The sequence below is a fragment of the Telmatherina bonti genome (assembly GCF_933228915.1).
Source record: "Telmatherina bonti genome assembly, chromosome: 18".
NCBI lineage: Eukaryota > Metazoa > Chordata > Actinopteri > Atheriniformes > Telmatherinidae > Telmatherina > Telmatherina bonti.
In genome coordinates, this window is record NC_136616.1 from 6,822,127 (window position 1) to 6,966,305 (window position 144,179).

General features: G+C 46.0%; 1 protein-coding gene across 8 annotated transcripts; it reads right to left on the bottom strand.

The window, feature by feature from the left end:
• Nucleotides 1–25,019: 25,019 nt before the first annotated feature.
• On the bottom strand, nt 25,020–84,107 carry ehbp1l1a (EH domain binding protein 1-like 1a). 8 transcript variants are annotated; one of them, XM_079257642.1, is made up of 32 exons: nt 83,825–84,107; nt 66,964–67,021; nt 66,713–66,808; nt 65,587–65,640; nt 64,819–64,997; nt 64,521–64,663; nt 64,056–64,100; nt 63,685–63,909; nt 61,178–61,330; nt 57,667–57,774; nt 57,437–57,580; nt 56,081–56,275; nt 55,717–55,776; nt 55,575–55,638; nt 53,829–54,005; nt 44,710–49,859; nt 44,569–44,617; nt 44,185–44,391; nt 43,521–44,054; nt 41,318–43,198; nt 40,988–41,159; nt 38,218–38,384; nt 38,081–38,129; nt 33,705–34,217; nt 33,573–33,609; nt 33,453–33,496; nt 33,252–33,363; nt 33,052–33,151; nt 32,141–32,218; nt 31,022–31,095; nt 28,410–28,524; nt 25,020–25,736 (listed from the first exon to the last, which is right to left on the bottom strand). In XM_079257642.1, exons 1-32 carry the CDS (start codon nt 83,926–83,928, stop codon nt 25,643–25,645), a joined length of 11,181 nt encoding a protein of 3,726 aa, XP_079113768.1. In that variant the 5' UTR covers nt 83,929–84,107; the 3' UTR covers nt 25,020–25,642. The 8 variants fall into 8 exon arrangements, with proteins under 8 accessions (XP_079113768.1, XP_079113767.1, XP_079113766.1 ...); XM_079257641.1 differs by having other exon boundaries at nt 64,056–64,124; XM_079257640.1 differs by lacking the exon at nt 64,056–64,100 and having other exon boundaries at nt 63,685–64,017.
• Nucleotides 84,108–144,179: the final 60,072 nt, after the last annotated feature.

Below are 144,179 nucleotides of genomic sequence, written 5' to 3' on the forward strand. Positions count from 1 at the left end.
CGGAGGGTGTGTTGCAAGGAAGATTTTTCTGCATATTTTTGGCTCTTTCAAGGCTTGTTATGATGAGTCTCCATGGCAACGAAAGACTTGTTTACAATCGGGATCAACTGATTAACCTCTCCCAAATCAGGATTATCAGCGAAACAACACATCAAATCCCGATGGAGTTGAAAAGAAAGAGAAGAGGATGCAGAGCGGGAGTGAGACAGAGGAGAAAGCGATGGAGATTTAAACCATTTCTCCCAACCGTCCCAATGGGTAATGTGAGATCGCTAGCTAACAAAACAGACCAGCTTGAGATGTTAACAAGGTCTCAGAAAGAATACAGAGAGTGCAGTATTATGTGCTTCACCGAGACATGGCTGCATGAACACATCCCTGACTGTAATTTCGACACACTGATACAATTAAATCTACCTTTTCGCCACACTAAACACAGGCCCATATCTACTAAAGGTTTACAAACTGGAAAAAAAAAACAAGTCCAAACTAATTTAGTAACAGCACACTGAAGGTTGCATCTTTCAAAGGCACAAAATGGCACATTTGCACCCAGTCAGTACGTCTGCCACAATGAATATGCAATATGAGGCGTTACATGCTTTTCTGTGTGTTTGGAGGAGAAAATGTAAATACATTAATTTAGCAGCCGCAAAGTGATCTTTTAAACCTGAGATCAACGTTGCTGATCGGAACTGTGTCTATATTTAACATGTTTCAAAAGGATGTGCAAACAGTATGTGTGTGTGTAATTGTGCACGTGGCTCGTTTGCACCTGCTGCCCACAATCACTCTCGGTAATCACCTTCAATCAGTGGTTCAGAAGCACACACAGATTACTACTCACAAATTTTGTTAAAGGTGAAGATCTGGCTGGCTCAAAGATACAGTTCCAGTTTGTTTGATGTTTCTTTGGTCATATAAAATGTAATGAGGTTATTAAATATGTAATGAGGTAAGTAATATGTTATCCTGACATAAGAACTAGGCACTTCCAGGTAGTCATATGCAGCATGTAAAGAACTGCATCCTCAACTCCTAAGTATTCCTGGAAGGCAAACTGGAGAGGGTCGAGATCCTGAGCAACCTGGATTCTTATGCGACAAACAAGGAGCAGCTCAAAGGTCTTCATTATGTGAGATGTCAAAGCTACCAGTCTGTAGTCATTCAGCTCCACTAGTCACCTTTTTTTTTGGGCACCGGTTTGTTTTCCACTGAACCTGGACTTTTTCCATCTTAAGGCTCATACTGAATAGCCTTTGGTGAGGAGCAGCGAGCTGCCCTGCACAGTCTTTCAGGACCATTGGAGATAACTCATCTGGACTTACAGCCTTTCCAGGTCGGAGTTTCCTGAGCTCAACTGCAACCTCTGTAGTTCATACACACAGATGGAGCAGCTCAGCGGGCTCATGAGGAGGATTATCAGCAGAGATAGAAGCAACAGCAGCAGAGGTGGAGACAACAGCCACATATGTGGAAGAAACAGCCATGGAGGTGGAGGAACACATGTAATGGTAATTTAATATGCAATGAGGTAGTGTAATATGAAATGAGGTCATCAATATGTAATGAGGTAATTTATTATGTAAGTAGGTAATATGTTATTAAGATTATTTAATATGTAATGAGGACATTTAATGATTACAACAACAAGAAGAAAGAAGTTTTACTGTCTTTTGCACTACATGACAACACCTTTGTCCACCTGGACCCACTAGAGTCTAAAGAACACATCCATGATGCCCCCTACAATTTAACTTCCTACTTGTGTTTCTCCCACTCTCAGATTAAAGTCATTTTATAGAAAAGTGTCTGCAAAGTATCGTAGAATAGAAAAATGACTGTAGAATGATAAAGTGTAATGACATCTAATATCTATTCCATTTGAAGTTGCTATAGATTTAAATATACAGTTGCATCTCTTTTGATGTGAACATGAAAGTCGGGGAGATTGGAGATACTCCTGCACTGTATAAGTGGGGAGTGTGCAGCGGTGACAGTAAGTTGGTTCGGTAGATTCTGGTCTGTAGCACGAGGAAGATGGAAGAGGGGCTCAATCAGAACCAGTCATGACCACACCCTGGGTCACAAAAGAACCGCAGCAAACTACCTTGATAAAAGTTTTTTTGTCCCGTCCAACATTAAAGTAAAACTATTCTGTGCATTTCAGGCTAATTTCATTTTATTTCTGAGCCCAGAAGAGCTGGGATTGATGGAGTTATTGTCACAAATGGCTTTATTTACTTCAGACCGACCCTCTCCGTAGGCTGTCAGATCAGCCTGCGGGCAAAACGAGTGGATTGAGACTCTTCCGCATTAAGGTTTGGACATGAGCCCGGTCCGAGAAGTTTTCAGAATTATCAAGTCCGAACCTGTACCAGGCCCGAGTTGTTTTCTCTCTCTCTTTAGTGCGCAATTAAACGGCACGGCAACAGTTGACCTGCATAATGTATGAATAAATGAAAACTTATATAGAAACTTAATGTTTAAAAACACTGTTTTTTATTTATTTATTTTTTTATTTTTATTTTACAAGCTACACAAATGCTTTATATGTTAGAACAACAACCCGCTTTATTGGGCAGAATGCAAGGCTCACGCATAATGACTAGAACAGCTGACCTGCAGCGAACATGAACAAATAAGAAATCTTTTCAAACTTAAGCCAAAATATATCAACAAATAAATCTTGCCACTGGATCGACATGTTTCAGGGGTTGATTAAGCAGCGCGCGCAGAACAACAGAACACTTGACTTGCAATTTGCAGTGAAAAAACAGGCCTAAATATTTTTTTCCAAATACAAGCTATAAAAATAAAAATATATATTAGACCCCAACAGCTTGTTTGAATAATGAAGCAACTGTAAACATTGCCATAAAGGGAGCCACTTGAAGTTCTGTCATTTAAACTCCAGGAGAAACTTGTGTGTATTTGGCATCATGTAGAAACAAAAAAGCGTCAACAGTGTCAGGGGCAAGTCCAGTCCTTCTCTCCTCGATGACCCGTCTAGCTGCACTGAAAGCACGTTCGCTGCTGCTGCTGCTGGCCGGGACACATAGCACCAAGCGGGTCAGACGTGTGTCTTCTCATTTTGTCTCCACCAGCTTGGGACATCACGTCCATCGATGTTCATAGTTGGTCTGATGTGGAGGAAGGCCTGGATTTCATCTTGATCTTCCTCGTTCTGTTCTCTCACATTTTGCCACGCATCCTCATACTCTGCTAGTGCTCTCCTCTTTGGTGCGGGTGGCTCGGACTCGGGAGCAGGTGGTGCCACTGCTGCGCTCAACCCGGCAGCGCAAATCATAAATTTGTCAGGCCAGGCAAGAGCAAAACATGAGCGTTCAGTATGTCTAAGGAGATGTTTTCTTGCTGTCGTATGCCAGAACAGCGTTGCAAGTCCTACACTGAACATAACCAGTTGGCTCATCTTGGAGGGTTGTAACAACTTTAAACTTTTTCCAATAACTAGCCTTTCCCTTTGTGTTTTCCACTGTTTTTAGTTCACCATTCTCTGTCTTCTTCCTTATGTTGTCCATGTTTATGGCAGTGGGCCTCGACTTGTGCATTTGTGGTGTGAGAGGGAGTGAGTGGCCAGAGTGCAAGAGCGAGAGAAATGGGCATTGGGCTGCGTTCAAGTGACGCCATTTAAACCACGTAAACATGATTGCTAGACGTTGCTTTAATTGGCAAGTAAAAAATAAAGCCCGACTCCGGCCCGAGCTTGACAGAGTGATATGATAATGAGCCCTAAGCCAGGCCCCCGGGCCCGTCGGGCCTCGGGTTCAAATGCAGGGTTTTAACACAAACAACATCGAGGGGGTGGTGTCATGTGGTGCATGGAAGGCGGGGCTGCTTGGGCTCGCTCCCACCACAGCATGGTCACTGCCCCTCAATTTTAATTCTAAACAACATCCTCTAACCTGTCATGGGTGGGGGAGGGGAGGGGTGTGGGGTCCTCTAATGCTCCCGTTTGTTGGGTGCGGGGCGTGCGGGGGGGATGGTTGCCCCATCGGCCATGGGGCTTGACTGACTGCACTGGCCGAGGCAGCTCGCCCCAGTGGGCACTCATCCTGTTGCATCTGGGGGGGTGGGGGTGGCTCACCTGCTAGATCTGTCACCCAGCGGGCATAGGGAGAATGCACTTAAGGATGTCTGTTTTTTAGCACGGATGGGAGTGAATGTGGGAGTTTGGGATGGAGAGAATGGGAGTGCGAGCGGGGGGAGATGGTGGAGAGGTCTGTGGGTGGAGTGGGTCGGGTTGTGCATGGGGGGAGTGGGGGTATGCATAGATTAAGTGCATGGGTGGGGGGGTGCATTGGGGTTTTGTGGTGGTCTGGGGCTCGCTGCACTGTGGCCTGCTAGGGCTGCTCCTTTGGGGGTGGGGACTGGGGGGTGGCTCAGGGTGGGTATGGTAGGGGTATGCTTGGGGGGAAGTAGGAGATTGGGGGGGTGGCGTGGGCTGAGGGGGTGCCCGCTGGGGGCGCATATCACAAAATAAGCACATAGCGTTATTTTGGGGTTTTCTACTTGCTGAGGAGAATTTGTTATAAATTTTTGAAGCTTTTCTTCCTCATTTTCAATTTTAAAACTCTTAAATTCACTGTTTGTTCCATGTCATGCCATGTGTACCGGAGACGAACTGGTAATGACCCCCCCACATCACATCCAGGAATACGTACATTTTAGAAAAGTGCTTCCATTAAACTCTTGACATATATTTCTATATGTAAACATCTGAAAAACAATCTCATGAGAGCGAAAAAAAACTTTTTAGTGATAATTGAGACTGTTTGAAATGTAGGCATTTCTATTAGAGGTTTTTTTATTGCAATATTCAGTTTTTGCGTAATTCTATGTTTGATGGAAAAGCACCCAATAAGACAAATGAAAGTGAAGAAAAATGAGGAGTAATCCCAGTAGTCTTTCAACATATTGTCCTGGACCTTAAATGTTAAAAATCATGCTAAATTATAACTTCCTTTGTTTTTTATTAAGGTTAGGAAACTGTTTTTTTTTTTTCTTTTAACTCATGTTGAAAAGCATTCAGCTTAAATACTTCTATGAGTTGCTGCTTTACTAAGATGTGATTTGTTGTTTACTACAATCTAAGGAAACCTCACACAACATCAACAAAGATGACAATCCTAATATCATTCCCAAAAATGGATTAGATTTCTGTTTCCTAACAACACTTGGCTGTTCGAGAGGTTCTTTAACACTGCAAGGCCCAAGAATTTCAGGTTTTCCTACAAGTCCCCACCCCCCCTCTACAAGTTTGTGTAGAGGGGGGGGGGGGGGGGGGGGTGTCACTCTCACCTCGTTAACTGTCACTATTGACAGGCAAAAATCCCATAGAACAAGCAGATGCCCAATTGGATTCAGTTTCTCCCCCTAAAAAAGGTCCTTACCGTGCGTTTCTTACTAGGCAAGGCAGAGCATTGCCCATTTTTCCAGAGTCAGTAACTTTGTCAGTAAGACTTTAGTACACAGCACACGATGTGAAAGGACCAACAACTTGGTGGCGAAGTCCACTGCTTTTCAGTCATTTCAGCTGACATAATGCCAAACAGTAGGACCTGAGTAAAGGAATAACATTTATTCTATCTATGATCTATCCATCCGCCCATCTATCTTTCCACCCATCTATCTATCTTTCCATCTATTCAGCCATCCATTCGTTCATCAGTTCAGCGGACGTGTGAATCTGAGAGGCAAGAGGTGGACAGAAAAAAAAAAGACCCCGACACGTTTTATGTTGGTGTCTGAACTTCCCGGTGCTGCAGCGGATCTGATTTTTTCATTGACATCATATTCTGGTGTAGAGACCTGACGTTGCAGACAATGTCGACACATATAATGCAGCTACACTTAATTCAGGATTTACACTACTGCGACTGTTTGGTCCGATAACATGTCACAGAGCTGTGGAGTCCAGACACATGCATGTAACAACTCCATAAAGGTTTTCCATGCTTCTGTCGGTTTTTTTCCCACTTTTTTTTTTTACTAGCAAAGCCGTGCTGCTGGCGCTGCGTGGAGCAGAAACTGCGCTGCGCTTCTAAATAGTTTTAGCCTCCGAAATAGGGCAGCGTATATATTTATACATAGCCTATATAAAAAGCTATTTTTTATTTTCTTTGTACAGATCAAGAACTGTCCGTTATATCAGCTGATATGCTGACGACTCAGCTGTCATGTGAAATCACTTCGATCCCGCAGATCTGGCGAGACAAATGTTTCATTATAAATGTTTCATTCATTATGTTTCAACATAAACATGAGTTTTTTCAGTGCTCAGGTAAAACTCTCAAGACAGAGGCATGAGCTAAAACTTTGCACTGAAGGGGGTGGAACGGTTCCCCATGAAAGCGCTGAATGATAGATGGTGCATTTACATGAAAAAGGGGATTAGTGATTTGCGGGGGGACTGCAGGCTGACAACAATTCTCATATCTCTGGGCCTTTTAGTGGAACTGTGAGTTCTAAACCAGGATGTTTCAGAGCACGCTAGTCAGCACAGAATGTCTGTTGTCATAGTAACACCAATGAGCAGGCACACTCACAGACTGTATATAAAGATGGACGGAGAATCCGTGACGTCACCCGTAGGTTTCTGAAGAGCTGAATTGAAGATCGGCAGGCGGTTCCGACAGTCGCCATCTTGGCACAGTCGTGTCTTGTCTCACCCGGAAAATACAAATATGGGCAAATAGGTGGAGCTGAGAGGGGGACTGGGAGCGTCGTGTGGGGGTGGATAATTGACTTCGAACAAACTCCGAGCTGCCTGAAGCTAAGAGCTAACAGGCGCTATCAGAGGTAAGCAGGCTAAAGCTAAATCACGCTGCTAACTGGTTAAAACCGCGGTTGTTCTACGAGCTTCTGACTTGAAGCGGGAGATCGGGTACCTGTCAATCAAAAGGACACGCCCATAAATATGCCAAATTTCAAGATTTAATTACTTTTAAACAGTGGAGTTAGAAAAAAATTCACTCCCCCCACAGTTGTCATGAAGGTAAATAGACATAGATAATGTGAAGGAAAAATTAGGGATGTTTCTGTGTTTTATTCAGGACTTAAAGCTTGGGGAGCTGGCAAGATTTGATAGCGGAACCCAGTCTAGGCTCCACCACCTGTCTTGTCTCCTCCCCCTCTGGTTCTGCTCCCTGCCTTGTCTCCTCCCTCTCTGGTTCTGCTCCTTGCCTTGTCTCCTCCCCCTCTGGTTCTGCTCCTTGCCTTGTCTCCTCCCCCTCTGGTTCTGCTCCCTGCCTTGTCTCCTCCCCCTCTGGTTCTGCTCCTTGCCTTGTCTCCTCCCCCTCTGGTTCTGCTCCTTGCCTTGGCTCCTCCCCCTCTGGTTCTGCTCCTTGCCTTGGCTCCTCCCCCTCTGGTTCTGCTCCTTGCCTTGGCTCCTCCCCCTCTGGTTCTGCTCCTTGCCTTGGCTCCTCCCCCTCTGGTTCTGCTCCTTGCCTTGGCTCCTCCCCCTCTGGTTCTGCTCCTTGCCTTGTCTCCTCCCCCTCTGGTTCTGCTCCTTGCCTTGGCTCCTCCCCCTCTGGTTCTGCTCCTTGCCTTGGCTCCTCCCGCTCTGGTTTTGCTCCTTGCCTTGGCTCCTCCCCCTCTGGTTCTGCTCCTTGCCTTGGCTCCTCCCCCTCTGGTTCTGCTCCTTGCCTTGGCTCCTCCCCCTCTGGTTCTGCACCTTGCCTTGGCTCCTCCCCCTCTGGTTCTGCTCCTTGCCTTGTCTCCTCCCCCTCTGGTTCTGCTCCTTGCCTTGGCCCCTCCCCCTCTGGTTCTGCTCCTTGCCTTGGCTCCTCCCGCTCTGGTTTTGCTCCTTGCCTTGGCTCCTCCCCCTCTGGTTCTGCTCCTTGCTTTGGCTCCTCCCCCTCTGGTTCTGTTCCTTGCGTGATCCGAGGCTTTTTTTATTCGCAGTTTTTTCCACCAACAATTTTCTCTTTCTCGGCTGTTTAGCAGGAGGAGGCAAATAAACCGAGGCGGGTCGGGAAATCCTTTCTGCATTTTCTCAGCCATGTTTGCCTTCCAAGTTTCTTCTTCACTACTTTGCATTTTCATCCTAACACGCTGTTTATATGCAGGGTGTGGCTATCAGGTATGCACTGCTGGAGGGGGAGGAGGGGAGCCGGGAGAAGAAGCTAAGAAATATAAGAAATGAACAACTCCATTTGGGTCGGAACGTTTGGATTGGTCAGAGTTTTTACAGATTTACAGTAAACTGAGGGGTCTAACTATATTTCTTATTGTTCATGATTACAGAATGTATAGACTACTATCAGGACGAGGAACCACTTCACCCAGAGGAACATGTCTCTCAGCAAGATTACCTACTAAAGGTTTAATGTTACATTTACTTAAAAAATATTGCTATTTTACGACTGTTTATTGACACCACAAAGGAACACACTATTTTGTTGATTTTGTCTGCATTAGTTTCTTCCTGCCTTGTGGTGGAGAGTGAAGCCTGTAAAAGGAACTGTCTTCAGCTACACCCCTCTCCAAACTGAAGTCATGAATTTCACAATGTCATGAACTCCCCCCACCCTGCGAGATGGACTCGTCTGTACACTGGGAGTAAGACCCTCTGAGGGAATTTGCATGTGATCTTCAGGCAAGAGTTATGCTAATGTTTCACTTGTAAAAACCAGTTGCATAATTACATCATGACTGAACCGCTGTCGCCCCCAGTGATCCAGAAATGTAATTACAGTGGTCACCTGGACCATAAATCTGCAGACTCATGAGGAATGTAGATTCAGGTTAAAGTTACCCTTATGTGAAATGTTACCTACTACCTAGTGTCTATGTTTACACAGAACTCCAGGCAGACAAACACAACCCACTTATTTACTTGATTTAAGATCATATCACCGTTGTTGCCAGATACTGCAGGTTTTCCTAATATTGTGCAGTCTGTGCACATTAGGGCCGATCGATTAAGCTTTTCACAGAAGAAATCCCAATTAACAAACAGTGACATTAATCTTCATGTTACTGGTTTCACACCTGCAGCATCTAGTTTTTATTTTTTAACTTCATGGAACCAATAAGCTTTCAAATAAAAAGTTTACTACGGCACTGCTCACCTTTCCAGTGTTAATTTTGACAGGAGATTTTGAATTTAGTTTTTGTCATAGTCTTATGACTAAAATGTTATTTAGTTTTTGTCATAATTAAGTCATCATAATTCCCTTAGTTATAGTCCAGTTTTAGTCGACTAAATATCATAATAATATAGTTGACTAAACTACAGTAGATTGAGTTGACTAAAATGAAAATGTAAAATGATTTTTCAAAACTTCCATGAAGTGCTTGAAGTTTGTCTAAATACTGACTTTCAAATTTGACCATTTAATACAAACACAGATTTTACTTAAGTGATTTTTTTTTATTAACTTTGCCTTTTTCTTTTCTCAAAATAAAATAGGAACATTTGATCTGCTCTCCTTAAAAAAACAGGCATTGTTCATGAAAAAAAACAAACAAACATGGAGACTTTAGGTATTTTTCACATCAATACTGTGAAAGAGACAGAGAACTAGTTTGAATGCAAAAAACAGGTAAAGCACCACATTTTGTTTTCATTTCTGATTATATCATAAACTGAAACTTCTGATAACCTTAAAAAAAAAAAAAGTGCAATACACTGTCATCAGGCCTTCATTCCCTGGACAATTATTCCAACATATTAAACTAGAAATATGTCACTTCTGCCATTTAAAACAAAGTATTTAATCCAAGGTGTATTTATGTATAGCAAAGAAAAAAAATGACTTATTTCCAACAGGTTATTAAAACCAATAACAAATAAAACAGTTTTCAAAAAGTGGTGCAGTCAGTGCAATCCTTTTAACATTTTCACCATTATAACATCATCCATCAATGAATGGACATAAAAAACAGTTATTGGCAAAGAGGACAGCTCTCTAAATGCCCCCAAAACAAAAATAAATCTGTAACTTTAAATCAAAAGCATTTTTACTAAGTACTGCAAATATAAGATTTATTTGATTTGATTCATTTTAAGGAAAGCACTTTGTGCCAAAGTGACCTTTGCTCTGTTGCGTTTCCCTCTTGTGAGGTCTCCTGTTACACTAAACGCCGTCTCTGCAGAGGCTGGAGAAGCTGGCAAAGCCAAGAGGTCGAATGCAGACGGTTTCAGGCTGGGAAGAAGAGAATCACTCTTTTCCAGCCAAAACTGTGTTCCTGTGTCACATGTGACTGGTTGTGAAAGCTCTTCCGTGTATTTTCTGATTTGCTGCCTGACAGTGTTTGTGGAGGTCCTCTGTCGAGGTTTTGTGCAGCATTTTGAGAGAAACCTGAAGATTGGTTTCTTTGATGTGGCTGGTACCACTTCTGGTTCCTTCCTGTTTTCTTCTCCATGATCTTCAGACTCATCCCCATGTTGCAAGTGTGTCTGTGTGGACTGGACCACACACTCCTCTGCCTGTTTGAGCAGTTCCTGAATATTGTAATTAGTCATATTTACAGGGTTTCACACACATTAGGGTTGACAAAGCAGGCAGCTGCTGCAAGTGCTGAGAACCAGTGGGCAAACCGAAGATTTATACTTCCTTTCATTTTCTCTGCAAGAGTAGCAAGATCCCAATAGCTGGTGTTCTCTTCAACGTCAGCGAGGTGGCTGAGCAGGTCAAACAGTGCGGGACAACCAGGGACATGGACAAGGGTTTGGGTATGTTCTGCAAAAGGCAGGAGTAGCTCATGCAAGGACTTCACCTTCTGCCGTTCACTCGGGAGCAAGCTGTCCCAACTCATGTCATTTGCTGTTTGGCAGACTGAGTCTTTTACTTTGAGGAGACGTGTTGTCATGTTAAATGTGCTCGACCATCGGGTGGGGCAGTCATTTAGACCAACGAGGCCACACTCATCCAAGATCCTTTGTGTTGCAACAGAAGACCTCCGAAAGAGTTTCACCACCGACTTGCTTCATCCAGGAGTCTCTTGCCTCCTTCTGCATGAGGTGGACCACAAGCTGTGGGGAGGGCACCACACATGGCATCCGTTCCATGTTGACATTGTGGTACCTTAGTCACAAAAAAGGAAAGAAATTAACAAAAATATTCAAATGGTTTATATTGAACCCTATTATAATATAAATATTATCAGTTCATAGATGGAGATCATAAAGAAATGATAAAGATGCAATTCTAGAAATAACATACAGCTCCAGCTTTAGTCATGCAAAAACAAGTTATCATGTAAAACAAACTTCAAGAAATGGCTCACCGTATTTCATCCGCTTCCAGTTCAGGGTCACTCTCCATCATGGGGTATTCTTCTGAATCCTCGGAGGTGACTTCTTCCCCCTCTGATGGGGTTTGTTTAAACGCTGCCACCATATTACTCCCATTGTCTGTAATCACTGGAATGATCTTCTCATTCGGTACATCCCACTCTTGCATTTATCCACACATGCTTTTATTGACAATGCAGTGTGTGGATGGGCTACTTGTTCCAGAGCCAATAATATGTGCTCAGGTTTATTTTGTTCAAAACAAAAGTAGCATGAACTATTAGCCAGGAAAGAAGCAGTCAATCCCAACAGATACTCTCCAAGCAGCAGCCAATCTTGTCCTGAATTTTTGTTTTTCATCTTCATAGTGTTTGTCTATCAGGTTTCTTATTTTAGTTTTCTTTGGAACAGTCAGCTTTCTATCAACAGCCTCCATCATGAGAATGAAGTCCTCATCTTCAATAGTAGTGACTGGTAGTCCTGTTCACCCTATCCATTTAGCTATTGCTTTCTCAACGTTCACTTGTTCTTTAGAGTCTATAGAAAAACTTTGAAATGCAGCTGAGATATTCTGTTGGGTAGCTGTGGCTTTCTTTGCAGCTGGTGCCCCGCTGTCGTCACATGAAGGTTTCAGTAACTGTTGGAAAAATAGCGAGTATAGAAGTTTTTTAATTTTTTCTTTACAAACTCTAACATTTTAGAATTATTCATGCAATTTTTGATTATTCACATCAACACATCATTTCTGGATGACCGGTCTGCAAATGTCGCTTCAAGTTTGTTGTGTTTTTGCCGGTAATAGTCCCTCCACATGCTTTACATCGCGTCTTGTTTTCGGGTGTATCATACGTGAAGTTTGTCCAAACATCAGCTCTTCTTTTTCTCCTTGAGTGGACGTTGTTTTAAGATCTCATCACGAAACGCAGGTGAACTGTTTATAGCATCTTCCCGGGTAACTGTTTGGTTGCTGCCTCACTATGCCTGAGTTCTGATTGGATGTTTTTTCCATTTCTCCCACCTTTACACACATTAGCCCGTGTTTTGATTGGATGCCATTGTTTTCATGTATTTTTTGTCTAGTTTTTATTCGTTGCCGAAACTGTCAGTATATTTCCTTATAGTTTTCATCGATGAGCACTGGGGTTTATGAAGTTGTTGTTTTGTTTTTGTCTGAAAAAATAAGTCGTTGACGAAGACGAAAATATTTCGTCAATAAAATTAACACTGCACCTTTCTGCTTTTAGGAGCTGAAGAACCAGCAGTGCTGGCCTCCCCGATGCGTCCAGCAGGTCCTTGCAAGTCCAGACAGGATACAGCACAACAAAACAATCCTTCAGCACAACTTTCTCCTGAGAATAAAACCAAGGAGACAGTAAGACACTTCATCTTCTATCCAAACAGCAACACTAAGCACCAACAAGCACAAAGGAAACACCTTTGCATTTAACAAACCTTGCATCTGCTTTGCTGGACCTCCTCTGAAGAGCCACAAGACTTCTCCTGGTCAGGATCAGCAAACATCTGCAGTCACGTGATGAAGAAGAAAAAACAACAAACTCAGTCCTCTTCTTCACACAGATGACATCGCCTTCCAGGCTGGTTCATACAGAGGAAACGTCCTGCTAACAGAACCCAGACCCCACAGAGGAAACGTCCTGCCGACAGAACCCAGACCCCACAGAGGAAACGTCCTGCCAACGGAACCCAGACCCCGCAGAGGAAACGTCCTGCCAACAGAACCCAGACCCCACAGAGGAAACGTCCTGCCAACGGAACCCAGACCCCGCAGAGGAAACGTCCTGCCAACAGAACCCAGACCCCACAGAGGAAACGTCCTGCCAACGGAACCCAGACCCCACAGAGGAAACGTCCTGCCAACGGAACCCAGACCCCACAGAGGAAACGTCCTGCCAACAGAACCCAGACCCCACAGAGGAAACGTCCTGCCAACAGAACCCAGACCCCACAGAGGAAACGTCCTGCCAACGGAACCCAGACCCCACAGAGGAAACGTCCTGCCAACGGAACCCAGACCCCACAGAGGAAACGTCCTGCCAACAGAACCCAGACCCCGCAGAGGAAACGTCCTGCCGACGGAACCCAGACCCCACAGAGGAAACGTCCTGCCAACAGAACCCAGACCCCACAGAGGAAACGTCCTGCCAACGGAACCCAGACCCCACAGAGGAAACGTCCTGCCAACGGAACCCAGACCCCGCAGAGGAAACGTCCTGCCAACGGAACCCAGACCCCACAGAGGAAACGTCCTGCCAACGGAACCCAGACCACACAGAGGAAACGTCCTGCCAACGGAACCCAGACCCCACAGAGGAAACGTCCTGCCAACGGAACCCAGACCCCGCAGAGGAAACGTCCTGCCAACGGAACCCAGACCCCGCAGAGGAAACGTCCTGCCAACAGAACCCAGACCCCGCAGAGGAAACGTCCTGCCAACAGAACCCAGACCCCGCAGAGGAAACGTCCTGCCGACAGAACCCAGACCCCACAGAGGAAACGTCCTGCCAACGGAACCCAGACCCCGCCGAGGAAACGTCCTGCCGACGGAACCCAGACCCCGCAGAGGAAACGTCCTGCCGACGGAACCCAGACCCCGCAGAGGAAACGTCCTGCCGACAGAACCCAGACCCCGCAGAGGAAACGTCCTGCCGACAGAACCCAGACCCCGCAGAGGAAACGTCCTGCCAACAGAACCCAGACCCCACAGAGGAAACGTCCTGCCGACAGAACCCAGACCCCACAGAGGAAACGTCCTGCCAACAGAACCCAGACCCCACAGAGGAAACGTCCTGCCAACGGAACCCAGACCCCACAGAGGAAACGTCCTGCCAACAGAACCCAGACCCCGCAGAGGAAACGTCCTGCCAACAGAACCCAGACCCCGCAGAGGAAACGTCCTGCCGACAGAACCCAGACCCCACAGAGGAAACGTCCTGCCAACAGAACCCAGACCCCACAGAGGAAACGTCCTGCCAACGGAACCCAGACCCCACAGAGGAAACGTCCTGCCAACAGAACCCAGACCCCACAGAGGAAACGTCCTGCCAACGGAACCCAGACCCCACAGAGGAAACGTCCTGCCAACAGAACCCAGACCCCACAGAGGAAACGTCCTGCCAACAGAACCCAGACCCCGCAGAGGAAACGTCCTGCCAACGGAACCCAGACCCCACAGAGGAAACGTCCTGCCAACAGAACCCAGACCCCACAGAGGAAACGTCCTGCCAACAGAACCCAGACCCCGCAGAGGAAACGTCCTGCCAACGGAACCCAGACCCCACAGAGGAAACGTCCTGCCGACAGAACCCAGACCCCACAGAGGAAACGTCCTGCCAACAGAACCCAGACCCCGCAGAGGAAACGTCCTGCCAACAGAACCCAGACCCCGCAGAGGAAACGTCCTGCCGACAGAACCCAGACCCCACAGAGGAAACGTCCTGCCGACAGAACCCAGACCCCACAGAGGAAACGTCCTGCCGACAGAACCCAGACCCCGCAGAGGAAACGTCCTGCCAACGGAACCCAGACCCCACAGAGGAAACGTCCTGCCAACAGAACCCAGACCCCACAGAGGAAACGTCCTGCCGACAGAACCCAGACCCCACAGAGGAAACGTCCTGCCGACAGAACCCAGACCCCACAGAGGAAACGTCCTGCCGACAGAACCCAGACCCCACAGAGGAAACGTCCTGCCGACAGAACCCAGACCCCACAGAGGAAACGTCCTGCCGACAGAACCCAGACCCCACAGAGGAAACGTCCTGCCGACAGAACCCAGACCCCACAGAGGAAACGTCCTGCCGACAGAACCCAGACCCCACAGAGGAAACGTCCTGCCAACAGAACCCAGACCCCACAGAGGAAACGTCCTGCCGACAGAACCCAGACCCCACAGAGGAAACGTCCTGCCAACAGAACCCAGACCCCGCAGAGGAAACGTCCTGCCAACGGAACCCAGACCCCGCAGAGGAAACGTCCTGCCAACAGAACCCAGACCCCGCAGAGGAAACGTCCTGCCAACGGAACCCAGACCCCGCAGAGGAAACGTCCTGCCAACAGAACCCAGACCCCGCAGAGGAAACGTCCTGCCGACAGAACCCAGACCCCGCAGAGGAAACGTCCTGCCGACAGAACCCAGACCCCACAGAGGAAACGTCCTGCCGACAGAACCCAGACCCCACAGAGGAAACGTCCTGCCAACAGAACCCAGACCCCACAGAGGAAACGTCCTGCCGACAGAACCCAGACCCCACAGAGGAAACGTCCTGCCGACAGAACCCAGACCCCACAGAGGAAACGTCCTGCCGACAGAACCCAGACCCCACAGAGGAAACGTCCTGCCGACAGAACCCAGACCCCACAGAGGAAACGTCCTGCCGACAGAACCCAGACCCCACAGAGGAAACGTCCTGCCGACAGAACCCAGACCCCGCAGAGGAAACGTCCTGCCAACAGAACCCAGACCCCACAGAGGAAACGTCCTGCCAACGGAACCCAGACCCCGCAGAGGAAACGTCCTGCCAACAGAACCCAGACCCCACAGAGGAAACGTCCTGCCAACGGAACCCAGACCCCGCAGAGGAAACGTCCTGCCAACAGAACCCAGACCCCGCAGAGGAAACGTCCTGCCAACAGAACCCAGACCCCACAGAGGAAACGTCCTGCCAACAGAACCCAGACCCCGCAGAGGAAACGTCCTGCCGACAGAACCCAGACCCCACAGAGGAAACGTCCTGCCAACAGAACCCAGACCCCGCAGAGGAAACGTCCTGCCCACAGAACCCAGACCCCGCAGAGGAAACGTCCTGCCAACAGAACCCAGACCCCGCAGAGGAAACGTCCTGCCAACAGAACCCAGACCCCGCAGAGGAAACGTCCTGCCAACAGAACCCAGACCCCGCAGAGGAAACGTCCTGCCAACGGAACCCAGACCCCGCAGAGGAAACGTCCTGCCAACGGAACCCAGACCCCGCAGAGGAAACGTCCTGCCAACGGAACCCAGACCCCGCAGAGGAAACGTCCTGCCAACGGAACCCAGACCCCGCAGAGGAAACGTCCTGCCAACGGAACCCAGACCCCGCAGAGGAAACGTCCTGCCAACGGAACCCAGACCCCGCAGAGGAAACGTCCTGCCAACGGAACCCAGACCCCGCAGAGGAAACGTCCTGCCAACGGAACCCAGACCCCACAGAGGAAACGTCCTGCCGACCGAACCCAGACCCCACAGAGGAAACGTCCTGCCGACAGAACCCAGACCCCACAGAGGAAACGTCCTGCCGACAGAACCCAGACCCCGCAGAGGAAACGTCCTGCCAACGGAACCCAGACCCCGCAGAGGAAACGTCCTGCCAACAGAACCCAGACCCCGCAGAGGAAACGTTCTGCCGACAGAACCCAGACCCCACAGAGGAAACGTTCTGCCGACAGAACCCAGACCCCGCAGAGGAAACGTCCTGCCGACAGAACCCAGACCCCACAGAGGAAACGTCCTGCCAACGGAACCCAGACCCCGCAGAGGAAACGTCCTGCCAACGGAACCCAGACCCCGCAGAGGAAACGTCCTGCCAACGGAACCCAGACCCCGCAGAGGAAACGTCCTGCCAACGGAACCCAGACCCCGCAGAGGAAACGTCCTGCCAACGGAACCCAGACCCCGCAGAGGAAACGTCCTGCCGACAGAACCCAGACCCCACAGAGGAAACGTTCTGCCGACAGAACCCAGACCCCGCAGAGGAAACGTCCTGCCGACAGAACCCAGACCCCGCAGAGGAAACGTCCTGCCGACGGAACCCAGACCCCGCAGAGGAAACGTCCTGCCAACAGAACCCAGACCCCGCAGAGGAAACGTCCTGCCAACGGAACCCAGACCCCGCAGAGGAAACGTCCTGCCGACAGAACCCAGACCCCGCAGAGGAAACGTCCTGCCAACAGAACCCAGACCCCGCAGAGGAAACGTCCTGCCGACAGAACCCAGACCCCGCAGAGGAAACGTCCTGCCAACAGAACCCAGACCCCACAGAGGAAACGTCCTGCCAACAGAACCCAGACCCCGCAGAGGAAACGTCCTGCCGACAGAACCCAGACCCCACAGAGGAAACGTCCTGCCGACAGAACCCAGACCCCACAGAGGAAACGTCCTGCCAACGGAACCCAGACCCCGCAGAGGAAACGTCCTGCCAACAGAACCCAGACCCCACAGAGGAAACGTCCTGCCAACGGAACCCAGACCCCACAGAGGAAACGTCCTGCCAACGGAACCCAGACCCCACAGAGGAAACGTCCTGCCAACGGAACCCAGACCCCACAGAGGAAACGTCCTGCCAACAGAACCCAGACCCCGCAGAGGAAACGTCCTGCCGACAGAACCCAGACCCCACAGAGGAAACGTCCTGCCAACAGAACCCAGACCCCGCAGAGGAAACGTCCTGCCAACAGAACCCAGACCCCACAGAGGAAACGTCCTGCCAACGGAACCCAGACCCCACAGAGGAAACGTCCTGCCGACAGAACCCAGACCCCGCAGAGGAAACGTCCTGCCGACAGAACCCAGACCCCGCAGAGGAAACGTCCTGCCAACAGAACCCAGACCCCACAGAGGAAACGTCCTGCCGACAGAACCCAGACCCCGCAGAGGAAACGTCCTGCCGACAGAACCCAGACCCCGCAGAGGAAACGTCCTGCCAACGGAACCCAGACCCCACAGAGGAAACGTCCTGCCGACAGAACCCAGACCCCGCAGAGGAAACGTCCTGCCAACAGAACCCAGACCCCGCAGAGGAAACGTCCTGCCAACGGAACCCAGACCCCGCAGAGGAAACGTCCTGCCAACAGAACCCAGACCCCGCAGAGGAAACGTCCTGCCAACGGAACCCAGACCCCGCAGAGGAAACGTCCTGCCAACAGAACCCAGACCCCGCAGAGGAAACGTCCTGCCAACAGAACCCAGACCCCACAGAGGAAACGTCCTGCCAACAGAACCCAGACCCCACAGAGGAAACGTCCTGCCAACAGAACCCAGACCCCGCAGAGGAAACGTCCTGCCAACGGAACCCAGACCCCACAGAGGAAACGTCCTGCCAACGGAACCCAGACCCCACAGAGGAAACGTCCTGCCAACAGAACCCAGACCCCACAGAGGAAACGTCCTGCCAACAGAACCCAGACCCCACAGAGGAAACGTCCTGCCGACAGAACCCAGACCCCACAGAGGAAACGTCCTGCCGACAGAACCCAGACCCCGCAGAGGAAACGTCCTGCCGACAGAACCCAGACCCCGCAGAGGAAACGTCCTGCCGACAGAACCCAGACCCCGCAGAGGAAACGTCCTGCCGACAGAACCCAGACCCCGCAGAGGAAACGTCCTGCCAACAGAACCCAGACCCCGCAGAGGAAACGTCCTGCCGACAGAACCCAGACCCCGCAGAGGAAACGTCCTGCCGACAGAACCCAGACCCCACAGAGGAAACGTCCTGCCGACAGAACCCAGACCCCGCAGAGGAAACGTCCTGCCAACAGAACCCAGACCCCGCAGAGGAAACGTCCTGTCAACGGAACCCAGACCCCACAGAGGAAACGTCCTGCCAACAGAACCCAGACCCCGCAGAGGAAACGTCCTGCCAACAGAACCCAGACCCCACAGAGGAAACGTCCTGCCAACAGAACCCAGACCCCGCAGAGGAAACATCCTGCCGACAGAACCCAGACCCCACAGAGGAAACGTCCTGCCAACGGAACCCAGACCCCGCAGAGGAAACGTCCTGCCAACGGAACCCAGACCCCGCAGAGGAAACGTCCTGCCAACAGAACCCAGACCCCGCAGAGGAAACGTCCTGCCAACAGAACCCAGACCCCGCAGAGGAAACGTCCTGCCAACAGAACCCAGACCCCGCAGAGGAAACGTCCTGCCGACAGAACCCAGACCCCGCAGAGGAAACGTCCTGCCAACAGAACCCAGACCCCACAGAGGAAACGTCCTGCCAACAGAACCCAGACCCCGCAGAGGAAACGTCCTGCCAACGGAACCCAGACCCCACAGAGGAAACGTCCTGCCAACAGAACCCAGACCCCGCAGAGGAAACGTCCTGCCGACGGAACCCAGACCCCGCAGAGGAAACGTCCTGCCGACGGAACCCAGACCCCGCAGAGGAAACGTCCTGCCAACAGAACCCAGACCCCGCAGAGGAAACGTCCTGCCAACAGAACCCAGACCCCGCAGAGGAAACGTCCTGCCAACAGAACCCAGACCCCGCAGAGGAAACGTCCTGCCGACAGAACCCAGACCCCACAGAGGAAACGTCCTGCCAACGGAACCCAGACCCCACAGAGGAAACGTCCTGCCAACAGAACCCAGACCCCGCAGAGGAAACGTCCTGCCAACGGAACCCAGACCCCACAGAGGAAACGTCCTGCCGACAGAACCCAGACCCCGCAGAGGAAACGTCCTGCCAACGGAACCCAGACCCCGCAGAGGAAACGTCCTGCCGACAGAACCCAGACCCCGCAGAGGAAACGTCCTGCCGACAGAACCCAGACCCCGCAGAGGAAACGTCCTGCCGACAGAACCCAGACCCCGCAGAGGAAACGTCCTGCCAACGGAACCCAGACCCCGCAGAGGAAACGTCCTGCCAACAGAACCCAGACCCCGCAGAGGAAACGTCCTGCCAACGGAACCCAGACCCCGCAGAGGAAACGTCCTGCCGACAGAACCCAGACCCCGCAGAGGAAACGTCCTGCCAACGGAACCCAGACCCCACAGAGGAAACGTCCTGCCGACAGAACCCAGACCCCGCAGAGGAAACGTCCTGCCGACAGAACCCAGACCCCACAGAGGAAACGTCCTGCCGACAGAACCCAGACCCCGCAGAGGAAACGTCCTGCCAACGGAACCCAGACCCCGCAGAGGAAACGTCCTGCCAACAGAACCCAGACCCCGCAGAGGAAACGTCCTGCCAACAGAACCCAGACCCCGCAGAGGAAACGTCCTGCCAACGGAACCCAGACCCCACAGAGGAAACGTCCTGCCAACGGAACCCAGACCCCACAGAGGAAACGTCCTGCCGACAGAACCCAGACCCCGCAGAGGAAACGTCCTGCCAACAGAACCCAGACCCCGCAGAGGAAACGTCCTGCCGACAGAACCCAGACCCCGCAGAGGAAACGTCCTGCCAACAGAACCCAGACCCCGCAGAGGAAACGTCCTGCCAACAGAACCCAGACCCCGCAGAGGAAACGTCCTGCCAACGGAACCCAGACCCCGCAGAGGAAACGTCCTGCCAACGGAACCCAGATCCCGCAGAGGAAACGTCCTGCCGACAGAACCCAGACCCCGCAGAGGAAACGTCCTGCCAACAGAACCCAGACCCCACAGAGGAAACGTCCTGCCGACAGAACCCAGACCCCGCAGAGGAAACGTCCTGCCGACAGAACCCAGACCCCGCAGAGGAAACGTCCTGCCGACAGAACCCAGACCCCGCAGAGGAAACGTCCTGCCAACAGAACCCAGACCCCGCAGAGGAAACGTCCTGCCGACAGAACCCAGACCCCGCAGAGGAAACGTCCTGCCAACAGAACCCAGACCCCGCAGAGGAAACGTCCTGCCAACGGAACCCAGACCCCGCAGAGGAAACGTCCTGCCGACAGAACCCAGACCCCGCAGAGGAAACGTCCTGCCAACAGAACCCAGACCCCGCAGAGGAAACGTCCTGCCGACAGAACCCAGACCCCACAGAGGAAACGTCCTGCCAACGGAACCCAGACCCCGCAGAGGAAACGTCCTGCCAACAGAACCCAGACCCCGCAGAGGAAACGTCCTGCCGACGGAACCCAGACCCCGCAGAGGAAACGTCCTGCCAACAGAACCCAGACCCCGCAGAGGAAACGTCCTGCCAACAGAACCCAGACCCCACAGAGGAAACGTCCTGCCAACGGAACCCAGACCCCACAGAGGAAACGTCCTGCCAACGGAACCCAGACCCCACAGAGGAAACGTCCTGCCGACAGAACCCAGACCCCGCAGAGGAAACGTCCTGCCAACAGAACCCAGACCCCGCAGAGGAAACGTCCTGCCGACAGAACCCAGACCCCGCAGAGGAAACGTCCTGCCGACAGAACCCAGACCCCACAGAGGAAACGTCCTGCCAACGGAACCCAGACCCCGCAGAGGAAACGTCCTGCCGACAGAACCCAGACCCCACAGAGGAAACGTCCTGCCAACAGAACCCAGACCCCGCAGAGGAAACGTCCTGCCGACGGAACCCAGACCCCACAGAGGAAACGTCCTGCCAACGGAACCCAGACCCCGCAGAGGAAACGTCCTGCCGACAGAACCCAGACCCCGCAGAGGAAACGTCCTGCCGACAGAACCCAGACCCCGCAGAGGAAACGTCCTGCCAACAGAACCCAGACCCCGCAGAGGAAACGTCCTGCCAACAGAACCCAGACCCCGCAGAGGAAACGTCCTGCCAACAGAACCCAGACCCCGCAGAGGAAACGTCCTGCCAACGGAACCCAGACCCCACAGAGGAAACGTCCTGCCGACAGAACCCAGACCCCACAGAGGAAACGTCCTGCCAACAGAACCCAGACCCCGCAGAGGAAACGTCCTGCCAACAGAACCCAGACCCCGCAGAGGAAACGTCCTGCCAACAGAACCCAGACCCCGCAGAGGAAACGTCCTGCCAACAGAACCCAGACCCCGCAGAGGAAACGTCCTGCCAACAGAACCCAGACCCCGCAGAGGAAACGTCCTGCCAACGGAACCCAGACCCCACAGAGGAAACGTCCTGCCAACAGAACCCAGACCCCACAGAGGAAACGTCCTGCCGACAGAACCCAGACCCCACAGAGGAAACGTCCTGCCAACGGAACCCAGACCCCGCAGAGGAAACGTCCTGCCAACGGAACCCAGACCCCGCAGAGGAAACGTCCTGCCAACGGAACCCAGACCCCGCAGAGGAAACGTCCTGCCAACAGAACCCAGACCCCGCAGAGGAAACGTCCTGCCAACGGAACCCAGACCCCGCAGAGGAAACGTCCTGCCAACGGAACCCAGACCCCGCAGAGGAAACGTCCTGCCAACGGAACCCAGACCCCGCAGAGGAAACGTCCTGCCAACGGAACCCAGACCCCGCAGAGGAAACGTCCTGCCAACAGAACCCAGACCCCGCAGAGGAAACGTCCTGCCAACAGAACCCAGACCCCGCAGAGGAAACGTCCTGCCAACAGAACCCAGACCCCGCAGAGGAAACGTCCTGCCAACAGAACCCAGACCCCGCAGAGGAAACGTCCTGCCGACAGAACCCAGACCCCGCAGAGGAAACGTCCTGCCAACGGAACCCAGACCCCGCAGAGGAAACGTCCTGCCGACAGAACCCAGACCCCGCAGAGGAAACGTCCTGCCGACAGAACCCAGACCCCACAGAGGAAACGTCCTGCCAACAGAACCCAGACCCCACAGAGGAAACGTCCTGCCGACAGAACCCAGACCCCACAGAGGAAACGTCCTGCCAACAGAACCCAGACCCCGCAGAGGAAACGTCCTGCCAACGGAACCCAGACCCCGCAGAGGAAACGTCCTGCCAACGGAACCCAGACCCCACAGAGGAAACGTCCTGCCAACAGAACCCAGACCCCGCAGAGGAAACGTCCTGCCAACGGAACCCAGACCCCGCAGAGGAAACGTCCTGCCAACAGAACCCAGACCCCGCAGAGGAAACGTCCTGCCGACAGAACCCAGACCCCACAGAGGAAACGTCCTGCCAACAGAACCCAGACCCCACAGAGGAAACGTCCTGCCGACAGAACCCAGACCCCGCAGAGGAAACGTCCTGCCAACAGAACCCAGACCCCACAGAGGAAACGTCCTGCCGACAGAACCCAGACCCCACAGAGGAAACGTCCTGCCAACAGAACCCAGACCCCGCAGAGGAAACACGTATTTTACAGCTTCTTCCCGGAACAACAGCGCAGGAAAAAGCGCAGTTTTTTGCGCCACACCGAGACAAACTGAATCTGCAGCTTTTTATCTTGTAAAAACTTCCAACACAAACTTTCTTTCTTGTCTTTATATGAGGAGAAAGGAGGCGTGGAGACCGGTTCGTGTCCTGAAAGTCCTCTACCGACCTGTGGACCTGCGGAACCAGGGGAAGGTTCTGCTGAGTCCCGGTTCTGATCCATGGTTCTGGTCCTGGTCGTGGAAATCTTTCAGCTCTGCTCAGTCTGCAGCAGACAATGGATGCAGGGTGGAAGATGTATAAATGCTGCGTTCAGGACAGGTGGGAGAAAAACACAGAAACTTCCGTCGCTTCACTGCTGGACAGTTAGATCGTCTTCTTACTTCAGAAAGGAGAGGAATGAATAAAAGAAAAGACACTTCATGGTTTGTTTTATCTGAGTAGGAAATTTAATCAGCGACTTTGTGTCTCTATGTGTGTTTCATGTGGGAAGTTTGGAATTTCCTGGTGCTCCGTGAATGCAGCAATATTAACAGCTCATATCCTGTTTTTTTTTAGTTTGTTTCCCAGAGGATGGAGCTTCTGTTGTTAGAAAATGTACATATTTTCATTGTTCATGACTTTATCTTTTCTTTTACTACATGTTAACTTTTAAGATTACTTTCAGAAAGATGATTCTTTCTGGGGAAGCAGGAAGCCTCAGAATGAGCTTGGCTCATTCAGACACAACATCAAGTGTGTTTTACTCATGTCTCACTTCTGGAAGTCTGTTAAAGCTTATGTAAATAGATGTTTATTTGTTTTAAAAGCTGCAGGAGTGAAGGAAGTTAATTCTGCCTTTTAACTGTAAAATGTGTGATGAACTCCTGATATGCATCGTGTTATTATCTGTCAAATAAAAAGCCTGAGCAGAGGAAGAGCAAGTGAAGACGATAGTCTCTGTGCGAGCTCTGAGACTGTTCTCTTTTCCTTTGTTACACTGAGTTCTGAATCTGTGTCTCTCTTTATTTTATTTGTCACAGAGGTTTTAAACCTGACACGATGAAATGAAATAAAAATTACTTCATTAATCCCCAAAGGGAAATTCAGTATTGCACTATATAATAATAATAATAACTAGAGGAGGTCTTGTTCCGGAGGCTGATGGCTGCTGGCAGGAATGATCTTCTGTATCTTTCAGTCTTACATCGCACCTGAAGAAGCCTCTCACTGAACACACTTTGTTGTTTCATCACTGTGTTGTGGAGAGGGTGTGAAGAATCCTCCATCATCTTCATCAGCTTGTGCAGCATTCTTCTTTGGACAATCAGCTCCAGCGGCTCCAGAGTTACTCCAAGCACAGAAGCAGCTTTCTTGATCAGTTTGTAAAACCTTTTAAAGCTCATATGTTTGCAGAAAACATAAATTACCACTGAAAAATAAAACTTGGACTTAAATAGAAAAACATTACGAATTATGAATATTGAATTATGAATGGTAGCCGCTAAGCTTTATGAACCAAGCATGCATGTTGGCACCTGTGGCAATGTAAAATATTAAGTCCACTGAGTAGAACACAGAGTGCTGCTGCAGAAAACATGCTGAAATGTGATTTAACATGCAGACATATAAGTTTATAAAGTGGTTTAAAGTCTTCTTTTAATCATGAATGACAAGAAGATGACTCTAATCTGAGTCATCAAACAGCAGAAGGAGAAACCTGAGTGGCCGTGTTCAACTTTCTTCTTCTGGGGATCTAAAGAGAAGCTTAAATCAGTCCCTTGTAAAAGGATGACAGCACTCATCAAGGCATTCAGATAGTTTATATTTCCAAGCTCACCACACAAATTAAATATTAAAGCCACAAAATAAAAACTTTCCAACAGCAAATCAGAAAACTGTAACAAATCTAAAAAAAACGGAGCTCCGAGTGGCAACAACCTGCAACAGACTTCAACATGCGTAAGATCTCCCAGACGGCGAAGAAACTGCCGGTTCATCATGGAACTTTACTAACAGAAACGTTCAGATCTCTGTTTCTACCCGAAGCAGCTATGTCTGGCAGGTTACACTTCACTTCTTCAGGAATCTACGTTCAATATGTAAAATCCATAAAACTGACAAACATTTGCATAGTTGCATTCTGCTCTTCTGTCTCAGCTCTCTGTTGGAACAAACCTTCAGCTAAACCTCACAAAGTCTAAAATGCTCTAAAGTTGAGATGATCGTGGAATAAAACACACTGCAGCAGGTATTTCTGAACAGACGTCTGCCGTTTGGCATGTCGATGCCGTCGTACAGCTGATATGAAGCCAAACCCAACGCCTGGTGGAAGGTAGAGGAGGACTGGGTTCCACTGAGGGCTTTTCTCTTGTCTTGACCGCCTTTCTTTCCAAGAGATGCTTCAGGGTTCGATGGCGAAGGTTGGAGGTCACTGCATGATGCATTTCTCCTTCTGCTGTTTGGTAAACTTCCTCCTCCGCTGCTCCAGGCCGCGCTTCAGGCGCTCATCCTCCTCCAGCGCTCTGAGAATCAGGACAGAGAAGACTCGTGACTCCTAAACCACATCCACATCCACAGAATGTCTCCCAGTAAGACCAGTAGAAACTCCTCCATCATTCATCTCCAGTAAACTGGACCACTGGAATGGTCCTTTAACAGGACTTCCCAGTAAACCAGTAAACTGGACCACCGGAATGGTCCTTTAACAGGACTTCCCAGTAAACCAGTAAACTGGACCACCGGAAAGGTCCTTTAACAGGACTTCCCAGTAAACCAGTAAACTGGACCACCGGAAAGGTCCTTTAACAGGACTTCCCAGTAAACCAGTAAACTGGACCACCGGAAAGGTCCTTTAACAGGACTTCCCAGTAAACCAGTAAACTGGACCACCGGAATGGTCCTTTAACAGGACTTCCCAGTAAACCAGTAAACTGGACCACCGGAATGGTCCTTTAACAGGACTTCCCAGTAAACCAGTAAACTGGACCACCGGAATGGTCCTTTAACAGGACTTCCCAGTAAACCAGTAAACTGGACCACCGGAATGGTCCTTTAACAGGACTTCCCAGTAAACCAGTAAACTGGACCACCGGAAAGGTCCTTTAACAGGACTTCCCAGTAAACCAGTAAACTGGACCACCGGAAAGGTCCTTTAACAGGACTTCCCAGTAAACCAGTAAACTGGACCACCGGAATGGTCCTTTAACAGGACTTCCCAGTAAACCAGTAAACTGGACCACCGGAATGGTCCTTTAACAGGACTTCCCAGTAAACCAGTAAACTGGACCACCGGAATGGTCCTTTAACAGGACTTCCCAGTAAACCAGTAAACTGGACCACCGGAATGGTCCTTTAACTGGACTTCCCAGTAAACCAGTAAACTGGACCACCGGAATGGTCCTTTAACAGGACTTCCCAGTAAACCAGTAAACTGGACACCGGAATGGTCCTTTAACAGGACTTCCCAGTAAACCAGTAAACTGGACCACCGGAATGGTCCTTTAACAGGACTTCCCAGTAAACCAGTAAACTGGACCACCGGAAAGGTCCTTTAACAGGACTTCCCAGTAAACCAGTAAACTGGACCACCGGAAAGGTCCTTTAACAGGACTTCCCAGTAAACCAGTAAACTGGACCACCGGAATGGTCCTTTAACAGGACTTCCCAGTAAACCAGTAAACTGGACCACCGGAATGGTCCTTTAACAGGACTTCCCAGTAAACCAGTAAACTGGACCACCGGAATGGTCCTTTAACAGGACTTCCCAGTAAACCAGTAAACTGGACCACCGGAATGGTCCTTTAACAGGACTTCCCAGTAAACCAGTAAACTGGACCACCGGAAAGGTCCTTTAACAGGACTTCCCAGTAAACCAGTAAACTGGACCACCGGAATGGTCCTTTAACAGGACTTCCCAGTAAACCAGTAAACTGGACCACCGGAATGGTCCTTTAACAGGACTTCCCAGTAAACCAGTAAACTGGACCACCGGAAAGGTCCTTTAACAGGACTTCCCAGTAAACCAGTAAACTGGACCACCGGAATGGTCCTTTAACAGGACTTCCCAGTAAACCAGTAAACTGGACCACCGGAAAGGTCCTTTAACAGGACTTCCCAGTAAACCAGTAAACTGGACCACCGGAAAGGTCCTTTAACAGGACTTCCCAGTAAACCAGTAAACTGGACCACCGGAATGGTCCTTTAACAGGACTTCCCAGTAAACCAGTAAACTGGACCACCGGAATGGTCCTTTAACAGGACTTCCCAGTAAACCAGTAAACTGGACCACCGGAATGGTCCTTTAACAGGACTTCCCAGTAAACCAGTAAACTGGACCACCGGAATGGTCCTTTAACAGGACTTCCCAGTAAACCAGTAAACTGGACCACCGGAAAGGTCCTTTAACAGGACTTCCCAGTAAACCAGTAAACTGGACCACCGGAATGGTCCTTTAACAGGACTTCCCAGTAAACCAGTAAACTGGACCACCGGAATGGTCCTTTAACAGGACTTCCCAGTAAACCAGTAAACTGGACCACCAGAATGGTCCTTTAACAGGACTTCCCAGTAAACCAGTAAACTGGACCACCGGAATGGTCCTTTAACAGGACTTCCCAGTAAACCAGTAAACTGGACCACCGGAAAGGTCAACAGGAGCATTAAACATCTGAGCTCATCCAGATGCTGCTGGAGCCGTGACAGGAAGCAGAGAATCCACCTTTAATGATATCTGAATGTTTCTGAGTACGAGGGGACAAAACGCCGTTTGGAGTGACGGTGGGGTCGTCCCAACCCGTCCAGAGAGAAGACCGTCCCACTGATGGGAGGAAAACAACCTCTCTGAGTTAACGCTGGTGTTGCTGCTGAAGCGAAGAGCGTTGGGGTGGGAAAGTATGACAGAGTCACTCCCTCCAAACAAAATGTCGTGGAGCCTGTAAAGCGGGACATGAAAGCAGAAATCCATCCAATGTCCACGTCCTTCCATCCACCTGCAGCTGGAACACTTGTTCAGTAACTGGGTTAAATGGTTTATTTGAAGTTTCCAGTTGTGTACAACTGGTTGGACTTGCAGCATCACAAAGCAACTAAACTCTTCAAATTAATACTGAAAGGAAAACAAACAGTTTTAAAACTTTGTTCCTGCCTCTGTGTACCAACAGGAGGTATGGCGCTCGGTCACAGGGGTGGAAACTTACCCTCTCTCCTTGGCGTCTATGTCGTGGAGCAGCTCGTCCCTCTGGTTGACCAGACACACCAACTCCTGCAGCAGCAGCTGCTCCCGCTGTTTGTGGACCTGAGTCTTCTGCCACTCTGCAGCACAAAGAAACGGCAAGAAACGATGGAACAGATGAAGCCGAGGCAACGACTCCACCATGGAGGATGACAGAAGTCCACCGGTGCTAATGAGGCTGTTTTAAAATGACTTCAGCTTTGCCAGATGCAAGCAGTTACATATCGGAACCATTAGGTCGACTTTTAAGAGGCTTCTGCACAGAGTTCACGGAAACATGTCAGAGTAAAGGCCAGTTTCTGTTCGATGCAGAAGACGGATCTGCCGGCGGACGGACAGTTTCCGCCTCCTGCATCAGGTACGCGTGTAATTTGGTCTGTTTTCAAGCAGCTTAGCTTTCTTGATGCAGAAGGTGGAGCGATACCACGGGAAACCACAGGGGGCGGTGTTGACATGACACACAACCGACAACTGACTGCAAAAGACAGAGAAAGGAACAAACCAGAAACCACCAAATAAAAAGTGCCAGAAGAAGAGACAGAATTGGTTTTTATTCTTCTTCTGGTGTTTCTGGATGGTTTTAAACAACTTTAATTACGCTACTAACCGGTGTCAGAACACGAAGTGAACTCAGTCGGTGGATGAACCGACTTAACAACGGCAACCTAAGACATGGCAACGTAAGGCATGGCAACGTAAGGCATGGCAACGTAAGACATGGCAACCTAAGACATGGCAACGTAAGGCATGGCAACGTAAGGCATGGCAACGTAAGGCATGGCAACATAAGACATGGCAACGTAAGACATGGCAACCTAAGACATGGCAACGTAAGGCATGGCAACGTAAGGCATGGCAACGTAAGACATGGCAACCTAAGACATGGCAACGTAAGGCATGGCAACGTAAGGCATGGCAACGTAAGACATGGCAACCTAAGACATGGCAACGTAAGGCATGGCAACGTAAGGCATGGCAACCTAAGACCTGGCAACGTAAGGCATGGCCACCTAAGACATGGCAACGTAAGGCATGGCAACATAAGACATGGCAACATAAGACATGGCAACGTAAGGCATGGCAACATAAGACATGGCAACGTAAGGCATGGCAACGTAAGGCATGGCAACGTAAGACATGGCAACTTAAGGCATGGCAACGTAAGGCATGGCAACGTAAGACATGGCAACGTAAGACATGGCAACGTAAGACATGGCAACGTAAGGCATGGCAACGTAAGGCATGGCAACGTAAGGCATGGCAACGTAAGGCATGGCAACATAAGACATGGCAATATAAGACATGGCAACGTAAGACATGGCAACGTAAGGCATGGCAACGTAAGACATGGCAATATAAGACATGGCAACGTAAGACATGGCAACGTAAGACATGGCAACCTAAGACATGGCAACCTAAGACATGGCAATGTAAGACATGGCAACGTAAGGCATGGCAACCTAAAACATGGCAACGTAAGACATGGCAACGTAAGGCATGGCAACCTAAGACATGGCAACGTAAGGCATGGCAATGTAAGACATGGCAACGTAAGGCATGGCAACATCAGACATGGCAACGTAAGGCATGGCAACGTAAGACATGGCAACCTAAGACATGGCAATGTAAGGCATGGCAACGTAAGACATGGCAACGTAAGACATGGCAACGTAAGGCATGGCAACGTAAGGCATGGCAACGTAAGGCATGGCAACGTAAGGCATGGCAACCTAAGACATGGCAACGTAAGGCATGGCAACGTAAGGCATGGCAACGTAAGACATGGCAACGTAAGACATGGCAACGTAAGGCATGGCAACGTAAGGCATGGCAACGTAAGGCATGGCAACGTAAGACATGGCAACCTAAGACATGGCAACGTAAGGCATGGCAACGTAAGGCATGGCAACGTAAGGCATGGCAACGTAAGGCATGGCAACGTAAGACATGGCAACGTAAGGCATGGCAACGTAAGACATGGCAACGTAAGGCATGGCAACGTAAGGCATGGCAACGTAAGACATGGCAACGTAAGACATGGCAACGTAAGGCATGAAAACATCATTCATTACATTTTTCACAAAACTAAAGCGATATTTGCAAGTTTTGACAAACAACAACACAGTTTGTGGGTTCTCGTAAAATCTCCTCTGACGGACAAGATTGTACGAGAATTGCAGTTTATAAATGTAGAGACGAAGCATTATTTTGGAATTTCCTACTAGCGGCGGAGAATTTGCACAGCTTACCAAACTTTCTCCTTATTTTCTTTACTAAAACTGAAATTTGCTGTTCTACACCGCACCATCTTTACCGGAAATGAACTGGTCCCCATGTCACGTCTGAGACATGTAAATGTCCATTACACTTTTGAAATATAGTTCTATATCAAAACGTCTGAAAAACCACTTCATGCGATATATGAAACTCTTTTTGAAATGCAGGTGTCTCCAGTAGAGCTGTTTTTTTGGCATAATTTAGGTGTTGAACGGAAAGGCAGCTTCAGACTGTGGACGGTGGACATGTTCAGACATGGACGGTCTCTGTCCACCGTTCATTTCAGACAGAGACGTTTACCTTCTATTGCCATCATGTCTCTCAGCTCTTTGTTCAACAGCTCAAATCTTCTCTCCAAGTCTTGTTCTTCCAGCCTGTTGATAAGGAAAGACGTATGACATGATGGGCTTAAAAACATTCACATCCAACTCTGGGGGATGCATGATTTGCCAAATACAAACAGAAAAATCTAACGTTCGTGCAGAACATCTTCACAAGGACCAATGTAAACTGATGTTTCAGACTTTTTAAAGCTAAGTGCTGCAGCAAGGCTCAGGTCTTGCATGGCCAAAGCAAGTTGGGAGGTATGTAACTATTTAGACAAAACATCGGCTATGAGTTTATGCAGTAACAGAGTCAAACATGTGAGACACACAGATGTACGTCAAATACAGCATGAACGTATCCTGTAGAGGTGAATGTAACCATACAGAACCAAACATCTGGGATTAGGGAGTCGTAAATATCATCTGCGATACAAATGTTGTTTAGTTTCATGTTCTTTTTCTGAATCTCAGTCTTTTATTTTGCCCAACGTTTACAGCCTGCAAGTTCCCAAGTTTTTAAGGAGTTGGGATTCCTGCTTGTGGAATCTGACAGGAACAACAGATCTGACGTCACCAGGGGTTTTTCCACCATGTTGGGGGAGCGTCTCTAGTTTCTACCAACACGTTCCGGTTTCTCTTATAAACTTTGTTCCAAACAGGCTGAAGAGAAAGGTCCTCATCAGGACGAGCTGAGAGGACAGGCGAGCCGTCGTTACGATGCAGAAACATTAATCCCAAGCTGCTGAACAACGTTTCCCCGTTTCAGCCTCCGACGTCGGGCTTTCCCAGGTGTTTGGTGGAAGCTCCCACACCTGGATTTCTAAACTACAGAAATGTTCAGCAGTTCCTGATGGATGGAGGACAAACTGCACCATCACACTCATCATTTAATCTTTATTCTGGAGACATTTGGATTCAGAAATCCCATGAACCAGTAAAGGCTTCTGGATGAGTGTGGAACAACAGCGGGACTCATGCCAGATGGAAAACAACAAACATCACAGTCTGGTGGAAGTCTGACTACATCAACCTCTGCGTAGCTGAGAGGAGGCTGCCGCGCTTCTCACACAACAAGCCGCGGGTGGCCACTGACCTGAAGGCCCTGCTAAACGAGAAGAAGAGGGTCTTCAGGTCAGGGGACAAAGAAGCGCCAAAGAGGCTCCAGTAAGACCTGAGGAGAGAGACAAGAAGGGGAAAGGACGGCTACAGGAGGAAGCTGAAGAACATTTCAGGGGAGCAAAACCAGGAGGTCTGAAGAGGCCTGAATACCAAATCCAGCCATGGGAGTGGAACTCCCCCCCCTCTGCTCGCTTTCCCCACCTCCATTCCCTTCCCCACTCCACACCTTCCACTCACCAACCACCTCATGGAGCATCTTTCAGACCTCCAGCCCGCCAGACCCCAAGGCTCAGCTGAAAGGGTTAAAGTGAAGACAGGTACGCAGTCATCTCTGGTCCTGAAGGTCTAATATCATGTAGCATTCCATGTTTCCCTGCTGCAACACACCTGATAAGTTCTCAACAAGCCTGATGTTCAGGAACTAATCTGAGTCAGATGTTTCACCAGGACAGTGCAGGACCGTGGACCTTAAGGACCGGAGCTGGGGATCTGATGGTCTGAGCTCCAGACCACGTTGGGACTCAGCTCAGATTTTGTTTTCAACTAGAAACTCCAACTGCAGAAGGTTCCCAAATACTGGAAAACCTCCGGTGGGGTCCCAGTTCGAGACGGGCCTCTAACCCTAACCCTGCCTACGACGACGTCCTCTAGCTTTATTTATTAAATAAAACCATGTTGTCTCTCTACTGCACCGCCATCATTCAGACTGACCGGAAGGAAAGCTCCGCCTCTCTTTTCCGCCGCGTTGCCGCTCGCTCCAGACAAGCAGCAGACGCTGCAGGAGCGTTTTGGGCGTCGGACACCAAAGTGGCAGTTTAGCGACCAGCGTTCAGCGTTTGGTCTGAACACACCGTTAGGATGATCTACTTTAACTTCTGGTCTTACAGGAGCTGCAGATGGTCCTGCCTCCGGATTAAAGCGTTCTTCTTGTTGACGAGTGTAAACCACTCCTGAATCAGCCTCTCCTCCTCCACCTTGTCACTGCCTGCAGGAAAAATAAAAATGATTTGCATTTATTGTGATAATAATTTATTCCCCCCAGTTTGACTTGTTTCAGCCACGAGGAGCTCCATGAGGCACTCCACCTGTTTCCATCAACTGTCTGAGTTTCCTCTCCACCACACCGGCCCGATTATCAACGTGTTTTTGTTCTGCTTCCAGGGCTCCCATCTGATTCATCACATATTGGTTTGGGTCCTATTGAGGGTGAAACCAGCGAGGAAAGGATAAAAGGTATATCAGTAACAGTTATGTCAGCCCGTATCTACAGGTGGCTCCTTACTGACCTGGCCTTCGGCTCGCTCCTCTTCGACTACAAACTCCGTTCCCTCTGCAATGCAAATTCAACAATTTAACAACCAAATTACCGTAAAATGAAGGATGACTGCAAAGAAAGAGCGTCTAACCAGTGTCTGACTTCCTCCGGTCTTGCCCTGAAACCGCCTACAGAGAAAAACATTCTTCATGTAATCCAGATCAAAGAGGAGAAAGTAGAGCCGAGAAACGAGAAGACTAGAGGAAGGTAGAGGACGACGTACCGCCGAGATGTCTCCTTCTTCTATCGACCCACTTCTACGCTGTGACCTGCGCTTCTTGACCAGATCTGCATCTCTGACATGAGAAAAGCCCGACTTGGACAGGAAATGAGTCCTTGGCGGTGCCACTGGAGTCCCACCTGCACCGCCTGCCACAGCAGCTTGCAGCCGCTTGCTTCTGGGAGGTGGGACCACGTCCTTACTGCTGTTGCTTTCATTCTCTGCTGTTACGCTGGTGATGATGTCCAGACTGACACCTTCCTCCTGTAGCCTCTGGGTGCAGTAGCGAACAGTCGCCTCGGGGTCGTCTGGGACCTCCTTGGCCGCCGACACTGCATAGTTGGACTCATTGCTGTCCTTGTCTATGTGGAGAACACTGAGCTCCTGGCCTGTGACATGGGTGCGGATCTGGTTGAGGTAGGTCATGATGATGAGGCGGTCAGGCACTGCAAGCATGACCATGTCTGAAGGCTCCATCAGTCGGGTGATACCGAGCTCGGCAAACCCGTCAAAGGCCTGAAGAAAGAACATAAACAGGTTGGTTAGAACTGCAACTAACCAATCAATAGTTATGCAATGATCAGGGGTTAAAATGGGTTGGAGCTGTCTGGAAGTCCGCATGTTTGGGCTGTTTGTCTACAACCAGCCTGAGTCGGACACGACTTCCTGAACCTGACAGCAGAGTCTCCCGGATCAGTTGAGTCCAGTTCACTTCAGCTCATCTAAAGTCCAATTAATTCCAATTCATTGTTGCCACATTCAGTTCCAGTTTTATTCATACTCACACACAGAAAATACAACCCCTGATGAGTACAGGAGTACCCATCTGAACATCCAATTAAATCAGATCCAGATTAAATATGATCCACGTCAGTCGTAGGGACCAATTTATCCTTCACATTCCCTTTTAACAGGAAGGAGAACCGCAATCAGAACCAGAACAAGCCGCAATCAGAACCAGAACAAGCCGCAATCAGAACCAGAACAAGCCGCAATCAGAACCAGAACACACCGCAATCAGAACCAGAACAAACTGCAATCAGAACCAGAACAAGCCGCAATCAGAACCAGAACAAGCCGCAATCAGAACCAGAACAAACTGCAATCACAACCAGAACAAGCCGCAATCAGAACCAGAACAAGCCGCAATCAGAACCAGAACAAACCGCAATCAGAACCAGAACAAACCGCAATCAGAACCAGAACAAGCCGCAATCACAACCAGAACAAACTGCAATCACAACCAGAACAAACTGCAATCACAACCAGAACAAGCCGCAATCAGAACCAGAACAAGCCGCAATCACAACCAGAACAAACTGCAATCACAACCAGAACAAGCCGCAATCAGAACCAGAACAAGCCGCAATCAGAACCAGAACAAGCCGCAATCAGAACCAGAACAAGCCGCAATCACAACCAGAACAAGCCGCAATCACAACCAGAACAAGCCGCAATCACAACCAGAACAAGCCGCAATCACAACCAGAACAAACTACAATCAGAACCAGAACAAACTACAATCAGAACCAGAACAAACCGCAATCAGAACCAGAACAAACCGCAATCAGAACCAGAACAAACTGCAATCAGAACCAGAACAAACCGCAATCAGAACCAGAACAAGCCGCAATCAGAACCAGAACAAACCGCAATCAGAACCAGAACAAACCGCAATCAGAACCAGAACAAACTGCAATCAGAACCAGAACAAACTACAATCAGAACCAGAACAAGCCGCAATCAGAACCAGAACAAACTACAATCAGAACCAGAACAAACTGCAATCAGAACCAGAACAAACTACAATCAGAACCAGAACAAGCCGCAATCAGAACCAGAACAAACTGCAATCAGAACCAGAACAAACTACAATCAGAACCAGAACAAACTGCAATCAGAACCAGAACAAACTACAATCAGAACCAGAACAAACTGCAATCAGAACCAGAACAAACTGCAATCAGAACCAGAACAAGCCGCAATCAGAACCAGAACAAACTACAATCAGAACCAGAACAAACTGCAATCAGAACCAGAACAAGCCGCAATCAGAACCAGAACAAACTGCAATCAGAACCAGAACAAACTACAATCAGAACCAGAACAAGCCGCAATCAGAACCAGAACAAACTACAATCAGAACCAGAACAAACTGCAATCAGAACCAGAACAAACTACAATCAGAACCAGAACAAGCCGCAATCAGAACCAGAACAAACTACAATCAGAACCAGAACAAACTGCAATCAGAACCAGAACAAACTGCAATCAGAACCAGAACAAACTGCAATCAGAACCAGAACAAACTACAATCAGAACCAGAACAAGCCGCAATCAGAACCAGAACAAACTACAATCAGAACCAGAACAAACTGCAATCAGAACCAGAACAAGCCGCAATCAGAACCAGAACAAACTGCAATCAGAACCAGAACAAACTGCAATCAGAACCAGAACAAGCCGCAATCAGAACCAGAACAAGCCGCAATCACAACCAGAACAAACCGCAATCAGAACCAGAACAAACCGCAATCAGAACCAGAACAAGCCGCAATCAGAACCAGAACAAACTGCAATCAGAACCAGAACAAACTACAATCAGAACCAGAACAAACTACAATCAGAACCAGAACAAGCCGCAATCAGAACCAGAACAAACTACAATCAGAACCAGAACAAACTACAATCAGAACCAGAACAAACTACAATCAGAACCAGAACAAACTGCAATCAGAACCAGAACAAGCCGCAATCAGAACCAGAACAAACTGCAATCAGAACCAGAACAAGCCGCAATCAGAACCAGAACAAACTACAATCAGAACCAGAACAAACTACAATCAGAACCAGAACAAGCCGCAATCAGAACCAGAACAAACTACAATCAGAACCAGAACAAACTGCAATCAGAACCAGAACAAACTACAATCAGAACCAGAACAAACTGCAATCAGAACCAGAACAAACTGCAATCAGAACCAGAACAAGCCGCAATCAGAACCAGAACAAACTACAATCAGAACCAGAACAAACTGCAATCAGAACCAGAACAAGCCGCAATCAGAACCAGAACAAACTGCAATCAGAACCAGAACAAACTACAATCAGAACCAGAACAAGCCGCAATCAGAACCAGAACAAACTACAATCAGAACCAGAACAAACTGCAATCAGAACCAGAACAAGCCGCAATCAGAACCAGAACAAACTACAATCAGAACCAGAACAAACTACAATCAGAACCAGAACAAACTGCAATCAGAACCAGAACAAACTACAATCAGAACCAGAACAAACTGCAATCAGAACCAGAACAAACTGCAATCAGAACCAGAACAAACTACAATCAGAACCAGAACAAGCCGCAATCAGAACCAGAACAAACTACAATCAGAACCAGAACAAACTGCAATCAGAACCAGAACAAGCCGCAATCAGAACCAGAACAAACTGCAATCAGAACCAGAACAAACTGCAATCAGAACCAGAACAAGCCGCAATCAGAACCAGAACAAGCCGCAATCACAACCAGAACAAGCCGCAATCAGAACCAGAACAAGCCGCAATCAGAACCAGAACAAGCCGCAATCAGAACCAGAACAAACTGCAATCAGAACCAGAACAAACTACAATCAGAACCAGAACAAGCCGCAATCAGAACCAGAACAAACTACAATCAGAACCAGAACAAACTACAATCAGAACCAGAACAAACTGCAATCAGAACCAGAACAAACTACAATGAGAACCAGAACAAACTACAATCAGAACCAGAACAAGCCGCAATCACAACCAGAACAAGCCGCAATCACAACCAGAACAAGCCGCAATCAGAACCAGAACAAGCCGCAATCACAACCAGAACAAGCCGCAATCACAACCAGAACAAGCCGCAATCAGAACCAGAACAAGCCGCAACAAACTTGATCTTTGGCTGCTCCTGATTGGACGCTACCGTTAGTTTAAGCCGTCTGATTGGTGGAAAGTCTGACAGGAAGTGTCGTCATCAGGGTTTTACTCCATGAAGCTACCAGGCATGTCTGGTAGCTGATGTGAGCTAACGTAGCATTACAGCCCATAAAGTAGCCTGCAGTCCCTCACTGGAACCAGTCTTCATTTTATTTCATTAAGCTTCTTTATGTTTGGGTCAATTTCACATAATGCATGTTTCAGAAATACGTTTCCAGGGCAACAAGTTGTAATGAGTCAAACATAAAGAAGAAAACGAAGTCTTACGTCAGACGTACGGCGAAGCTATTTGTGTCTTTAGCATTTTGGTTTCTACTGACGGGACCACATAAAGATATAATAATGAAATAAACCCAATTTAACCCCTGATCGTCTTTATAAATATATAAAACCAAATTGATAAAAACCATCTTGTTATTGCGCTGGATGTCATATGGGTCCAGGAGTTCATAATTTCTAGAAGAAAAGAACGAAAAAGAAAGAAATGAAGAGCGATGAAGAGCAGATTCTGTAAAACTCGCACTGTTTGTCGGCTGCAGCTTACATTTTGTCGGGATGGAAGTGATGTAAGATGGCGCAGAACGCCAACCCGTTCCTCCAGGACGTGCTGAAGTTGGTGATCTTCACTCCTTTGTGACCCTGTGTGACCTCCTGACACCACTCCAGAAGAGACTGGCAGGATGTGACCAAGCTGGGACTGGCCGAGACGCTCTGGAACACAGGATTTATATTTAGGTGTTATTATATATTATGTATATTATATAGGTGCTATTAGCTGAAAACCAGGAAGAGGTGAGACGTATCGGTGAGAATTTCTGAGGAGAGAGATGGGAAGGTGGATCCCGGTCCACAGCTCTGTAACCGTAGCGAATGTACTGCTGGGGGTGCGAACGCCCTCTACTGGTCCACTGGGGACGTTTCTGATATCAGCCAAGCTTGCTGTAATAAAAGGTAACAGACGGTCCTCCATCACCCTGCGATGGGATGGACACCTGTCCAGGTGTCTCTCACCTGCTATTTACTGGGACAGACTCCAACCTGGGACAGGTGGTGGAGTAAATGGCCTGATGGATGTTCACGCTCGTTATTCTGCATAGAAATATTTATCCAAATATTAAACAGGTGTTTCATTTTACTGAACAACAAAGATGTTTTATGGGTCTTATTCTAATAAATAGTAAAATAAATAGATGACTTTTTAAAGCCCAATATAAATTCATAAAGCAGGTTAGAGAGAAAAATCTGATGAGATCATAGAGGTGGGACTGAGCTGAAGGAAGAGATCCCTGACATGACTCTGGTATCAGTCCAGATCGCTCCAGTCTTCACTCAGACCAACAGAGTGGATCGTAGACCTCCAGTCCCCAGATCTTTACTCAGATCTGCTGAATGTTGATTTTAGTTTATAAAGAACTGAAAGGTTTCGGGGCCAAAAGTCCATTCAGGATCTTCTGGTTCATTATGATCCAACCAGATCCACCATGTCATCAGGGCCAAATCCACTTCCTGAAACCTGCAGGTCTGCTGAAGTTCTGCTGCTTTAAATCCACGTTAAACTTTAATCAGAACCGTTTAATCTGTCAGATGGTCGTATTCCACTTTTATATTACATACTTTTGATGCTTTCTAAACACTGCTGCAATGTTTCACGTGAAACACTTTAAACTGTGAGGATGACGATGATGATGATGATGATATTTATTTAGCCCTTTTTAAAAACCCTCAGATGACTGAAGTTCTTCACAAAAAGTAAAACATCAGTAAAGCGAAGCATCAACCCTTTGATGCATCGTGTCCACTGCAGCGGACGCCGACTTAAAGTCTGTTTTCTGGTACATTCAGAAGTGAGGATGGTATTTTTGCAAATTTGCCACTTCAGTGGACATGAGGAGAGTCACCCAACACACTGACACTCACAGAAGAATAAACTAATATAAAATGAAATAAAATAGTAGAAAAACACGCAATCCTCCGCCAAGAGCCCCAGTTCTAAAAAATCCCTGGATCCAAACGGTGATCCGGATCACCTCCAAAATCAGTTCTTCTTTTTCACATTTCCAACAATTTCATGAAAATCCCTCCATAACTTTTTGAGTTACCTTGAACACAAACAGTAATCACCAACTTCACCTCAGTGATAAACGGGACATGAAATTATCGTATAGATAAAATAAATAAACTAAATAAAAAGTCAAATAACATTAAAGACAAAGTGTTTCTGTACGTGTCTGTAGAAGTAAAATATTAAATGTGAAAGAAAATGTGGCTTTGTGTTTTAATAGTTAATGCATCAGTAGATTACAGGACGTGTTGTACAAATAAACCTGCCTGGCCTTGTTCAACGTGTTACAAAGCATCCAAACAACCAAACTAATCTCACACCCCGCAGCGTTTACCAGGACCTTACCCAGGGAGGTATTACCTTTAAAGTTTATAAAGTTAAAATGTCAGTGATGTCGATTAAACCACTAAAAACTTTTTACAGTTACAATGGTACTGAAATAAAAATGTGGAGAACTTGTTTCTTCACCTCTATAAACTGAATTAACACACCGGATCATAACACACAACGCTAAAATCAGAATTATATTTTTTTATTTATGACAATCAAACCAGCTAAAATATGAAATTCCAGCTTTAAAGACCTGAAACAAGAACAGAAACTTCCTGAACAGACAAAAACTGCAACCTTTTCCTATCGTTCAGCTAGCAATAAATCTAATCAAGCATTAATGCACCATCGTCCACCACGCTTCTGTTCAGAGCTACCTTTTCACATTGTGTTTCACACCAGCGAGACCTTAGACCAGGGATCCTCAGTCCTGGTCCTCGAGGACCGGTGTACTGCAGGTTTTCCAGGTTTCCCTTCTGGAACACACCTGACTCAGACTCAGACAAACTCTGCACAGGTCTGCTGAATACACATTGATTTGAATCAGGTGAATAAAGTGTGTTCAGTGAGAGGCTTCTTCAGGTCTGATGTAAGACTAGAAGCTACAGAAGATCATTCCTGCCAGCAGCCGTCAGCCTCTGGAACAAGACCTCCTCTAGTTAATTATCTACTATGATACTGAATTTCCCTTTGGGGATCAATAAAGTGTTTTTCTTTTTCATTTGCAGTGGAGACACTTGGAAAGCCTGCAGGACAGCGGTCCTCGAGTATCCCTGTCTTGGGCCTTATTTGCCGCATGTCTGGATGAAGCCACGAAGAACCACAGAATACTTTATGAAATGAATCAACGGTTCGGAGGTCATGGAGCGTAAAGCTGAAAGGCCTGAAAAGGCTGACAGGTTGCCGACACATGTTCACTCACATCCTGAGAGGCAGCCCCATCTGCAGGTCTTTTCTGCGGTGTTGCCGGTTCGTTGGTTTGGTGGACTTCACCTGGTTGTGACTTGGCGGCGCTTAACGACGAACCGCTCAAGCGCTTCTTCCCACGAGGAACTGCTACAGGCTGATGCGAGGATTCTCCTGCCTTCGACTGCCTACAAAACACACAAACAACAAGGAAGCTCTTAAGATCCTTTCCAGACACTCAGAAAGCTCAGCCAACAAAAGGAAAAAGCAAAGACAAGCTAACCAGTTAAATGTTTGCAGAAGGTTAACAGAGATATCTCAGTTTGGACACACTGACTAATCTTACCTCCAATTCTCAGAACAATCAGCAGCCTTATCAACGGACACAAAGCCAAAGTCGAGCTCTTCATCTCCTACTTTCGTCCTTGTGTTTGTGCCCGTTAGCTTACTGTTTTTATGCTCAACGTGGAGCCAGTCATCCTGAGAAGATCCAGCTGTAACAGTGAACCTTTCCACGGCTGCTTTCTCTGAGTCAACTGCGTCATCGGTGAAGGTCCAGCCTTCCACGACTTCATCGGAAGCCCATTGAGGATCTTTTACAGATGGCGACTCAACGCATGCTTCTTGCATCACTGCTTTCATTTCACTTTCCAACGCTAACAACTCATCATCTTCACGTTGGTGCGTAACACCTTCTTCAGCGGTCACACTTGAATCCAAGAATGTGGCATGCTCCTTTGCCTCCCTGTACGCGCCAGCTGTATCATCTGCGTTTCTCCGAGACGATTCCTCCTCTTTGGGATACAAACTGTCTGCAGGTGGCGCTCTGTCTACACAAGACGTTTTCAGATGCTTTTTGGCCCGAGGTAATGGGACGGGAAAGGTTGGCTTTTTACAGTGAGTGGTGTCAGCTATGACGTCAGACTGGCAGGAAAGTGGCGATCCAGGAACCGCAGAATCGTGCAAAGATTTCTTTACTCTTTCTCTTGGTACAGGCAAGACTGATGGTCTCTTTCTCTTCACTGAGTTATCTCCATACGCTGCAAAAACACTTGTGTCAGGGGTAAATGTACCTCTCCCCTCTTCAGTCGATGCAGGAGATCCATCCGTCTGAGGAAGGGCTTCACTTTTCTCCACTTCTAATGGAAGAATGGATGAGAAGCCACCCTTGCCTGGTGTTTGAGGTTCTTCACCACAGGAAACCTGAGATGGTCTCTCTGAAGATGGAAGGCGTTTCCTCACACGAGGCCTTGGAACAGGATTAGAGCTTTGTTTTACTGTCTCTGTATCTCCTGTCTTCAGTGCAGCCCCAGTTTTCTGCGGTTTAACGCGAGGCACAACAGGTTTGCTACCCACTACCGCTGGCTGCTTTGTTTCTTCCATATCACCAGTTGTAAAGGTCTCTAACAGGACCGTTTTTCCCCTGTTCACTCTCCTAGCTTTTCTTTCTGGTGGTGGGAGACAAATTCTCTTGATAATGGTATCTTCAACATGCAACACATCTGGCTCTGCCTTTGTTTCTAAGGCTGAAATTGTGGAAGAAGAGGCCTGGATACATGTTGTGATGTCTTCCTTGGGACATGCAAGGGAAGAAGAGGTTTGGTGTGAGTCTTTTGAGTCGGTACAGTCTTCCTGTGTCTGTACAGACGGACTCTTAGCCAACTCCAGTACGTCACATTGTGGTTTGATTGTCAGATCTTTCTCTGTGGAAGGAACTGTTTCAGAGCCTCTTTGACCTGGTTCATCAATGTCCAGCAAAGTTCCAAGAGCAGCTGAGATGTCAGAGCTTCTTTCAAAAGGTTTGGGACTTTCAAAGTCAGTTTGTAAAGCAGAATCAATTTGGGCTTTCAAAAGTTGATGGATATCTGTCAACAGAACAGGTTTTTCTGCAGTGACACATGGCGGCGGGTTATAAGGGGGCCTTTCATGTGACAAAGGTGCAGTGTTGGATATTTGCACTGATTCAGGATCCATGTTGTGTTTTTGGTCATCTGAGAAGGCTCTTACTTGATTGCTAACTCTGTCTTTGTCATAATAAAGTGTATTCTTAATCATCTTACTAGTAGTACTAGCAGTGAAACTAGGACTACTGCTTTGATCATGTGGGAATTTGTCCAGTGATGTATCCAACACTTCTGTTCTATATTTACTGGCATCCGTAAGTGATTGGTTCGATGCAGGCTGACGGGAAGTAGCAGACATTTCTTCTGAGCTTCTTTGTTCGAGGCTTCAGGAAAAGAGAGGACAAACTTCAGAATTGGCTGTCGTATCAGTTTTGTATCATGCATCCTGTCTTCAGTTAACATTCTGACCAAAATGAAACATAAAATGTCAAAGTTTGGTCAACATGAAGCACAAATTACCACTTTAAAAAAATGGTTTACATGCACATTAAGACAAAAGGAGAGTTCACTTTATTTCAGCGTTGGTCATTAAAATTTCCTGAGCACTACATACTAACAAACTGCAGAAGAAAGAGGATATCACCAAAAAAAGCCAAAGATGTAGAATGCACACCATGCCACCAGACATGGTCTAGCAGAACTCACCCTGAATCCAGCTGGGAGGAAGACAACACCTTTCTAATGCCATCGCCTTGTACCTCAGCTTGGTGTCTTGATATCAACCTTTCTGTGTTCAGAGATTTCTGAGCATACTCTTGCTCTGTGGGCAATCTCTCATTTCTAAGCTCTTGACCAAGAGAGGACTTTTGCCCCTTCATTTTTTCACTGCCTTTTGACATTAGGCTTGTATTGGCTTCTGACAGAAGCTGCCTGTTCTCCACGCTAGAACAAACTAATAACCTGCCATCGCTGTCAGTAGATGGCAGTGCAAACGCTGATTGATCGTTCACCAAGTCCCACATGTAGGGCTCGATGCTGGCTGGATATTCAATGTCATGTTTGGTTTGAATGTCCTCAGACCTGCTTTCCATCTTCTGCATAGGAACAGTCGTGTCGGTAAAGCGTAGCGAAAAGTCATCTGAAAGGGTCATTGTCCCATCTTTTCCATCCACAGAAGTGTGATACTCTTCAGCTAAAGCAGAGTTAGAAGGCCCCAGAATGGACGCTACTGTTTCATAACTGTGGGAAATGGATGGAGACCGAGACGTGAACAAGTAGGTAACCACAGGCAGTCGATATCAAAGTAAATAAACGCTACAATCTCTGTCACTCCATGGTGCATGCCCTTTCAAACTGATCTCACACTCACCCTTTGTGGAAAACACCAACAATAGCCTTTACTAATCCAGAGGTTTCTTTTTCCTTTGCTGACAAAGCATCTTGACTTTCCATTTCTCTTACTGCTCCCTCTGTCTCCAACACCTCCCAGCCAAAGGCGCCAGCTGTCTCCGCTGTGTCCAGCGATTTCTTCAATGTCCCGGCTTTCTCTGCTACTATCTTCTCTATCTGTGATTTGCTGAGGACCAAATATGAAGGTTTTTGAGCTCATATGACATTTAAAACTTTTGTGGAATGTCACTTACATGCTGAACCATGCACTGTAAAGGTTGCATTCATTGACCATTAAAATCTTTGTTAGGCAAGCACCAAACTTATTTCACAGCAAAATAAACACACAGGGATTTCCGCTTACCCGTTATCTAGACACACATCAATACTTTGCTTTGCAGCACCTTTGTCTTCTGTCATAAAAGCAAACATACAGACAAACTAAGTTAAACAAAGAGCTGTGTGATCGTAGCATGTCTTAATCATAACATTGTAAATGTCTCACCATGTGCATTTTTAGTGTGGGGGCTGCAAACAGATGACTGTACATGGAAATGTTGTAATTTGAACTTTTCAGTAGAGGAAAGCTCTGGAATAAGCTTGGTTTTCTCTTCAATTGAGTTCATGGGCTTAACACTGGGAAAACCTGGAATTTGACTAAGACGCGGACATGATGGAGACATTGCAACCATCTTCTTAATTTCCTTTGGATTGTCGTGTTTTACTGGAACATTTGCAAGGACCCTTTCATTCAGCTGCTTTTCAAACAGGACTGTGTTGTGTATTTGATCTTTTGTAGGTTTAAATTCAGAGCAAAGAGTTGTGGTTGATGGAAAACCAGGGATAAACGAAACATGTGGAATAGATGTGTATAAATTGACCATGTCTAGTGATCTGGTCCTTTCAGGCGCAGAAGGAAAGCCATAAATTCCACTTTCTTTTGGACAGGATGTCACTAGTTTCAGCATGTTTTTCCTGTCATATTGCTGTAGTTGCTTCTGTCCAGTAAGTGTCATGGCCAGTTTTTGCCTCTCCCAAGGCTTCATTATGATGGTTTTTGTTTCTCGTTTCCTTTCTGTGGGTGGACTTTGAGTCAAAGATGCAAATCCTTGGATACACGAGACACGAGAGCAGGAAGGTGCAAAACGGATCATACTGGGTTCCATCTTGGATGTAGGTAGAGGAACGCATGTGTCTAAATTGCCCATGTCCACTGCTCTGGTCCTTTGTGGTATGGAGGGAAAACCATATATTCTGGTCTCCTCTGGACAGGACGTTGCTAACTTTAGCATGTTGTTCCTGTCATACTGCCGTAGCAGCTCCTGTCCAGTAATCGTCAAGGCCAGTTTTTGCTTCTCATGATGTTCTATTAAAAGGTTTTTTGCTTCACTTCCCCATTCTGTGTGTGGGTTGCTGTTCAATGATGCAAACCCTCTGATACTTGAGGCATAGGAGCAGGAAGGTACACAACTGATCATATTGGGTTCCACCTTGGATGTAGGTAGAGGAGCATATTTGTCTAAACTGCCCATGTCCACTGCTCTGGTTCCTTTTGGCACAGAGGGAAAACCATATATTCTGCTGTATTTTGGACAGGGCGTTGCTAACTTTAGCATGTTGTTCCTGTCATACTGGTGTAGTTGCTTCTGTCCAGTAAGTGTCATGGACAGTTTTTGCTTCTCTTGAGGCTTAATAAGAACAGGTTTTGTTTCATTTCCCCATTCTGTGCGTGGGTCCCTGTTTAAGGATGCAAAGCCTCTGATACTTGAGGCATATGGGCAGGAAGGTGCAAAACGGATCATACTGGGTTCCATCTTGGATGTAGGTAGAGGAACGCATGTGTCTAAATTGCCCATGTCCACTGCTCTGGTCTTTCGTAGTGCGGAGGGAAAACCATATATTCTGGTCTCCTCTGGACAGGACGTTGCTAACTTTAGCATGTTGTTCCTGTCATACTGCCGTAGCAGCTCCTTTCCAGTAATCGTCAAGGCCAGTTTTTGCTTCTCATGATGTTCTATTAAAAGGTTTTTTGCTTCACTTCCCCATTCTGTGTGTGGGTTGCTGTTCAATGATGCAAACCCTCTGATACTTGAGGCATAGGAGCAGGAAGGTACACAACTGATCATATTGGGTTCCACCTTGGATGTAGGTAGAGGAGCATATTTGTCTAAACTGCCCATGTCCACTGCTCTGGTTCCTTTTGGCACAGAAGGAAAACCATATATTCTGCTGTATTTTGGACAGGACGTTGCTAACTTTAGCATGTTGTTCCTGTCATACTGGTGTAGTTGCTTCTGTCCAGTAAGTGTCATGGCCAGTTTTTGCTTCTCCTGAGGCTTAATAAGAACAGTTTTTGTTTCACTTCCCCATTCTGCAGGAGGGTCACTGTTTAAAGATGCAAATCCTCTGATACTTGAGGCATATGGGCAGCAAGGTACAAAATTGATCATACTGGGTTCCAACACAGTGATGAGTTTAAGAACAGGTTTGTCTGAATTGAAAGTGTCTGATGATCTTTGTGGCGCAGAAGGAAAACCATATATTTTGGTCTCTTTTGGACATGATGTTGCTAACTTTAGCATCTTTTTCCTGTTGCAGCGACATATTTGCTCCTGTCCAGTAAGTGTCATGGCCAGTTCTTGCCTCACCCGAGGCACCTTCACAATCAACTTGGTTTCACTTTGCCATTCTGTGGGTGGGATTTTAGCCAAGGATGCAAATCCTTGAATACACGAGACACGAGAGCAAGAAGGTACAGATCTGATCATACTGGGTTCCATCTTGGATGTAGGTAGAGGAGCATATTTGTCTAAACTGCCCATGTCCACTGCTCTGGTCCTTTGTGGTGCAGAGGGAAAACCATATATTCTGCTGTACTTTGGACAGGACGTTGCTAACTTTAGCATGTTTTTCCTGTCATACTGGAGTAGTTGCTTCTGTCCAGTAAGTGTCATGGACAGTTTTTGCTTCTCCTGAGGCTTAATAAGAACAGTTTTTGTTTCACTTCCCCATTCTATGTGTGGGTCGCTGTTTAAGGATGCAAAGCCTCTGATACTTGAGGCATATGGGCAGGAAGGTACGAGTCTGATCATACTGGGTTCCATCATAGAGATGAGTTCAAGAACAGGTGTGTCTGAATTTGATGTTTCTGTTGATGTGTTTGGTGCAGAAGGAAAACCATATATTCTGCTGTCTTTTGGACAGGATGTTGATAACTTCAGCATGTTTTTCCTGCCATATTGCTGTAGTTGCTTCTGTCCAGTAAGTGCTGTGAATAGCTTTTGCCTCTCCCAACGCTTCATCAGAACAGTTTTTGTATCTCTTTGCCATTCTGTAGGTGGGATTTTAGCCAAGGATGCAAATCCTTGGATACACGAGACACGAGAGCAGGAAGGTACGAGTCTGATCATATTGGGTTCCATCTTGGATGTGGGAAGAGGGACATATGTGTCTAAATTGCCCAAGTCCGCTGCTCTGGTCCTCTGTGGTTTGGAGGGAAAACCGTATATTCTGCTCTCTTTTGGACAGGACGTTGCTAACTTCAGCATTTTTTTCCTATTGCAGCGATGTAGCTGCTCCTGTCCAGTAATAGTTATGGCCAGTTTTTTCTTCTCCTGTGGCTTCATGACAACAGTTTTCATGTCACTTTCCCATTCTGTGGGTGGGTTGCTATTCAAGGATGCAAAGCCTCTGATACTTGAGGCATATGAGCAGGAAGGTACAAAACTAATCATGCTGGGTTCCACCTTGGATGTGGTTAGAGATACATATGAGTCTAAACTAACCGTGTTCAGCGATCCCGCTCTATCTGGTGCAGAAGGAAAACCATGTATTCTGGTCTGTTTTGGACAGGATGTCACTAACTTAATATTCCTGTTGTTTCTGTAACATTTCTGATCTGCTTCGCTTTGTGTTAAGTCAATACTAAACTGAATCTTTTGTGGTGTGTGTATCAATAAATCCAGATCAGTAATCCATCTGTCTTCCTTTTGGACTTCAACAGATGAAAATCCTGGAATAGTAGAAACTAAGGGGCACATTGAAAGGAGGCTGGCTGTGTTCGACTCGGAATATTCTACTTTGGGACATTGACTGGATGGCAAACCAGAAGTTCTTGATGCTTTGGGACAGGATGGTAGAAGGGAGACGGTGTCTTTCATTGGTATTTTATCTGTCTCACAGGAGTCAGTCAGTAGCACATGCTTTTCGGTCATTATTGGCTCAAATAGTGGCTCGATGGTTATTGGCCATGCTTTTGTGATCTGCAGTGATGGAAATGCTGGGAACTTTGAGAGTTTTGAACATGAGCTTGAAAGACTTGCCACGTCAATGTTATTCACTTCAGGCTTTTGTACAGATGGAAAGCCAGATATGAGTGACTCTCTTGGGGAACTTTGTGTGAGTGAGATACTTTCTTTCAAGTCTTTATTTACTTTACTCTCTAGCAGTAACACAGACTCACTTTCTATCATTTTCTCCCATAATGGCTGATCAACACTTTCGCAGTCAGCTTTCTGTACTGATGGGAAACCAGTTGTTCTAGAAACAGCTGGGCAAGATGGAAGGAGATTGACCATGTCAGACTCATTACACATTTCCTTAGGTTCAAAAGCAGATCCGTGATGTGCAATAGCAAGATGTGGAATTGTGGAAATGTCTGCTTTACAAGAACCATTCTCCTGTTTTGGTGACATTGTCAAGGTATCAAGTTCAGTTTCATTCTTTTCCAAAAGTAGTTCCTGTTGGGAAATCCATGGTCTGTTATCATTTGTGGATTCTGAAATGGGCGTCTTGGTTGCATTTAGGCAACATGGATAAGGATTCTGCACACTTAATCCACAGAAAACTAAACTGTGTTGCTGCACAGAGGGAAACCCTGGATTTCTGGCCTCCCTTGGACAAGATGGTGCCAGTAAAACCATTCTGTTTTTGTGTTTTGCTTTTTTCTTTGATGCCTGTTGGGTTGGTATTTCCTTCCTTGCTTTCGACTGTTGATTCCAGATTATTGTCCTGTCTGGTGGCCAGGATTGTTTATTTACAGGCAGTCTGGAGGGCATTCCTGCAATGTTTGTCATGCCAGAACAGGTTTCCAAGAATGACAACTGTCTGTAGTCAGATGCAGGCTTCACATAATGTGACACACACTGTGGCCTTGGGCAGAATGAGTTTTTATCCTCCACTTCATCTACATGCCCTTCACGCTCAGCAGTTACAGTTTCCTGAACCTGTGATTGCTTTTCCAAGGAACGCTCACTATTCAAAAGGGATCCAATTGTTTGTTTAACCTCAAACGTGCAACGGACAGTTTGGCTAACAGGCAACAAGTCAATCATCCCAGCTTCTGTCTTCACTATCTCATCATCAGAGCTTGATATAGAATCACTAAAGGCTGTTATTGAATGGTTCTCCTTGCTTGCTGCTCTTTGGGTTTCCTCTGTAGCACTCCTCTGCAGATCCTCCCAGAGGACCACCCTGTTTGGAGGACATTTGTCTGTAGTCAGACTTTTCTCCTGCCAATGTTCAGCCGTCTTTGTTTGGTACTTTGGTAACTCCTGCTCAGCAGTATTGCTTTGGGTTTGAGATGCCATGTTTGACATGTCTGCTGCATCAGTAACAATGTTGAGCGGCGGCTGTCTTAAATCCATGTTTGCATGTCTGGAGAGAAGGTAAATACAGAATCACAGTCAAGACCTGTCATAATACCAGTTTACACAGGACGATGTCTCAAGAAAATGTAAATTAGAGTTCAGCTTCCATCATTTCACATCATGATGCAACATTCCTACGACTTTTCACACAGTGCTTGAAAACGTATTCACACCATTTCTCCTTTAAGTTAACTGCATGTCATTGCAGTTCTGCAAACGTTAAATCATATGAGATTCCTAATCAGATTTAAGTCTGAGGAATTGTTTTATAAGAGATATTAGTCCTATGATGGCCACGTTTGCATGATGTTTTTTCATTTGGAATTAAAGTATTCTCCATGTTTACCTGGAAACAGTAATTCCAATTTGAAGTTTACATGGGAAACATGTTGAATCGGTTTTATTCAGTTATTATCTGGGGGTTGGAAATGGTTCTGATTGGACAGGGGCAGACGTGACATATTCACATCTACTGGAAGAGAACAAATTCCAACTAATGCGTCTTTTCTTTTCAGTTGCAATGTGGAAGAACACATGATAAGAAGTATTTTAGCTTTTAATTTGATTGCTGTTTTGAAGCAGCAGATGGACACTTGCACAGCCCTTTACTTTCATCAGCTGAGGAGGAGAAGGGAGGTAAAGTACCGGAGAAGAGACCGGAATATGAACATTAGGGTGACATGAATTGGGAACGAGCATGCGCAGAATGACAGGAATTAGCAGAATAAAATTTACATGATGGAGAAATCATTCAACTCGGATTTAAAATGTAGCATTTTGGATTAACTTTAATTCTGAATGGTAGTTTTTATTGAGAGTTACATATTTGCATGATTATATCTAATCTTTTCAAAGACAGTTTAATTTTTATTCTGGATTAAAACACTCATGTAAATGTGGCCGATGGCCACAATGTCCTGGACATAACATGCGCAACTGTAAGTACTTGCAAATGTATGTTCAAATCTACACAAACACACACAAACACACACACACACACACACACACACACACACACACACACACACACACACACACACACACACACACACACACACACACACACACACACACACACACACAGCATGTAAATGAATAGAAATGCACACATTGTAAATGAACTTATCAGAATGATTGATGCAGATTTATAACTTCAGGTTTGCAGATCTTTCCTCCGACATGGATCAGATTCTGTCTGGTTTTCTGCTCTCCACCAACCCATTACTGAAAGGTACGTTTAGGTGTCGGGCTTTCATTTGTTCTGTTTAGGTTTTTTTCCTCAGTGACAGGAGAGACTTTGTGGCTGGAGTAGAACACAAAAGCACATTGAGCCTGAATCAGAACACAAAGACCCATGTTTGCTTTTATGGTCTAAAAATGTCAACAAGACAAAGGCAATTGTGACCTCTAAATGGAAATACAGGAGTTAAATAAACTATCTGGGTGGTGGGCTTTATGTTCTGCTGTGAGTTTCAGGGTAAACAGTCAATGTGTGCATTTGTAAAGGTATTTCTAAAGTTATTTTACATGTGTTCAAACCAGCTGGGATTAATGTGTGTATTGCAGCATTTATTCACATTGTTGTGACACAATGCAGCCATTCTTTCTGCATATGAGGCTAAACAACTGAACATTTGTGATGGTGTCATGTGCAGTTGTGGAGTATAATCACCTAGAGAAGTCAGTAAAGACCAGACCTGGTTGAACCATGTGGTTTGGGCTGAAAAATGTCCAGAAAGGTTCCTGGCATTTAATGAAGCTGCTTCACCAGAACAAGGGTTAGTTGTGAGATTGGTTGCATTGACACTGTCACACAGTGTGTTATTATGGGATGCAGGAGAGGCAGCATGACTTCAGTGTTTTTGCACACAGTCCACAGTGTTGGATTTGCTCCAGTCAACAATCACATTAACCTCCTGCGCGTGCAGACTGGGACCAGAAAAACTGGAGCTCAACTCAACTGTGCACACAAGTTTCAAAGACAAATGACAGCATCAGATGCAAATTTCAGTTTTTTAATCTAATTTGACTTTACTAATTTGAAGGTTGTTTATTTTATAGATTGTCGTGCAACAAACAATGAAATCCACAAGGTGGCTGAATACGTTTTCAAGGTTCTCTGTGTACAGAAAGGTGGAGTTTAGTATAAGCTGCTGTTCTTTTTAGGGCTCATTGATGCTCCCTTTACTTATGCAGATGGATTCATGGATTCCATGTTAAAGATCACAATGCTCACACTTCCATCTGTCCTTTACATTGTCCTAACTGTTAGAGATTATGTCCACTAGAGGGCAGTGCAGAGTTTGGAGTTCAGAGTGACAATGGAGGAGATCATGATGAGCTTCATTCTCAGAAAGAGGCATAAATAGAAGATGCCATAGATGGAGACGGTCTTCACAGCCATTCAGATGGAGCTTCTCCTGCTTCTCTTCCTCTTCTTCTCTGTTCCTTTCACTGTTAACATGACAGCAATGCTGCTCTACACTGATGTCATCCTTTAGCTAAACATCTGCCAGAGCGGCCAGAAGCAGTGAAACTGAACATAAAGGACAGGAAACTCTGTCCATATGCGTATTTAATATCATGCATAAATAAGCCTTTTGGTCCCGTGTATGAATATTCAACAAACGTTATTCACTCACAACCTACTCCACTCGGTATCACAACACCAGTTATCAAACATAACTTCTGCTCTTGTAGCTGCAGATGAGAAACTGTGTCTCATGGCAAGAAAGTTCCTGCTTCAAAATGTGGGTGGGAACTGTGTGATGCTTTTTCTATTTCTCCCTATGCTCACACAGTCCATCCATCTATCCATCTATCTATCTATCAACCCATCCATCCATCTATCCATCTATCTATCTATCAACCCATCCATCCATCCATCTTCATGCCGCTTATCCGGGGTCGGGTCGCTGGGGCAGCAGCCTAAGCAGGGAAGCCCAGACTTCCCTCTCCCCAGACACATTTGCCAACTCTGTCGGGGGGGATCCCGAGGTGTTCCCAGGCCAGCCAAGAGATATAATCCCTCCAGCGTGTCCTGGGTCTTCCCCGGGGTCTCCTCCCAGAGGGACGTGCCTGGAACACCTCACCAGGGAGGTCCAGGAGGCATCCTGACCAGATGCCCGAGCCACCTCAACTGGTTCCTCTCGATGCGAAGGAGCAGCGGCTCTACTCTGAGCCCCTCCCGGATGACCGAGCTCCTCACCCTATCTCTAAGGGAGAGCCCGGCCACCCTGCGGAGGAAACCCATTTCAGCCGCCTGTATACGAGATCTCCTTCTTTCGGTCACGACCCACAGCTCATGACCATAGGTGAGGGTAGGAATGTAGATCGACTGGTAAATCGAGAGCTTCGCCTTCTGGCTCAGCTCCTTCTTCACCACGACAGACCGGCGCAGAGTCCGCATTACTGCAGACGCCGCACCGATCCGTCTGTCGATCTCACGCTCCACCTTTTGCTTAAGAAGCCTTCAGTGGATGTCATCCACTCCCCGGGGCTTTGCCACCGAGGAACTTTTTAACCACCTCAGTGACTTCAGTCTTTAAGATAGGAGGACCCTCCCCTGAGTCCCCACAAAGTGCCAGGTTGGACCGTTCCTCTCAGGCAGTAGCGGCTCCAACCATCATGATCCAGACAATAAGGTAGAGACAGTCCATGGGTGTTGTAGTGACCATGACTGTAAAGGTAATATTTACAGGTGGCTTCCATAGACTGATGGAAAAATCAATAACAAGGATTTTTTAAACAACTCTTCTTGAAACCGTTTAGTCTCTTTTTCAGACTTGTGAGCCCAGTTTCATGCATACCTGATGAATATTAGATATCTCTTTTATTGATTAGTCTTTGGTTGTTTACTGGATACTTAAACTGCTCTGACACACCGAGCCAAAAAAATCAGCCTGTCTCCAGAGAATCCCTTCAAACCATGCGACACACGGCACTTCGTCTGGATATCATCCATGCTCAGACTTACCCACTTTCCCAGGATCTAGGACAAGCTTGAGCCCCAGCTTCATGATGTTTGGACAAGACATGAGCTGACTCAAGAGTAAAAATCTTATTTGACTCTGAGGACCAGAGCCCATGTCCGTCCTCACTGACTTCAGCCACCTCTGGTTCTCTAACATCTTCCTTTTCAGGATCCCTCTGACTAAAACATAATTGATAAGAGACAGGTGGAAAAATGTTTAAATCTGTGAACTGCAGACTAGCAAGCAACAAGCAGAAAAAGAGCTGCTTTTTTCTGACATGCTTCAGTCAGAAAGATGGAGGAACATCATCGATCAATGTTTTAACAAGTCTGGCAGACGCTGAAATTTCAATGAGTTTAAACATTTGGGTTTACCGTCAATCATTCACAGATTAAACACACCATGACTGTAGCCCCTCCCCCTATGTGTAACCCCGCCCCCTGCCATGGCCACGCCCCTACAGTAAATCAGTTACTTTTAAACCCACCTAATTTATCTTGTTATCTCCAGAAAACAAACATCGTTTACTTGAGATACTGAGCAAAATTAACCCGTTTTCATGAGAAAATTGTCTTTATCACAAGATAACAACTGAAACAAAAATAACCGTCGACCATGGCGTCTGTACATTATTAATAAAGTTTAATCAGATTTTAGAGTTTGATGATCATACATGACTGGCGAGCTGTCCAGGGTTTCCCCTGCCTTTCGCCCAAAGACTGCTGGGATAGACTCCAGCTTCACAGCGACCTTTCATTGGACTAAGCTGTTTCAGAAAATAAATGAATGAATGAATAATCATGCATGTTTGATGGGGGACAAGACGGAAGATTGTCCTTCTCTGCTGGGTGTCCTCTGGGACATTTTGTTATAATATCATAAACAATGAAAGAGCAAAGGAACAAAATCACTCCTTTATTTTATAACTTCATAGTAAAGAGAATAAAGTACATCAGCTTTGTGTCTTTGTCACCACCAGTAACCAGCCTTCATAGCAATTATAAACCGTCAACCAATAAGAGTGTGACGGTTCCGTGTTGTCTCGCTGACAGAGACAATCAGTCAAACCTTCATCTAGAAACAAACTAGAAACAGGAGTAAACATCCTGCAGAGCTCCAGCACAGTTTCCAGCTTCAGTTTATCCAGATCAGCAGCGGAAACGTTGCTTCTCTGCTGGAAGCTGCATCGCAGCCCGTCTTTAGAGGAGGAGGAGGAATCTCTGAACCAGCAGGGGATATCTCAGACACCAGCAAGTCTTCCAGAGACTTTAATCATTTCCCATCGTGACGTTTCTATGGTCACCCAGGAAAACCCTTGCATGCTGAACTTTAAACCATTCGGCAGAAACAACGTGGTCCGCACCCGCCGTGGAGCTGTGCACCGATCTCAGACGCTCAGCGGGGATTGGACTGCAAGGTTAGCCATCTGAGGCGTCAACATGAGAGCTTAACAATCCCCAATGAGCGCTGAAAGACACAGCAGCGACGTGGCCTGGATGGTAGAAGTTAGCCAGACACCCATCACCAGACCAGCACCAGCCAGACCATCACACGGGGACCTGCTGCGATCCGGACTGGAAGGACCAACCCAGAAGAACTTTTAATGAAAGCTCTTTAGACTTTATGGTCTCTGTCTCACAGTAATCATGGAACCATAGTGGGAATTTGGAGGTATCGCCAGCAGCAGAGTCAGCGTGTTGGAGGATCAGTTCCTCCATGTTTAAAACACCAGATGTAGTTCTGCTCACCTCCACGTGTTGACCTCCTCTGACGGCTTCATTCTCGGGCTGATCGGAGCTCTGGGCTCAAAAGCTGATGTAGAAATACAGGAGGTCAGGTTTCAGACATCAGCTGTGGGCGTGAATGAGCTGAATACGTGTTGTTGTTTACCTGTAGGGACTGTAGGCTGGCCGTCCTCCTCGTTCAGAGTGCTCAGCTGTCGTTTAAATTCTAGGAGAGAAGAAGGATCGATGAGAAAGTGGCTTTCCTCAGCATGTTTATGATCAGGTGCTACATAGACGTGTGATACGATGGGAAGAACTTTAGTAGTTTCTTTTTGTCTTCTTCCTTACAGTGGTGAATAAAGTAGAAGTAAAAATAAAGTAGAAGTCCTGCCATGTTTTGGATACATTTAGAAACAGGTGTTTTCACCACCAGACTGTCTACCTGCAGTGGAGCTGAGCTGGTTAATGACTGGTTGGAACGAACTTCTACTTTCTACTTCTACTCCTCGCTTCCTTGTTGGTTAGTTTACCTGCTTCCTGCCAACTGGGGCAGCCAGAGGCAGTTTGAGGAGAAAGTGGTGGAGCAGAAGCCCCAGAGAGCAGAGGGGCCGATAACGGAGTGAGAGGACGGGCTGAGGGGGGGGCACAAGGTGTCCGGGAGGAAAGACATCTGGCCTCTCCCTGTTTCTGATACAAACACTGAGCAGCAGGCGGAGAGCATGAAGCTGGCAGAGAGGAAAAACACGGAGCGAAAGAAAAAAGGAGATAAGATAGAAACAGGAAACATTTCCCTGCCTGCAGGCGCGACTACTGGAGACGTTTCAGCATCATGACATGGTGTGAAGAACTGAAGCATCACTCTGAGTGTGGAAGGGCAAACTTCAGCTGGTTCTGTCTAGTTTTCAGTAGAAAGTGCACGTTAAAAACTGGCAAACTAGAAGCAAAGCTTTAAATACCAACATACACCCACCATCCACTCCATCAGCTCCACCTGCTGGAACCTGGTTGGACCCGATTCCCCACCAGAACTGCTTTTTAGATTTAATTTAATTTAGATTTAACAAAGTGAAAACAAGATTTTGCTTCATATTCACACGAAGCATCACACAGTCGATGAGATGATGTGAGCTTTGTGACATGGTGCATCATCCTGCTGGAAGTTTCCATCAGAAGATGCTACACTGTGCTCAGAAAGGGATGGACATGGTCAGCAGCAGGACTCAGGTAGGCTGTGGAGGTTAAACCACGTCATGTTGGTACTCAGGGGACCAGAAGCAGGATGGATCCATGTTGTCATGATGTTTCCAGCAGATTCTGATCCTACCATGTGGATGTGGAGCTGAACTGGAGACTCATCAGACCAGCAACGTTTCTCCATCTTCTATTGTCCAGTTCTGGTGAGTCTGTGTGAATTGTAGCCTCAGTTTCCTGTTCTTACTGACAGGAGGGAACCCGGCGTGGTCTTCTGCTGCTGGAGACCATCTGCTTCCAGGCTGGACGGGTTTTCAAGACTTTTACAAAACAAAGCTGTTTAACGTCGCTGTAGGACCTGTTGACCAGTGTTTACTGGACTTCCTGTTGTCTCTGTCATCTCCAACCAGTCTGTCCATCCTCCTCTGACCTCTGACCTCTGAAATCAACCAGACATTCTGGTCCAGACTCTGGAGATGGTTGTGTGAAAATCCCAGTAAATACTGGTACTTAGACCTGCAACCATTGCTGCCATGTTGCTGCAATGTGATTGGCTGATTAGATATTCATGTAAAGCAGGTGGAACTCATAAAATGGACGATGAGTGCACGTTTTGATTAAACTAAATAACTTCTGGATTGTTCCGGGTGGAAGTGAAGCAGCAGCGAAGTGTGACTGAAGTAGAGCATCGTTACATGTCATCTCTAGTCTCTGCTTTTTCTGCAGGACTGCAGGTTGTCCAGCATCCCTGGCAGAGAGACGGAGAGACTTGGGGGAGAGGGCAGGCTGTGATAGAGGGGTCTGGAACTTAGGGGGTCTCCATTCAGTCTGCCAGGAAGCTGGAAGAAAGAAGCCAGAAAAAAAGTGGGAGAACAGGAAGTCCAGTGTTGGTGAAGCAGGAAGGAGCAGAAAGACGTCCCTTTACCTCTGTCAGGGGCAGATGGGAGACTGCTGGGTGTGGTGAAGGCACAACCCAAGCCCCCAAGAGAGGTGGGCCGAGGTTCTGCCCGTCTTGGAGCGGATCTGAGCAGAGCTGAGGATGAGGAGCAGATGGAGGAGAAGGATAGAAAAGGACAGGCTGAAGCAGAGAAAGATGGCTGGATGGAAAATTCTGCAGGTCTGAGACTTTAACAGCTGCTTCATATCAACAGAATAATCAACAGAAACATGGTGAATATCCAGACTAAAGATGGTCTGAAATGGTCACATGAGCAGAACCAGTCAGGTGGTCCTGATGTGGGGTGGTGTGATCTCTTAAACACCATCCAGCCCCGCCTACTCCAGGAGAACCACCATGGATGGGGATTCTCGCCTGGTGCTCTGAGCCGTGTGTTTGACTCAGGATGGGAAGGTTGGTGTGAAAAAACTGATCTCTGTTGTGTTTCCACACCAACCGTCCCCTTACCTGGTAGTCTGCATAACGATACAGATCAGGTCGAAATCATCGCGGCGTGACGCCTTTCTGGACTTACAACGAAACAACGGGAGAGAGCGGTGGACTTCCAGGAGGATGTTACATCTATCCATCCGTTTATCCATCCATCCGTTCATCCATCCATCCATCCAACCATGCGTCTGTCAGTCCATCCATCCATCCATCCATCCAACCATCCATCCATCCATCTGTCGGTCCATCCATCCATCCATCCATCCGTCTGTCAGTCCATCCATCCATCCATCCCTCCATCCAACCATGCGTCTGTCAGTCCATCCATCCATCCATCCATCTGTTCGTCCATCCATCTATTCATCCATCCATCCATCCAACCATCCATCTGTTGGTCCATCCATCCAACCATGCTCAGTCCATCCATCCATCCCTCCATCCAACCATGCGTCCATCCATCCCTCCATCCAACCATGCGTCCATCCATCCATCCATCCCTCCATCCAACCATGCGTCCATCCATCCATCCATCTGTTCATCCATCCATCTATTCATCCATCCATCCATCCAACCATGTGTCTGTCAGTCCATCCATCCATCCATCCAACCATCCATCCATCCATCTGTTGGTCCATCCATCCATCCATCCAACCATCCATCCGTCCGTCTGTCAGTCCATCCATCCCTCCATCCAACCATGCGTCTGTCAGTCCATCCATCCATCCATCCCTCCATCCAACCATGCGTCTGTCAGTCCATCCATCCATCCATCCAACCATCCATCTGTCCATCCATCCATCCATCCATCCGTCTGTCAGTCCATCCATCCATCCATCCCTCCATCCAACCATGCGTCTGTCAGTCCATCCATCCATCCATCCATCTGTTCGTCCATCCAACCATGCGTCTGTCAGTCCATCCATCCATCCATCCCTCCATCCAACCATGCGTCCATCCAACCATCCATCTGTTCATCCATCCATCTATTCATCCATCCATCCATCCAACCATGTGTCTGTCAGTCCATCCATCCATCCATCCAACCATCCATCCATCCATCTGTTGGTCCATCCATCCATCCATCCAACCATCCATCCATCCGTCTGTCAGTCCATCCATCCATCCATCTGTTCATCCATCCATCCATCCATCCCTCCATCCAACCATGCGTCTGTCAGTCCATCCATCCATCCATCTGTCTGTCAGTCCATCCATCCGTCTGTCAGTCCATCCATCCATCCATCTGTTCATCCATCCATCCATCCCTCCATCCAACCATGCGTCTGTCAGTCCATCCATCCATCTGTTCGTCCATCCATCTATTCATCCATCCAACCATGCGTCTGTCAGTTCATCCATCCATCCATCCAACCATCCATCCATCCGTCTGTCAGTCCATCCATCCATCCATCTGTTCATCCATCCATCCATCCCTCCATCCAACCATGCGTCTGTCAGTCCATCCATCCATCTGTTCGTCCATCCATCTATTCATCCATCCAACCATGCGTCTGTCAGTTCATCCATCCATCCATCCAACCATCCATCCATCCGTCTGTCAGTCCAACCATCCATCCATCTGTTCATCCATCCATCCATCCCTCCATCCAACCATGCGTCTGTCAGTCCATCCATCCATCTGTTCGTCCATCCATCTATTCATCCATCCAACCATGCGTCTGTCAGTTCATCCATCCATCCATCCAACCATCCATCCATCCGTCCATCTGTCAGTCCATCCATCCATCCAAGCATGCGTCTGTCAGTCAGTCCATCCATCCGTTCATCCATCCATCCATCTATCCATCCATCCGTCTGTCAGTCCATCCATCCATCCATCCATCCAACCATGCGTCAGTCAGTCCATCCATCTATTAATCCCTCCATCCAACTATGCGTCTGTCAGTCCATCCATCCATCCATCCATCCATCCATCCATCCATCCGTCTGTCACTCCATTCATCCATCCATCCATCCAAACATGTGTCTGTCAGTCCATCCGTTCATCCATCAATATATTCATCCATCCGTTCATGCATCCAAACATCCGTTTATCCATCCATTCATCCATCCATCTATTCATCAATCCATCCATCCAACTATGTGTCTGTCAGTCCATCCGTTCATCCATCAATATATTCATCCGTCCGTTCATCCAACCATCCGTTTGTCCGTCTGTCTGTCTATCCATCCATCCATCCGTCAGTCCATCCATCCAACCATGCGTCTGTCAGTTCATCCATCCATCCATCCAACCATCCATCCATCCGTCAGTCCATCCATCCATCCATCATCCCTCCATCCAACCATGCGTCTGTCAGTTCATCCATCCATCCATCCAACCATCCATCTATTCATCCATCCATCCTTCAATCCATCTGTCAGTCAGTCCATCCATTCATCCATCCAACCATCCATCCATCCATCCATCCGTTCATCCATCCATCCGTCTGTCAGTCCATTCATCCATCCATCCATCCATCCATCCAACCATGTGTCTGTCAGTCCATCCATCCATCCATCCGTTCATCCATACATATATTCATCCATCTGTTCATGCATCCAACCATCCGTCCATCCATCCATCTATTCAGTCATCCGTTCATCCAACCATCCGTTTGTCCGTCTGTCTGTCCATCCATCCATCTGTTCATCCATCCATCCATCTGTTTGTCCATCTGTCTGTCTGTCCATCCATCCATTCATCCATCCGTCCATCCAACCATCTGTCTGTCCGTCCATCCATCCATCCAACCATGCGTCCGTTCGTCCATCCATCCAACCATCCGTCAGTCCATCCATCCATCCATCCATCCATCCAGCGAGAGGCAGGTACACCTGACCAGGTTGCCAGTCTATCGGAGGTACCAGGTGTGTTGCATCACTGAACACTAAAACCTGCAGGATGGTGCAGCTTCAGGATCAAACCCATTCTCTGAACCATTTCATCTCAGCATATTCTACCAGTTTGAACAGATCACCAGTCCATCCTCCTATTTGTCTGACTGTCTGTGTGTCTGTGATGAGAAACAATCCCAACTGAACCAACCTGTTGGTGAGGACTCAAGGAAAGCAGCAAGATGGGGGGATGGATCAGAGGAAGACGAGAGAGAAGAGGTGGAGCGGGCTTTAATGGGGGTAAGCGTAGAGAAGGGTTCGGCTGGGAAGGACTCGCTGTGGAAGCTATGGGGCCTCCGAGGAGCTGGACATGGCACAAGGTGGGAGAGGAGGAGGAGAGGGAAGGATGAAGAGAAACAATAAGTAGAACAATAAAAACGTGTAAAAACAAATAAATGATGGTTGAGAAGTGAAAGCAAGCAGAGATGAAAGAAGGATGAGGGAAAATGTTCATGTAGGGTTTTTGTTCTCTGATCCAGATCTGGAGATTGATTGAGGTCTGGAGCAACCCTCTGATCCAGGCCTGGAGCTTTAACTGCAGTAAAACTAACTGACCAGAAGCTCATCAGAAGCTCTGATCCAGGCCTGGAGCAACCCTCTGATCCAGGCCTGGAGCAACCCTCTGATCCAGGTCTGGAGCAACCCTCTGATCCAGGCCTGGAGCAACCCTCTGATCCAGGCCTGGAGCAACCCTCTGATCCAGGCCTGGAGCAACCCTCTGATCCAGGTCTGGAGCAACCCTCTGATCCAGGCCTGGAGCAACCCTCTGATCCAGGCCTGGAGCAACCCTCTGATCCAGGCCTGGAGCAACCCTCTGATCCAGGCCTGGAGCAACCCTCTGATCCAGGCCTGGAGCAACCCTCTGATCCAGGTCTGGAGCAACCCTCTGATCCAGGTCTGGAGCAACCCTCTGATCCAGATCTGGAGCTTTAACTGCAGTAAAACTAACTGACCAGAAGCTCATCATGGTGTTGGTGGGTTAACTGGACCTGCAACTTTTCCAGAATTTCCAAAAGATAAACATCACGTCATCAATAACAAGTTATTAATGATATGATTGGAAGATTTTGATGCTTTTATTGTTTAAAATGAAGAATAAGTGTTTTTCTGAGACACCCATGCCTGTCTCCTCGTGGACAAAGAGTTGTATTGACTCAGCGAGACGTTTGGTGACGTCACATCTGATTTCCATCGTGGGAAGGAAAGCTGTGATTATAACAGGAAACTCTGAATGAAGGGAACTTCCTAACAGAGTGGGTTGACTTTTCACAAAGGCTCTGATTGGACAGATCCGCAGTTTTCTGTCAAAACCACATCCTGATGGTGGAACAGGAGAACTGGTCCTGCAGGACCACGCTGGACCACATCCTGATGGTGGAACAGGAGAACTGGTCCTGCAGGACCACGCTGAACCACATCCTGATGGAGGAACAGGAGAACTGGTCCTGCAGGACCACGCTGGACCACATCCTGATGGTGGAACAGGAGAACTGGTCCTGCAGGACCACGCTGAACCACATCCTGATGGTGGAACAGGAGAACTGGTCCTGCAGGACCACGCTGGACCACATCCTGATGGTGGAATAGGAGAACTGGTCCAGCAGGACCACGCTGGACCACATCCTGATGGTGGAACAGGAGAACTGGTCCTGCAGGACCACGCTGGACCACATCCTGATGGTGGAACAGGAGAACCGGTCCAGCAGGACCACGCTGGACCACATCCTGATGGTGGAACAGGAGAACTGGTCCTGCAGGACCACGCTGGACCACATCCTGATGGTGGAACAGGAGAACTGGTCCTGCAGGACCACGCTGAACCACATCCTGATGGTGGAACAGGAGAACTGGTCCTGCAGGACCACGCTGAACCACATCCTGATGGTGGAACAGGAGAACTGGTCCAGCAGGACCACGCTGGACCACATCCTGATGGTGGAACAGGAGAACTGGTCCAGCAGGACCATGCTGGACCACATCCTGATGGTGGAACAGGAGAACCGGTCCAGCAGGACCACGCTGGACCACATCCTGATGGTGGAACAGGAGAACTGGTCCTGCAGGACCACGCTGGACCACATCCTGATGGTGGAACAGGAGAACTGGTCCTGCAGGACCACGCTGAACCACATCCTGATGGTGGAACAGGAGAACTGGTCCTGCAGGACCACGCTGAACCACATCCTGATGGTGGAACAGGAGAACTGGTCTGCTGCAGTCCAGACCTTCCACCAATACAAACATCTGGAGCATCATGGAAGCAGCTGGAATCCTGCATCAGACCAGAACGGTCTGATGCTAACATCTGTCTGGAAACCAGAACGGTTTCCAGACAGATGTTAGCAGAGGATGCTACCGATGCTAAACATGGAGCTACTTCTTACAGACATGTTGCTGCATCAGATTCAGAACCAGCTCATATTCTCCATCAGATGTAAAATGTCCCCATTTTTTCTTCCACGTGGAATAAAATATGACCTGATGAGGTTTGTTTATTTTACAGAACCTTCCAGCATTTTTCAAGCTGACATTTTTCCAGCTGGAAGAAGTGAGACGTGATTGTCCTCCTGTCTTTTTAAACACATAAATATAAAGACCAGAATGTTCTGGTTTGGAGACAAAGAGAGCTCAGAGGAGAGGAGTCTGGTGGTCTGGTACCTGATCCGGCTCTGGGCTGGAAGATTCGGGGAAGTGCAGGAGGACGGGGACATGTAAAGGCTGGAGGGGAGTGTGGATGGTGGGAAGGATGGCTCTGCAGAAAGCTCGGAGCTGGTTGTGTTTGCAGTGGAGATGGTGGAACAGAAGGCTCCGCAGGTTCCGCAGGAGGATGAGGTGTTGCCGAGATGGCCGGGGAAACGCTGCTGGGCCTTTCCCAGTCCATCTCTACGGTTACAGAGCGAACCATGAAAGTTGGAGATGAGAGAGATGTTGGCAGCGATGAGAAGAGGTGGAAGTACGGGAAGATAAAGTGACAGGAGGAGAGCAGATGTTCTGAAACAAACGGAGACCAGCGGAGGACTGAACGTTACCTGAGGAGTCCGCCTCACGTTCAGGCCTCCGAGCCAGATCCTGAACTGTAGCGTTAGAGGAAGCAGAGGCTGTTAGAGGAAGAGGCAGAGCAGCAGACAGAAACAGGAAAAGAAGTGAATTTAAAATAATCCATGAAGAAGAAGCAGAAAGTTGAGGAGGAACGGCTAACAGAGGCTAACGATGAGAGGAGGAACGGCTAACAGAGGCTAACGATGAGAGGAGGAACCGGCAGCTTCTGGTGAAGAAACGCAGAAATATGCACCATTTAGGAAAACTGAAGGGATCAAACTGGGTCTAATGGGAACGTTGTTTTGGTTTGGATGTTTTCCTTCAGAAAAACATTTTCAGAAGCTTCCACGTTGTCTGTTGATAAAACTTTGATTTATCTGCTCGTCTGGTTTCTTTCATCTGTTTGCTCAGATTTCTACAGCAGTGGATTAAACTTCCAGTCTGACCAGTGTTACCAGTAACATGATGATGTCCACTTCCAAAGCTGGTCCTTTGGTCCTCGCCGACTTCCTCATCGCTGTCGTTGAAGTCGTCCAGGTTACCGATGTCGCTCTGCTTCATACTCATCAAACTGGCCAAACTCTGCATGTCTTCATCCCTGAGAGAGAGGAAGCAGAGTCTTCATCACCTCCACGTGCTGCAGGACCGCGGTCATGCCCCGCCACGCCACGCCGCGCTCCGCCACGCCCCGCCACGCCACGCCGCGCTCCGCCACGCCCCGCCATACCGCGCCGCGCTCCGGCTGCTACTCACGTGGCTTTGCCCTCCTTCAGAAAGATGCAGGACAGGTTGAATTTCAGCGTAGCTTCAACCACCTTTACAGACAGAGGCTTCATCTTCAGCGTGATGTCATACTGGGCCGGCGTCGCGCTGGCGTACTTCTTCATGTTCACATCCGCTGATGCCAACACCTTCCTGCGGCCCTTCGTCTCCTGATCCGACCCAAACAGAGACACGACGCCGGTAAATCACCCGCTGTGTTATCAGCACTTCATCAAAAACACCGAGAACTTTACCAAAAGTAAACGTTAGCAAAGGGTGTATAGACGGAAAACTGAAGAAACATCTGCAAAAAAAATTATTAAATAAACACAAAACAAAATTAATCTATAAAAAAAACTGTTAGAAGAATAAATGAAAAATACATGAAAAATACATTTAATTTAATTTAATTTAATTTAAATGAAAACAAACTGGCATGAATCATTATCACATTTTAGGAAGAAAAGAAGAGAATGAAAAAAATCTGAGATTTTCAAACAAATAATAATAAATCTGAAAGTGGATATTAAAGAGTTTACAATTAAATTATTCAAATAAGAGTAAAAATAAGTTTATATAAAGACAAATTCCCCAGTTATTAAATAAAATGATGAACTAAAAGAGATGAGCAGATAAACTGAGTGAGCTTTATATTCTGAACCAACCAGAGGACGTCGACTTTCTGGACTGTCGACTGAAACGTTTCTTCTCAAAGGGACAAAACAGGAAGAAAAGACAACACAAAGACAGAAGACTCACATTTTCAATGACAAATGTCCAGTCCTTGTCTTCAAACTCTTCTGCTGCAGGTTCCTGTCAGAGCAAAAACAAGTTATCTCCATGGCAACCATCCAGTAGCTCCAGTCTTACACTGGTTTGTTGAGACAGAAACTCTGCTGGTGTGTCTCATGTGACCCTGCCTTCGCCTGAACTGGATCACAAAGTTCCTGCTGGTTTCCATGGAGACGAAGGTCCTGCTGGTTTCCATGGAGACGAAGGTCCTGCTGGTTTCCATGGAGACGAAGGTCCTGCTGGTTTCCATGGAGACTAAAGTCCTGCTGGTTTCAATGGAGATGAAGGTCCTGCTGGTTTCCATGGAGACGAAGGTCCTGCTGGTTTCAATGGAGATGAAGGTCCTGCTGGTTTCCATGGAGACGAAGGTCGTGTTGATTTCCATGGAAACAAAGGTCCTGTGGGTTTCCATGGAGATGAAGGTCCTGCTGGTTTCCATGGAAACGAAGGTCCTGCTGGTTTCAATGGAGATGAAGGGGGTTTCACAGTGAAGTATTCTCTCTTCCAATCATAAACTACGTTGGGCTCCATGTCTTCCTGGACCCTCGTGGTGTCTCTGAGGTGGATGGGGGGTCTCTCCCTGGATCCTCCTGACCATTGATGAAGGTGTCCATCATCATCGTCACCGTTAGACCTGGTAACACCTGTATCACACACCTGGAAACGTCCCCAGTTTTACGTCCTACAGCACTCTTCCTCATCAGACATGACTTTCCTCGTTACTGGGTGAACTGGGTGAATGCGGCGGCTGTTCTCTGGTTACTGATTTTCTTCAAGCAGGAGATGAGAAGCTGCAGATCACACGGTGTTCCTGGTGGTTCGGCTTCCGGTGGAGGTCAGGTTGTCCATCCGGCCCGTGTGGTTGTGAAGATGAGGAGGAACAGACCTCCTCCAGAAGGGTTGACTGAACTTCCCGGTGATTTAACTCCTCCTCAAAGCAGACTTTTTCTTGTGAATAACAAATAAATCTCTGATTTGTTCTGCAGATTGAACAGCAGCAGTTCTGCCTTTTTACAGTCAAACATTTTGTTCATGATAAGCAAAGGTTTCGTCATTTCTCTCCTGACCACATCATGCAGACTTTACGTCGTACCTTGAAGAGCGTGACGGTGATGCTCAAACTCTCCGGAAGCTGCCACACCAGCGAGCCTCTGTAGGGGTTCTTTATGCCCGGCTGCCAGCTGTGGAGCTGACAGAAGAGCAGACACAAAGACTCAGGGTCAGCCTGGTGGATCACCTTCCCACGGACAGTGTTTAGTCTCTGCAGAGACCGCGTCACAACATCTGGAATGTTTCCAGTCCTGCTCATGCAGCGTGTTTCCCAGACAGATATCTGTCCGTTACCTTGGTGCTGTGATGTCTGCTCCTTCTGATCCACACCACCCTCAGCTTGTCGGGCTGCCTGCAGAGGACAGAGGACGTTTACAGAGCTGAACATGGACATCGTGATCAACGTTTTCATCACGCAGCTTGAATGGATTTTTCCTGTTTCTAAATCAGCTCAACCGTAAATCCAGAAGCAAAGTCTTCATCATCCAGGTCACAGAAACTGTTCTGCCACCCAGACTTTGTTTCCATCATGTGTTTGTATTCATCAGAACATCTGATTTATCATCATTATTCTGTTTTTATTGACACTGTGTGTACGACACGACGCGCTTCGCATCCAACATGGCCGGTAGAGGAGACCAGGTCCTCCGCTGCCGGTTCAGGATAAACGCTGCAGCAGCTTGGATCACGACACATCTTCCAGGATGGTTTGTAAACATGTGACCATGTCGGAGGGTTCAGGTTGCGTATCGGCGTCTGCAGCCACAGAACACCGAGACCAATCGTCTGCCTGGATGATCCAATCAGGAAGCAGTGAATCTTCTCTTCAGGACGGTTTCCTTCAGTGTGAGTCGGAAGGAAAAGGAGAAACAGAAACAGACATGCTCACTGCGAGGCGAACGACATCCTGCATCCCGTTTCCCAGCGGATCGTTCAGACGGCGGGACACGACAACCTGCAGAGGACACGACGTCTCCGGAACGTCTCTGCTTCTGTCTTCATGTCAAACCGGAGATGTTTCAGCGTAGACGTGATGCAGGACGTTGTTTATGATACACTGGACTGGGCTCGTTCCCACCAGCTCACTTACTCATGTTTAATGATGTAAATACAACGTTCACATTCTTCCATGTTTTATTTCCATACAGCATTAAGCCTTTAAGGCCCTGGTCTGCCGTCAGGTAGAGGTAACGCTGCAGAGACATGAAGTGATGGAAACGAACCTGAGCATCTCTACCAGTTAGTTCTAACCCAAACTGAGGCTTGGTTTTAACACTACTCTGGCAAATTTCACTGTTTTGTGATTATATCTCAAACATTTGTTAAAAAACTTTTATTCTGATCATTTTTGTCCAAAATAAACAGAAAAATACAGAGAAACTATTTTCTTAGTGTGAACTTTAAAGGGTTAAAACTGCTGTGTTTGTTTGTTTGTTGCTGTTTGGGTTGCCAGGTATGTAGACGCAGAACATTTTACCCCCATCAGCATCCAGACACGACGTTTCCATGGAGACGTGATGTTTCCATGCAGCCGTAACGTTTCCATGGTAACGTGACGCTTCCATGGAGACGTGATGCTTTCAGATTATGAGGCTAAAATGATGTAAAATTAATGTATGAACAGATAAAGCAGCATAAAGAACAACCAGAAGTTTGTAGAAATAACACACATAGATCAGCAGCAACCTTTTCTCATCTGCACATCATCCTCTCACGTCTGAAACACACACACACGCGCGCACACACACACACACACACACACACACACAAACACTGTTTCCATGTTTCCACTTTATCCACTTTACAACGTCTCTTCGTGGTGGTAATGGTCTCTTCTCCTGATGAAGATGTGATCAATAATGGTGGATTTACCATCTAGAGTCTCCAAATAAACACTACATCTGGATTGTAGACCTCCTGGAAACGCTGGAAAACCTCCGTAGACCAGCTGGAGGGTCACATGACCAGCTGGAGGGTCACATGACCATTCCAGTTCCACGCTGCTGGTAGTGTAGATGCTGGTGATGATATAAGTGAAGCTCTGGTGGTAAACTGTTATCATTATGCAGATGACACGGCTGTATTTATGTTTCACATCTTATCAGTCTGATTCCAACATTTCTCATGAAGATGCAGGTTTCTGCTTCTAAGCTCAAACAAGCTTACATCATCTTTATCATGAAACACCAAAACAAGACATGACGCCACGTCACAGTCAGTCTGGGTCCGTCGTGTTGGCCTTCAGGAGGAACGTTGGAGATATGAACAGCGATGTAAACACGTCTCTATGTCCTCCTGGAGGAACATCCATCAGCCTCCTTCACATAAACAGCCTCCAGCTGGTCACAGCCCACATTCTCAGTAAGTCTGCAAACTCACGGTGAAACTTCTATCATCGAATGAAATCTGGTTTTAGAAATGTCTTCGGCTACCGTCCCTCCGTCCTCGACTATCAGGACGTCCTGGACATGAATGTGTCAACACAACGCCTCCAGTCCTTGAAGGCTATTTCCGGTCTGAGGTTTGTGGGACACCAAGGCTTTCCCGGTCGGCTTGTTGAGACTCTTTCCTTCAGAGGATTTAAAGCCGTCTTGTCCTCTGTCTCTCTGTGGACAGAGTCTGTGTCCAACAGTCACACCAACGGCTAATCGTTGTCTTTCTGTTTGCACTTTGTCTCAGACACAAACTGAATACATTGTTTATTGTCCTTCTTGTTCAGGTCATCCTTTAACATGAGATCTTGATGTCGCTGGACTTTTAATCTGGTAAAATTTTAAAAGTTTTATGGAATAAAAAATCTGGAAATAAAGTCACATCTTATGGAGGCTGCCATGGATCAAAGAAGGAATCAGCGACCTAATAAAGCTGGAACAACGGTATGCTACCTACGTTTCTGACTTGTTATGATGCCACAGGGACATTTCTGATGTTCCGTCATGCAGACGTCGTCCTGCTGAGAAACCACATTTTACTTCCAGTCCAGAACATTTTAGCTTTACAGCTGCTTTACAAACACTGTGTCACACGCTAGCAACTGGATATCAACCCCCTAAACGGATAGGAGTCGACATCAAACTGACTTTTACTGGCTGTAGAGATCTCAGAGAAGAGGAAGGATGAAGATGATGCTGAATTAGCTGCTGTTAGGGCAGGAAGTCTGACCATATTCAGTGGAACCACTTAAAAATCTCCTTCCAGCCTTTCAAACAGAGGAGAGCAAGAAAAGCATCCCAGAAAAATCCTGCAAAAGGCTGCAGAAGGTTCCAGGTTGGCCAGAAGTGCAACAGCCATGTGGAAAAACGAGTAAAAACGCTAAAAATGAGCATAAAATCTGATTTGAACATGCCACCTGGACCAACGTCATGCTGCAGCATTGCTTTAAAACTCCTCTCAGACCCTGACTGGAGCAGCTCCCTCAGTTTCCTCATGTATTTCCAGCTCATCTTCAGTCTTCCAGATGTTCATCTCGTGTCGTGTCATGAAATGTGCTTCAGGCTGCAGCTGCCAGTCAACCAGGAAAAGTTGTCCCAGTTAACAGAGAGCTCCGGTGATGCAGGAAAAACCCTGCAGAGCTTCTGTAGCCAAAACCTTCCACCATCAGTCTACAGTGACTCTGTATGGAAGGCTGGCTGCTGGTTTTTAGAGACTGAAATCTAGCAAAAATGAGCCGACGATGCTGAAAAACACAGAAACGATGCGGAAAAGCAGCTTGACTGGCAGCATTGTCTGATTTAACGGCTCCTTCTTTGTTTTCTGTCTGCAGGGAAAGCTGTGGCATTCCTGGCCTGTCAGGCTGCAGACCACGTCTCCTTCACCGAAGCCTTTTGCTTTCGTTACGGAGAGATGGAGAGAAAAGAGAAAAGCTTTTTATACGTCCACCCAGCAAACACGCTGCCGTCTGCAACAGAGAAGGTACACGCCACGTCTAAAGTTCTCTCTGTCTGCGTGACATCCGGAGGTGTGGCATCCAGGTGCATAAAGGAAAAGTTCTTGGATCTACCTGCATTTAGAACAGCTGTTTTCACCTACAGGCTCGTCCTGCAGTGGAGCTGAGCGGGTTTTTAGTGACTGCCGGACAGGACTTTCTGGCATCTGGATTATACGCCTCTGGTGGCATCTTCCATCATGTCACATGACCAGACAGGTGGAGGTTTGCATGGCAGTCATTCCATCAAACACCAGGTCTGTATCAACCATCCCCCAGTAGAACGACACCAGGTAGAACGGGGCGTTTCAGCTGACTCAGAGGTCAGAGGTCGGATCTGGAAAAAAACTCATATCTAAGTGAAACATTTTCTTGTTTGCCAAGTCGGAAAAGTCGGAAAACCAATATGGATGCCACCAGGAAAGTCTCTGTTTACACAGAATTATTTTATATTACATTCACTAAAGCTGGAATAGGGCTGCACGGTGGAACAGTGGTTAGCACTGTGGCCTCACAGCAAGAAGGTCGCTGGTTCAATCCTTGGCTGGTTTGGTCAGTGGCCTTTCTGTGTGGAGTTTGCATGTTCTCCCCATGTATGCGTGGGTTCTCTCCGGCTACTCCGGCTTCCTCCAACCAACCAAAGACATGCATGATAGGTTAATTGGTCACTCTAAATTGTCCCTAGAAGTGAGTGTGAGCGTGCGTGGTTGTTCGTCTCTCTGTGTGGCCCTGCGATGGACTGGCGAGCTGTCCAGGGTGTACCCTGCCTGTCGCCCAAAGCCAGCTGGGATAGGCTCCAGCTTCCCCGCAACCCTGATTTGGATTAAGCAGTTCAGAAAATGACTGACTGACTAAAGCTGGAATATATATCTGGTGGCCAAATGAAGAAAATACAATGTTTCATGTAAACGATGACTCATCAAAAACATTTACTTCATATTATGTCTGAAAAGTATTTGTGATTTAGTCAAATTACAAACTTCACAGAGGAAAAATTATTCATGGAAAAAACTGTACACAGCTATAACCTGGAGGAAGACCTGACTTTTACATCTTCTAACTGGAGGAGGATGACTTCTACGTCTTCTAACTGGAGGAAGATGACTTCTACGTCTTCTAACTGGAGGAAGATGACTTCTACGTCTTCTAACTGGAGGAGGATGACTTCTACGTCTTCTAACTGGAGGAAGATGACTTCTACGTCTTCTAACTGGAGGAGGATGACTTCTACGTCTTCTAACTGGAGGAGGATGACTTCTACGTCTTCTAACTGGAGGAGGATGACTTCTACGTCTTCTAACTGGAGGAGGATGACTTCTACATCTTCTAACTGGAGGAAGATGACTTCTACGTCTTCTAACTGGAGGAGGATGACTTCTACGTCTTCTAACTGGAGGAAGATGACTTCTACGTCTTCTAACTGGAGGAAGATGACTTCTACGTCTTCTAACTGGAGGAAGATGACTTCTACGTCTTCTAACTGGAGGAGGATGACTTCTACGTCTTCTAACTGGAGGAGGATGACTTCTACGTCTTCTAACTGGAGGAAGATGACTTCTACGTCTTCTAACTGGAGGAAGATGACTTCTACGTCTTCTAACTGGAGGAGGATGACTTCTACGTCTTCTAACTGGAGCAGGATGACTTCTACGTCTTCTAACTGGAGGAGGATGACTTCTACGTCTTCTAACTGGAGGAAGATGACTTCTACGTCTTCTAACTGGAGGAGGATGACTTCTACGTCTTCTAACTGGAGGAAGATGACTTCTACGTCTTCTAACTGGAGGAGGATGACTTCTACGTCTTCTAACTGGAGGAGGATGACTTCTACGTCTTCTAACTGGAGGAGGATGACTTCTACGTCTTCTAACTGGAGGAGGATGACTTCTACGTCTTCTAACTGGAGGAGGATGACTTCTACGTCTTCTAACTGGAGGAGGATGACTTCTACGTCTTCTAACTGGAGGAGGATGACTTCTACGTCTTCTAACTGGAGGAGGATGACTTCTACGTCTTCTAACTGGAGGAAGATGACTTCTACGTCTTCTAACTGGAGGAAGATGACTTCTACGTCTTCTAACTGGAGGAAGATGACTTCTACGTCTTCTAACTGGAGGAGGATGACTTCTACGTCTTCTAACTGGAGGAAGATGACTTCTACGTCTTCTAACTGGAGGAGGATGACTTCTACGTCTTCTAACTGGAGGAGGATGACTTCTACGTCTTCTAACTGGAGGAGGATGACTTCTACGTCTTCTAACTGGAGGAGGATGACTTCTACGTCTTCTAACTGGAGGAGGATGACTTCTACGTCTTCTAACTGGAGGAGGATGACTTCTACGTCTTCTAACTGGAGGAAGATGACTTCTACGTCTTCTAACTGGAGGAGGATGACTTCTACGTCTTCTAACTGGAGGAGGATGACTTCTACGTCTTCTAACTTGAGGAAGATGACTTCTACGTCTTCTAACTGGAGGAGGATGACTTCTACGTCTTCTAACTGGAGGAGGATGACTTCTACGTCTTCTAACTGGAGGAGGATGACTTCTACGTCTTCTAACTGGAGGAGGATGACTTCTACGTCTTCTAACTGGAGGAAGATGACTTCTACGTCTTCTAACTGGAGGAGGATGACTTCTACGTCTTCTAACTGGAGGAAGATGACTTTTACATCTTCTAACTGGAGGAGGATGACTTCTACGTCTTCTAACTGGAGGAGGATGACTTCTACGTCTTCTAACTGGAGGAAGATGACTTCTACGTCTTCTAACTGGAGGAGGATGACTTCTACGTCTTCTAACTGGAGGAGGATGACTTCTACGTCTTCTAACTGGAGGAAGATGACTTCTACGTCTTCTAACTGGAGGAAGATGACTTCTACGTCTTCTAACTGGAGGAGGATGACTTCTACGTCTTCTAACTGGAGGAAGATGACTTCTACGTCTTCTAACTGGAGGAAGATGACTTCTACGTCTTCTAACTGGAGGAAGATGACTTCTACGTCTTCTAACTGGAGGAAGATGACTTCTACGTCTTCTAACTGGAGGAGGATGATTTCTACGTCTTCTAACTGGAGGAAGTTGACTTCTACGTCTTCTAACTGGAGGAAGATGACTTCTACGTCTTCTAACTGGAGGAAGATGACTTCTACGTCTTCTAACTGGAGGAAGATGACTTCTACGTCTTCTAACTGGAGGAGGATGACTTCTACGTCTTCTAACTGGAGGAGGATGACTTCTACGTCTTCTAACTGGAGGAGGATGACTTCTACGTCTTCTAACTGGAGGAGGATGACTTCTACGTCTTCTAACTGGAGGAAGATGACTTCTACGTCTTCTAACTGGAGGAGGATGACTTCTACGTCTTCTAACTGGAGGAAGATGACTTCTACGTCTTCTAACTGGAGGAAGATGACTTCTACGTCTTCTAACTGGAGGAAGATGACTTCTACGTCTTCTAACTGGAGGAGGATGACTTCTACGTCTTCTAACTGGAGGAGGATGACTTCTACGTCTTCTAACTGGAGGAAGATTACTTCTACGTCTTCTAACTGGAGGAAGATGACTTCTACGTCTTCTAACTGGAGGAAGATGACTTCTACGTCTTCTAACTGGAGGAGGATGACTTCTACGTCTTCTAACTGGAGGAGGATGACTTCTACGTCTTCTAACTGGAGGAGGATGACTTCTACGTCTTCTAACTGGAGGAGGATGACTTCTACGTCTTCTAACTGGAGGAAGTTGACTTCTACGTCTTCTAACTGGAGGAAGATGACTTCTACGTCTTCTAACTGGAGGAGGATGACTTCTACGTCTTCTAACTGGAGGAAGATGACTTCTACATCTTCTAACTGGAGGAAGATGACTTCTACGTCTTCTAACTGGAGGAAGATGACTTCTACGTCTTCTAACTGGTGGAAGATGACTTCTACGTCTTCTAACTGGAGGAGGATGACTTCTACGTCTTCTAACTGGAGGAAGATGACTTCTACATCTTCTAACTGGAGGAAGATGACTTCTACGTCTTCTAACTGGAGGAAGATGACTTCTACATCTTCTAACTGGAGGAGGATGACTTCTACGTCTTCTAACTGGAGGAGGATGACTTCTACGTCTTCTAACTGGAGGAAGATGACTTCTACGTCTTCTAACTGGAGGAGGATGACTTCTACGTCTTCTAACTGGAGGAAGATGACTTCTACGTCTTCTAACTGGAGGAAGATGACTTCTACGTCTTCTAACTGGAGGAAGATGACTTCTACGTCTTCTAACTGGTGGAAGATGACTTCTACGTCTTCTAACTGGAGGAAGATGACTTCTACGTCTTCTAACTGGAGGAGGATGACTTCTACGTCTTCTAACTGGAGGAGGATGACTTCTACGTCTTCTAACTGGAGGAGGATGACTTCTACGTCTTCTAACTGGAGGAGGATGACTTCTACGTCTTCTAACTGGAGGAGGATGACTTCTACGTCTTCTAACTGGAGGAAGATGACTTCTACGTCTTCTAACTGGAGGAGGATGACTTCTACGTCTTCTAACTGGAGGAAGATGACTTCTACGTCTTCTAACTGGAGGAGGATGACTTCTACGTCTTCTAACTGGAGGAAGTTGACTTCTACGTCTTCTAACTGGAGGAAGATGACTTCTACGTCTTCTAACTGGAGGAGGATGACTTCTACGTCTTCTAACTGGAGGAAGATGACTTCTACATCTTCTAACTGGAGGAAGATGACTTCTACGTCTTCTAACTGGAGGAAGATGACTTCTACGTCTTCTAACTGGTGGAAGATGACTTCTACGTCTTCTAACTGGAGGAGGATGACTTCTACGTCTTCTAACTGGAGGAAGATGACTTCTACATCTTCTAACTGGAGGAAGATGACTTCTACGTCTTCTAACTGGAGGAAGATGACTTCTACATCTTCTAACTGGAGGAGGATGACTTCTACGTCTTCTAACTGGAGGAGGATGACTTCTACGTCTTCTAACTGGAGGAAGATGACTTCTACGTCTTCTAACTGGAGGAGGATGACTTCTACGTCTTCTAACTGGAGGAAGATGACTTCTACGTCTTCTAACTGGAGGAGGATGACTTCTACGTCTTCTAACTGGAGGAGGATGACTTCTACGTCTTCTAACTGGAGGAAGAAGACTTCTACATCTTCCAACTGGAGGAGGATGACTTCTACGTCTTCCAACTGGAGGAGGATGACTTCTACGTCTTCCAACTGGAGGAGGATGACTTCTACGTCTTCTAACTGGAGGAGGATGACTTCTACGTCTTCTAACTGGAGGAGGATGACTTCTGCGTCTTCTAACTGGAGGAGGATGACTTCTACGTCTTCTAACTGGAGGAAGAAGACTTCTACATCTTCCAACTGGAGGAGGATGACTTCTACGTCTTCCAACTGGAGGAGGATGACTTCTACGTCTTCCAACTGGAGGAGGATGACTTCTACGTCTTCTAACTGGAGGAGGATGACTTCTACGTCTTCTAACTGGAGGAGGATGACTTCTACGTCTTCTAACTGGAGGAGGATGACTTCTACGTCAGGTTAGGTCAGGTCTACTTCTTCAGGTACCAGTTACAACATCATTTTAATGCACATATTATCACTAGAAATCATGACAGACCACCTTTAGTCAACATGTTTAGAGACGCTTGCGAGGGGATATCTAACCAGAAAGCATGTTTCTAAGACGGAACATAAAATGTCTACGATGTACATTCAGCTCAGATGTGAGACGGTTGGGTTAACATCTGTAAAACCACAGTAACCACTGAAGGGATTTCACCTGGAAGAACACAACGTGTTTCTCACATTAAGGTACTTCATAGTAAAAATGTTCAACATGCTAAATGTTGGAGGAAATGTGGTACCTCTGCTGGCATCTTCATATCTTCTGGGAATGGCCCAAAATCCCCCCCTACTGCACAGATGTGGTCAAGATGTTCAACTGATGGCTGCGACACAACTGGAGAAGAGTTTCTGTGAATTTTACTTTCATGATTTACCAGATAGACTGAAGAAACTGGACCAGTACCAGTACCTTCAAATACTACAGGAAGCCTGTAAGAAGGCCACCACATGGAACGGCTACAAGAAGAACCTCCAACAACGTCACAATGGAAGGAAACAATACGTCATGGAGTGAATAACCTTCTTCCTCACACACTCTTAGAAAAGTGTGAAAACCTTTGGAAGAAACACGTCCACAGCGTAGCAGAGATAAAACGTAGCTGAGACAGATGGAAATCCCAGCGTAGACTGGTCCGGTCCGGCCTAGAATGTGATTTTTCTAGAGACTAATATATAAACAAATTCTACCTGTCTACCAGCAAAACCTGCAAACATCGCAGAATTCAGCCATTTAAACACAGGGACACACAACCAGTTTATGCAGAACGACGTCTTCCGTCCAGATGTGTGATCCATGCCTCGCCCCGTCCAGATGTTTGGAACCATCGTGAGGCTGGACTGTCGCCACATTTTCCTTAAATGTCCCTTCACGCGCTCCGTAGTTTCCAGACCAGTCAGCGAAGCGTCCCGCCGACAGATCAGGCAGCTCCTCCTCTGCATCGCCGTTTCCGGACAACCCGCCTGGTCCGTGGCGGTTCCTGATCTGTCCCGCTTCCCGTCTCCCCGCCCAAGCAGATGGCCGTCCTTCCTGACCCCGACTGGCCGATTGATCCTTCCGGTCCTCAGACGTCCCGACCGGTTTCTGTCCAGCTCAGCTCGGATCGAGTTTCCTTCTCTTCCAGGCGGGAATCTGTGACTGGACGTTTTAAACCTCTGCTGCAGCACTGGTGCACGGTGGCGTAGTGGTCAGCACCGGGGCCACCGGCCAGAAGGCTGCTGGTTAGATCCAGCGGGGGGGGCGCTCACATGCACATTCTCCCCGTATATGTGTGGGTTCTCTCTGGGTTCTCCGGCTTCCTCCCACCGCCTGAAGCTGTTAACTGGTTAGGTTAACTGGTTAGGTTAACTGGTTAGGTGAACTGGTCAGGTTAATTGGTCAGGTTAACTGGTTACCATGAATCGTGAGCGTGAATGGCTGTATGTCTCTGTGTGGTCCTGCGGTGGACTGGTGACCTCCAGGTGCAGCCGACCGTCGACCGGACTGCGGGGAATGACACCAGCGACTCCAATCGGACCAATCGGTAGGATAATTAATCAATGAGTAAAATAAATGAAACTGAATAAATAAATATATAAAATCCAAGATAAAATCTTTTAGAAGATTAAACCAGATGAATAAAAGTTGCAGGACTCTCCAGGAGCCGAATCGGATGCTTCAGTGCAACTTAAAGCCTAAAAACACCTAAAACAGCCTCTTGGTGAGGTTTCTCTGCTGCAGGAAGTCAGAATCAGACAGAAATAAGAGTGGAAACCACATGTGAAGCAGCTGTGACTGGTTTCACCACGTTTCCAGCGTTGCACCATCAGTTCAGACTGTTGTGTAAAACTGGACTCAGACTGGTGCTGCTCTTACGGTAATTCAGACTTTTAGTTGTGAGAAATGTCAGGTAACTTTATCTTTCGGTTGTTTCCATGGAAACCTTGGCTTCAATCTGAGTCTTTCTGAAAGAAACAACAGAAAACGTTCCTTTGAGACGGCGTCTTTACAACCTGCTCCACATTTCCACGTCTCACTTCATAAACTAGCTCTGCGACGCTGGCGTGCGCTCGCTGCAGCCCAGAACGAGCTGCTGGAACACGCTCCAAACCCTGGGAAGGACCTGAAAGCACCAACAAGTCGATGCCCGTCAGAGCGCGTGATAGAGCTGTGACGACGCTACGAGCCACCAAACAAGCCGGGAGCGGAGACGCAGGCGGACCGCAGCGTGCAACATCAAATATTAACCCCGTATAACCCAGCTTCAGGACAGGCAAGGAGCCGTTTCAGATCTGCTGAATCCTGAGACAAATAATCAGTAAAGTGGAGCTAAAGAAGAACCTTGCAGCTCCGCCAGCGTGGAGGAATCCGTTGTTATGGCAACGCAACAGGAACTGATCCGACCAGCCAATCACAGCTGGCGCCTTTAGTTTCACTTTTCTCTACCGGACCCAGAAACGGTAAAACACGCAGAACGAGTCGCAGAACGAGTCGCAGAACGAGTCGCAGGACGACACGCAGAATGACACGCAGAATGACACGCAGAACGAGTCGCAGAACGAGTCGCAGGACGACACGCAGAACAACACGCAGAACGACACGCAGAACGAGTCGCAGAACGAGTCGCAGAACGAGTCGCAGAACGAGTCGCAGGACGACACGCAGAACAACACGCAGAATGACACGCAGAACGACACGCAGAATGACACGCAGAATGACACGCAGAACGAGTCGCAGAACGAGTCGCAGAACGAGTCGCAGGACGACACGCAGAACAACACGCAGAATGACACGCAGAACGACACGCAGAATGACACGCAGAATGACACGCAGAACGAGTCGCAGAACGAGTCGCAGGACGACACGCAGAACACGCAGAATGACACGCAGAACGAGTCGCAGAACGAGTCGCAGGACGACACGCAGAACAACACGCAGAATGACACGCAGAACGAGTCGCAGAACGAGTCGCAGAACGACACGCAGAATGACACGCAGAACGAGTCGCAGAACGAGTCGCAGAACGACACGCAGAACGACACGCAGAATGACACGCAGAACGAGTCGCAGAACGAGTCGCAGAACGACACCCAGAACGACACGCAGAACGACACCCAGAACGACACGCAGAACGACACGCAGAACGAGTCACTGAACGAGTCGCAGAACGAGTCGCAGAACAAGCCGCAGAACGAGTCGCAGAACGACACGCAGAACGACACCCAGAACGACACGCAGAACGAGTCGCAGAACGAGTCGCAGAACAAGCCGCAGAACGAGTCGCAGAACGACACCCAGAACGACACGCAGAACGACACGCAGAACGAGTCGCAGAACGAGTCGCAGAACGACACGCAGAACGAGTCGCAGAACGAGTCGCAGAACGACACCCAGAACGACACGCAGAACGAGTCGCAGAACGAGTCGCAGAACAAGCCGCAGAACGAGTCGCAGAACGAGTCGCAGAACGAGTCGCAGAACGAGCCGCAGAACGAGTCGCAGAACGACACGCAGAACGACACGCAGAACGACACGCGGAACGAGTCGCAGAACGACACGCAGAACGAGTCGCAGAACGACATGCAGAACGAGTCGCAGAACAAGCCGCAGAACGAGTCGCAGAACGACACCCAGAACGACACGCAGAACGAGTCGCAGAACAACACGCAGAACGACACGCAGAACGAGTCGCAGAACAAGCCGCAGAACGAGTCGCAGAACGAGTCGCAGAACGACACGCAGAACGACACGCAAAATGACATGCAGAACGAGTCGCAGAACAACACGCAGAACGACACGCAGAACGACACCCAGAACGACACGCAGAACGAGTCACAGAACGAGCCGCAGAACAAGCCGCAGAACGACACGCAGAACGACATGCAGAACAACACGCAGAACGACACGCAGAACGAGTCGCAGAACAAGCCGCAGAACGAGTCGCAGAACGAGTCGCAGAACGACACCCAGAACGACACGCAAAATGACATGCAGAACGACACCCAGAACGACACGCAGAACGAGTCACAGAACGAGCCGCAGAACAAGCCGCAGAACGACACGCAGAACGAGTCGCAGAACAACACGCAGAACGACACGCAGAACGAGTCGCAGAACAAGCCGCAGAACGAGTCGCAGAACGAGTCGCAGAACGACACCCAGAACGACACGCAAAATGACATGCAGAACGAGTCGCAGAACAACACGCAGAACGACACGCATAACGAGCCGCAGAACGAGTCGCAGAACGACACGCAGAACGACACCCAGAACGACACGCAGAACGAGTCACAGAACGAGCCGGAGAACAAGCCGCAGAACGACACGCAGAACGACATGCAGAACAACACGCAGAACGACACGCAGAACGAGTCGCAGAACAAGCCGCAGAACGAGTCGCAGAACGACACGCAGAACGACACGCAGAACGAGTCACAGAACGAGTCGCAGAACGACACCCAGAACGACACGCAAAATGACATGCAGAACGAGTCGCAGAACAACACGCAGAACGACACGCATAACGAGTCGCAGAACGAGCCGCAGAACGAGTCGCAGAACGACACGCAGAACGACACCCAGAACGACACGCAGAACGACACGCAGAACGACACGCAGAACGAGTCACAGAACGAGTCGCAGAACAAGCCGCAGAACGACACGCAGAACGACACGCAGAACGACACGCAGAACGACACGCAGAACGAGTCGCAGAACGACACCCAGAACGACACGCAAAATGACATGCAGAACGAGTCGCAGAACAACACGCAGAACGACACGCATAACGAGTCGCAGAACGAGCCGCAGAACGAGTCGCAGAACGACACGCAGAACGACACCCAGAACGACACGCAGAACGACACGCAGAACGAGTCACAGAACGAGTCGCAGAACAAGCCGCAGAACGACACGCAGAACGACACGCAGAACGACACGCAGAACGACACGCAGAACGAGTCGCAGAACGACACCCAGAACGACACGCAAAATGACATGCAGAACGAGTCGCAGAACAACACGCAGAACGACACGCATAACGAGTCGCAGAACGAGCCGCAGAACGAGTCGCAGAACGACACGCAGAACGACACCCAGAACGACACGCAGAACGAGTCACAGAACGAGTCGCAGAACAAGCCGCAGAACGACACGCAGAACGACATGCAGAACGACATGCAGAACAACACGCAGAACGACACGCAGAACGAGTCGCAGAACAAGCCGCAGAACGAGTCGCAGAACGACACGCAGAACGAGTCACAGAACGAGTCGCAGAACGACACCCAGAACGACACGCAAAATGACATGCAGAACGAGTCGCAGAACAACACGCAGAACGACACGCATAACGAGTCGCAGAACGAGCCGCAGAACGAGTCGCAGAACGAGTCGCAGAACGACACGCAGAACGACACCCAGAACGACACGCAGAACGACACGCAGAACGACACGCAGAATGACACGCAGAACGAGTCACAGAACGAGTCGCAGAACAAGCCGCAGAACGACACGCAGAACGACACGCAGAACGACACGCAGAACGAGTCGCAGAACAAGCCGCAGAACGAGTCGCAGAATGACACGCAGAACGACACACAGAACGAGTCACAGAACGAGTCGCAGAACAAGCCGCAGAACGACACGCAGAACGAGTCGCAGAACGACACGCAGAACAAGCCGCAGAACGAGTCGCAGAACGACACGCAGAACGAGTCGCAGAACGACACGCAGAACGAGTCGCAGAACTTCTCGCACTGCGACGGTTCACTTTGAACGTGAAGATCATCGTCAGTTTGGCTGCAGAGACAACATGCAGGGAAACCAACTGGTCCAGAAGTCTCCCGGTACACCGAGACAAACTGCTGGCTGAGCTCCGTCTGCCAGGAAGAGAGGAGGCAGAAAAACCTGAAGGATGGTGACCAGACCAGGCCTGACCAGACCAGAGCAGACCAGTCTGGACCGGACCAGGTCAGACAAGACCAGAGTAGACCAGCCCGGACCAGGTCAGACAAGACCAGAGTAGACCAGCCCGGACCAGGTCAGACAAGACCAGAGTAGACCAGCCCGGACCAGGTCAGACCAGACCAGAGTAGACCAGCCCGGACCAGGTCAGACCAGACCAGAGTAGACCAGCCCGGACCAGGTCAGACAAGACCAGAGTAGACCAGCCCGGACCAGGTCAGACCAGACCAGAGTAGACCAGCCCGGACCAGGTCAGACCAGACCAGAGTAGACCAGCCCGGACCAGGTCAGACAAGACCAGAGTAGACCAGCCCGGACCAGGTCAGACAAGACCAGAGTAGACCAGCCCGGACCAGGTCAGACCAGACCAGAGTAGACCAGCCCGGACCAGGTCAGACCAGACCAGAGTAGACCAGCCCGGACCAGGTCAGACAAGACCAGAGTAGACCAGCCCGGACCAGGTCAGACAAGACCAGAGTAGACCAGCCCGGACCAGGTCAGACCAGACCAGAGTAGACCAGCCCGGACCAGGTCAGACCAGACCAGAGTAGACCAGACCAGACCGGATCAAGCCAAATCCCGGGTGTGGCCCCTGGGTGTGGCCCCTGGGTTTGGCCCCCCGGGTGTGGCCCCCAGGCCACATGTTGGTCAGAACATCTGCTCCCATCCAGACCCCGTCTGCCAGGGAAGACGTCTCCATGCCGGACCACGTCCAGCGTTCGTCAGACGTTCGTCAGAAAAGTGGAATCGTTTCCTGTTTCCATCCAACAAACTAAATGTCGGAATTTAACCTGATGAGGAAACTAGTCCAGTCAGACTAAACTAACCTGATTACCATCAGCAACTAGTCCACATGTTTGGTTTAAAAGTCTGAATCAGAGGAAGGTTTCTGCCGATTTAAAGCCTGGAAACACCTGGAAGCTCCACATCCAGCATGTCCTGTTTAGTTTAAACGTCTCATTGATCGGGAGGACATTTGAATTTATTTGTCATCTTGTGAGACCAGAAGTGATGGTTTCATACCGATCTCTGGATCCTGAATCCTGGAACTAAATCATACAGAGGGGGAATCAATATTATCTTCTGTTATGATTAAACCTGTATTTACAGCCTCAGATCAGCTTCATTTCTGATAATGTAACCAGGACCAGGAGGACGCGTGTTCTTATGCTACAGTATGATAAATTAGTCCAGTATGGGATTCATTTGTGATTATTTCAGGCCAGATGTCGAGCTGATGGAGTAAACAGTGAAGTTCAGCTGCTGACAATCTGAAAACAGTTTTATTTCTCCAGGAAGGGATGAAGATGCAACAACCGCTGAGCTGCAGAAACACAAACCAAGGCGGAAGTGATGGGTGTGTTCTGTCAACATGTTGAGGCTTTTCTGGATCAAAACAAAAAGCCCCGAACTTTGCCGAACATTTTCACCTCTTCAGCTGTTTAACACGCCGATTTACCGGCAACCTCCTTTAAACTGGAACCAACTGGGACAAACTCCCAGTTTAACACGATAAACTGCAGTTTTTAGGTGTCAAAGATGAAATGTCACTTTTCCAGATGGAGCTCGGCGGCTCGAGCGATGTCCGCCAGCGACATCACGCGCGCCCTGGACGGGATCAATACGTGTGATAAACTTTACTCACCATTTATTAGAACATTCTACTGTCAGCTCTTGGAAAGTAGCAGCGAACTGGAACTTGGAGGCTCTCTTTCCGACCCGCTGGAACCGCTTCCACACCGAACTCATGGCTCGGTTTGGGTCACGCCTGTCCGGGATCCGGCGGTCCTGCAGCGACCGGTGTCACCACACACACACACACACACACACACACACACACACACACACACACGCCTCAGACCGGGCTCAGCTCGCATCAAGCTCGCGAGGACACCCCGGAAGGCTCGAGGCAGGTCTCCACCAGTAAAACCTGGTAGAACACAGTTAGTTAAGGAGGTGGAGGCAGAGGCGGTCAAGGCTTCTCCAGGACCAGGGGCGGTGCTGACCCCCCCCAAAACCCACCCACACGCAGGGAAAGTAAAAAGACCTCCGAGACACCCAGGAGGCCACACCTGGCTGTTCCCTACCCTTTAACCATGTAATGCCCTGCGCGTCGTGTCGTATACGATGCGGTTTCAGAGACATTTCGCTAAACGTTTTGGTAGAAACTTTACTCAAAGCACATCTAATACATGCGTTCTGCACACAATCTTGACACATAACACAGTAATAAACTGACAAAGAAAATTAAATTACTTCTGTTAATGATATTTTTCATGTTCTTTTGTTAATAAAATCAGATTTTGGATAAAAATATTTCTCTTGGGTTGGCTTTTTCTTGATTTCTTAAAAATCAACCTGTTATTGAACAAAATATTTGTGAAATTCTTTTTATTTTTATATATTTTTTGTATCTTTCCTACTCGTGTGCCGCTACATAAATTTGGTCCGTATCAAAGACGATCTCTGGGCAGAAGCATCACAAAGTCCAGGCGAACACCAGCGTTCGCACTGGGAACCAGAAGAGAGGTTTGAACAGAGCACGTGCAGCGAAAGGAGGAAGCGGTTCATGAAACATTTCAGAAAAGGGAATTAACTTTAAAACGGGTCTTTGTAGTTTTAAGCAGTGAAATATTTTACCCAGTGTGGAAACCAGAGCTCATCTGGTGGCAGTTCGACCTGTTAAAGTTTTAACCTGTAACTACTGACACATAGGAATGAGCTGATCACATCATGCTCACACATGAATGAATGGAAATGGATCAAACTGAGGCAGTGTGCGTATTGCTTTGCATCAAGAGACACGGTGCTATTTCACAGCTGGGTGTGACCAACTCTCAAACGGCTGGATAGTTATCTGTCTAACTCACATTCCCTTCGTCTTGTAGAGACTTGCTGACTACCTCTGGCTTCTCTGCCAACACCTAGTTTATCTATGTAACCAAATGTCCAGATATGCTCGCTGTGTAACGTCTTCCTTAGTTAGATTCTGTCCCACCAACCAGCAGCCTACAGCGCTTTACCAGCATTAGTGTGTAAACCAATATGGAGTCAGATGCAGCGGGCGCTTCAGGAACTCAGACGCTGGATAAAAGATCAGAGTGAGAGTTCATCAGCATCTTTCTCTTTGCAGTTTGGACACATCCTGCATGTTTGCAGGGAGAAGGACCAGAGCTCTGCAACTGCACACACACTTCTTATTGTAACCTGATTGTAAGAATAAGTCTTTAATTTTACATGATCATTCTCCTCATTATTCCTTAATGATGCAGCGTTACTGCTGCCAACTTCTGTCCAAACATGGAGGTGAACTCTGAACCCAACAACCACCTCCTGCTGGATGAAACTACTCAACAACATCGTGAGGGAGCAGAAACGAGCCTTTAGACCCCAAAACAGAAGGATGCCATGTGATGGGCGGCAGACAGGAAGCAAATTACTGCTAAAAAATCCATCATGTTTCACGATTTTCAGACAACACGTGTTTAAAATGACACGTCTAGTTAGCAAATCAAATTTCACCCCGATGGAGTTCAGACTTTCCCCAGTGGGATAAATCCCAGTTTGTCTTCTGACTTTATTTTCACCAAATCCAGCTGTTCCTGCGAGGAGAGACGTCTGCAGGGAGGGATGGACGGACCAGTTGATCAGGATCACAATCAGGACGTCTGTAGATGAGCAGCTCAGATTATTTCATTTAATCAAATAAAAAAACATGGAAATGATGACGTTTTGTTTTCTCATAGAGTTCAGTTAGAGGTGAAACGGGTTTTATTTACAAGTTTGGAGTCTGACTGGAAAAACGAGCCTGAACATTTAGTAAACTGGAGCTCCTGCTGGAGGAAACCAAGCGATGGTCTGACGCTGGGAGGATGGAACGGCACCAGGCAGACCACAGACACCACTGTTAAATCTGCTGCAGATCAGACATGGAAGCAAAGAAAGAGAAAGGACAGCAAATTCTGGAGCTTTGTTAACCTCTAAGCTGATCTGAGCATTAAGCAGCAGCATGAGAAGCCTGTTTGTGACCGGCTGCTCCCAGCTGGAACATCCAGCTCCCAGGTTCACAGGGAAACTTTGGCATGAGAGATTTAAGTGGCTTTTCCAACATAAGGCCTGAATTTCTCTCCTTTACAACAGATGAAGCAGCGTCCTTCAGAGGAGCTTTGTAGATTTGGGACTGAATGAAGAAATAAGCCGACAAGCTGAAGCTTCAGGAAGACCTGAAACGATCTCTCTAAAACACCACGACTGCGTTTAAAACTGAACCTGTTTTCGTTGAGCTTGTGAACAGGAAGCTCAGCGTTTTATTCCCAGCTGTTCGCTGTGACAGATTATAAATAGACTCTGAGCTGAAGTGGAAAAGTCCCTGATGGTCAGCCGAGACTCATGACGGGGATGTTTCTTCACAGCCTCAGAGGTAATTTCTGTTTTGCATTCGGCCCCTGATAACACGTCCTCAAAGCACTGATTACTGTTTGGCTCCACTAAGTATACGTCCTGAAATCTCCTCCATCCTCGCCACCATTATGTCCAACAAGTTGCTTTTAAACAAGGACTAAACATTTTATTATTCACAAATATGTAAACAATAATTGTCAGCGCTCTAACTTGCTGTGTTTTTATCTGAAGACAAAGCAAAAAGCAAGAAAACAGAGACATTTAAAACTAGAAGAGCAGTCTGAGAGCCAAGCTGCTCAGCCGACATTCATCTTATCCGGATACACGTTTAGATTCCCTGGTTATCAGAACGTACCGTTAGAATATGAAAAACAATATTAGAATAGTTAATATTTAATAAAAAGCTGGCAACCTTGTTCCAGTTCTTTGCTTTCATTCTTCTATCAACAGAAAAACAAACATCAGTAGCTTCATGTCAGCAGACTGGAAGTAAAGAGCAGAAACGCCGAGATTCAGCTGTTCTGTCAACAAAAAGCTTTTTTTTTCATCTTGTGAATGAAGGTTTTTAAATAAAATAAAATATAACCAGCGGCTCAGATGCTGCAAAAAGAACAGAGCTACGTTTTCTTAACAGTTGACATTAAACCGGATTCACCGAATCCGAGACGACGGCTGTCTCATGTCAGGGATCTGCCAGCCTTCTTTCATTTACGTAATATAGCCAAAATTAGGGACATTCTGTCTCAGAGTGATGCAGAAAAACTGGTTCATGCTTTTGTTACTTCGAGACTAGATTACTGTAACTCTCTATTACTGGGCTGTCCTAAATATGCCCTGAAAAGCCTTCAGCTGATCCAGAATTCTGCAGCCAGAGTCCTGACCAGAACCAGCAGGAGAGATCATATTTCTCCAGTTTTAGCCTCTCTTCATTGGCTGCCTGTTGAATCTAGAATAGAATTTAAAATCCTTCTCCTTACATATAAAGCCCTCCACAACTAGGCACCACTATATATCAAAGACCTCATAGTTCCTTATATACCAAGCAGAGTACTTCGTTCGCAGACTGCAGGCTTACTTGTGGTTCCTAGAGTCTCAAAGAGCCGAGCAGGAGGCAGAGCCTTTGGTTATCAGGCCCCTCTCTTATGGAATAAGCTCCCAGTTAGTGTTAGGGAAGCAGACACCCTCCCCACCTTTAAGACTAGGCTGAAGACTTATCTTTTTGATAAGTCCTATAACTAGGGATGGTTAGCATCCCTTAGTTATGCTGCTATAGGTTTAGACTGCTGAGGGACATTTCCTGATACACTGAGCTTCTTTATTTTTCTCTTTATCTCTTTCTTTTACCCCCCCATAACAGTGTTGCATCATTAACATGTATGTCTCCTGTCTCAGCAGGTCTCCCTGGCCGGGAGTAGCAGTTCCTGTTGTCTGTTGTCTTTCTGTCCTCTTCCCCCCCACACAGCAGAGGCAGATGGCTGCCTGTCCTGAGCCGGGTTCTGCCGGAGGTTTCCTTCCTGTTAAAAGGGAGTTTTTTTCCTTCCCACTGTTGCCAGTGTGCTTGCTCAGGATGGGAGATTGAGTTGGACTCAACTCAATCTGTTGGTTTCCTTATTTAGGCTGTTATGAATTGGCTTTCATTATATTTTCCCCTCTGTCTGTAAAGCGTCTTGAGATGGCATTGCCGTGATTTGACGCTATATAAATAAAGTTGAATTGAATTGAAATTGAATTGAATTGAAGGGATGGCGAGATGGGAAGGAAGAAGATGGGAAGAGAAATGGACAGATTTAGTTCTGCAGAAAGAAAAAACAACAAATGCAGAAGTTCCAGAAACAGATGGACATGGAAGCAACTCGGTGCATCCGGTCACGTCGACCTGGTGAAGATGACTCGCTGAATGGGGTGTCAGAGACTTCAGCATGGCGACGTTGCTGCTTGCTCCACATTCAGAAGGTGGAAACATGAAATCATGGATCCATCCTGCCTGGATCAAGACCTCCGGCTGGTGTCTGCTCCTCGAGATCTACTTTTTTATTGAATGTATACATACACATGCATGTACACGCACATCTACACACAGATATATAGACCTATACATACATAGAATGTATATTTAGCGATTATGTTCCATAATTAAACAGATGCTGGTCGTAATGTTTGTTTTTAATTCATTAATGCCATTTAGTGTCCATGTATGATTTAGTCAATGATTCCACATTCCTCTGTAAAAGTCTCTTTTTGATTGCATAAGTCTGAGCTTTATGTAAAAATAAAACTATTTCCAGGTGCATGCCTTGTACAATACCGTGTTTATTTATACTGAACATCTACTATGCTGTAAGTTTTAGATGCAACCGTACCAACGCACCAGAATCAAACGGTGGAATTCCCTCTTCTGCGTGTCATTCAGCTCTGCAGAGGTCTGGTAACGATTCAGCTGTGCTGGAGAAGGAATCGGGCAATAATGGGGAATTCTTTCTCGGTCCACTTTCGGCACAAAGCTCAAATCACCTCCAACATGGCAGTGAGTTGACTGTACTCTAACGGCCTCCACAGACTGCATGAAGACAGACCATCAACCCATCAGGACCCGTGGCATAACTGGTATGATAATTAATTCCATATTTGGTGAACTTAACTGAACTTTTCAACTTCAGACATTAAGATCTTTAGATAAAAGAATGTACATCAAACACTTCTTCTGTTTTTTAGTCTATAAACCAGCAGAGCAGTAAACAACCTCAACCAACGTCTCTGGTGAAGGTCTTTCCATGGAGTAACTCAGACGAGAGTAATCAGATCCCTGCAGCATCATGTCCCACATTTCCATCTATGACCTTTGTAAATATAGCTGGGCTTACTTCACCAGCTGTGATCTGTCAGTCAGAGAGCCAGTTGGGGTGGAAGGAGGCAGAGAGATATGGGTCAGAGAGCAGCCATGATGCAGCCATCTGTCATTCAGTCACATGGTGACTTCAAACCTTTTACAAGAGACACATCTTTATCATGTTTGTAAAAACTTTAAAGTTAAAAAATTGTCTAATTTTCTTAACGTTGGATGAGCTGGTGCTGAGTTAGTTACGGCTGATGACAGCATTCACGATGAGTAAAATTAATCATCTAATTTTCTTCTATAAATTTTATTATATATTTTTTTTTCATATAAAAGTCCTAATTTTATATACATTAAATACATTAGGGGTTTAATGATAAGTGTGTAGGTATTCAAATCTTTTGATACAGAATGGAGGTGCACCGAGATCCTACACAGCTTTCTCCATTGCAGACATTATGGCCAGAGGACATTATAGCTAGAGGACATTATAGCTAGAGGACATTATAGCTAGAAGATATTATAGCTAGAAGACATTATAGCTAGAGGACATTATAGCTAAAATACATTATAGCTAGAGGACATTATAGCTAAAATACATTATAGCTAGAGGACATTATAGCTAAAATACATTATAGCTAGAGGACATTGTAGCTAAGATACATTATAGCTAGAGGACATTGTAGCAAGAGGACATTATAGCTAGAGGGCATTATAGCTAGAAGACATTATAGCTAGAGGACATTATAGCTAGAGGGCATTATAGCTAAAAGACATTATAGCTAGAGGACATTATGGCTAGAGGACATTATAACTAGAAGACATTATGACTAGAAGACATTATAGCTAGAGGACATTATAGCTAGAAGACATTATAGCTAGAGGACATTATAGCTAGAGGACATTATAGCTAGAAGACATTATAGCTAGAGGACATTATAGCTAGAGGGCATTATAGCTAAAAGACATTATAGCTAGAGGACATTGTAGCGAGAGGACATTATAGCTAGAGGGCATTATAGCTAGAGGACATTATAGCTAAAATACATTATAGCTAGAGGACATTGTAGCAAGAGGACATTATAGCTAGAGGGTATTATAGCTAGAAGACATTATAGCTAGAGGACATTATAGCTAGAGGGCATTATAGCTAAAAGACATTATAGCTAGAGGACATTATAGCTAGAGGACATTATAGCTAGAAGACATTATGACTAGAAGACATTATAGCTAGAGGACATTATAGCTAGAAGACATTATAGCTAGAGGACATTATAGCTAGAGGACATTATAGCTAGAAGACATTATAGCTAGAGGACATTATAGCTAGAGGGCATTATAGCTAAAAGACATTATAGCTAGAGGACATTATGGCTAGAGGACATTATAGCTAGAGGACATTATGGCTAGAGGACATTATGGCTAGAGGACATTATGGCTAGAGGACATTATAGCTAGAGGACATTATGGCTAGAGGACATTATGGCTAGAGGACATTATAGCTAGAGGACATTATGGCTAGAGGACATTATAGCTAGAAGACATTATGATTAGAGGGCATTATAGCTAGAGGTTATTATGGCTAGAGGACATTATAGCTAGAGGACATTATGGCTAGAGGACATTATAATGAGATGACGTTATGGCTAGATAATGTTATGGCTAGAGGACATATGAGGCTCGAGGATGTTATGTCTGGTGGAAATTATGGCTAGATGACATCGTAGTGGATATTTTGGCTAGAAAACATTATGGCAATTAGAGAATGACAGTAAATTACAGTTAGGATGTGGGTTAAGGTTGACAGTTGAACAAATTACTACAAAAAGCATTAAGCCTTTTTCTTTTTGTTTTACCTCCATCCATTCATTCTCTTAACAGCTAAGTCCAATTCAATGTTTTTCCAAAGTTTGTTCTTTTTTTCTCTTTTGCTGCGGCTGATTGTTGACAACCAGTTTACATGGCCTGGTGCTATAGTTGCAATTTTGCATCTTCGAGGCCAAAAGGGTGTTGATATGTTTGCATAGCTGTCAAGTATCCCGTTTTTTGCTGGGAAACTACTGTATTTTTCCTGTTTCGCGACATTGTCCCATATATTCACTTTCCTGTATTTTTCCTGTATTTCCATGTAAGAAGAAAATAACCGATACCAGGAGAGAAACCCCTTGCCCTTGCGAAAAATAAATATGCAACAATAACCTCCTATCCCACACTGCATGCATCCCCCTCCCCCAATAATCTACACCTCTCCTACTCCCACCACGCCCCTCTCGGTGGTTGCCAGATTTTAAAATCCAGAATTTAAATGATATGTATATTTGTTGGTGTGATATTGTCTAGAAGGTACTGTAAACATTCATTTGAGATTTTGCTCCATATTGATACGAAGCTTTGTACAGTTATTGGACATCACTATGAGAATCTCCCGTTCCACCTCATCATGATGAGAATCTCCCGTTCCACCTCATCACCATGAGAATCTCCCGTTCCTCATCACCATGAGAATCTCCCGTTCCACCTCATCACCATGAGAATCTCCCATTCCACCTCATCACCATGAGAATTTCCCGTTCCACCTCATCACCATGAGAATCTCCCGTTCCACCTCATCATGATGAGAATCTCCCGTTCCACCTCATCATGATGAGAATCGCCTGTTCCACCTCATCATGATGAGAATCTCCCGTTCCACCTCATCACCATGAGAATCTCCCGTTCCACCACATCATGATGAGAATCTCCCGTTCCACCTCATCACCATGAGAATCTCCCATTCCACCTCATCATGATGAGAATCTCCTGTTCCACCTCATCACCATGAGAATCTCCCGTTCCACCTCATCATGATGAGAATCTCCCGTTCCACCTCATCATGATGAGAATCTCCCGTTCCACCTCATCACCATGAGAATCTCCTGTTCCACCTCATCACCATGAAAATCTCCCATTCCACCTCATCACCATGAGAATCTCCCGTTCCACCTCATCATGATGAGAATCTCCCGTTCCACCTCATCATGATGAGAATCTCCCGTTCCACCTCATCACCATGAGAATCTCCTGTTCCACCTCATCACCATGAAAATCTCCCATTCCACCTCATCACCATGAGAATCCCCCGTTCCACCTCATCATGATGAGAATCTCCCGCTCCACCTCATCATAATGAGAATCTCCTGTTCCACCTCATCATGATGAGAATCTCCCGTTCCACCTCATCACCATGAGAATCTCCCGTTCCACCTCATCATGATGAGAACCTCCCGTTCCACCTCATCACCATGAGAATTTCCGGTTCCACCACAACATGATGAGAATCTCCCGTTCCACCTCATCATGATGAGAACCTCCCGTTCCACCTCATCATGATGAGAATCTCCCGTTCCACCTCATCATGATGAGAATCTCCCGTTCCACCTCATCACCATGAGAATCTCCCGTTCCACCACATCATGATGAGAATCTCCTGTTCCACCTCATCATGATGAGAATCTCCCGTTCCACCTCATCACCATGAGAATCTCCCGTTCCACCTCATCTCCAAGAGAATCTCCCGTTCCACCTCATCACCATGAGAATCTCCCGTTCCACTTCATCACCATGAGAATCTCCTGTTCCACCACATCATGATGAGAATTTCCCGTTCCACCTCATCATGATGAGAATCTCCCGTTCCACCTCATCATGATGAGAATCTCCCGTTCCACCTCATCATGATGAGAACCTCCCGTTCCACCTCATCACCATGAGAATCTCCCGTTCCACCTCATCATGATGAGAATCTCCCGTTCCACCTCATCACCATGAGATTCTCCCGTTCCACCTCATGACCATGAGAATCTCCCGTTCCACCTCATCATGATGAGAACCTCCCGTTCCACCTCATCATGATGAGAATCTCCCGTTCCACCTAATCATGATGAGAATCTCCCGTTCCACCTCATCACCATGAGAATCTCCCGTTCCACCACATCATGATGAGAATCTCCTGTTCCACCTCATCATGATGAGAATCTCCCGTTCCACCTCATCACCATGAGAATCTCCCGTTCCACCTCATCTCCAAGAGAATCTCCCGTTCCACCTCATCTCCAAGAGAATCTCCCGTTCCACCTCATCACCATGAGAATCTCCCGTTCCACTTCATCACCATGAGAATCTCCCGTTCCACCTCATCATGATGAGAACCTCCCGTTCCACCTCATCATGATGAGAATCTCCCGTTCCACCTAATCATGATGAGAATCTCCCGTTCCACCTAATCATGATGAGAATCTCCCGTTCCACCTCATCACCATGAGAATCTCCCGTTCCACCACATCATGATGAGAATCTCCTGTTCCACCTCATCATGATGAGAATCTCCCGTTCCACCTCATCACCATGAGAATCTCCCGTTCCACCTCATCTCCAAGAGAATCTCCCGTTCCACCTCATCACCATGAGAATCTCCCGTTCCACTTCATCACCATGAGAATCTCCTGTTCCACCACATCATGATGAGAATTTCCCCTTCCACCTCATCACCATGAGAATCTCCCGTTCCACCTCATCACCATGAGAATCTCCCGTTCCATCTCATCATGATGAGAATCTCCCGTTCCACCTCATCATGATGAGAATCTCCCGTTCCACCTCATCATGATGAGAATCTCCCGTTCCACCTCATCATGATGAGAACCTCCCGTTCCACCTCATCACCATGAGAATCTCCCGTTCCACCTCATCATGATGAGAATCTCCCGTTCCACCTCATCACCATGAGATTCTCCCGTTCCACCTCATCACCATGAGAATCTCCCGTTCCACCTCATCATGATGAGAACCTCCCGTTCCACCTCATCACCATGAGAACCTCCCATTCCACCTCATCACCATGAGAACCTCCCGTTCCACCTCATCTCCATGAGAATCTCCCGTTCCACTTCATCACCATGAGAATCTCCCGTTCCACCACATCATGATGAGAATTTCCCGTTCCACCTCATCACCATGAGAATCTCCCGTTCCACCTCATCACCATGAGAATCTCCCGTTCCACCTCATCACCATGAGAATCTCCCGTTCCACCTCATCACCATGAGAATCTCCCGTTCCACCTCATCACCATGAGAATCTCCATTTTAAACCTCAACATGATGAGAATCTCCCGTTCCACCTCATCATGATGAGAATCTCCCGTTCCACCTCATCATGATGAGAATCCCCCGTTCCACCTCATCACCATGAGAATCTCCCGTTCCACCTCATCATGATGAGAATCTCCCGTTCCACCTCATCACCATGAGAATCTCCCGTTCCACCACATCATGATGAGAATCTCCTGTTCTACCTCATCAAGGACGAGAATCTCCCGTTCCACCTCATCAACATGAGAATCTCCCGTTCCACCTCATCTCCAAGAGAATCTCCCGTTCCACCTCATTACCATGAGAATCTCCCGTTCCACTTCATCACCATGAGAATCTCCTGTTCCACCACATCATGATGAGAATTTCCCCTTCCACCTCATCACCATGAGAATCTCCCGTTCCACCTCATCACCATGAGAATCTCCTGTTCCACCTCATCACCATGAGAATCTCCCGTTCCACCTCATCACCATGAGAATCTCCCGTTACACCTCATCACCATGAGAATCTCCCGTTCCACCTCATCACCATGAGAATCTCCCGTTTAAACCTCAACATGATGAGAATCTCCCGTTCCACCTCATCATGATGAGAATCTCCCGTTCCACCTCATCATAATGAGAATCTCCCGTTCCACCACATCATGATGAGAATCTCCCGTTCCACCTCATCATGATGAGAATCCCCCGTTCCACCTCATCACCATGAGAATCTCCTGTTCCACATCATCACCATGAGAATCTCCCATTCCACCTCATCATGATGAGAATCTCCCGTTCCACCACATCATGATGAGAATCTCCCGTTCCACCTCATCACCATGAGAATCTCCCGTTCCACCTCATCACCATGAGAATCTCCCGTTTAAACCTCAACATGATGAGAATCTCCCGTTCCACCTCATCATGATGAGAATCTCCCGTTCCACCTCATCATAATGAGAATCTCCCGTTCCAACACATCATGATGAGAATCTCCCGTTCCACCTCATCATGATGAGAATCCCCCGTTCCACCTCATCACCATGAGAATCTCCCGTTCCACCTCATCATGATGAGAATCTCCCGTTCCACCTCATCACCATGAGAATCTCCCGTTCCACCACATCATGATGAGAATCTCCTGTTCTACCTAATCAAGGACGAGAATCTCCCGTTCCACCTCATCACCATGAGAATCTCCCGTTCCACTTCATCACCATGAGAATCTCCTGTTCCACCACATCATGATGAGAATTTCCCCTTCCACCTCATCACCATGAGAATCTCCCGTTCCACCTCATCACCATGAAAATCTCCCGTTCCACCTCATCACCATGAGAATCTCCCGTTCCACTTCATCACCATGAGAATCTCATGTTCCACCACATCATGATGAGAATTTCTCCTTCCACCTCATCACCATGAGAATCTCCCGTTCCACCTCATCACCATGAAAATCTCCCGTTCCACCTCATCACCATGAGAATCTCCCGTTCCACCTCATCACCATGAGAATCTCCCGTTCCACCTCATCACCATGAGAATCTCCAGTTCCACCTCATCACCATGAGAATCTCCCGTTCCACCTCATCATGATGAGAATCTCCCGTTCCACCTCATCATGATGAGAATCCCCCGTTCCACCTCATCATGATGAGAATCTCCCGCTCCACCTCATCATAATGAGAATCTCCCGTTCCACCTCATCATGATGAGAATCTCCCGTTCCACCTCATCACCATGAGAATCTCCCGTTCCACCTCATATTGATGAGAATCTCCCGTTCCACCTCATCACCAAGAGAATCTCCGGTTCCACCACATCATGATGAGAATCTCCCGTTCCACCTCATCATGATGAGAATCTCCCGTTCCACCTCATCACCATGAGAATCTCCCATTCCACCTCATCATGATGAGAATCTCCTGTTCCACCTCATCACCATGAGAATCTCCCGTTCCACCTCATCATGATGAGAACCTCCCGTTCCACCTCATCACCATGAGAATCTCCCGTTCCACCTCATCATGATGAGGATCTCCCGCTCGACCTCATCATGATGAGAATCTCCCGTTCCACCTCATCATGATGAAAATCTCCCGCTCCACCTCATCATGATGAGAATCTCCCGTTCCACCTCATCATGATGAGAATCTCCCGTTCCACCTCATCACCATGAGAATCTCCGGTTCCACCACAACATGATGAGAATCTCCCGTTCCACCTCATCATGATGAGAATCTCCCGTTCCACCTCATCATGATGAGAACCTCCCGTTCCACCTCATCATGATGAGAATCTCCCGTTCCACCTCATCATGATGAGAATCTCCCGTTCCACCTCATCACCATGAGAATCTCCCGTTCCACCACATCATGATGAGAATCTCCTGTTCCACCTCATCATGATGAGAATCTCCCGTTCCACCTCATCACCATGAGAATCTCCCGTTCCACCTCATCACCATGAGAATCTCCCGTTCCACCTCATCACCATGAGAATCTCCCGTTCCACCTCATCACCATGAGAATCTCCCGTTCCACCTCATCATGATGAGAATCTCCCGTTCCACCTAATCATGATGAGAACCTCCCGTTCCACCTCATCATCATGAGAATCTCCCGTTCCACCTCATCATGATGAGAATCTCCCGTTCCACCTCATCATGATGAGAACCTCCCGTTCCACTTCATCACCATAAGAATCTCCCGTTCCACCTCATCATGATGAGAATCTTCCGTTCCACCTCATCACCTTGAGATTCTCCCGTTCCACCTCATCACCATGAGAATCTCCCGTTCCACCTCATCATGATGAGAACCTCCCGTTCCACCTCATCACCATGAGAACCTCCCATTCCACCTCATCACCATGAGAATCTCCCGTTCCACCTCATCTCCATGAGAATCTCCCGTTCCACTTCATCACCATGAGAATCTCCCGTTCCACCACATCATGATGAGAATTTCCCGTTCCACCTCATCACCATGAGAATCTCCCGTTCCACCTCATCACCATGAGAATCTCCCGTTCCACCTCATCACCATGAGAATCTCCCGTTCCACCTCATCACCATGAGAATCTCCCGTTTAAACCTCAACATGATGAGAATCTCCCGTTCCACCTCATCATGATGAGAATCTCCCGTTCCACCTCATCATAATGAGAATCTCCCGTTCCACCACATCATGATGAGAATCTCCCGTTCCACCTCATCATGATGAGAATCCCCCGTTCCACCTCATCACCATGAGAATCTCCCGTTCCACCTCATCATGATGAGAATCTCCCGTTCCACCTCATCACCATGAGAATCTCCCGTTCCACCACATCATGATGAGAATTTCCCGTTCCACCTCATCACCATGAGAATCTCCCGTTCCACCACATCATGATGAGAATTTCCCCTTCCACCTCATCACCATGAGAATCTCCCGTTCCACCTCATCATGATGAGAATCTCCTGTTCCACCTCATCACCATGAGAATCTCCCGTTCCACCTCATCACCATGAGAATCTCCCGTTTAAACCTCAACATGATGAGAATCTCCCGTTCCACCTCATCATGATGAGAATCTCCCGTTCCACCACATCATGATGAGAATCTCCCGTTCCACCTCATCACCATGAGAATCTCCCGTTCCACCTCATCACCATGAGAATCTCCCGTTTAAACCTCAACATGATGAGAATCTCCCGTTCCACCTCATCATGATGAGAATCTCCCGTTCCACCTCATCATAATGAGAATCTCCCGTTCCAACACATCATGATGAGAATCTCCCGTTCCACCTCATCATGATGAGAATCCCCCGTTCCACCTCATCACCATGAGAATCTCCCGTTCCACCTCATCATGATGAGAATCCCCCGTTCCACCTCATCACCATGAGAATCTCCCGTTCCACCACATCATGATGAGAATCTCCTGTTCTACCTCATCAAGGATGAGAATCTCCCGTTCCACCTCATCAACATGAGAATCTCCCGTTCCACCTCATCTCCAAGAGAATCTCCCGTTCCACCTCATCACCATGAGAATCTCCCGTTCCATTTCATCACCATGAGAATCTCCTGTTCCACCACATCATGATGAGAATTTCCCCTTCCACCTCATCACCATGAGAATCTCCCGTTCCACCTCATCACCATGAAAATCTCCCGTTCCACCTCATCACCATGAGAATATCCCGTTCCACTTCATCACCATGAGAATCTCCTGTTCCACCACATCATGATGAGAATTTCTCCTTCCACCTCATCACCATGAGAATCTCCCGTTCCACCTCATCACCATTAAAATCTCCCGTTTAAACCTCAACATGATGAGAATCTCCCGTTCCACCTCATCACCATGAGAATCTCCCATTCCACCTCATCATGATGAGAATCTCCCGTTCCACCTCATCACCATGAGAATCTCCGGTTCCACCACATCATGATGAGAATCTCCCGTTCCACCTCATCATGATGAGAATCTCCCGTTCCACCTCATCACCATGAGAATCTCCCATTCCACCTCATCATGATGAGAATCTCCTGTTCCACCTCATCACCATGAGAATCTCCCGTTCCACCTCATCATGAGAACCTCCCGTTCCACCTCATCACCATGAGAATCTCCCGTTCCACCTCATCATGATGAGGATCTCCCGCTCCACCTCATCATGATGAGAATCTCCCGTTCCACCTCATCATGATGAGAATCTCCCGCTCCACCTCATCATGATGAGAATCTCCCGTTCCACCTCATCATGATGAGAATCTCCCGTTCCACCTCATCACCATAAGAATCTCCCGTTCCACCTCATCATGATGAGAATCTCCCGTTCCACCTCATCATGATGAGAATCTCCCGTTCCACCTCATCACCATGAGAATCTCCCGTTCCACCACATCATGATGAGAATCTCCTGTTCCACCTCATCATGATGAGAATCCCCCGTTCCACCTCATCACCATGAGAATCTCCCGTTCCACCTCATCATGATGAGAATCCCCCGTTCCACCTCATCACCATGAGAATCTCCCGTTCCACCACATCATGATGAGAATCTCCTGTTCTACCTCATCAAGGACGAGAATCTCCCGTTCCACCTCATCAACATGAGAATCTCCCGTTCCACCTCATCTCCAAGAGAATCTCCCGTTCCACCTCATCACCATGAGAATCTCCCGTTCCATTTCATCACCATGAGAATCTCCTGTTCCACCACATCATGATGAGAATTTCCCCTTCCACCTCATCACCATGAGAATCTCTCGTTCCACCTCATCACCATGAAAATCTCCCGTTCCACCTCATCACCATGAGAATATCCCGTTCCACTTCATCACCATGAGAATCTCCTGTTCCACCACATCATGATGAGAATTTCTCCTTCCACCTCATCACCATGAGAATCTCCCGTTCCACCTCATCACCATGAAAATCTCCCGTTTAAACCTCAACATGATGAGAATCTCCCGTTCCACCTCATCACCATGAGAATCTCCCGTTCCACCTCATCATGATGAGAATCTCCCGTTCCACCTCATCACCATGAGAATCTCCCATTCCACCTCATCATGATGAGAATCTCCTGTTCCACCTCATCACCATGAGAATCTCCCGTTCCGCCTCATCATGATGAGAACCTCCCGTTCCACCTCATCACCATGAGAATCTCCCGTTCCACCTCATCATGATGAGGATCTCCCGCTCCACCTCATCATGATGAGAATCTCCCGTTCCACCTCATCATGATGAGAATCTCCCGCTCCACCTCATCATGATGAGAATCTCCCGTTCCACCTCATCATGATGAGAATCTCCCGTTCCACCTCATCACCATGAGAATCTCAGGTTCCACCACAACATGATGAGAATCTCCCGTTCCACCTCATCATGATGAGAATCTCCCGTTCCACCTCATCACCATGAGAATCTCCCGTTCCACCTCATCATGATGAGAACCTCCCGTTCCACCTCATCACCATGAGAACCTCCCATTCCACCTCATCACCATGAGAATCTCCCGTTCCACCTCATCTCCATGAGAATCTCCCGTTCCACCTCATCACCATGAGAATCTCCCGTTCCACCACATCATGATGAGAATCTCCCGTTCCACCTCATCATGATGAGAATCTCCCGTTCCACCTCATCATAATGAGAATTTCCCGTTCCACCACATCATGATGAGAATCTCCCGTTCCACCTCATCATGATGAGAATCCCCCGTTCCACCTCATCACCATGAGAATCTCCCGTTCCACCTCATCATGATGAGAATCTCCCGTTCCACCTCATCACCATGAGAATCTCCCGTTCCACCTCATCACCATGAGAATCTCCCGTTCCACCTCATCACCATGAGAATCTCCCGTTCCACCTCATCTCCATGAGAATCTCCCGTTCCACTTCATCACCATGAGAATCTCCCGTTCCACCTCATCATGATGAGAATTTCCCGTTCCACCTCATCACCATGAGAATCTCCCGTTCCACCTCATCACCATGAGAATCTCCCGTTCCACCTCATCACCATGAGAATCTCCCGTTCCACCTCATCACCATGAGAATCTCCCGTTCCACCTCATCACCATGAGAATCTCCCGTTCCACCTCATCACCATGAGAATCTCCCGTTCCACTTCATCACCATGAGAATCTCCCGTTCCACCTCATCACCATGAGAATCTCCCGTTCCACCTCATCACCATGAGAATCTCCCGTTTAAACCTCAACATGATGAGAATCTCCCGTTCCACCTCATCATGATGAGAATCTCCCGTTCCACCTCATCATAATGAGAATCTCCCGTTCCACCACATCATGATGAGAATCTCCCGTTCCACCTCATCATGATGAGAATCCCCCGTTCCACCTCATCACCATGAGAATCTCCCGTTCCACCTCATCATGATGAGAATCTCCCGTTCCACCTCATCACCATGAGAATCTCCCGTTCCACCTCATCACCATGAGAATCTCCCGTTCCACCTCATCACCATGAGAATCTCCCGTTCCACCTCATCACCATGAGAATCTCCCATTCCACCTCATCACCATGAGAATCTCCCGTTCCACCTCATCACCATGAGAATCTCCCGTTTACACCTCAACATGATGAGAATCTCCCGTTCCACCTCATCATGATGAGAATCTCCCGTTCCACCTCATCATAATGAGAATCTCCCGTTCCACCACATCATGATGAGAATCTCCCGTTCCACCTCATCATGATGAGAATCCCCCGTTCCACCTCATCACCATGAGAATCTCCTGTTCCACATCATCACCATGAGAATCTCCCATTCCACCTCATCATGATGAGAATCTCCTGTTCCACCTCATCACCATGATAATCTCCCGTTCCACCTCATCATGATGAGAACCTCCCGTTCCACCTCATCACCATGAGAATCTCCCATTCCACCTCATCATGATGAGAATCTCCTGTTCCACCTCATCACCATGAGAATCTCCCGTTCCACCTCATCATGATGAGAACCTCCCGTTCTACCTCATCACCATGAGATTCTCCCGTTCCACCTCATCACCATGAGAATCTCCCGTTCCACCTCGTCATGATGAGAACCTCCCGTTCCACCTCATCACCATGAGAACCTCCCGTTCCACCTCATCACCATGAGAATCTCCCGTTCCACCTCATCATGATGAGAACCTCCCGTTCCACTTCATCACCATGAGAATCTCCCGTTCCACCACATCATGATGAGAATTTCCCCTTCCACCTCATCACCATGAGAGTCTCCCGTTCCACCTCATCATGATGAGAATCTCCCGTTCCACCTCACCACCATGAGAATCTCCCGTTCCACCTCATCACCATGAGAATCTCCCGTTTAAACCTCAACATGATGAGAATCTCCCGTTCCACCTCATCATGATGAGAATCTCCCGTTCCACCACATCATGATGAGAATTTCCCCTTCCACCTCATCACCATGAGAATCTCCCGTTCCACCTCATCACCATGAGAATCTCCCGTTCCACCTCATCACAATGAGAATCTCCCGTTTAAACCTCAACATGATGAGAATCTCCCGTTCCACCTCATCATGATGAGAATCTCCCGTTTAAACCTCAACATGATGAGAATCTCCAGTTCCACCTCATCATGATGAGAATCTCCCGTTCCACCTCATCACCATGAGAACCTCCCGTTCCACCTCATCACCATGAGAATCTCCCGTTCCACCTCATCACCATGAGAACCTCCCGTTCCACCTCATCACCATGAGAACCTCCCGTTCCACCTCATCACCATGAGAATCTCCCGTTCCACCTCATCACCATGAGAATCTCCCGTTCCACCTCATCACCATGAGAATCTCCCGTTCCACCTCATCACCATGAGAATCTCCCGTTCCACCTCATCACCATGAGAATCTCCCGTTCCACCTCATCACCATGAGAATCTCCGTTCCACCTCATCATGATGAGAATCTCCCGTTCCACCTCATCACCATGAGAATCTCCCGTTCCACCTCATCACCATGAGAATCTCCCGTTCCACCTCATCATGATGAGAATCTCCCGTTCCACCTCATCACCATGAGAATATCCCGTTCCACCACATCCCAAAGCTGCTCTGCTTGATGTAGATCTGGTGACTGTGGAGGCCGTTGGAGGACAGTGAACTCATCGTCATGGTGGAGATGATGTGAGCTTTGTGACATGGTGCATCATCCTGCTGGAAGTTTCCATCAGAAGATGCTAAACTGTGGTTATGAAAGGATGGAAATGGTCAGCAGCAGGACTTAGGTAGGCTGTGGAGGTTAAACCAGGTCATGGTGGGACTAAGGGGACCAAAACTAATCAACCTGGTTCAAGGTTGGATGTGCTGTCTGTTCAGAGATGATATTCTGTATATCTTGGTTGGAACCAGTGCTTATTAGATTTACTGTTGTCTTTCTATCATCAAAAGCAGTCTTCATATTTCCTCTTACATCAATATCTGTATGTTTTCTCTTCTTCAGACCTCTGGAAACCCTGCAGATGGTTGTGTGTGAAAATTCCAGTAAAAACTCAGACCAGCATCCATGCTGTGTTCAAGTCACTTAAATCCCCTTTCTTCCTCTTTCTGATGCTCAGTTTGAGCTTCTTTGCCATGACCACATGCTGCCATGTCATTAGCTGATGAGATATTAGAGTGAATATTTAAAACTGTGGTTTGTGTACGTTTTTGTCAGGTGACTGCTGGGTCCCAGACTGACAAGAAAGCAGAGCTGAATAAGGCAGCTCTGTGGTGTCATGCACACACAATCTGCTGGGAAAGATGAGGAGATAAGACTTTCAATCCTTTCCCATCATTTTAATCATCTCTTTCATTCTAAACATTAATCCTCATGTCTCTCACTCTTCTCATATGTTATTATTGTTTCTGTCCTGATTATTTGAGCTTCGTGTTTCAGAATCAGGTGAACACTTCAGAGTTCTGGTGTTTTGACAGTTTCAGGTCAATCATCAAGCCAAAGATCTGCAGTCTGTTGTGAGAGAAATGATCCAACAACACAGATGAGCTCAATCTGCAGAGCTCAGTCTGTGTGTGTGTGTGGTTAGGGAGGGGAACAAACTGGTAGTACTGGTTTCAGGACTGTTACGCTCAAACTGCCACAATAGGCCTCTGTTGAAGCTGTGGATCTGCAACATTTCAGAGAATCCCGGCTGCAAAAACAGCAGAATGGTTTGGCTGTCAGTCACTCGTGTTTTCCTCCAGTGATCAGGACCAGCACCCCTGCCACCCATCTCCCACCCCCCACCTCTTCCAAGCCCCATTTTGTCCAGTTTATATAGGACAACTTTACTTTGCAAAACACAAATTTTTTGTTTGTTTTTGTTTGCAGGGTCAATACGGAGCAACAAACCTCCAACAACCTAAACAAACAGGAAGATTACAGCGGCTTTACCTGACTTACTGACCGTGGAGAGCCTGGTGGTGGACAAAGGTCATTTTATTGTGAAGGATTTAATTATAGACAGCAAGACTGCCTCTTTTTAACTGAAACCTGGCTTGGAACTGGCACATCAGTAATCATTACCAAGACTTTGCCTTTAACTTTTTATTTTCTGTCAGAGACAGAAGGAAAGGTGGTGGAATGGCTTCAGTTGCTCATGAATCCATCTCAGTAACGACAACATCCTTCAGTAATTGTCCTTTATCTGAGCATCCCAACTTTATTTTCTAGAATAGGACACAGTCACTGCCTCTTTTTTGTCTTTTCTTTTGCAGCATCAGCACGCTGTTGTCATGGCCTCCTAACTTATTCACAGTTCCACATTGCACTAGGTCTGCATGGACAGAAACATTGATCATTCACCTCCAAGTTAGTCACAATTTTGTGCTTACTGACATCAGTCTTGGTGTGAAAAGGCCTTTAGAATCAGTATTTTATCTCAACATATTGTTGATTTTAACATGTCCGAAATGTTATTTTTACACGACGAAACGCTGGAGAATTTGGTCCCAGTTGATTCAAAACTGCTTGATGGAGCTTTCTCTCTCCCAATGAAATCTAATCACCTGCTGTTTAAACCTGTTTCTCACGTCGCTTTTTAAACCTTTTTATGGCTTCTAAAAAAGTGTATTATTAAAGTACTACTTACTATTATTTAGTACTATTAAATATTCTAAAATACGCTCTTCTCCTGTTGACATTACAAAACCATAAAACATAATATTGTCAGTTTTGTCTTGTTTGTTTGTGAACTATGATATATATAATTCTTGGCACAGTCGTCGTTTAGTAAATTACCTTTTCATCTTTCTTAATCCACGAAAATCCATATTGATTTAGTGTCAGTACTTATTTATTAATTGGGGTTTTAGTTTAGTCTAGTCCAGTTGTTGTCTGGTGAAAAATGTGCATTGACAAAAATATTTTAGCCTAGTTTTTCTATATTATATTTACATATGTATTTTAGTTTAGAGGCCCTTACTGAAGAAGAGCATGATTTTAACAATTACAGATGTGTATCCAACCTGCCATTCTTAAGCAAAATTCTAGAAAAACTTGCTTTTATTCTACTGAATAATTTTTGAGATAGCTATAATCTTTTTGAAAAGTTTCAGTCTGGATTTAGGTTGAACCAGAGCACAGGGACAGCCCTTGTAAAGATCTTGAATGACATTAGATGTAACTCAGATTCACAGAAACTAACAGTCTTGGCGCTGCTGGATCTTAGTGCAGTGTCTGACACAGTGGATCACACTATCCTCTAAAAAAGACTTAAACACTTAGTCTCTCTGATGTTGTTCACAAATGGTTCACATCCTACCTCACAGACAGAAAATTCTTGGTAAGTCTGGATACATGTTCCTGAAATTACGTGTGGTGTGAGTCAGGGATCGGTTCTAGGTGTTATTTTTCACGTTAAGATGCTCCGTCTTGGTAGTGTCATTAGGAGACATTGAATAAACCTTCGACTAGTTGGGGTGGAGGGGATAGGAAAGAAAGATCAACAAGACCTGCGAAAAAAGGAGAAATATGTCAGAGATAGCAATACTGTTATATATTTATACATTTATACATGAGAAAAATGTTGCAGGGTACCCTGCTACTTAATGCATCAGGTAACATCCCCATTGCTGAATGAGTAATGGATGGCTAGATTACCCATAACTATAAGAGCAAAGAGCACAACCTGGACAGGTCCCGTACATGGAGACTCTAACGCAGGAGACGATCATATCCTAACTATACGATTCATGAAAGTGGGAGCTTGTTCCAGAAGACAGGAGCCAGAAAGCTACACATACTTACTACCATAGTACTATGTCCCACATATTAAGAATACAAGAAGAATTGTTTTTTATCATCTCCAAATAGATAGCTAGAGTCCGTCCTATTCTTTCTCAGCAACACAGAGATGCTACTGCTTGTGTCACGAGACACATTGACTACTGTGATGCCCTGTTTCCTGGTCTTCCCAAAAAGAATATTTTGGCTCTTAAAATAATGAGTGATTCTGCTGCAAGTGTCCTGATGAAGACCAGGGGGCGGGCCAAATTTACACGTTTTCGGATCATTGCATTGGCTTCCCATGTGTTTCTGCCGTGAGGCTATGTTTCCTGTGTCCGCAGTTTTGAGCGGAATGGAACTGTATTGTTTGAACAATGGAAGCATCAATTGTAGTAGCTCTGACTTGCTATCTTGATTTTTCATTTAATTTAATTTCATTGAACCATAAAAACATCAAATGGAATGGAAAGGTATCGTTTGAACCATGGCAAAATCAAATGAATAGGAACTGTGTCATTTCTTCTTTTTGTAATTAACATTTTTATTAGGAAGAGTGGCATTTCAGATAAAAAAATCCTTCATTTCCATCACAGTCGTTCTCTTCAGTTTTGTATAAAGAAAATAATAATAATGGTAATAATAACACAGTAAAAAAACAAACAAACAAAAAAAAAAAAAACCCAGCAACAATAACAATACCCTTAAAGAACAGGGGGCTGACAGTCATGTTATCATTCACCTGGAAAAGTATTATAAAGGTATACACAAATATATCCATCCACCTAATACAATGCACCATGCATAACATATTCATATGTATATAGGTGTATATAATAAATATATATACATAAAAAATAAAAAAAAATTAAAAGTTGAAGTAACCTGGAGGTATCTAAAGTCCTTCCTGATTGGGGATATAAAATTAATCAATTTATTCCAAATGGAGTAGAACTTATCTAACTGAGTTCTTAACGAGTTAATTTCTCCATTTTAAATATTTCAAATATTATTTCAAACCAATCATTAATTGTGGGTGACGCTGAGTTTAGTCATTTTCTTGTAATTGACTTCTTGCTGGCTGCTAAGAGCAGCCGGGGTAAGACCCATATACAGACTGGTAAAATCACTGGTGATTTGAATTTTAAATACATCCTTCAGAGCATTATGAATACCTGACCAATATTGGTGCAACTTTGGACATTCCCAGAATATATGAAAATGATTTGCCTCCATAGAACCACATTTTCTCCAACATTCAGCATTAGTATTTCTAAATTTGCCCTGGAGAGGGGGTCCGAAAAAAACGTATAATGTTTTTCCAGCAGTATTCTCTCCAGGCCAAAGAGCTAGTAGAAGTCCACTGGAAAATACAGACTTTTTCCCAGTCTTCATCAGTGATAACACTTTCTGCTTCATGCTCCCATTTATGTTTAATGTGAAGAGTGTTATCTTGTCTTGCACTCAGTATCCCATTATACAATTTGGAAATTTCTTTTTTAATCACAGTTGAATGAGCTGATTTCAAAATTAAAAAAAAAAAAAAAATCTGATTCAATAGCTGATAAATCTGAACATTTACAATGTTTGATGAAGTAATCGCGCACTTGGAGGAACCTGAAGAAGTCTGCCCGCTCCAAACCAAACTCAGTTTGCAAGGATTGGAAATCCTGTAATGTTCCCTTATGAGTAAAGGAGCGATATGTCGTCAAACCTTCTTGGGCCCACGTTTGGAATCTTATATCTCTCTTGTTAGGATGGAAATCTGTATCATATGCACACCATCTAAAATATTTTACCGTATCTCCTAGTCCACAGATTTTTATGACCTTGTGCCATATCTTTAGCTGCAATTGCAGCTTGTAAGGGAAACTTGAGGCATATGTTGAGTTCAATTGACTTCCATTTGGCTTGGATGTCTGGATTACACCAGTACAATATCGGAATAATTTGAGAAGCATAATAATAATACTGCAAACAAGGCGGCATTGCACCTCCTTTCTCTTTTTGTAATTGTAGGACTGTAAATCGAATTCTTGTTTTTTTTCCCCCTGCCATATAAAACTGGAAATCCATTTGTCCCATTCCTTAAATTGGCTATCGCTCAGTTCAATAGGTACATTTCTGAACAAATACAGTAGTCTAGGAACTATATTTATTTTCACTGCAATAATTCATGAATTTAAATTTAGAAAAGGGACAAGATTCCATCTATGTAAATCTGATTTGATTGCTAGTGACAATGGATCATAGTTTGCCCATAGCAATGAGGAAATGTCTTTTGTCAGAACTCTACCCAGGTATTTTAAAGAAGTTGCTTCCCAGTCTAGATGATATTTTTCTTTAAGTGCTGTTGAGACATTATAATTCAAGGTCATCACCTGAGTTTTGGATATATTTAGTTTGTACCCAGACAGCCTACTAAATTTAGTCAATAAGGACGTTAACTCCTCAAATGATTCCTCAGGTCCCTCCAAAAAGACAAGAACATCATCCGCAATCATTGAGACTTTTTCCTCCATTCCGGCAACCTTAATTCCCTTCATTTCATTAGTCTGTCTGATCAGTTGGCCAAGGGGCTCAATGTAGAGAGCAAAGAGAAGGGGTGAAATTGGGCATCCCTGTCTTGTTCCACGCTCAAGGAGGAAGGAGTCAGAGACTTCCATTGATTTTTACATAGGCCCTTGTCCTATCATATAGGGATTTTATTATTGATATAAAGTTGTCCTTAAATCCAAATTTTGCCAATACTTTATAGAGGAATAACCTTCTGACTGAGTCGAAGGCTTTCTTGGCATCTAATCCAACTAGTACCGCCTTGATATTTTCCTTCTTTATTTGTTGTATCACGTGCAATGATCGTCTTATGTTAGCCAGAGTCTGTCGTTGTTGGATAAATCCACACTGGTCCAGGTGTATTAATTCTGGGAGGAATTTTTCAAGTATTCGGGCCATAATTCCTGTAAACAGTTTATAGTCTAAGTTTAGAACACTGATGGGACGATAGCTACTACAATTTTGCTTGTCTTTTCCCTCCTTTGGTAAAACAGAAATAACAGTATCTTTCCGGGATGGAGGAATTTCACCATGCTGTATGACTGAGTTAAAGGTCTTTAAAATAATAGGAGACAGTTCTTCTTTAAATGTTTTATACCATTCTGTGGTGTAACCATCTACACCTGGAGATTACCCCATCTTTAACTTGGAAATAGTTAGGTTCAATTCAGTAGTTGTTATTGGTTTATTGGTGGAATTGTTAACGATGGTAAATTTAACATGTTCAGAAATTCCTCCAATTGTGTTTCATTAGGAATTTGAGGTTGGGAGTACAAATCCTTATAAAATATTTCGAAAGCCTCCTGAATCTTTTCAATTTTGTTTACAACCGTCTTGGAAATAGGATGTTTGATATTGTTTATTGTATTTTCCGCTTTCTGTTTGCGTAATTTGTAAGATAATAGTTTAGTCGATTTGCTCCCAATCTCATAGTATTTTTGTTTCAGAAAGACCCATTTCTTTTGCGTTTCCAGTGTATAAATATTGTCAATTTCTCCTTTAATCTTGTTAATTTCCTCTTTCACTTTGGAATCTCTTTTAGGACTGTCTTTTCTTTGCAGCTGTTTCAATTCACTCTGGAGATCGGTCAGTTTTTACTTCTTTTGTTTTTTTAAGTTTAATCTCTTGTCTGTATTAACGCACTTCTCTGATTATCATGTTATTCGACACTTCTTCCTCGTTCACCTTGACTTCTTCATGGTTAGCCGCGGCGGGGTTAGCAGTAGCCGCGGCCATATTAGGATTAGCTTCCTCCTCATGCGGTGAATCGGGAACTTTGGGTGTTGCTGAGCACGTCAGGTTTTTTTTTTTTTTTTCCATTTTGGAGGCATTTTCCCCTATCTTGGAAGTATTGTGATCAAATTTGTCAGATTTCCTTGACTTTAGGGGGCAATTTCCCACTCTTGGTCAGGGGACAAACGCTCTAAGCCGCCATTCCCTGATGACCCGGATGAACCCAGCCGGAACTGTGTCATTTCAACCATGGAAACATCAAACAGAATGGAACTGTGTCATTTGAAACATGAAAACATCAAACAAAATGGAACTGTGTCGTTTGAAGCTTGGCAACATCACAGAATGGAACTGTGTCATTCTAAATATAAACACATCAAACGGAAGGTAACTGTGTCAATTGAACCATGGCAAGATCAAATGGAATAGAACTGTGTCCTTAAAACCATGGCAACATTAAACAGAATGAAACCGATTCGTTAAACATGCAGACATCAAACGGAATAGATTTGTGTCGACTGAACCATGGCATCATTAAACAGAATGGAATTGTGTCATTTGTACCTTGGCAACATCAAACGGAATAGAACTGTGTCCTTTAAACCATGGCAACATCAAATAAAATGGAACTATGTCGTTTGAAAACATAAAAACATCAAACAGACTGGAAATGTGTCGTTTGGACCATAGCAACATTAAACGTAATGTAACTGTGTCGTTTGGACCAAGGCAACATTAAACAGAATGATACTGATTTGTTTTAAACATACAGACATCAAACAGAATTGAACTGTATGGATTGACTCATGGCAAAATTAAACAGAATGAACTGTGTCGGTTGAACCATGAACAAATCAAGCAAAATGGAAGTGTGTTATTTGAACCATGGCAATATCAAATGGAATAGAACTGTGTCCTTCGAACCATGGTTACATTAACCAGAATGAAACTGATTCGTTTTAAACAAGCAGACAACAAACGGAATGGATTTGTGTCGATTGAACCATTGCAACATCACAGAATGGAACTGTGTCATTCTAAATATATAGACATCAAACAGAATGGAACTGTGTCGCTTGAACCTTTGCAAGATCACACAGAATTGAACTGTGTCGTTTGACACATAAAAACATCAAGGAGAATTGAACTGTGTAATTTGAACCATGGCAACATCATACGGAATGGAAATATGTCGATTGAAACATAAAAACATCAAACAGACTGGAACTGTGTTGATTGGAACATGGAAACATAAAACAGAATGGAACTGTGTCGGTTGAACCATGGCAACATCAAAAGGAATGGAACTGTGTTGTTTAAACCATGGCAACATCAAACGGAATGGAAATATGTCAATTAAAACATAAAAACATCAAACAGACTGGAACTGTGTCTATTGGACCATGAAAACATAAAACAGAATGGAACTGTGTAATCTGAACCTTGGCAACATCAAACGGAAAGGAACTGTGTCGTTTGGACCAAGACAACATTAAACAGAATGAAACTGATTCGTTCTAAACATGCAGACATCAAACGTAATGGAATTATGTCATTTGAACCATGGTAATAAAAAAAAAAAGGGCATAGAACTGTGTCCTTTAAACCATAGCAACATTAAACAGAACAGAACTGTGTCATTTAAACCTTGGCAACATCAAATGGAGTGGAACTGTGTCGTTTGGACCGAGGCAACAATAAACAGAATGAAACTGATTCGTTTTAAACATACAGACATCAAACGGAATGGAACAATGTCGTTAGAAACATAAAAACATCAAACAGACTGGAACTGTGTCGTTTGGACCATGGCCACATTTACCGGAATGGAACTGTGTCGTTTGAACCTTGGAAACATGAAACAGAATGGAACTGTGTCGTTTGAACCTTTGCAAGATCACACAGAATTGAACTGTGCCGTTAGACACATAAAAACATCAAACGTAATGGAACTGTGTCATTTGAACCATGGCAATAAAAAAAAAAAAGGGCATAGAACTGTGTCCTTTAAACCATAGCAACATTAAACAGAACAGAACTGTGTCATTTAAACCTTGGCAACATCAAATGGAGTGGAACTGTGTCGTTTGGACCATGGCCACATTTACCGGAATGGAACTGTGTCGTTTGAACCTTGGCAACATCAAATGGAGTGGAACTGTGTCATTTGGACAAAGACAACATTAAAAAGAATGAAACTGATTTGTTTTAAACATGCAGCTATCAAACGGAATGCAATTGTGTCAATTAAACTATGGTAACATTAGACAGAATAGAATTGTGTCATTTGAACCTTGAAAACATCACAGAATGGAACTGTGTCATTTGAAATATAAAGACATCAAACGGAAGGGAAGTATGTCGATTGAACCTTGGCAACATGAAACAGAATGGAACTGTGTCGTTTGAACCTTTGCAAGATCGCACAGAATTGAAGTGTGTTGTTTGACACATTAAAAACATCAAACGGAATGGAACTGTGTCGTTTGGACCATGTCAACATTATACAGAATGAAACTGATTTGTTTTAAACATGCAGATGTAACCCATGTCTCCAAATAATGTGGGAGTCTTTCACTGCTCCCAGCCGCAGTCACATGCCCTGCCACTAGTGGCGCTACTATAAAAGTGGCTGCGGTTTCACTAACATCCGGTCACCATTGCCCTGCTCCACGCCTGGACTTATGTGCTGGATGACTCCGCAAACTCCGCCAGAACTCCCCAAAAACTAAACGAAAGCTTTTCAAACTCAATGGTGAGTTCATGCATCCTGTCTTTAGCTAAATCCTTCTGGCTGATCTTGCCGAAAGTCGTTTAGAAAAGTTAAATTATTGACGGAAGTTACTTCCGGGTTTCCAAAAGTTTTCTGACAGCGATTACACTATTAAACTGTCTAAAACTAATTTGGAAGCCGACTACGAATGATATGTGCCTTTAGTGGGCCTAAACTATCCACCATATTGGTTTGATACCAATATTGTTTTTCGTTGTTTATTTATTTATGCGCTAGCAATGTGCTAAATAAAAGCTAACTGAGCAATAGAAACGAATGGGCCAGTGATAGCCACTGCTGCTAGCCACTGCTACAACTGGTGCTATTAGTGTTTTTCTTTGTTAGTGATTTTTCTTTTGACTGAATGTTGCGCAACTGATTTATTTATATTTGTTGTCATATGTTTATGAACTATTGAGAGCATTTATATTTGATAAAATGATGAATACTGAAAAATGTTACTGGTAACAGATATGATTTATGGATTGATATTTATTGTGATTTTTTTTGTTTGTGACCTTCTTTTAGGTCAGGTTTTTTACACCCCCCAGAATCCTCTTCAAGAGGTGGTGAGCTGGATTAGGTAGGACCTTTCTGTTTTGATGTTTTTCTCCGAACACCGGATATCTTTAGTTTTGACATGAACTTTGGGATTCCTCCAAGGATCGTAACTAAAAGTTGGATTATGCGTTTCCCTCATGGATCGTAATAAAAAGACTGAACGAAACTCCTAAAAAGGAAAAAAATCTTTTTTGGTACAATTGAACCGAACTGGAAAAAAAAAAAGAAACTTGGAAAAAGGTTTATGAAAGTGTTTTTTTGTATCATTGTTTGGTTGTCTTGTTTACAAATATAATTTATTTAATTGTGCTTTATTTAATTTCTTTTCAAATTTAATACAATTATCTTTAACTTTAATTTTCCTGCCTCCTGTTTTTATTCATTCACCACACAAGCTCCCGTAGTGAATCTGGTCTTCTGTTCACCCATTCCATCCATTGCACAACTTAGTCCTAACACTCTTACATTTAATGTGAGCGTTACATTTGCCAGGAGCTTGGATTGTGAATGAATATTGATTTTTGATTTATGTAGTCTGAGTAAAAAATTGTTATTTTTGGTCCAGTGAAATTATGGAGTTATTTGAAAATTCTGGGGTTGATATCACAAAGAGTGTCATTGTTTCTGGTGTAACTAACACTGAAATAGATGGTGAAATTCTAAATATCTTGAAACAATATGGTAAATTTAAAAAAGTATTTATTGATGATGAAAAAAGCCCGATGTACAAAAACCTGATCATTGAGTATCAATGCAGTTCTGCTTTTGCGGAGCTAAAGAAAATACTGCCGTACACGCATATCTCAGAGAATTACCCTGAACTAAAATATTGTGTTACAGTACCTGAAATTGAAAAATCAAAAATTGAAAGCACAGTCCCAGTCATGGTTCCATCAGCTCCTGACTACATGAAAGAACTGAAACGTATAGCAAGACGGAGTGGTCAAAAGTTTGAAACTGTTTTACAAGGTTTGCTTTTTCAAATAAATGAACACTTGGAAACTATGGAAGGGGAGACACCTAGTGGTCAAAATGAACCAGGGGCCACTTCGATGCCCACTGTGAGCTCAGCAGCATCCTCCTTGCCTGGCCAGCAGGAGGGGCTAGCTGGAGCAACAGCTCAACAACAGACACACACTGCATCAGGCAGTTCGCGATCTGACCACCAGGGACCACTGTTTCCATCTCAACGGATCTCTCTCACCCATTCTGAATTAAATCCACCTGAAATTCAAAAGGTTGTTGTGGAACACTTTGTAAGAACAGAAGAACTTACCACACACTCGATACCCGCCTGGAGACTCCGTCCATTCTCTGGAAAAACACCTAAGCCTGAAAAAGAAAGCGACTACGACACATGGAGAGCACACATTGAACTGTTATTGGCAGATGTAAACTTGCCTCCAATTCAGATCACAAGGAAGATACTGGAAAGCTTGTTGTCCCCTGCTGCAGATGTGGTGAAGGGCTTGCCAGTGGACACCTCACCTACAATCTATTTACGAGTGTTGGACTCCGCTTACTCTACCGTACAGGATGGGGAAGAACTATTCACACAGTTTCTCAACACTCTTCAGGATCCTGGCGAAAAACCTTCCAGATACCTTCAACGACTGCTAATGTCATTAAACACTGTTGTACAGAGAAGCGGAGTTGCAGCAGCAGACGTTAACAAGCACTTACTGAGACAGTTCTGCAGAGGGTGCTGGGACAATGGCATAATTATGAAACTTCAACTTGAACAAAAAAGACAGAATCCCCCGTCATTCGCCGAGCTGCTTCTTCTCGTGCGGACAGAGGAAGACCGACAGTTGGCAAAGGAGAGCTTAATGAAAAAGCATATGGGCTCCTCCAAGCAGCAAGCTGTACTCCACTCTCAAACCTGCTCTTCCTGCGGCCACACTGACAGCAACACTTCTTCCATCAATGAACTAAAAGAACAAGTAAAGAAGTTGCAGCAGCAAATGTCGGCACTTCTAGCCAAAACCACAAGCACCCCTGTGAAGACAAACCCCCGCAATAAAACCACCACACCTCAGTCTCAATATGGCAACTCACAGAGCACCAGACCTCGAGCCGGTTTCTGCTTTAAATGTGGAGAGGATGGGCAACCTCCTGCACCCAGCCAGCAAATACAGCACTGGTAAAGCAGAAAAAGACTCTCCTGAAAGAAAGACAAACACAGTGGGATGTGAACAGTAATCATCAGTTAAACTGAATTCAGCCTCTACTGGGGGACAAGCAGAGGCTGCCACAAATCAGTGTCCCAATCGAAAAGATCATAAGCACTTCAACTCACTGCCAAAAGGACTGGTTGGAATAAAATGCACTGCTCAGATAATCATCAATGGAACACCAACCAACTGTTTACTGGACACAGGTTCACAAGTAACCACTATACTGGAGTCATTTTTCAGAGCTTATCTGTCGGATCATGCACTTCACCCTCTGGGTGACATCCTCGAAGTCGAAGGGGCAAACGGGCAAGCCGTACCTTACTTGGGCTATGCCTATCTTGATGTCACCTTTCCACCTGACTTCCTGGGCGTGCCGATAGATGTAGCCACATTGGCTCTGGTAGTGCCAGACCTCAAGATCCACCCGCCATTCATCGTGGTGGGCACAAACACCTTGGATTCTGTGTACGCCCTGTCCAGCGAGCAGAAAGCTGATTTCCATCCTGTTTCCTATGGCTATCGTGCTGTCCACAAAGTACTGGAGCACTGGCGCATAATGAGCAGTGAGGAACACCATGGATTTATCCGACTGAACAGCCTCCCTCCACAACTCATTCCTGCTGGAGAAACCATTCTTTTTGAAGGCATTGCAGTTGCACCTTCGATACAAAGTGAAAAAGCAGTGATCATTGAACATCCTACATCCTTTCACTTACCTGGCGGACTTATGGTGCAGGCTTGTCTCGTCGATTTCACTTGTCAGCATCCAAATCTCCTTCCAGTACCTGTAAAGAATGAATCAGATCATGACCTGTACTTACCTCCTCGAGCTATGTTGGCTGAAATTAGTGCCTTCCAGTCTGTTTCCTGTGCTGCACAGGTTTCTCCAAAATCCATGTCATCTGAATCGTTGTTCAACTACAACTTTGAAAACTCACCCATCACCCCTGAATGGAAAGACAGGATCATTGCAAGGCTAAACAGCATCCCAGAAATCTTTGCAAAGCACGAGTTGGACTTTGGCAGAACAGACAAGGTAAAGCACCAAATTAAGCTCCTGGACCCAACACCGTTCAAACAGAGACCGCGACCTATCCATCCCCAAGACGTGGATGCCGTACGACAACATCTCCAGGAATTGCTTGAGTCCGGCGTGATTCAAGAATCCGAGTCTCCTTTCGCCTCACCTATAGTGGTCGTCAGGAAAAAGAACGGCAGCGTCAGGCTCTGTATTGACTACAGGAAGCTTAATTTACAGACAATCAAAGATGCATATGCTTTACCCAAACTCGAGGACACCTTCACAGCACTCACCGGATCTCAGTGGTTTTCTGTATTGGATTTAAAATCAGGATACTACCAAATCGAAATGGATGAAAAGGACAAAGCGAAAACTGCCTTTGTGTGCCCCCTTGACTTTTGGGAATTTAATCGCCTACCCCAAGGAGTCACCAATGCGCCTTCAACGTTTCAACGCTTGATGGAGAAATGTGTCGGAGAGATGAACCTGAAAGAAGTGCTTGTATTTATAGACGACCTCATTGTCTTCGCACCAACTTTGGAGGAGCATGAGGAAAGATTGATGAGAGTCCTGAATCGTCTAAAAGACTTTGGATTGAAACTCTCGGTGGAGAAATGCACTTTCTTTCAAACCTCCGTACGTTACTTGGGACATGTAGTCTCGAAGAACGGCGTTGAAACAGATCCTGCAAAAATTGAAGCCCTGAGATCCTGGCCTCCCCCCAAGACACTCAAAGAACTCCGATCATTCCTTGGTTTTGCCGGATACTACAGACGATTTGTTAAAGATTACTCAACCATCGTGAAACCTCTCCATGAACTCACCTCCGGATATCCACCATCACAAAAAAGGTTGAAGCCGTTGGTCAAAACCTGAAGCATATCTCAATCCGAAAGAGCCATTTGGTGGTCGCTGGACATCTGCCTGTCAACATGCATTTGAATCAATAAAAGAGAAACTTACCTCAGCTCCAGTCCTTGCCTTTGCCAACCCTCAGAAGCCTTACCTGCTACACACTGATGCCAGTGTACAGCACCGGGCTAGGTGCTGTACTGTACCAGGAACAGGAAGGCCATCAGAGAGTCATCGCCTATGCCAGCCGGGGCCTGTCCCGAAGCGAGTCCAGGTATCCAGCACACAAACTAGAATTTTTAGCCTTGAAGTGGGCTGTAACAGAGAAGTTCAACGACTATCTCTACGGGACGAGTTTCACCGTCGTCACCGACAGTAATCCCCTTACCTACCTGCTCACTACTGCTAAACTCGACGCGACAAGCTATCGCTGGTTGTCCGCTCTCTCCTCCTACAACTTTAAGATCACATACCGGGCTGGCAGGCAAAACGCGGATGCTGATGGTCTCTCCCGCAGACCCCATGGCGAACTTTCATCTGACTTGATGTCCCAAAAAGAAAAAGAACGAATCCTCAGATTTACAGAGCAACACCTCGAAAGCCCCAATGTCATTACAATCGACCAACATACTGTGCAAGCTCTCAACGACCGACAACTTGTATGTAGTGCTCCTGATTCACCTGGATACGCACTTGTTCACTCCTTGTCCATGTCCGCTGACAGCATTCCGGATAGCTTTGCTGCTGACGAGCAGTTCGCTACCATTGTCCATCAGCTGAGCCCACTGGATATTGCCGACAAGCAAAGAGCCGACCCTGTTCTCAGACACATCATAGCCCAGTTGGAGACTGGTGAATCACCTCCGCCCTGTTTGAGAGAACAGTTGCCTGAGTTGCCACTCCTGCTACGAGATCTGAATCGTTTGGAGCTCCATAAAAACATTCTCGTACGGAGGAGGCAGCTCGGCCCCCAGCTCCAATATCAACTGGTGCTTCCTCAAGAGTGTCGAGCAGAAGTGCTGTCGAGCTTACACGATCGGATGGGTCACATGGGCAGTGAGCGCACCTTGGACCTTGTAAGGACCAGATTCCTTTGGCCTAGGATGGCCAACGATGTACTGACCAAGGTGAGGACCTGCGAGAGGTGTGTCAAGCGCAAAGCACTACCCGAACGAGCTGCACCCTTGGTGAATATCCATACTTCACATCCGCTTGAACTAGTCTGTATGGACTTTTTGACATTGGAGCCAGACAAAACCAGAATAAAAGACATCCTGGTCATAACAGATCACTTCACGAAGTACGCTGTTGCTATACCTACCCCGAACCAAAAAGCAAAAACCGTTGCAAAATGTCTCTGGGAAAATTTCTTTGTGCATTATGGTATACCACAGAAACTCCACAGTGATCAGGGACCGGATTTTGAATCACGGACAATAAAAGAATTGTGTGCGCTAGCAGGAATTAAAAAAATCAGAACCACTCCATATCACCCACGGGGCAACCCAGTTGAAAGATTCAACAGAACTCTATTGGATATGCTCGGTACACTGGCAGAACAAGAAAAATCCCATTGGAAAGACTTTGTCAAACCACTTGTACATGCGTATAATTGCACGCGAAACGACACCACCGGATTCTCGCCTTATGAGCTAATGTTCGGTCGGCACCCACGACTCCCAGTTGATCTTGTTTTCGGCCTTCCATTGTCTCAGCCCTGCCATAACCACTCAGAGTATGTGCAAAAGCTGAGGTCGCAGTTGGAGAGGAGCTATCAGCTTGCATCCGAAAACGCTGAAAAATCAATGCAGAAGAACAAGAGACGTTTCGACAAACATGTGACTGCATCGGGTTTGGAAGTGGGAGATCGTGTTCTCGTTCGAAATGTTCGGTTGAGAGGAAAACATAAAATCGCCGACAAATGGGAACCCAACATCTATGTGGTGATCAAGAAAGCTGCAGACTTACCCGTGTACACTGTCAGACCTGAGCATGCTGGTAAACCGATAAGAACTCTTCATCGTGATCTGCTGCTGCCCTGTGGATACTTACCTGCTACTTCTCAAATCCAACCTGAACCTGCCAAAAGACCAGTTATCAAAGCCGTACCTGAAACTGATCCAGAAAATGATTTATCCGATGATGAAATTCCACCAATAACCTGGTATGACCCACTTACCTCTGAACCAGTTCGATTTACCACCACTGTGGACATTGTAACTCCACAGCTGGAAGCTGCTTCGACCATTCCAGAACCACAATCCGCATTACCTCCTAGGTTACTTACTACTACACCGGAAATAGAATCCACTGTTCTTTCCGCAGACCCTACAACAGAGAAACCAGAACCAGAACCTGAACTAGAGATAGAACCTGAACTTGCAGAGCCCTCAAAATCCTCAGAATCTGAGGCATCTGAACCTGAAACTGACTTACCTGTTGAACCTACCTCTGAACACGATTCCTCTATCGAACAGTCTCCGAGCACTAACTTACCTCTGGATCCGGATCCCGACGCCTCTACCTCCAATGGTGAACAGCCTCTAAGAAGCTCAACTCGAGCCAGACGAGCACCTCAAAGACTTCAGTACCGCACACTGGGTCGTCCACTGCTGAACAGTATGCAGTCCATCTTTGATGGACTAGGCAAAGTTCTTTCACTTGCCATCTGGGACGATGGGAGACCTCCTCGCACCCCTGGCCAGTCAAATGGTTGCCAGTACAGCCCATGTACAGGGACGTACATGAGGTTAGGGGGGGACCCTGTAACCCATGTCTCCAAATAATGTGGGAGTCTTTCACTGCTCCCAGCCGCAGTCACATGCCCTGCCACTAGTGGCGCTACTATAAAAGTGGCTGCGGTTTCACTAACATCCGGTCACCATTGCCCTGCTCCACGCCTGGACTTATGTGCTGGATGACTCCGCAAACTCCGCCAGAACTCCCCAAAAACTAAACGAAAGCTTTTCAAACTCAATGGTGAGTTCATGCATCCTGTCTTTAGCTAAATCCTTCTGGCTGATCTTGCCGAAAGTCGTTTAGAAAAGTTAAATTAATGGCGGAAGTTACTTCCGGGTTTCCAAAAGTTTTCTGACAGCGATTACACTATTAAACTGTCTAAAACTAATTTGGAAAGCGACTACGAATGATATGTGCCTTTAGTGGGCCTAAACTATCCACCATATTGGTTTGATACCAATATTGTTTTTCGTTGTTTATTTATTTATGCGCTAGCAATGTGCTAAATAAAAGCTAACTGAGCAATAGAAACGAATGGGCCAGTGATAGCCACTGCTGCTAGCCACTGCTACAACTGGTGCTATTAGTGTTTTTCTTAGTTAGTGATTTTTCTTTTGACTGAATGTTGCGCAACTGATTTATTTATATTTGTTGTCATATGTTTATGAACTATTGAGAGCATTTATATTTGATAAGATGATGAATACTGAAAAATGCTACTGGTAACAGATATGATTTATGGATTGATATTTATTGTGATTTTTTTTGTTTGTGACCTTCTTTTAGGTCAGGTTTTTTACACCCCCCAGAATCCTCTTCAAGAGGTGGTGAGCTGGATTAGGTAGGACCTTTCTGTTTTGATGTTTTTCTCCGAACACCGGATATCTTTAGTTTTGACATGAACTTTGGGATTCCTCCAAGGATCGTAACTAAAAGCTGGATTATGCGTTTCCCTCATGGATCGTAATAAAAAGACTGAACGAAACTCCTAAAAAGGAAAAAAATCTTTTTTGGTACAACTGAACCGAACTGGAAAAAAAAAAGAAACTTGGAAAAAGGTTTATGAAAGTGTTTTTTGTATCATTGTTTGGTTGTCTTGTTTACAAATATAATTTATTTAATTGTGCTTTATTTAATTTCTTTTCAAATTTAATACAATTATCTTTAACTTTAATTTTCCTGCCTCCTGTTTTTATTCATTCACCACACAAGCTCCCGTAGTGAATCTGGTCTTCTGTTCACCCATTCCATCCATTGCACAACTTAGTCCTAACACTCTTACATTTAATGTGAGCGTTACACAGACATCAAACGGAATGGAATTGTGTTGATTGAACCTTGAAAACATCACAGAATGGAACTGTGTCATTCGAAATATAAAGACATCAAACGGAAGGGAAGTATGTCGATTGAACCTTGGCAACATGAAACAGAGTGGAACTGTGTCGTTTGAACCTTTGCAAGATCGCACAGAATTGAAGTGTGTTGTTTGACACATTAAAAACATCAAACGGAATGGAACTGTGTCGTTTGGACCATGGCAACATTATACAGAATGAAACTGATTCGTTTTAAACATGCAGACATCAAACGGAATGGAATTGTGTTGATTGAACCTTGAAAACATCACAGAATGGAACTGTGTCATTCGAAATATAAAGACATCAAACGGAATGGAACAATGTCGTTAGAAACATAAAAACATCAAACAGACTGGAACTGTGTCGTTTGGACCATGGCCACATTTACCGGAATGGAACTGTGTCGTTTGAACCTTGGCAACATCAAATGGAGTGGAACTGTGTCATTTGGACAAAGACAACATTAAAAAGAATGAAACTGATTTGTTTTAAACATGCAGCTATCAAACGGAATGCAATTGTGTCAATTAAACTATGGTAACTTTAGACAGAATAGAATTGTGTCATTTGAACCTTGAAAACATCACAGAATGGAACTGTGTCATTCGAAATATAAAGACATCAAACGGAAGGGAACTATGTCGATTGAACCATGGCAACATGAAACAGAGTGGAACTGTGTCGTTTGAACCTTTGCAAGATCGCACAGAATTGAAGTGTGTTGTTTGACACATTAAAAACATCAAACGGAATGGAACTGTGTCGTTTGGACCATGGCAACATTATACAGAATGAAACTGATTCGTTTTAAACATGCAGACATCAAACGGAATGGAATTGTGTTGATTGAACCTTGAAAACATCACAGAATGGAACTGTGTCATTCGAAATATAAAGACATCAAACGGAATGGAACAATGTCGTTAGAAACATAAAAACATCAAACAGACTGGAACTGTGTCGTTTGGACCATGGCCACATTTACCGGAATGGAACTGTGTCATTTGGACAAAGACAACATTAAAAAGAATGAAACTGATTTGTTTTAAACATGCAGCTATCAAACGGAATGCAATTGTGTCAATTAAACTATGGTAACTTTAGACAGAATAGAATTGTGTCATTTGAACCTTGAAAACATCACAGAATGGAACTGTGTCATTCGAAATATAAAGACATCAAACGGAAGGGAAGTATGTCGATTGAACCATGGCAACATGAAACAGAATGGAACTGTGTCGTTTGAACCTTTGCAAGATCGCACAGAATTGAAGTGTGTTGTTTGACACATTAAAAACATCAAACGGAATGGAACTGTGTCGTTTGGACCATGGCAACATTATACAGAATGAAACTGATTCGTTTTAAACATGCAGACATCAAACGGAATGGAATTGTGTTGATTAAACCTTGAAAACATCACAGAATGGAACTGTGTCATTCGAAATATAAAGACATCAAACGGAATGGAACTATGTCGATTGAACCATGGCAACATGAAACAGAATGGAACTCTCCTTTACATTACCTTTACATTACATTACCTTTCCTTTACATTACCCTCGTTTACATCCTCCACCTCCTCGCGGGTGTAAACGACTCCTCCACCTCCTCGCGGGTGTAAACGACTCCTCCACCTCCTCGCGGGTGTAAACGACTCCTCTGCTTTTGCACACGAACGCACACAAGTACGCACGTTGTCACAGATGTTTACACTCTGACCCCCTGAAGCCGTTTTACATCCCACACACAGAAGCTGCACATCGCCGTGACGGGAATTTTATTGGCTTTACGGCAGTGGGGTCAGAACTGGCATCAGAGCTGGTGGGCGAGGTCTGGAAGCGGAAACGTATGTGATGGTCAGACCACCTAGGTTGACTCTCAGTGGGTATTATTGGCTAAGGAAGGACCATGGATCAATCCAGGTGGTCAAAAATGGGGTCAATCAGAAGGAGAGAGCCTACCGGTGCGTCATGTGCAGTTTTATTGAAATAGGAAATGTCTAAGATATTGTATGAGCGTGATATAAAAAGAAAAACGAAAAGCGGCCCACGGCCGGCCCCCGACGGTTAAGGGGTTAAAGGTTTATGCAAAGTATGCTGCAGAGTTATCTGTGGAATTATGTATGTTATTATGTATGCAGACATGTATGTATGTATTTATGTAAATATTTTTTAGTGTTGGTATCGTAGCCCCGCCTCTATGAGCTGATCTTTCTAATCTTTGGCAGCAGGGGGTGAAAAAAGCCTACAGCAGATGGCTGGAAGGTTGTGATGGTCAGGGTCAGAATGGTAAATGAAGTTTGTTGATCATGTTTGGACTATAAAGTAGGGATGGTGGTGGAGGGGAGTGAGTTGCTGCATGTTTTATTCTTTGGAGGGGAGAGGAGTTTGTCTCCTCATATCTGTGTTTCTCCCCATATCAAAATACTGAAGATCTATGGGAAATCAAAAATACAGGACAATGTCAGAAAACACGGTAGTTTCCCGGCCAAAATGGGAGACTTGACAGCTGTTAATCTTCAGAAGTTATTTCTGGTTCTAAACAAATTACCTGGATCTGGTTTGGATATTACCTGAAAACATCTTCAGAAACTGAAAGGTTGCTCTTCACAGGCTTTGTGGGAGGAGCCACAAGTTTCTTGCTGAAACCATCCATAGCTGCAACATGTGAAGCCTGATAATGATCCATGTAGTCAGCTTGAGGAGTTCAGGCTGTCAGCACTCTAAAAGAGGATAAGGAGGACGTTATTGTGATTAAAGGTTCCCTAAAAAGTCCCAAGTTGGATGGAAGACGTACAAAATAAAGTCTAGATGGAACATGAACCCACCTGAGGCCCAAAAAAATGATAGTTTAAACATTTCCTTTAGTTCTATTCTAAACTCAGTTGGGTTTTTACAAAATGCCCATGGAGCCACTCACCCTCATGGTCATACTCTTGATCTGGTTCTAACATCTGGTATTGAGACTGATAAGCTCAAAGTACTTCCTCAAAACCCTGTCTTGTCCGATCACTTCTTATTAACCTTTGCATTCACTTTATTTGATTACTCACTGACCAAAAATAAATTCTACTATAGTAGATGTTTATCAGACAATAATATTACAAAATTTAAACAATCAATTGAATCAATTTTTTCACATCTACCATGTGTTAGCATGACTGAGAGTCCCCCTTTAAGCCTTACTCCTGCTCAGATTGATCAGCATATTGATACTATAACAGCTTCAATGCGTACAACCTTGGATAATGTTGCTCCCCTAAAGAAGAAGAAATTAGGTAAGATTATGAAGGCTCCCTGGTTTAATTCCCAGCTTCGAGCTCTAAAACAGGCATCAAGGCGTTTGGAAAACAGATGGCGTTCATCAGGACTAGAGGAGTCTCACTTAACCTGGAAAGAAAGTTTAATCGTATACAAAAAAGCCTTACGTATGGCAAGAACAGCTTATTATTCATCATTGATAGAGGAAAACAAAAACAACCCTCGGTTTCTTTTCAGCACTGTAGCCAGGCTTACTAGGAGCCGGAGCGCTGTGGAGCCATGTATTCCTTTCTCACTTAGCTGCCTTCTTTCATTTACGTAATAAAGCCAAAATTAGGGACATTCTGTCTCAGAGTGATGCAGAAAAACTGGTTCATGCTTTTGTTACTTCAAGTCTAGATTACTGTAACTCTCTATGACTGGGCTGTCCTAAATATGCCCTGATGTGTGGTTGGAGCTCTGCCCTGCCAGCCTTATTAAAACGTGTCGACTTCGTTTGACAGAAACAAGTTGTCATTGAATGTATCTAAAACTAAATTCATGGTATTTGTTACAATATATTCCAATTTAACCTGGAAACTTCATGTACATTACATTAAGGTTTAAATAAAAAAAAACAAACAACAAAAACTGGATATCTTGTATAAAACTAAACATTTACTAACAAATAAAGCTTTGGCTATAATTCATGTTACCTTAATGTGTCATACGGTGTTAAACTTTTGGGTGGCACTAACATGAGAACACTCAATGACATCATTTTCCAAAAATACGCCTGATAAATAATGCTGGATATTATTATCATACACATCCTTTATTTATCTAATCAAATCTCATTAAATTTGATGATATAGTTTATCTTTAACATTGGATCCAAATGATTGGCAGCTGTGTGCAGGTCAGATGTTGGCCAGCAGGGGGCGGCAGTACGCCTATAATACACACTCAGTCGTGATGGTGAACTTGTCAAATGATCAACACGTTTTACAACACTTCGATGTGGTCGGGACATCAGATAAAAGCAGCAGAGATGGTTATTTACAGGAAACATCAGAGAAACGAGGTGTATGAGAATGTTTCTGAGACAGAGTGATGCCTTCATGTCTGAACCATGAAAGTAGCATGCAATGACATCATGCACACACTTGCCTTCTTTGTGTTGTTTAGCTACAGATTTAACTCTGTGGATTCCCTGACATAACATATTTTTTTATGCTACTGGAAGTACTGTTGCGTGCACGTGAAAAATGGCTGCCCGTGCGTCTTCAAGCGCTACCGTTTTCTGGCTAAAATGAAGCAAACAACACTTGTTGCCTGTGAGTTCCTGCGCTGGTCAAGCCCACTCGACCTCAGGCCCAGTGGTTTTAGCAGCTCCACCTCTCCTCCATCCGTGCAGGATGTTTATGTGGTGTGTTTGTTGTGCAGCTTGTTTGTTGCAACCAGTTCATCGTAACCCCCTCTGCTTCCTCACCCTTTTTTCACACGCGTACCTTTACAGATGCAACAAGCTGAAAACCCGCACACAGAATGGCTCTTTTTACCTTCAGAGGAACACATCACTGATGCAGCTCATCCAAGGCTTTAACAGGATTTATAGAGAAATGATGAGAAGGAGTTACATGGAGGGTTGGTGAAGGCCCGTCTGTTTTCACTACTTAGCATTAATCAGTTAGTCATTAACATCTAGAGCTGAATTAAGTTCATTTTCACTTAGATAAGATGACCTGAATCAACCCTACACCGGGAAACATTTGGGTTGGTAAGAAGCTCGATGTGTGCAGGATGGGATTTTGCACCGTCTTGCTGCAGCCATGTCTCTGGAAAAGACGTAGTTTTGCAAAGTGCATGTGTTGCTGTCAAAGAAATTGGAAAGGAGGCAGTGTCTGATTCTCCAATCCTGATTTCAGGAGGAGCGTTGTGGGTTTGGTTCAGGTTGTGGATGAGATGCTCAGGGGGTCATGTGAGTTTTACGCCTCATCTCGTATATTCAGTGAACTTGGAGAGGTCTTGGTAATGTGTCCCACGGGGGAATCTCCAGGAAGTGCTATGGGTGTTAAAGGTGCAGTAGTCATCACTGGATCATCATTCGCACCAAAGAGTCAAACTTATGTGTGATTTTGTGTATTCTAATACACACTGTGGTCAGTCCAGATTTCATGCTTGTCTTAAAGTAAGGTTGAGTAGAATAAGTTCTGTTTCAAACGCTACACGTCTACTTTTATCAGATAAGCTGGTTCTGGTGGTTTCCTCAAGCCACAATCTGTTTAGCGTGCAGTGGGGCAGGTCTTAGCTTCGTGGAGAAACAGCTGGGATGAAGGCCAGCCCCAGTCTGAGGCTCTGGTTCTCGACAGGAAAAGGGTTGAGTGGTTGGGCTCGTCTTTGTGAGTGATGGCAGGATGGAAGAAGATGGACTGGCTCTTCATCAGCAGCAATGTGGGCTCCACACCAGTCGGCTGTCAACAAGCAAAGCTTTTAATCTCCTGGTCTACATTTCAACCTGCAGCTGTGATCACACGATTTGGCTAGTGGCTGAAGAATGGGAAGCTGAAATGGGCTTCCTTTAGAACTCATACATCCAAAGGCATCTTGGCATGGAGTTGCTCATCCTCTGTGTCAAAAGTAGTTAGCTAAAATGGTTCAGATTCTGATTAGGAGACCTCCTAGTCACCACCTCTTGGTTTCCTTTGCATACCCTACAGGGAGGACATTCTGGGACAGACCCAGGACTCATGGTTTACACAACAATTGGAGCCCATCTGTAATGAGGGGATGAATATTGGACTCAAAACAAGGGCCAGTGACAAACAGATGAAAAGAATACATGTTTTAATGGTGCTGCAGCTCTGGGAATGGGATAATGCCAGGAAGACCGCCAAGCAGGGATGATTGGATGCCAATGTGGTTTGGTCTCGGCGTAAAATAGTCTTTAATATGCTTCACGAATACTTATTCTATGTTAAATTTCACTGAGGTTCAAAAACAGCAGATAATCTGCAGAGAACTGAGGGTTGCTTGGTGCTTCAGGAGGAGTGGAACAGGTGAAATGGATCTGTTGATTGATGGTGATTGCAGTCAGCAGGAAGCATGCCCAAATAAGGCATGAGACATGGCGGCAGATCAGAACCATGAACCTATCAAACCTTACAGTATCTTACAGATTTTTCCCTGACGAACTGCTGTAAGTCAGTTACGGTTATGTAAAAACATGCAGTGTGCTGAACTTTGGCAGAGTTTTGTCCCAACGAAGGCTAACCAGCATCTGTCTCTTCTCTGAGATCTCTCTGCTCAGTGAAAGTCAGTCTGATGTTGACTCGTGTCTTATCCCTCACTCTGTTCCTTTCTCTCTTTTCTTCTCTTTCTCTTATAATTTTGTTGAATGACAAGTTGCCTTGTCGCTCTGGTCAAGCCCTCTCCACCACGTTGCGTGGCGTTTCCACAGCCACATTACATGCTACCTCATTTCCACACCGGAGCTGATATAACTCAGCGCTTCAGAGGAGAAGGAGACTTTCTGTGCCTTCAATGTGATGCTTTGTTTAGGAGATGTGGACAAGTGTGGCTTTACATGTCTCGTTGGACCGGCCTGTTCAACATTCATCTAAACAGGAAGCAAAGCGTAAACATTTCGTTGTTGGTTTGACTCATTCTGAGAAAAAGCAAGCATCAGATTGTCTTTGTCCCTTTGCACGAATCAGGATGTGAGCTTAAAGTCAGCAGGACCGTCAGTCTGTAAGGGTTAACCACAGCTGAGACCACAGAGATCAACAGACAGTGCTTGCGCGGGTGTACAGCACCACAATTAGAACAAGAGATAAACTGAGTGTCTTAAGAAACAATGCTGCTTCATGCAAACAGAAAAAATCCAGTCTGCAGACTAGAATGACTTTACTGTTACAGTAACATGTCATAACTCATTATGCACGATAAACCATGAGTCCTCTACTGACACGCATGATGAAATCCAAATTCTAAACTTTAAAAATGTCTGTTGGAGACTTTTCCACAGCAAGCAGTGAAGTTAGCTGTTCTCTGACCACAACAGGATATGAGCACAAAACAACGTTTGATTCATTAGCAACACAGAAATATGCAAATGAGAGGTGAAGTGACTTCTACTTCGAATCCAGTCTGAATCATTTACTTTGTGTCTACCGGTGAGAAATAACCTTCTTCTTGGCCAACTCTCTGCAAGGTCTCAGGTATAGGTCAGTATTTCTTTAGAAGTTGAGAAATGTAAACAATACGGATCCGGACTACATGTCCCTCCAACCCTTCTATAGAATGTGTCAAAACGTTGGAAAATCTGCGCTCCTCCCTCCCTGCACCTGCTTTACCTCAGAGCAAAGGACAGAAGGAGGCGAGGGGTAAAAGGGAGTAGAAAAGGAGGACTAACGGAGGTTTCAGTGGAGTTGCAGGAACTTCACAAAGTTCAGGCAGAAGGAAGTGGAGCTGGTCGGGCTCCACATTTCCAGTCCAGCTTGTCTCAGTTTGTACTTCTCTGGAATTCACAACCTTCACTGTGAGGAGAGTCTCATATGAAGTTCACAAACACAAATCACACATGTATAAAGAGAAACTGATTCATACAATAATACGGATGAGTAAATATGAATAAAACAGACTAAAACTCCTTCACTAATAAAACTCTTCAGCTTTGTTTTCCAGATGTGAGACTTTAAAGCAAGACAGACCTTCTTCACTTCCTGGATGCAGCCTCAAATCGACTGCCTGGAAACTCACCACCACTGAGCGTCTGGCCTCCAGACCAGGCCCACTCCATGCAGTTCCACCAGGGCCACCAGGTCCAACAAACACTGAATGTGTTGGAGCAGAGAAACATTGAAAAAGCTGCAGGTTTCTGGTTGGCTAGCTCTGTTCCAGGCTTTTGCCACCATCCTTTGTCATATTCTCCTGCTTATTCCATTTTGAGCTTCAAACTATTTTACTATTGGCTTTATTTTTTAAATCATTTCAGTTTGGGCTTCAACAAGCACATTTTTACATTTTCATCTGATTTTTACTCATTTCAATTCAACTTTCAACCATGTTCACTATGTTTAAACGTCCCTTTCACCTTTAACCCTCTGGGGACCAGGGGTATTTTAGAGAAATAAACCTCGCCTGACTTTTTTTTTAGTTTAAATGCTAATAAACTCCACCTTTCAATGCCCCATAATGTCCTCTACCTTGTTTTTTTTTTTATTATTTTGAATTGAAATATCATAAACTGCTATGTAAATGAGGCTCCTTTGCTTGAAATAAAGAGTATTATAATTTAAAAGCATGACTAAAGGTCCTGAAGGGGACTGAAGCACCGCAGCTTTCAGCTGCACACACTGTATCTGTTACCAAGTTATACATCTGTTACGACGCCGTCGTGTCGTTTATGTTGAAATAAACTACTTGAGTAATACAAATGTTTGTTTGAGCAATTGCGCATGGTATGCGTGCGTAAAAGCTGTTGTTTTCACCATTAGTCGGCCTTGTAAATACAGAAGGCAGCTATCCTGCTGCTAATGACACGGATGCAGAGTGATTGACACCGTTTGGAGGCGTTTCCTGAGGCATCGTCGGCTCTGATTGGACAAACACTTGTCATGTGCCAAAGACAAAGGCTCTGGTTGGAACACCTATTTAGACACAACACGGTATGAACGGGCTACAGTGATGCCGGAACTACCGTCTGAAAGCCCGGAGTCTCCTGATTAAGAGGGAAAAAAGTAAGTTTCTATCTTTTATGGTTCGAAAGCTATGCTGGATTAAACACAACATGGTCCCTGGCATCGCCAACGATGCCGGCGTCCCCAGAGTGTTCAATACTTGCACTAACTTCAGCTTTCCATTAAGGCAGATTTCAACCATTTTCAAGAGTCTTTTTTGTTTCAGTTAAATTTTCAACCATTTTGACCACATTTCAATCTCAGTTTGTGATTAAAACACTTCAGCTATTTAGTTTTCTTCAGCATGACAGTTCAAGCATTTTCCCATGACACCATTCATACTGCTGTTCTGCAAGATCAGCAACATTTCTAGGTCTAATTATCTCTTCGCCCATTCATTTACATCAGCCCTTGATTAGTTTAATGAACGGCTACCTTCATTTAAATTTGTTAATCCAGGATCATTTAAGATCCTTTCGTTCAGTAAATTATTTCAGGCCAGCTTATTCAACATGACCAGTCTGGGCTAAACTGGCATCCTGCTTACGGTCGAGTCGGGTCAAGAGTCTGTGCACTGCTAGCTTAGCATGTTCTGTAGCAGAATTCAAGCAGCCTGCCAGTTGTTGCCAGAATCTCACGGGTCTTCAGGTAGATCAGGACTCCACCAGCGCCAATCAGCAGAATCCCGATCACCAATAATCCAAAGATGTAAACCTCCTCCACGTCCTCAGAGGACAGAACCGCCAGACACATCGGTCTCCACCTGGCCCATGAGTCCTTAACGTATCCAGCCGGAAGCGTCCCCTCAGGACATGCGGGCTCCCCTCTGCCGGGATGAAAAAATTGGATCGGATGCATTGAGAGATCAGCTGATCAGATCCATGATGTAAAAATTTGTGGAAAAGAGATGTAAGAGGCTCTGAGTCAGACAGGACGAAGTAGCAGGCCAGAGTGGGAGGGAGGGGAGGAAGAGGAGAGCAGAGAAAAGCATCCGCCTTCGCTGAGAGCAGGAGTGATATAGAGGCACATTTAAAAGCCGACTAACCAAAGCGCTTCACAGTCAAATAATCATCAACTATAAAAAGAAAAAAGCAAAACACTAAAACAGAAAAATCCAGTCGGTGACTCAGCAGAACGCCAGAGTGACCAAGTGAAAATTAAAACACGATTTCAAAGTGAAAAGACTGTTCTCAGTCTTCAGAATGAACTGTTAGCTTCTAAAACATCAATGAGGGTTCTGTTCATCATGACAACAGTGTTTATTGTCTTGTTGTCCCATAAACAGTTCATACAGTAGAGAGTACGGGTCAATAAAAGCTACGGTCTTAACAAATGTTTATACAACTCTATTAATTAATGTACAAACTCAGGGACAGTTTCTGTTCATTATCAAACTAAAGGTTTTTGGCAAATCCAAAATGTTGCCGTTTGTTTCATGGTTTCGACCTCGTCTGCATGTTTTAGACCAGTGTTTGATTGGAAGGTCCAATGGTCCTTCAAACCAGGTTTTTCTGATCCCTAATGTTCCTGAATCTGTCCTTATGATCAGACACATCTTCTGAGAAGCATCCTGATGGATTTCAGTCAGTCGCAGGTCGTATTCACATCTGAAAGTCTGCTGGACGATTGGCTCTGTTCAGCTGGGGTCCTTAAAGTGGATCATTTCCTGTCCACGGTGTCCGTGTTGTCCCACTCAACTCGTCTCCATGATTCAAGCCCAACCAAGCCAGATTCCACCTCTAGTCACCTGATCCGGCTGATCAGAGTTTATTCAGACTGGAACAAATCAGAAGTTTGTCTTCAGACCAAACCATCGAGCTTAGCCAATCACAAAGCGCCTTCGTCTCCTATAAGAGTAGATGCTTCAGTCAGCAGACAGCATACAGCCTGCAGAGCTTCAGAGATGATACCACTTTGGATTTTTCTTTTCTTTCCTCATAAGATCTGTGAGTATTTGGCCAATCTGTTGATTGTTTGGAATTAATATTGGGTCAAAATGATGAAATTTGAGGCTTTTATGTGTTTATTTGCAGGGAAGGTGCTTGCTGTGAACCAGGCTTCATGTATAAATCAGGATGGGAGAGTTAGGACTGCTGAAGTTGGACAGGAGGTGATGTTATGCTGCTCCTCTGAAAATGACGATGGAATTTTGTTTTCATGGTACCAGCAAAGTCTGGGTGGAAAACCTCACATCATACTGAGTCGGATGACGGGCAGCAGAGAGGTCAGCATCTCCCCCACATTTAGTAAAAGGTTTCAGCTTCAGGGAGACTCCAGCGATCTGGTCATCACAGACCTCCAGCTGTCGGACTCGGGGACGTATTACTGCGGGGTTTCAGTGTTCAGTCACACTGAATTTGGACGAGGAGTTTTCCTGCATGTCAAACAGTCTCTGTCCAGCACACAGTCCGTCCTGCAGCCCGCTGTGGAGCCACTTCGACTGGGACAGTCTGTGAATTTGAGCTGTTTGGTGTCTGCTGATGCCTGTGCAGGAGATCAGAGTCTCTACTGGTTCAGAGATGGTGGGTCTCAGCCTGCCGTCATGTATCCCAGCGACAGACGGTGCACAAGCCTGTCTGGCTGGAAAAACTGCACTTTGAGCCTTGTGATCGAGTCTGCGAGCTCCTCGGATGCTGGAACTTACTACTGCGCTCTGGCTTCCTGCGGGGAGGTGGTCTTTGGAAAGGGAACGCGGGTTGAGATCGTAGGTAGGTGATGATGTTCAGCCTGCAGAGCAGACATGAAGCTACTGATTCTCTGTCTTTGGGGGGGTTCAGTTAAAAACTGGCTAAAAAACGGATTATTTCTCTGTGATTACAAACTGCATGGGAACCATGCTGGTATGAAAATCACGCTAAAACTTGTGAGATTTCATCAGAGGTGGAAACATCGGCGCACATGCAGATGTGTTGGAGTAAATCAGGATGCAACGATCAAGTGTTTTCTCTTTGCATAAACCTTCTTCTTCTTCTTGTTTTGCATCTTAAAGCATAAAATCGTCTGAAAAGTTGCTGCAGATGACAAAAACCTCAGCAAGAGGAGACTTTCTCCGTAGATATTCCTGGGCTGCAGTCAGACGGCAACGTTAAAGAGGGTTTAGTGAAGAGATAACTTGATGCTTTTTGTCACTGAGCAAAGTCTTCGTCATCCGATGAAGAATCTGGACACACAACTCTGTCCTACTGTCTTTAAAACCCTCTGCAGATCTTTCCGGCAGCGTAGCCTTTCTTTTTTTTATCCAAAAGTAGCTAGAAAGTGAACGAAAACACTGCAAACATGGTGGATTGACAGAAACCTGGAAAAACAGCGTGAACCCCTCGTAAATCCGGCTCCGGTCGGCCGGCGGTGCCGGGAAACGTTGCTTCAGCGTTTCTCTCTTTCTGTTGCGAGGTTCCGCCGCCGTCCCTCCTCTCCTGGTGAGTTTCCTGGGAGCAGCTCTGGCAGTTTCCATGGCTGTGCTGCTTCTTCTGGCTTTCGTCCTGTACAAGCTGAAATCCCAGCTGGACTCTGCTTGCAAAGGTCAGATCAGGAGAATCTGAATGTTTTTACTGCAATAAACAGGCAGCTTGTTGACACGCTTTGCTTTGCAGGAAGAGTTTCTCACCTGACGTGTTCTGCAGCCTCAGCCTCTGCAGTAGGTCACATAACCTTCATCCCTCACTATTCTGACTTCAGATTGTGTGTCAGATGATTTCCTGATTGATTATCTGTAACCAGCAGAGCCAGGATGAAGTCGGCCTCCATTACGCTGCTCTGAGTCTGAAGAGGAGCAGCGAGCGACCGGGTCAGGAGGACAACATGGACAGTGTGTGTGTGTACTCCAGAGTAAAGAGCAGAAAAGAGTGAAGGATCAACTTCCTGTTAAAGAAGCAGGAAAACATGTCATCCATCACACGGCTGAACGTATGATGTAGAATAATGTGAAATAAAGATAAACCGTATTTGTCTGCAGCGTTTGTGTCTTATTGCAGCCACAAGCTGTTTTTACAGTAAAATCCTGAACAGAGAAAGAACCAAAGAGCTGAAAACCCCCTTCGGTCTATTTATACCCTCGTATGTGCAGGTCGCACCTCTCAATCTACAGAGTCTCTGGCTGTTTACCTTCCACTCCTGTGGTGAAGGCAGTGTGAAGTTTCCACTGGTGGAAACACGAGTCCCAGCAGAGAAGAAACACAGGAAGACCCGCCTGAAGCCTCCAGGCCACAGCGACTCACACCTGAGCGAGTCTGCTCTCGCAACAAAAATCTGTTGGTTCTCTTCATAGAACCAAACTTTACACCTGGTTTATATGCCCATGGTCTGCTGTAGGAAGCTCTGCTCATGTTACAACACAAAGGCTAAATCACTTCATGCACATTATATCATATGAGAATTTGTATGTTGTTGTGCTGAAGAGACCGCCATCAGAAGCCTCCACGGAGGCCAGGGCAGGACAACGGTGCCTGACAGCAGCCAGATGTGTTGCATGTGCGCAAACATCCTTCCATCATTTTCCTAACTGCTTGTTCCAGTTAAAGGTCGCGGGGAAGCTGGAGCCTTTCTCTTCACAACAACCACATTCGACTAAAATGCTGCACAGACAGAGAAACAAGAATAAAACATGAGCACACCTTTACATTGTGCATCTCACTTCCCACCTCAGGTGAAACTTCTCAGTGTCTACGGCTCATCTGTGTCAGTCTCAGATCTTCAGCCTGACCTTAAACAGGGTCAGCTCCGCAGGCGTTTTGGGCCCATTTTTGGGGGGTGCTGAAGCACCCCTAGACTGAAGCAAGGCACCCCTAAAATCTGATTTGTTTGTTTCTTTTAGTGTATGCATTTTTTAAAATAAAAAAACAAACAAACTATAAAAGTGTAGAAACTATACACTACCTGGTTTGTAATATTTTATATAATTGTAACAACCCCCCCGGAATGGCTTGACATATATATATACATATATATATATATATATGTATATATATACATATATATATATATATATGTATATATATATATATATATATGTATGTATATATATGTATTGTGACCTCAGCAGAGGTCATGTAGTGAACGGCTGATACGTCCCAATCCAGCAGCTGATGTCTAAGATGGAGGGTGGGGCTGGAAACTACATTCCTCAAAAATCCACACACCAGGAACAGGTGCAACTGCTTTAGGGATATTATAAAAAGGGAGATTGTGAGCTGATTTGGGTTAAAAGCCCATAAAAGCAGAGTAAGTTACAGCCATCAGCCATGTTGGATGTAGATCTGGTGACTGTGGAGCCGTTGGAGGACAGTGAACTCATCGTCATGGTGGAGATGATGTGAGCTTTGTGACATGGTGCATCATCCTGCTGGAAGTTTCCATCAGAAGATGCTACTCTGTGCTCAGAAAGGGATGGACAGCAAGTCATGTTCACCATGTCTGCATGACCACGTCTGCAAACATGGACTTTACCAGCATGGAAACAGCATCTTTGTACTTGTGGTATCTTCAGTAGTTTACTTTTAGCACAATATGCGATCTCGTGGAGGAAACAGGCTGTATCCCTCATTGTAGAAGGCAGAAAATCAGCTGATGAGGCTAGAAGTCCTTCCTGCTCAGACTTCGACCTACTTTCACTGGGTTTGCTACTGACGAGCATCAACATTTCTCTGTATGTTTGTTGGTACACATCTGTAAGCAACGCTTAGAGAAGCGTACTTTCACCCTTTATGTGTGCAAACAACTCTCGTAGTTCTCTGGTCAGGTACCTCCCTGAGACCCTTTGTGGTTTCAAACAGGAAGTCTGCAGAGCTTTCATGCACTGCAGCTTCACACTGTAGCTGATACACGGGATACTACTAGTGCATTAAATTGACTAGTATAAACGGAAATATTCACCAAATCAACATGAAAATTTAAAGTGGATAATCCACATGAAGCAGCCTGTGGCTGAAATGACAGAACGTGGTGTTGACGTGTTTCTGGAATCCTATAAATCAGGCTCAGTCTCTTCCTACTGATGCATTCACACACGCATTGTAGACAACTATATCATCATAATGAGGTATTTAGATCTGCAAAACACAACTAAAAGAAACATAAAAGCAAAAATAAAAGCACCATCATTTTAGCAGTGATAATAGAAATTCAGCACTGGGGAGATCCACAGATGTCTCTGTGAATCCTGCAGATAGTTTCCTCCAGCGTCTCCGTAAGCTCCATGGGTTCGTCTCTCCTTCGAATGGCATTGGAGGTTTTTCTGATGGACAAATCTTTCTTACTCAGCTGGATCATCAGGGTTGCTGCAGCAGCAGATTCTGTTTTCTTTGCTGGGAACAGGTAAAAAAACAAACCATGTCCAGTCCATGGCCTCGGCGCTGAAGGACACGGTGCACATCAAATTTTCCTGCAAATAAAAAATGGAAAAGTGAACCTTAATAAACCTGCTGAAGACTCCCTGACATTAACTTGGCAAAGCAGCAGGGGATGTTTTAACACAGGCCAGAGGTGGTCTTCACACCCACACACTCAGCTGTGTGGTTCAGGGCTTTGCAACGTTCAGCATCACAGTAAAGAGTCAGTTTTAATGTCTGTTTTATCAATAACTATGTTAGCATGAGCAGAAAAGATGATCAAGCTGACGTTTCTTTGTCATTGCTGGATTTCCAAAGCATTTTTAGACCATTTATATACCTGGTGGAGCTTTTTTCTGCTACTGGTGTCGACCAATGGCCAACGAGAACCAGGATGGCAACTGAGGAGGGACAGTAAGTGACACTGATGGTTAGCCAATCAGGCTCCGTTCTGTCTCTGATAACAGCGAATGTACGGCGGAACTTCACATTCAGCAAGACAGCTTCATCACAATGACGTCTCCGAAGTTCGCTTCATGTCTTACGTGTGTTTTCCTGTGGAAAATAGGTATGCTGTGACATGTTTTCATTATCTTTTATATTCACAGTCATTCATTTTTGTGCTGTTAACTGCTTCTTTTACTGATGTTGTCTTCAGCCTCGCCGTCTCTTCATTACCACCAGCAAAGCGGTTTCATATCAGCAGATGTTGGGGACAACGTGACTTTACAGTGTTTCTGTAACAAGTGCATCTCAGTCATGTTTTACTGGTACAAACTAACCCTGGGAGGGAAACCGCAGCTTGTCTCTGCCTTCTATAAACACGATGAAGTCGGCGTTTTTAGCGATGAATTCAAGAACTCAAGGTTCTCGTTGGAAACTAGCAACGGTAAGAACCACCTGACAATTTCAGGCTTAGTCACCTCAGACTCGGCTACTTACTACTGCATCAGCAGCCATGCGTACGAGTTTGAGTTTCCAGAAGGAATTACTGTCAGTGTGAAAGGTTCAGGTTTGGACATCAAGGTTTCGGAGACCATCCAACCAGAAGGCTCCAAGACTCTGACCTGCACCATCCAGACTGGCACCTGCAGTGGAAAACCCAGTGTTTACTGGTTCAGAGGATCTGATGACTCTCATCCAGGACTAATCTACTCCCACGGAGGCAGGACAGGCCAGTGTGAAGAGAAGGCTGCTACCCAAACACACAGCTGTGTGTACCACCTGCCCATGAAGAACCGGAACCTGTCCAAGGCTGGAAGCTTCTTCTGCGCTGTTGCCTCATGTGGACACATTCTGTTCGGAAATGAGATCAAGCTGGATTCAGCAGGTATAGAATACTGATATCATAATTACAGCTAATATGTACAAACTTTTCCCCCACTAAGCAGCAGATAAGATTCAGCGCTGTGTCTAGTTGTAAACCTCATTTCAGCTTCAGGATCCAGCGAAATTAAATCCACTTCTAATAACCATGAATGTGTGAGATACAGTCTGTAGATCCTGAAGACAGAACTTGGGTTGATATTTAGCTTATTTTCAGTCTGGAAGTCTGAGAAGTGTTGCGTGTTCCAACCGTCTTTCTACCCATAAAGCTTTCTGGTCCCAATCCTGACGCAACTCTTTCAGACTTACAGTACCAGTAAAATCTGACCTAAACATCAATATTTAACCCAAACTTCCATGTAATGATAAAACTGTTTAATGCTGCAGAGTTTGGCGCAGATGTGGATGGAAAAGTCAGACTAAAGTGCTGTCTGGTTCTCTGCAGATGAGCCGAACTCTTCAGACTTTCTTGTGTATTTGCTGAGCGGAGCTCTGACGCTCTCCACCATCATGATGATGCTGATGGCGTTCTCAGTCTACAAGATGAAGAAGAGACTCGGCTACCAGCGTGCAGGTAGTGAACGCTGTGCTTCCCGACAGCTTGTCTCCACTGACGATGGGTCATGCATATAAGGTTTTATGTGTTTTCCTGCAGAGTCTCATCCACCATGTCCTGATCCCACAGCAGCAGGTCCCAAGGTGACTTTTTATTTATTAATTAGGTTGATTCACCATGAAGACATATTTTACAGATCTTTATAGTCACATTGAAAACCACTAACAAGTATTTTTGTTTCAGGATGATGAAAATGAAGACAACCTGCATTATGCTGCTTTAAGGAAACCAAGGTTCAGTCGGTCAAGACGACAAAGAGAAGACGCTTCCAGCCATTGTGTTTACTCTGGAGTGAAACTGTAGCAGAGTTCGCACTACGTCTCTGCACTGCTTGGATGAAAGTAGAAGATTTTTTTAATGCTTATTACTTTAGTTTTGAGACACTGTAAATGAAGATAACCAATAAAAAGCCTTTTAAGCCTTTTTAAAAATCAATAAATAAGTCTAAAGGTTTTGTTGGACTTGTCTTGAACTTGGTTTTGCTTCCTGACATATATTATGGTGTGTATTCTGTGTGTTTAGTTTTGCTTTCTGCTTCTTGTCATTAGCTGACCTGGTTAGTAAACTAATTCAACCCACCTGGGTCTTGTTAGCGTTCCTCAGCTTTTTATTCCTTTTGGTTTCAGTTCCTGTCGCTAGTTCATCAAGTCTGTGCAGGTCAGATCAGATCTGATTCCCAGCTTCCTCCAGAGGTGTAGAAGTAGAAAGTAGAAGTAGAAGTAGAAGTAGAAGTAGAAGTAGAAGTAGAAAGTAGAAAGTAGAAAGTAGAAGTAGAAAGTAGAAAGTAGAAGTAGAAAGTAGAAAGTAGAAGTAGAAAGTAGAAAGTAGAAGTAGAAAGTAGAAAGTAGAAAGTAGAAAGTAGAAGTAGAAAGTAGAAAGTAGAAGTAGAAGTAGAAAGTAGAAGTAGAAAGTAGAAAGTAGAAGTAGAAAGTAGAAATCCAGGCCGGCAGCTCTTTCCAACCAGGTGAACGTAATCAGCTCAGCTCCACTGCAGGTAGATGAACCTGTTGGTGAAAACACCAGTTTCTAAATGCATCAGTAGATCCACAAACATGGCAGGACTTCTACTCACTTTTACTTCTACTTTATACACCTCTGGTTTCTTCACCAGTGAGAGCACGTCATGTTTGTCAGTTAAGTCAGTTTGAGTCTCAGCTCGTTCCGGTGTCCTGCTGCATGACTCCACAGTAAAGTCCTGCCTCCTCAGCCTGGATCTGGATCCTCACCCCCCCACTGCATGACAACAGGGGTTCTGTCAGTAAGCAGCACTGTAGATTGCTGTTTCTGACTTTGCTAATTAATTTACAGGAAAACTGTTGTGAGTTTCAGAAACTGGTGTTTGGCTTGTTTGGCAGTTGACCCCCGAGTCAATCAGTTGGCAACGAAGGAAAGCTGCTGTGACAGTAAGTTGTGTTTTGTGACAGACTACTGCTGATCCACAGTGCTGCCTGGTTGTCCAAAAAAGAGAACATATTCATCCCCAGAAAAACCCATCTTCAGGAACTCTCCATCAACAAGCCATGGAGGCTCAATATGAAGCCTGGGTAATCAATCGGGACACATCTGTAAAAGTGTTGCTTCTCTAATGTAAAACTATTCATTTTACTGTCTGGTGATGCAGTTATTATCTGCTGTCAATAAAACTATTCAAAATTGTACTTACTGGGAGCTGTAAAGTCTTCCACAACTCTGTGCTCCTCAACACGCCTACGTGTGGTTTGTTTGCACTGAACACGTCGGCCTTGGAGTCTTTAACCACCATGGATGCAGATTTTTTTTCATTCTATTTGTTGTAGGAAGATCTTTATGGTGTGTATGATGATGTCACAAATTTCCTTCTGAATGAATAAATCTTATCCTGTAACTCCCTTCTACTCATACGCAACACGGGTCGTTTCCAGGGTTCTTATGGATGCATCCCGATGTGCAGCTAACCCAACAGCACCACAGGAAACCAACAGAGGCGGCATTGTGCAGTGTATCTGACCTGCGAGACGTGAAAGGAACAAAGAAGACGCAACAACATATTTAATGGACACACAGACCACCTGCGTCGAATACGCTGCCTCTTTATGTCTTTCTGAGAAGGAACATCATGAAATGAACTGAAAAAAACTTTATTAATCCCCAAAGGGAAATTCGGTATTGTAATATATAATAATTCATTTGAGGAGGTCTTGTTCCACAGGCTGATGGCTGCTGGCAGGAAAGTGATGAATGGAAGTGTAGCTTAGGATCAGCGGCAAAGCCCCATGGAGAGAAAATAGCTTCATAATGAATTCATTCATTTTCTAAACTGCTTAATCCAGTTCAGGGTTGCAGGGAAGCTGGAGCCTATCCCAGCTGTCTTTTAGGTGAAGGCAGGGTACACCCTGGACAGCTCACCAGTCCATCACAGAGACAAACAACCACTTACACCCAGGGGCAATTTAGAGTAACACATTAACCTAACATCATGTCTTTGGACAGTGGGAGGAATCTGGAGTACCTGGAGAGAACATGCAAACACCACACAGAAAGGCCGGTGACTGAACCCCTCCCCAGCCAAGGATTGAACCAGTGACCTTCTTGTTGTGAGGCCACAGTGCTAACCACTGCGCCACTGTGCAACTACTGAAGTGAAATGATATGAAAATCAAATGAAATGAAAAATACTTCATTAATTTTTAAATAATTTTTTAACATAATTGTAGTATGTAATAATTCATTTGAGGAGGTCTGAACTGAACACACTCTGTTGTTTCATCACTGTGTTGTGGAGAGGGTGTGAAGAATCCTCCATCATCTTCATCAGCTTGTGCAGCATTCTTCTTTGGACAATCAGCTCCAGCGGCTCCAGAGTTACTCCAAGCACAGAAGCAGCTTTCTGGATCAGTTTGTTGATTCTCTTCAAGTCTCTGGTTCTGATGCTACTACCCCAGCAGATGCTGCAAAGCTGACTGCACTCTCCACAACAGACTTCTAGAAGATATGCAACATCTTGGTGCAGACGTTAAACCATCTCAGCTTCCTTAAGAAGTACAGTCTGCTCTGACCTTTCTTGTAGATGTAGTCAGTGTTGCATTTCCAGTCCAGTTTGTTGTCCAGCTGAACTCCAAGATACTTGTATTCCTCCACCACCTCCACCTCCTCTCCCAGGATGGAAACAGCGCTTTGTTCATTCTTCTTCCTCCTGAAGTCAACAATCATCTCTTTTGTTTTGCTGCTATATAATATGAGATGATTGTCACCGCACCATTTAACAAACTGACTGACCAGTTCTCTGTACTCTGCTTCTTGTCCATCCCTGATACACCCCACAACTGCAGAGTCATCAGAGTATTTCTGCAGATGACAGGACTCAGAGTTGTACTGGAAGTCTGAGGTGTACAGAGTGAAGAGGAATGGCCAGAGTACAGTTCCTTGTGGTGCACCAGTGCTGCTGACCTCCATCTCAGACACACAACCTTTCAGTCTCACAAACTGGGGTCTGTTTGTGAGGTAGTCATAGATCCAGGTGGTTGTGGAGGTATCCAACTGGAATTCATGGAGCTTCTCACATAACAAAGCAGGCTGAATGGTATTAAAAGCACTGAGAAATGAAAGAACATGACCCTCAGAGTGCTGCCTGAATGGTCCAGATGAGAGTGTGCTCTCTGGAGCAGGTATATGATGGCATCTTCAACCCCAAGTCCATTACGATATGCAAACTGGAATGGGTCCTGAAAGGTGTTTACTTGCTTGTTGAGGTGAGCCAGTAAGAGTCTCTCCAGGACTTTCATGATGTGAGATGTCAGGGCAACTGGTCTGTAGTCACTTGGTTCAGCTGGTTGTGTTTTTTTAGGCACTGGAACAAGGCAGGAGGTTTTCCACAGCACTGGGACTCTATTTTGTCTCAGACTGGTGTTGAAAAGGTGCTGGAGAATCGGACATAGTTGTTCTGAGCAGGTCTTGAGAACTCTGGGACTGACACCATCTGGACCTGCAGCCTTGTTCTGGTTCAGTTTCTCAAGTTGCTTCTTAACCTGATTGCAGGAGACAAACAAGGTGGAGGTCTCAGGATGTCCTGATGTGGAGGGAGATGAAGCTGTGTTCTGGTCCATGACTGAGCTGCAGGGTGACAGATTGGAGGCGTGACAGGAAAGCAGTGGGCTTATGGAGGGTGTGTGGTCTGTTGGGCTGGAGGTAGGGGGTGAACTGAACCTGTTGAAGAATATGTTCAGCTCATTAGCTCTGTCCAGACCTCCATCAGGCTGGTCCCCCTTTAACTTGAAGCCGGTGATCTTCTTCATTCCAGACCACACATCCCTCAGGTTATTCTGCTGGAGCTGACTTTCTAACTTCTTCCTGTAGTCCTCCTTGCACTTCTTAGTTTGTGTTTTAAGTTGTTTTTGTGTTGCCCTCAATAACTCCCTGTCTCCATCCCTGAAGGCTTTCTTTTTGATGTTCAGCAGCTTTTTCAGGTCACTGGTGATCCAGGGTTTGTTATTGGGGAAGCACCTCACTGTTCTTGTTGGGACGATGCTGTCCACACAGAAGTTTATGTAATCTGTCCCACACTCAGTCATGGCGTTGATGTCGTCTCCATGAGGTTCACAGAGGACGTTCCAGTCTGTAGCCTCAAAGCCTCCTCTAAGAGCATCTTCAGCTTCAGCAGACCAGATTTTGATAGTCTTTGTGATGACTGGTTGCTGCTGAACGATGGGCTTGTAGGTGGAGGTGAGAAGAACCAGATTATGGTCAGATCTTCCTAAAGGAGGCAGGGCAGAACAACTGTATCCATTATTCATATTTGCATAAAATAAGTCCAACATCTTATTTTCTCTGGTGGAGCAGCTGACAAACTGCTGGAATGTTGGTAGAGTTGCAGAGAGGGAGACGTTGTTGAAGTCTCCGGAGATCGCCATGAATGAGTTTGGATGCTGTGTTTGTAGCCGAGCAACGACGGAGCTGATGACGTCACAGGCTGTGTCTGGTGCAGTACCAGGTATTATATAAACCGCTACCAGAATAACACAGGTAAACTCTCTGGGTAAATAACATGGACGGAAGCTCACAGCTAACAGTTCCATGTCCCTTGTGCATATCTTCTCCTTGACAGTAACATGTCCAGGATGACACCAACGCTGGTTAACCAGCACTGCAATTCCACCACCCTTTAGCTTTCCGCTGTGTTGTCTACTGCGGTCTGCACGGACCGTTTTAAAGCCCGGTAAAGACACATTACAGTCACGGATGTGTTCATGCAGCCATGTCTCGGTGAAGCACATAATACTGCACTCTCTGTATTCTTTCTGAGACCTTGTTAGCATCTCAAGCTCGTCCGTTTTGTTAGCTAGTGATCTCACATTACCCATGACAATGGTTGGGAGAAATGGTTTAAATCTCCATCGCTTTTTCCTCTGTCTCACTCCCGCTCTGCATCCTCTTCTCTTTCTTTTCAACTCCATCGGGATTTGATGTGT

Bases quoted from the DNA above. Each gene is read 5' to 3' on its own strand.
- ehbp1l1a (XM_079257640.1), bottom strand. From the start codon at position 83,928: ATGAGTTCGGTGTGGAAGCGGTTCCAGCGGGTCGGAAAGAGAGCCTCC. The intron at 43,199-43,520 runs GTGAGTTCTGCT...CTTTTCCTGAAG, and splicing joins TCCTCCCAGCTGGATTCAGG to CCTCGAACAAAGAAGCTCAG. The intron at 33,152-33,251 runs GTGGAGTGCCTC...TTTTTCCTGCAG, and splicing joins CAGACAGTTGATGGAAACAG to GCAGTGACAAGGTGGAGGAG.